The following is a 129,157-nucleotide window of genomic DNA, read 5'->3' on the forward strand; positions in this document are numbered from 1 at the left end:
AAATCAACCATGAGAGAAAGTAGGTTAATACAGCTGTTACAAATGCCCATGTCAGCAATCCAAGTCAGCAGCTTAAATTAACTCAGCCATGTGAGTGGTGTCCCTGTGCCATAGATGGGGGGTTCCAGAGATTTTAGGCCTCCATGCCCAGGAAAGCAATGAAGAGGCTAAGTGAGGAGGTCTGCTAAGTGGAGGTGTCTTTCTTTGGGAGAGCAATTTCATTCATGTTTTCTTCATGGACATTTCTGCTTTTAATTAATTGAACAAATTCATTGAGTGTTATGTGGCATGATAATTTATTGAGAAATTTTTTCGTGTCTTCTTCTCTTCGTTGTCAGTGCTCTTCTCTCCTCTGCCTCAAGAAGGTAGGAAGACCCTTGTCTTTGGGGGTTTTTTTGTTGCTGGTTGCAAACAGACTTTCTAGTAGAAGAAGAAGCCCATGTTTTTTTGGTTTTGCTTTGGTCACCTATGCTGATTGAGGGGAATTGCGCTGGGGCTGGAGTGGGAGCTTTGGGTTTCTGAGGGTACACATCCTGACTGGAGGCTAAGGAAGTCCCTGTAAAGGAAAGAAAGAACAAGATTACAGAGGGTGTTCATCAAGTATGAATGCCTGGACCCTGCTTTCCCACAGCACTCACAACAAGGGCTGCTGAAGGGCAGGAGGGGAGAGGGGTAGCGTAGAAACAACCAAACATTAGAGGCTGTGGCCTTGAGGACCCCTGTGAAAAAAATCTCAAGCTCCAGGCCTCAGAAGTACCTGTCTCCTTGTTCCATGCAGGCTTGGAAAATAAGCCTGGATGTGGTAATCAGTATAGACAGAAGAGGCCCCTCTTTGCATGTTCTGTATGGTACAAGTCACCAGGGACCTACCCCTGACCCTGGGAAGTACCTAATAATGACTGAGATTAAATTTCCCTATGGAGGGAGTAAAGCGCTCAGGGAAAATTAAATTCAGTTTAGAGAAATAAGAGAAGTGTGATAGTTCTTGCATCCTAATCATGTAGTAGCACCTACTAGGTGCTAGGCACTGTGAAAACTCTGGAGACAAAGAGATGAACAAGCACCTGTTGCTCTCACGGGTGAGGAAACACATTACAGAGTTCACAATGAAGACATGTCACAGATGCCAGGGAATCAGGAGGAAGCACTGCCTCTATTTGGAGGCAAGGAAGTGTTTCCAGAATTGCTCATCTTTATTCTGAGTCTTAAAAGATGAGCCGGAATTCCTCGGTGGAGGATGGGGGTGGAGTTGAGAACACTCTGTACAAAGGTACAGAAGTGTGAAATAGCATGACATGTTTGGGAGACGGTAAAGAGGTTGATACAGCTGAAGCATGATAGACTGTTATAGAATGGGTGGAGGCTGACCCTGAAGGGCTTTGAATCCCATGCTAAGAAGTCTAGACTCTATCCTGTAAGAGGTGGGCAACCCCCAAACGATGCTAGTAATGTGAACATGTGCATTTATTATGAATCAAAGCCAGTTAAGGAAGGTCACAAAGGAGGAATGACCACAAAGGTAGGAAGGACTCTAGGAGATGGGAACCTGCAGAAGTGAAGGGAGAAGAGTTTGTGAAGAAGAAAGTAGCCAACGGTGGACAATACTGCAGAGAGGTACCAACACAAGCTCAGGGACAGCCACTGTATTTTGAAATTTGGAGGCTATTTTTGTCTCGAATGAGGGCAATTTCAGTGGTGTGTTGGGGGTCAGAAACCAGACTACAGTGAGTTGACAATTGAATGGAGGTTGAGAAAGTGATAATAAATACACCCATGTGTTTGAGAAATTTGGAAAAGAAATAAAGATATGGAAAAATACCTATAAATGGGTGACTTATTTATGTATTTCAAATGATGAGGAGGGCTTAAGCGTCTTCAAGATTTAGGGGAAGGAGGGAATGGGAAGATCAGAGATGAGGGAAGAGAAATTAGAGCAAGGGAAGAAGTCTGGCAAGCAGAGGCTTGAAGCACAGAGAAGAACCCACTGACTGACCAAACCTCCCATGTGCCCAAGGGGTTGAGGTCATACATCTGTGTGGAAGCTGTTACTCTGCACATCTCCGTACAACTAAACTCTATGCTTCTGAGAAGTATAGTAAACCATTTAAACATAAATCAAATGGGTCATATTTTAAATGCATTAATCAAACTTGCTAATTTAAAGGATTCCTAGTAGGGACCTTCTGTTGAAACAAATGAATCAGCTTTTCATTTATTATCTCTTCTTCTGTTAGGACCATAATCTTAGACTCTTTGTTCACATCCAAAGTAGTTGTTCACATCAACTCCATTAGCTGTGTCCAGACACAGGAGGCTGACTGGTTGCTGGATACTGGCATCAGTTTAAGAATGGAAATCACTCCAATTTGGGCACTGGGGTAATGAACAGAGTGTCATCCATTTGGTTTGATTAGATCTAGCACACCCGTGCATAAGGACACCATGTTCCAGAACTTGCTACTATGAAATTTATGAATCAGAGAGCTGACTAAATGAATGTACTGTAGGGTTTTAAGAAGTTCAGGGTTACCTCAACCATCTGCTCTGGTTAGTGCATAGTCTTCAAAGAAATGTATAGTTTGGTATGTTTTGTCACCTGTCCTGTGTTTGCCTATTTATCTTTCAGACCAAATCACTCTACTAATTTCTCAAGCTCACACCTTTCACAGAGTTACAGGAGACAAGTCCTTGAGGAATTTGGAAGAGCTGTAGGAAGTCTCGTAAAGGAGTACTGAATAAGGCTCAGAGTTTAGTTCAGTTATGTTGTTAGACTGAGCTACTGTAACACAAATTTTATACTTTATTTTGAGCTCTACTGTTTTTTATTCCTCTAAAAATGACTTTTAGTAGTTTGCTACATATGAAGTGTACTTTTTAATAGGTTGTGGGACTAAAATTATTTATAGCAGAATGTCTTAATTTTATAATGAGTCAATGGTATTTTCAATATAAAAAAGACATTTATATTATAGACAATTGTTTAGGGTCATATAAGTTGTGGATAGAGACATAACTTGCTTTTTCTTAAAGCACAACTATTAGCAACTTTACTAGGCATGTTTCATGACTCCATTGTCTCATTTCTTATAATTAAAACCTCTCGGTTTTACAGCGACTTCCTGTAGGTTAGAAAGAGAGTGTTTTGTGTGAATGATTTAGTAAAGTTATACTCATACTTATTTAACCTTGTTAACCAAGATGAAAAAACTAAAGGAGGTTTCAGCAAAAGGATGAGAATCTCCCTATGGAAAACAGAGGGAATAAAAGAAGCAAAATTTGCACTCAGCTATGTTTATGGTTTAACTGGTGAATATGTTTTGATTCAAAACCTATCATTATTTCTGCCTGGCAAACTGGTTCATCTGTACCATTTTTCTAGATTCCACATATATGTATTAATATGTGATATTTGCTTTTCTCTGTCTGACTTACTTCACTCTAGGATTGACATATATACACTAATATATATAAAATAGATAACTAATGAGAACCTGCTGGATAGCACAGGGGACTCTACTTCACTTTGCTGTACAGTAGAAACCAACACAACATCACAAAACAACTTTACCTCAATTAAAAAAAAAAACCCTATCACTAATCACAGGTAATGTTGTATTGGGCAGCAGAAACTGGCGAGAGAAATATTTTGATTTCTACTCTGTTGCCTCAAGCAAGGTAAAGTGGTTGAGCCAAAAGGATTTAGATTTCTACTCTTCTGACTGGGCCCATGAGGAATTAATTCAATGAGAGATAAGCTTCCACTTCGCAATAGAATAAAGACATGCTTAGTTGATGCTTTTTCCTCATTATTTCATCCCTTTTGGACACATAACATTTTAAGAAAGGTGGGGGAGGTGATTAGAGCACTGGGGGGCCAGTTGGGGGGTGCTCAGCTGTGTGGCTCAAGTTCCCTGTGCTTTCTGGTTTTATTAAAATTTTTTTTGACTAGTGTGTCCAGCACCCCCTTATATTCCTCTGTACAGGAAAAACTTCGCTTTTTGAAAAGGAAGAGAAGGCCTGGGAACGTTAATTTTATTATCTACCTCTGGAAACTAAGGAGAGCATAACCTTCAATCCTGATTTATTTGGTGATTAAAGGCATCCATTAGACCTTGTAAAAAGTTGGTGAAAGGTCTGGCTGTAAATGTATGGTGCTGCATTCTTCAACCTTTGGTGTCTAGGAGGTGTTAGTAGCTAATACTATCTTACGACTAGTGTCATTTCAGCAGGTAGTTGTGAAGTGAATGAATTTAAATGCCACCTGGTTAATGAAAGGAAGGAAGAAACAAAGAAGCAAAGAGAGAGAGAAATTGTCCTGCTTCCCCTAATATTTTAAACAATATTTTCAGGCTCACTTTTGTTAAGATGAATAAATATGAAATGATTGTAAGATAGAACATTTTAAAAAAAACTCAGCCTCCTGATTTTCATTAATGGTGACACATTGATGTCTCTGTCTGCGCATCCATTAGCCTCTCATCAGGCCATGAGGCAATTTCCTTTGTCTTTCATTATTTGGTTTACATGACTGCCTTGCTCTGAGCTCCTAGAGATCATTTACTACTCCTGGAATTCATAAGTGCTTGATGTTTGAATGCTTCTTGTAAATAGCAGTGCTATAAGAGAAGGGACAAGAATTCTGGTTTCAATCATTTGTACTTTCTTGGGACAGAACCAGATTTCCTACTCTTGACCGTGTGATGATGACATTACCCGCTCAAGGCTGAGATAAATCCAGGGATTTTTGTTAGTTTGGTATTATCTTAACATGCTTTGGTCAAGAGAGAGATTTTGATATTTTCCTTTTCCTGATGACTTTTGGCGACCATCCATTACTAAACTGAGCGCCTTACTTACTTTGCAAACTCCTTATCTGTTAGGACCTAGGCTTTGTCTCTGCATTTCCTACGGAAGTGCTTCTTAATCCTGACTGTACATTTTAATTATCTGCAGAGGTTAAAAAAAATGGGCTCCACACCTAGAGAGCATGATTCAATTGATCTGGTCTAAAGCCCAGCTTGTAATTTCAAAATATTCCCCAGGTTAGGATTGAGTGTAACATGCAGCAAGGTCACCTACAATGTCTAGGACAATTCCTTGTGAAGGGCAGGTGGTCTCCAGGAAATGGCAGTTAAACTGAACTGCATTGATAAACAGGCTACACAGGGCCATAAGATTTTGGGTGAGGACATATCTGGACATATTCCACTGCAGGAATTATGTAGTACCTTAAGTGGCTCATAATTTTGGGGTAAAACCACAGGGGCCTGAAGGTCTTACCTTAGTTGAGTTGGTAGATCAGTTTTGTTTTGTTGTCCCCCTTTTGGGTGCTGTGCCTTAGTTTCCTCATCTGTAAAATGGAAATAACCAAAGTTTGGGGTCATATTTTTGTTTGAGGCAAAAACCAGTACCAGTAAAAATTCGCCGCAATGAGCTTTGTGTAAAATCATCAAATTGCTGTCATGCAAACACAAATGGGAGTTTAGGAAGTGGAAGCAGCAGAAATGTGTCTGGGGTACTTGTCAAAGTTGATCGATAGGGTTCAGCAATGATGTGGACTTAGGGATTCTCCTACCAAATCCCAGCATCATGACATTAGTGCTGCTGAAGAAATGCCACTGAGGGTTAAAACTACCACTTCTCTTTTGTGTTAAATGAAGGGGCTCTGGGGACTAGACCTCTTCCATGAGTCAGAGGTCCTGCTGCTGGCCAGGACACCAGTGTGCAGGATGGTGGAGCCCTGCTCTTACCACCAGCGCCTTGGGAGCCCTGCACACTCTGCAGGGAGGCCCAAGCCTGCTGACACATCAGCAAGAATGCTTACACTGAGAGCTTAGTTCACAGCTCTGGGCCTGGACCCAGGCATGAAGTAGTTACTTCAGATCCTGGTTTCCTGGGATGAACACTCTTCCACTTCTAATTCCCCACCCCTGCCTATAACTGGAGCTGAGGCTGTTCCTGTGCACACAGACTCCCTCCTGCCTCTGTTCCTGCCTGGCTTATCCTGTGGATCTCAATCCCAGATTGTGTTCCTATCCACTTCAGCCGTAAGGCCAGCCAGCTCTCCCATAGCCAGGGGAAACTTCACAAGATAGCCCCTGAGCATCTGCCACGGTCTAGCAGAGGGACTTAATGCTCCTCCTTACATCTGATCTAAAGTCTGAAATGCTATGTAATGCTATGCTTTAGTTATATCCCCCTAGAGATGGAAAATAGAGGATTCCCTCTTTTATGATAGTTGTGCTATTAGTGAAGTACTGGCCCCTCTCATTTTGGGATCAATCTCCCCCCTACATTTGGTTTCTCATAATAGTCTATGGTTTATCTCTTGTCATCTCATCTCAGGCTATGGAGGATCAAAGCACACATAGTGTCTTATTAAAAGGGCAATCAAGGACAACTTATTTTACAGGTGGGAAAATGGGTCACAGAGAGTTTTGATGATGTGTAACTGTAATAAGTGAATGGGACCTGAAATGAGGACTCTCCTTTCTATCAAAGTGGCAGGGTGGCTGCAAAACGGTGGTGGTAAATGCAGACAGTGGTGGTAGCAAAGTGTACCACTTGAGAAACTTGGATTGCAGGGACAAACAGATTTTCACTTCATGACATCTCAGTTTTCTCATTTATAAAAAATGAAAACAAGAGTACTTAACATGTCAGGATGCTGTGAGGGTTAAGAGAAATATACGTGAAAAGGACTGGTGCCGGGTTTGGCTCTTATAAGTAAGTAAGGCAGTAAATGCACACACATGCAACCATGAAGTGGGTAGCTTTGAAGAGTTCCTGTCCAAGGCCTAAATAGTCCACAGGTCTCCTGAGATAGCTTCTGGGAGCACTGGTTTCTATAGGACCCTGCAGCAGTCACTCCAAAGCCCTTCCCTCAGGTTGATCTCTCTGGAGAATGACCCCAAAGACCCCCAAGAGGGCTCTCTGGCCACTTATGTCCAGTTGCAGAACCAGAGGCAGAGGCTGTCCTAGATGGCAGCTCTCATCCTGTTATATCTGTGATTCCTGAAACCAGTTGGACAGCAGAGGTTCAACAGTATCTTCTTCATTATAATGAAATGAGGTCATCCTAAGCAGAGCATTTAGCCCAATACCTGGTGTGTACTAGGCATTCAACAAATGTTAGTAGTTACTAAGAGTAGTAGTTTTAAATCCACAGGCAGGTTCATGGGTCAGAGTGCTTCCAAATTTCAGACTCCTTCCTCTAGATTAGGAAGCAAGTGAGTATGTTCTGGGTTAGGGCCAATCCATGGAAAGTCTATGCCACCGACTGTTATTTATTCATTCATGTATTTATTTATATACTTAGTACACATTTACTGAGCATCACTTATGTGTGTTGCCCTTGCTCAGCACACAATTCTCTGATCTCTGGTGTTTATGCATGACAGTTGCACCAGGCTGGTACGAATAGTGTTACACCAGGAAAACCCACTTCTCAATATCACTTTTCCATCTGCCTTCTGATAAAGCTAGAGAGTTAGGAGGAGCTCTGATCATGGCACCTTGTGGGTGAAATCTGGAGTTGGTCATGTGTGCATTTTACATATAAGAAAACTGAGGCCTGAGAGGGGAGTACTTGCCCCAAGTTCAGACAGTACTTCAGTGGCCATCTGAGGCTAGAATCTGGTTCTGATTAGTTTAGGAAAAAAGGCCCTTTCCAGCAGACCACTTGCCTCTGTATGAGAGGGAGATAACTAGTCTTTACATTTTCACTTACACATAGATGTTCTTTTTCTTTCTGAAGAGGTGCATTTTAAGGTTAAATGAAATAGCATTTGAATAAGTCTAGAACAGTGGTTCTTAACTGTAATTGCATTAGATCATCTGAACATCATTTTGAGAATACTGATTTTGGAGCCCTACCCCATGGCTCACGGGCCCAGCTGCTCCGTGGCATGTGGGATCTTCCCGGACCCGTGCCTCCTGCATCGGCAGGCGGACTCTCAACCACTGTGCCACCAGGCAAGCCCACTCATATTGGTTTTTAAAGCTCTCCACGTGTTTCTAAAGTATGGTCAGGGCTCCACAGTCCAATATCCAGTCATTCTAATACACAGTCAGTGGTCTAGAGATCAGTGCTTCCAAAACTCTAATGCACATTTGAATTATCTGGGGATCTTGTTAAAATTCAGATTCTGATTCAGTAGGTTAAGTGGGGCTGGAAAGTTCCCACTTCTAACAAGCTCCCAGTTCATGTTAATACTGCCAGTCCCGGGCTTCCCTGGTGGCACAGTGGTTGGGAATCTGCCTGCCGATGCAGGGGACACGGGTCCGGGAAGATCCCACATGCCGCGGAGAAGCTGGGCCCGTGAGCCGTGGCCGCTGAGCCTGTGCATCCGGAGCCTGTGCTCCGCAACGGGAGAGGCCACAACAGTGAGAGGCCCGCATACTGCAAAAAAAAAAAAAAAAAATACTGCCAGTCCCCAGACCACACTTGGAATAGCATCTCCAGAAGATGCTCTGGATTCTGGTTATCCACTGGTCACTCACTAGGTACTCCAGCCAGAGGCCTGGAAATTACCTCTTTCCTTCATCCACTCATCTGCACTCTACCAGCTCTTGGTCATTATTTCTTGTCAACTCCACCCCACTGTTCTCTGCAGCTCCTATCTTTTCTTGGTAGACTGGTCAACATTCTCTTCCATGTTCACCCACCATCACTCCCCATCCTGGCTGTGTTCTCTGCTAGACCACCTCCTGATGGGGCTTTCCCATTCCTCCTTGGCTCTGTGCATGCCGTTTTTACTCTGTGGAAAGCTCTTCCAGTCCTTGACCTATCCCTTAAGAGACCACAGAATCCCTGGACCTCTTCTCTGCCTGCACTAGTTACATATGACGATTGTCTAGGAGCAACATGCCCTATTGGTTCTTTTCTAAGTTCCCAGAGCCCAGCTCAGCACCTATCAGGCTCTTAAATAAAGTAGGTGTTCAATTTAAGAAAGAAAACCCCAACTCTGAATGAGTAAGGCCAAAGACCTCAGCTGCTCTCCTTCGGATCAAAATGAACATTCTTTCGAAATTATGTTTTAGGTTTTAAATTCTCCAGTTGGAGAAAAAATAGTCGATCAAATTCAACAAAGTAAGTGTTATTTCCTGTAGCTTAATATAGGCAGGCTCAGGGACTTCCCGGCGGTCCAGTGGTTAAGACTCCAAGCTTCCACTGCAGGGGGCACTGGTTTCCATCCCTCCTGGGAGGCACTAAGATACCGCATGCTCTGCAGCACGGCCAAAACAAAACAAAAACCAAAAAAACAAACAACAAAAAAAGGGCTCAGAGCAGGTGATGGGAAAGGAAGGAGAGGATGGATGCTGGAAGCAGCTTGGAGGACTGCTTTCAAATATGGGCTCGTCCCCGCAGCGGAAAAGGCAAGAGCCCGCGGACAGCCGATGGAGAAACTTCCATAGAAGTGCGCGGGTCAGGATGGAGTTCCGGAGCTAGAACTAACTTGACGCGGAGGGAGGCGCCGCTTGCGGCAGCCATTGAAGTTTCGTGTCTTTCCAGAGCCCACATGGGCCACTGGCTTGGGAAGGGGGGAGGGGGGAGGGAGGGCAGGTCCAGAGCGGAGTGGGTGGAGTGGAGGGGGAAGACCGAAGGAAATGAGACAAGCTTTTCCTCCCACTGACTCGTGCTTCTCCAGCGTCTGCGGGGCTCACTACCGCTGCCCGTGAGCGCCCAGGCCGAGACCCAGCGCCCCGCGCCCGCCTCGGCGTGTCTCCCCTGGGATTTCTTTCCGAGGCGCCAGTGCCGGTCCAAAGCCTGGCCACAGCTTTGTTGCGTGCTCGCCTTAGTGATCGGCTCCTGGTCCCAGAGCAAGGACCCCGGAAGTGCGCGTCGGTGGCTCTGGCGAAGGTAAGCGGCGCCGGTGAGAGCGCTAAGGGCGTAGGGGCTCCTGGCATCCCCAGCGGGCCCTGGTCTGCCCGGAACACCCCTTCTTCGGAAACACCCAGAGCACTTCTGACCTGAAGCCTCTGCTTTGTTCCTGACCCCCTGCCAGGTGTTGTAGCCTGGGTCCCCCAGGGAACTTTGCTTCCCAGCGCTTGTTTTTACTCTCTCTCTTCCTCTTACTTTCCTGTTGCTTCCCCCGCCCCCTCGCCCCCCCCCCACCCCCGCCCCGGCTCCTTTTTCTGGACCCAACAACTCTGCTCCCTGCTAATGCAGCCTGGCTTCCGAGAGCGAGTCCTTCCCTAATCTCAGCGCCTCTCTCCTCCTCCGCCCCTGGGACCAGGGGCTGAGCGTGCGGGCCCGCGACAGTGACTGGCTTTGACCCCGGGCCTGCCGGAGGCGGATCTGTCCGAAATTACCATGGCTCTCTTCAATCTCATTCACCTTTCGAGGCACTCAGCTGGCCGCGTGCTTTTGGCGACCCCCGGGACCCCGAAATCAAAGCGGATTGGGGAGTAACAAGGTCGTTGGCGCCCGTTAAATCCTCAGGGGGACGCTCTGCTCGTGGAGAGGGACGCGGTCAGCTTCTTGCAGCTCTGACTGGATTTCCCAAGGATTGGGGTGTGGGGGTGGGTAGGAGCACTGGATAGGGGACTCGCGTGACGATAATCAGGCTGGCTTGGAAGGATAGGCGAGGAAACTTCGTGCTAGCTTGCCATTTTGCTCTTATTAACTGCCTGAGTGCTCACATTAAGGCTCTGAATAGGGACTCCTATCCCTACTTTACTCTGTGCCCCTCTGAGTAGGGGCAAAATGAGGCGCACAGAGGTTAAATAACGCTACCGGGGTCACATACCTGGGAGGGGGCCCAGCCAGGATTTGTGAATCAGCTGGTTTGTACCGTACAACCCACACCCAGCCCTACAGAGAGTTCCTCTATGCAGTCTGAGCAGAATCCCAACACCTACCGCTGGGTCATACCATGAGGAACCAGGCTTTTTCCATTTTGAGCAAATACATCTTGGTTCTATTCAAATCCAAATGATTTATTTAGTACCTACTATCCTCACAATTCAGTGACAAGCACTGAAGTTTCACCTTGAAGCCTTACTCTTTCATCCTCTACCCATCATCCAGTCTGTCAGCAAATATGTAATTCTTCCCCAGAAGCCTGGCTTGAGTCTTTCTCCCCAAAAGGCTATTAGGCTTGTTGGCTAACCCGGACCCTGGAGTGGGACCTCCAGCATTTGAATCCTGGATGAGGACTTTCTGTAGTTTTCTGTGGCTGGATTTCCTCATCTGTAAAGTAGGGATGGGAGAAGTGGCTCTTAACTGGGGTTTTGATTTTGCCTCCCAAATGACATCTGGCAATGTCTGGAAACATTTTTGACTGTTAACATGTAAGTGTTGCCCCTACCCCGCAACAGAAGGGATGGGAATCTGCACATGTGAACATGTTTTACAAGCACCAGAGGTAGATCCTGTGCATATTAAAGTTTGAGAATCACTGTCTTACAGAATAAAATCTAACCACAGACATTGGCCTACATGCCTGTTCACACTGGCCTCAACTTACCTTCCCAGCCTCACCTTATGACACTTCCTGTATGCACTTTCCATTCCACCCAACTCACTATTCTTCTGGTATTCTAGGTGTTGACTTTTTGAAATGCCCTTCTTCCTCCATGGCTGACAAATTGCTTATTATTCTTTGAGACTAGAGCTCAAGTCCCCTGCTGGATGAAGCATTATTCAGTTCCTGCAGATGGTTCGGTTCTGTCCCTCCCTGCTACCCTAGCACCAGCCATCCTTCCCCATTTTTTCTTTCAGTGTATCTTTCTTACAGTGTTTACTGTTCTGTATAGGGATCTCTTGTTCATCCCCTGACTTGTTTCTTTGTACCTGGACCTAGCACAGTGCTCTCCTCATGCTGGTGGTTAAACTTGCTGACTTTGGAGTCAGTCTGCCTGCATTCAAATCCTAGTTCTGCCACTTAACTCTGTGACCTTGAGCACATTGACTCAGTCTCTCAAAGCCTTATTAACAAAATAGGAAGAAATAGTCTGCCTTCTCTGCAGAGAAGTGTGATTAACTAATAGGATAATGATTGTTCATCTTAGTACTGAGTGGCTACTCTGTGCCAGGACATGGCTCAATTTTAGCATTTTATATTTTTAGTCATTTAACTTTTTTTTTTTTTAACATCTTTATTGGGGTATAATTGCTTTACAATGGTGTGTTAGTTTCTGCTTTATAACAAAGTGAATCAGTCATACATAAACATATGTTCCCATATGTCTTCCCTGTTGCGTCTCCCTCCCTCCCACCCTCCCCATCCCAGTCATTTAACTTTTATGAGGACCTTATTAAGTTAGTACTGGTATTACCCTATTTTCCAGGCAAAGAAATGGAGGCACAGAGAGGCTAAGCAGTTTGCCCAAAGTCACACAGCTAATGAGTGGCAAGCCAGTATTCACACAGACATCTGAACTGCAAAACACACACTCTTCACACTATGCAGGTAAAGGGCTTAAACCAGTGCCCCACGTATAGTAAGTGCTCCATAAATATGAGCTGGAGTTTGTTGTGTACATTGATAAAAGCCAGAGTCCCTTGGGTTTTTCAACTGCATCACACTTGTGATCTAAGACTGTGCCATTATTTTTACAATCCTGTTCCTTCCCTCTCCTTCTTGCCCCTAACCCAGTCTCAGAGGGACAGGACATTGGGGTCAGTCTCCTGTCACAGTTCTAGGTCAGCACCAATGAACTTGATGCTAAATGGAGCTTTATGTGTGCCAGGTCAGTCAGAATGGCATTAACTCTTTGGGGGTGGTCCTATGGAATCAACACACCTGCTTGAGGTTAGAGGTGCAGACGAGGGGTCAGGAGCTACCTGACTCCAGCTTTGTCCTTTCTAAGCATGTGCCCTTTGCAATGTGCACCTAGCACAGAAATACTGAGTTAAATCAATCAACGAATGTGGGATGGATGGATGAGTGGCACCAGGTGGGTCTCTTGCCTTATACTTGATGATGCAGAGTATGTTTTCTCTCCAAGTGTTATATGTCAGGGGTCCCCAACCCCTGGGCCACAGAATGGTACTGATCCATCGCCTGTTAGGAACAGGGCCACATAGCAAGAGGTGAACAGCAGGCGAGCGAGCTAAGCTTCATCTGTATTTACAGCCTCTCCCCATCACTTGCATTACCGCCTGAGCTCCGCCTCATGTCAGATCAACAGTGGCATTAGATTCTCATATGAGTGCAAACCCTACCATGAACTGCGCATGTAAGGGATCTAGGTTGTGCACTTCTTATGAGAATCTAATGCCTGATGATCTGAGGTGGAGCTGAGGTGGTGATGCTAGCACTGGGGAGTGGCTGCAAATACAGATTATCATTAGCAGAGAGGTTTGACTGCACAGAGACCATAATAAATCAATTGCTTGCAGACTCATATCAAAGCCCTGTCACTGAGTGGCAAGTGACAATTAAGCTGCATCTGGTGGCAGGCTTTATAGGGGCAAGTGAGTTGATGTACTTCAATAGTACAACTGCATCTGGTGGCAGGTTTTAAGTCAGAATCTGACACTTATTTTAGTCTGCGTGTGGCTTGCCCATTATTTTATTTACCACTTCCATCCACACCTCTTTCCCACACTGCATACTTGTCTCAGTCACAGTTTTGGTAAATCCACAAGCTAACCCTAGCCAAACGTGGAGACCAAGCACCACGCATTAAAAGACAAGCCTTTGGAGTTTTTCAAAAGAAACAAACGTGAACACAAAGAACAGAAGCGATTATCGGAAGCCACCACTTCATCAAATGTGTCGGCACTGAGAGCATAATACTTAGTGACTAACTGCATTGCTAAAGCTAAGAAGCCCTTTACTATTGGTGAAAAGTTGATCCTGCCTGCTGCTAAGGACATTTGTTGTGAACTTTTAGGAGAGGCTGCAGTTCAAAAGGTGGCATGTGTTCCTCTTTCAGCCAACACCATAAGTAGACAAATTGATGAAATAGCAGAGGATATTGAGGCACAACTGTTAGAGAGAATTAATGAGTCACCATGGTATGCAATCCAGGTTGACAAGTCTACCGATGTTGACAACAAGGCAACAATTGCTTGGTTTTGTGCGATATATTTTCCAGGAGGATGTGCATGAGAATATGTTATGTGCACTTTTGTTGCCAACCAATACCACAGCTGCAGAACTATTCAAGTCTTTGAATTATTACATATCAGGAAAACTGAATTGGTCCTTTTGTGTTGGTATATGCACAGACGGAGTGGCTGCCATGACTGGAGATCTTTCTTGTTTCACTACTCAGGTCAAAGAGGTTGCCTCTGAATGTGAATCTATGCACTGTGTCATCCATAGAGAAATGCTGGCTAGCCAAAAAATGTCACCTGAATTTAACGTTTTGCAGGATGTGATTAAAATTATCAACCACATTAAAGTACATGACCCTTATGGTCATCTCAATAGATGCAGAAAAAGCTTTTGACAAAATTCAACACCACTTATGATAAAAGCTCTCCAGAAAGTTGGCATAGAGGGAACATACCTCAACATAATAAAGGCCATATATGACAAACCCACAGCAAACATCATTCTCAGTGGTGAAAAACTGAAAGCATTTCCTCTGAGATCAGGAACAAGACAAGGATGTCCACTCTCGCCACTGTTATTCAACATAGTTTTGGAAGTCCTAGCCATGACAATCAGAGAAGAAAAAGAAATAAAAGGAATACAAATTGGAAAAGAAGAAGTTAAACTGTCACTGTTTGCAGATGACATGATACTATACATAGAGAATCCTAAAGTTGTCACCAGAAAACTACTAGAGCTTATCAATGAATTTGGTAAAGTTGCAGGATACAAGATTAATGCACAGAATTCTCTTGCATTCCTATACAATAACAACAAAAGATCAGAAAGAGAAATTAAGGAAACAATCCCATTTACCATTGCAACAAAAAGAATAAAATACCTAGGAATAAACCCAGCTAAGGAGGTAAAAGACCAGTACTCAAAAAACTATAAGACACTGATGAAAGAAATCAAAGATGTCACAAACAGATGGAGAGATGTACAATGTTCTTGGATTGGAAGAATCAATATTGTGAAAATGACTATACTACCCAAAGCAATCTACAGATTCAATGCAATCCCTGTCAAACTACCACTGACATTTTTAACAGAACTAGAACAAAAAATCTGAAAATTTGTATGGAGACACAAAAGACCCCAAATAACCAAAGCAATCTTGAGGGAAAAAAACGGAGCTGGAGGAATCAGACTCCCTGACTTCAGATTATACTACAAAGCTACAGTAATCAAGACAATATGGTACTGGCACAAAAACAGAAATATAGATCAATGGAACAGGATAGAAAGCCCAGAGATAAACCCACGCACCTATGGCCAACTAATCTATGACAAAGGAGGCAAGGGTATACAATGGAGAAAAGACATTCTCTCCAATAAGTGGTGCTGGGAAAACTGGACAGCTACATGTAAAAGAATGAAATTAGAACACTCCTTAACACCATACACAAAAATAAACTCAAAATGGATTAAAGACCTAAATGTAAGACCAGACACTATAAAGCTCTTAAGAGGAAAACATAGGAAGAACACTCTTTGACATAAATCACAGCAAGATCTTATTTTACCCACCTCCCAGAGTAATGGAAATAAAAACAAAAATAAACAAATGGGACCTAATGAAACTTAAAATCTTTTGCACAGCAAAGGAAACTATATACAAGATGAAAAGATAACCCTCAGAAAATATTTGCAGATGAATCAACGGACAAAGGATTAATCTCCAGAATATATAAACAGATCATGCAGCTCAATATTAAAAAAACAAGCAACCCAATCCAAAAATGGGCAGAAGACCTGAATAGACATTTCTCCAAAGAAGACATGCAGATGGCCAAGAGGCACATGAAAAGCTGCTCAACATCACTAATTATTAGAGAAATGCAAATCAAAGCTACAATGAGGTATCACCTCATGCCAGTTAGAATAGGCATCATCAGAAAATCTACAAACAACAAATGCTGGAGAGGGTATGATGAAAAGGGAACCCTCTTGCACTGTTGGTGGGAATGTAAATTGATACAGCCACTATGGAGAACAGTATGGAGGTTCCTTAAAAAACTACAAATAGAACTACCATATGACCCAGCAATCCCACTACTGGGCATATACCCAGAGAAAACCATAATTCTAAAAGACACATGCACCCCAATGTTCATTGCAGCACTATTTACAATAGCCAGGTCATGGAAGCAACCTAAATGCCCATTGAGAGATGAATGGATAAAGAAAATGTGGTACATACATATGATGGAATATCACTCAGCCGTAAAAAGGAACAAAACTGGGTCATTTGTAGAGATGTGGATGGACCTAGAGACTGTCCTACAGAGCGAGGTAAGTCAGAAAGAGAAAAACAAATGTCGTATATTAATGCATATATGTGGAATCCAGAAAAATGGTACAGATGAATCGGTTTGCAAGGCAGAAACAGTGACACAGATATAGAGAACACACGCGTGGACATAAAGGGGGGAAAGTGGGTTGGTGGGGGGTGGGATGAATTGGGATACTGGGATTGACATATATGCACTAATATGTATAAAATATATAACTAATAAGAACCTGCTGTATAAAAAAATAAAATAAAAATTAAAAAAAAATTAGACCTCATTCTCTAAATAAATAAATAAGTAAAGTACATGCTCTTAACTCATGTCTGTTTGTGCAGCTTTGTGAGGAGATGGACGCAGAGCGCACACGTCTTCTCTTATACACAGAAGTGAGCTGGCTTCTAAAGGTAGATCACTGACCAGAGTTTTTGAGTTATAAGAGCTGCTCCAGAGATTTCTTTTAGAAAAAGAGTCACCACTGACAGCACATTTCAGTGACACAGAATGGGTTGCAAAACTTGCTTACCTGTGTGACATATTCAACCTCCTCAATGAACTCAATCTGTCACTTCAAGGGAGGGCGACAGCTGTGTTCAAGTCGGCAGATAAAGTGGCTGCATTCAAAGCCAAACTGGAATTATGGGGGCAATGAGTGAACACTGGGATGTTTAACATGTTTCAAACATTAGCAGAGATTTTGAAAGAGGCTGAGCCAGGGCCTTCTTTCTCCCAGCTGGTGCATGATCACCTATCTCATCTTTCAAAAGAGTTTGAGCATTACTTCCCAATCACAAAAGACCCCTGACCTAGGAAGGAATGGATCCGTGACCCATTTGTGAATAAACCAGGTGAATCAACTTTGTCCGTGCTAGAAGAGGAGCAACTTCTTGAGATCGCAAATGACGGTGACCTTAAAAGTATGTTTGAAGCAACTTCAAATCTCCATACGTTCTGGATTAAAATCAAGGCAGAATATCCTGAGATTGCCACAAAAGCACTGAAAAGCCTGCTTTCATTTCCAACATCCTATCCTTGTGAAGCAGGCTTTTTTGTAGTGATAGAAACCAAGACAAGGTTACGGAGTAGACTGGACATAAGCAACACACTTTGGGTGTCACTGTCTCCCATCACCCCCAGATGGAACCATCTAGTTACAGGAAAACAACTTCAGGGCTCCACTGATTCTGCATTATGGTGAGTTGTATAATTATTTCATTATATATTAAAATGTAATAATAATAGAAAAAAAGTGCACAATAAATGTAATGCACTTGAATCATCCAGAAACTGGTCATCCCCCTTCCCCGGTCTGTGGAAGAATTGTCTTCCACGAAACCAGTCCCTGGTGCCAAAAATTTGGGGACTGCTGTTATATATTAAAGGTAAAACTTGTTAAGAGAATTTAATGACTCATATGGAGTTTTCGAGAACCAGGTTTGGAACCTGTCACTGACCCCCTATCTGAGTTATGCATGACACTGGATACTAGGTTACAGGTGATCACTTCACTAACTTGAAATCTTTTTCCCTGAATGCAGCCCTGCCTTTGAAAGCTGAACCCCTTCCTTGCTTGTCCATTGGCCACTTGCTGTATAGGCCAGACTACCTTGCACAAACACCTGCACATTTGTGTACTCTGGCTTCTTCCACAGCTGACTCACACAGTTGTAATCCCCCTGAGTTTGCTTGTTTTGGCAGGTTGTCTCCCAAATTTTAGTGGAATGAGGTTAGCTGGGTGTGCAAGGCCTTGAGGTTTTGTTGGGGGGGGGGTCACAGAAATACTCTAGTAAGGCTGCTTTTGAGGATGGAGCAGAGTGAGAACTTCCCTGTCCATCAACACATCAGAGACCACTCAGATCCCCTGTCGCACTGCCTTCCCCCTTCAGATACCAGACTCTTACTGCCTCTGGCATTATCCTCTCTCCTGGGTCACCAGATGGCTGATCTGAGAAACAGATTCTCCTAGGGTATTAATGACTGGAGTAAAAGGCTGACTCAAGATTTTGGGGGCATCACTTGCGTTTTCACTGCGGTATTTAAAGCCTGATTCAGAAGATAAACTAGCCCAGGAGAGGAATGTCAGACCCGGCACTAGGTTTTCAGGCCTCTGATGTCATGGTTTGGCTGCCTCTTAACTGACCAGCAGGCAGATTCCTAATGAAGCTGGTTCTGCTTGTGTGTCTGGTTCTAAGGAGAGACACCTCACCCTGTTCAGGTCTTGGACTGTGCTCTGTGAAATGTACCTCGATTATTTGACTCTATGTGAAATCCTGTTTGGTTCTGAAAGGGTCATTTAATCTAGATTAGACTAGACTAGACTGGTGATAGTATCTTGAGGAATTAGGGTGAGTTTGGAATACACGTGGGGTAAGTAACTCTGTGCTGGGCGCCAGAGAGACAAACATGAGGAAGATAATACCCTGGCTGATGAACTGTACGGATGGCTCCTCCCGATTCTGGGCTTTTGAACATTATCTTTAGAGCAGCCAAAAGTCTGTATGAATTGCTAAGTTTCTCTGGACTTAGAGAGGGAGGAAGAAAGCAGGGGCAGAGAGACAGAGACAGAGACAGAGAGAGACAGTGAGAGTGTACCTGATCATTTGGGTCTGTTTTACATAAAATCCAGCATGTGACCTAGCAGATCAACTGTCATGACTGATACATTTCCTGGGAATCACGTTCACAGTTGCAGTCCTTTTCTTTGATCCCAAAGTCTTTTGCCAAAGCTCACCACAGGTGATAGGTACATATGCTTGTTGATTGGACAATTTTTATAGGTCATTCCCAGACTTCAGTAATTTATTTACCACTTAGTGACCCCCATGGCATGTAGGAAACACTTAGTAAGTGATAAACGAGTGAATGAATGCCCTAGCATGAAAGTCACATCTTGACCCTCAAGATGCTCATGGCCTGAATGGGGAGATAGACAAGAAAACCAGCACAAAACAGAGGAGTAGTTCTGTGACAGAGAAGATACAGATGCAGAGGAAGACTCAATCCAGTCAGGGGTCAGAGAATAGAGGCAGTGAGAAGGGAGGTCTCTTTTGAGGAACATCCTTCCTTCACAGAAAGTGGTCCCATAGGTGGTTTCCAGTGGCCAGTTACAATAGGAGCACCTGGGGTGGGTGCCAGAACCCATGGTAAGGGTTTTGTATGCCTTTATTGCATTGATCCTCACAACCATTCTCTGAGGTCAGTATCAGAGGAGGAATCAGGATCCCACCCTCAGCTAAAAGACAGACCTGGGATCAGATCCAGGCCACCAGACTCTAAGCCCTTCACCATTGCTTCAGACAGTGTCAGGATGGTCATATTATCATCAGAGACACTTTTAGAAAATCTAGTTTTCACAAAGGAAAGTACAGGTGTGTGGGTTGCTGTGGTCCAGGTGGGAGTGGCCTTTTCCTCCATGTTTTTCCTCCTTTCCCTCTCCTCTGCCTGATGTCTGAGGACTTGCCTTGTCAGAACTTAGAAGCAGTTAGAAGCTGTCTGCTCTGGGGGTCAGCAACTCTCTCTTCCTCCTCTTGCTCCCTCTTTGATCTCCGAGACAGCTTGTACTTTGTCCTCCAAGGTGAGAGGAGGCAGAAATGCTGCTCAGCAGAGAAGTAACCATAAGCTTTTGAAGGAAAGAAGTCTTTTTTTACAAAAAACCTGCCATAATTTAAGCCTTTTCCCTTTGCCCTGTGCCCTCCTGCCTGTGTCACTCAGACGGTCAGTAGCCGGAGGAAACTGACTTCAGGGGGTCTTGTTTCTACACAGGGACCCCCCCTTCAGAAGAGCTGCCCAAACCTGTCTTACCCTAAGGACCTACACAAATATGGCTGACTTGTCCTTTTACTCACTTATCTTGGCAAGATAGGCCACAGCAGCCCACGAGAAGGGGCTGGAAGGGCCTCTTATTGGAAGACACATATAATACTTTACTGAAGCGCCTATCCTGTGTTCCACTTGGCTGAACAACCTCTGACATTAGTTTCCTTCCTCGCTGGAGTGAACTTTTAGGACCTCGTGAAAATCAGAAAACAATGACTTGGACATATTAGAGTCTGGAAAAGATACACATGAAAGTGAAGATGGTGCCTGTAGATGGCATTGTGTGTTCACAGAGATAGCTTGGTGGCCTTGGTTTGTCTCTTTAGCTCAAGCTGTTAGTGTTTACCGACTCCCTTCTGTGCCAGGCATAGTTCTAGGCCCTGGAAACACAGAGATGAACAAGTACTCTTCCTGCCCAAGAATCTCTGAAATCCAGTGTGCAGACAGGGGAATCAAAGATAGTAATGAGACATTTTGCTATCCATCTCTCTCATTAAAGTGAGTTCTCTGAAAGCAAGACATGTCTTATTGATTCCTAAATCACTAGAGTCCACCATGAATTCTTACATATTGTAGACATTCAATCAATGACTGTTGCATCACTCTAAAATTCAGCACTAGAGGCAAGACAGAGTGCTTTGTGTGTCCAGAGGAGGCACAGCTAAACTCAGCTTAGACAGCAGGTGGGTCCAAGAGCATCTAGGAGGCTGAGATGGAGGCATCTAGGCTGATGAGAAGAGAATCACAGGCAGAGGGGCCAGCGAGAAATACAGCATGGCCAGGTGAGCAGGCAAGGTGTGCTCCAGGAAGGGAAGAGAGGTAGGTGTGGTTGGAGAGGAGGGAGGCGGATCTCTAAATGGGCAAAGTGGCACACCAGGAAAAGCCTTGCTAAAGGGTTTGAATTTTACTCTGAAGGCACGGGGGAGCTACTACAGGATTTCACACAGAGGAGAGACTAGGTCAGAGTTTCATTGTAGAAATAGACCCCTCTGGCAGTAGATGTTGGAGAAGACTAAGACAGGTGGCAGGAAGACCATGTCAGGACACCACTGTAGTTTAGAGAGTAGAAAAGACCTGGGGTTTGGAGTCAGACCGACCTCAGTCCACACAGCAGCCCCATAACATCTTTGTGGAACTTAGGCTATTTATTAAGTGCCTCTGAGCTTCTGTCTCTCTCAGTCTGAAAACAGGGATGGATGATCCCCTCCCTCATGGAGAGATGACTGTCGAGACTATGGACGATGAAGTATGTGAAGTGTCTACTGCAGTAATTGATCCATAATGGGCATGAGAAAATAGTGGTGAATATTATTGTTACTTATCATCTAGGTGAAAAAAAAATGAGGCTCTATCTAAGACACTGGTAATAGGAGTGGAGAATTGGGCACAGACTCAAGAAATATTTTGGCAATAAAGTTGACACCATTTGGTGACTGATTGTGCAGTGGAGTTTGGGGGCAGAGGCAGGAGTCTAGGACTGTCTGGGATTTTGGCCTGGGCAACCAAGAGTAAGTATAGTGGAGCTATTCATTAGGAGAGGTTATGGAGGAGGAGAAGCATTTGCAGGAAAAGATGATGAGCTCAGTTTCAGACAAACTGAATTTGAAGAATTTTAGGGACAGCCAGAGAGACATGTCTAGTGGGCAAATGGTTTAACAGGTTTGGCATCCAGGAGAGAAGTCTTAAAGAAGATTCAAGGGCAAACTTTTAACAAGAGGTAATGAAGTCATGGTGTTCAAGGAGAGTATAAAGCATGGGAAGAGGAATTATGATGGCCAGTGCTTATTGAGTGTGTACTATGTGTTTGTTCTAAATATTTTAAGTGTATTAATGCCCTGAATAACCATTGCCAGAGAAGACTATTATACCTACTTTACAAATGAATAAACTGACGCACAGGGATAGTAAGTAACTTGCCCAAGGTCATACAACTATAGTAATGGACCTAGGATTTTAGGCAAGGCAGTCAGGATTGGGAGCCTGTGCTATTTATGGCTTTGCCAGACTGCCTCTGAGAGTGGGGGGACTAGGGCGCAACAGTGACCTCTGAGGGAGGGCAAGGAGAGGCTCTAGTGAAGGCAACAGGAGTAGGACCTGGGCAGAAAAGTAGGAGGAAATGGGAGACTGGAATACAGGAGAGTTTCCAGGAAGGAGGGATCAGTAGCATCAAATTATCTGGAAATCCATTAAGAAAAGAAAAGAAATATCCATGGATTTGGGAATAAGGAAGTTATTGATGACTTGGTGAGGGGAATTTGAAAGATGAGGCGGGTTGAGGAACAAATGTGAGGTGAGTAGGTAGAGATACCAAACATAGGCAGTTCTTTCCAGATGCTTGGCTGTGGAAGCAACAAGAAAGGGAAGATGATAACTAAAGGTATTAGGTAGAGGGAACATTTTAGAGATGGAAAAGACCTGTCAATATCTATGGGGAGGGACAGAACCAGAGGAGGCCTCACAGAGTGGCCACAAATGCACTATGCACACTGGGGAAAGTATCTCTATGTTCACTTTTCTTTTTTATACAGATTTTTAATATCTCTCCCCATGTTCTGGACAGTTTCCATGTAGATGGTTAGGACTCAATAAATAAGCCCCTGAAATGTGTTTCAGATCTTCAGCTTTTATTAGGTGGAGTAGAGAAAATTTCTTTCATAGTACCCAATGATGAATCATTATCGCATGTTGTTAAATCCAGACCATATCAAATTTATGTACAGTACATCATCTACTGAATTTATCTTTGAAATATTCCAAGAGAGCACAGTGTGCTAGAGCTCACTGTCAATCATGTGGAATTGGGGTGTCTCCTCTATAGATACCAGGGTAGTAAGAATGATGGGTGGCAGTAAGCCTTGAGAGGAAGGAAAGTGACTCACAGCACAGTGGGTGGAAGGGAGGGGACACTGATCTTTGTGTATGTGTGTGTGAGTTAAGTTTTATTTGGGTCAAAATGAGGACTGCAGCCCGGGAGAGGGGGACACTGATTTTGAACTGGACATGAGACCTATGATCCTGTGAGCAGAGGGAAAGGTGATTGGAGATTAAGATAAATCTATAGAAGGAAACAGAGATTTGCTTGGATTTTATAGGAAATGAAAGGCATATTTTGTAAGGAGGCTTGCTAGGGCAACAACCCTATGCTTAAAATGAATCTAGATAATTTGGCTGCTTCAATTTCAGTTCTTAATAATGGGAAAGACTGACATTTCCTTATGAATGGTTTGTTACCAGGCTTAAAGGACAAGTCCAGCAAGCTCTGAGAAGAAGTGTTCATCTAGATCCAAAGACAATCTCTGTGTTTTAATACATAGGATTCTTTTGTCATTCAGACCAGAGGTAGATGCCACAGAGGGTTAAAAGTTTGACTTAAACATGAAATTCAGCTTTTTCTTCGTTCACGGAACTGACATCCCTGAGGCTGCAGGCTGGAAATAGGATTTGGCTGCCAACTTCATAAAGTTGCCTTGGTTGGAATGGTTGGAATCTTCTTGGAAACATCTCAGTGAAATGCACACACACCTCCACAGAAGGCCTTTATGGATGGGGCTGTCTCTCAAAGAGACACTGTCAAAAATCAGAAAGCCCACACAGGAAATGGCCTTGGGATATTTTTTTCCACATGAAGCAGCAACTCAGCTGAATTATTTGCTTGATCTTGAGCTTCAGGTATTAGGAAAAATGAACAGTAAAACTTTCAAGAGTCACATTTTGAGCTTGAAGATTCCCTCTGTATGAGTCAAGGAAGAATCATTCCAGCCTAACTCCCTCCTCAAACTTTCCCACGCAGGTCTTTCATCTGGATGTAGGCATAGTGTGGAGTGCCTTTGGCTGGGTATGGGTGTGATGCACAGACAGGACACTGTCCTTAGGGACAGAGGGAAGAAGTTGTAGTAGTCTTGCCCACCTTTTCCTAGTAGAAAGGAGTAGAGGATGTCCTTCTCCAGGAGGGCATAGTCAGGACACTGTATGCTTCAGTGAAAATGTGGACTCAATGATATAAATGTACATATGGCTTTATTCTAGTTTCATGGGGTCTGAATTTGATCTCATGGAAAGGGCTATGTAAATGTTCCACACATATCCCAAGAATGAGTGAATAGGGCTGTATACATGCTCCAAACATCCATATCAAAGCTATTAGTGGTGCTTATGCCCAACCTTGTGGACCATGGGAGTACCAGAAGGGTCTGAGGGGCAGTATCTGGTGTGCTCAGAAAGCAACAGCACTTTCTGATTCCTTAGGTTATTTCATTGATATTTGATTCATTAGTAAAATCTCTCTCTCTGTCTTTTTTTTTCATTCATCCAATCATTCGTTCATTCAACAGACTGAACAACTACTATGTGGCTGGCTCCAGGATATGTGATGGTAATGTGGTGGTGAATCCAACAGTCTTAGTTCCTGTCTTCTTGGAGCTCACTTTATTAGGGGACAGACATTAAAGAAATAATTACACAAAGAAATACATGATTACAAACTATGGTAAGCGCTATGTTGGAAAAGAACAGGGTGCTCCAGGAGGGAAAGAGAGGAGACAGTTTAGCTTGGGTGTGTCTAGTGAGGAAGACAGATATGTAGACCCATATCTACTGTATATGACATGCCATTTATTGGTAGGATACTGTTTCCAAGGAAGGAGTGCCTGACCCTTGTATAGGTCTGAGGGGGCAGTTCTAGAAAGCTTCATAAAGGAAGGGATATTTAAGAAGAATCTTGAAGAATAGATGGAAGTTGTTTTTTTTTTTGTTTTTTGTTTTTGTTTTTATGTGGAAAGGGAGTAGTGGTGTTCTGCGTGAAGAGAACCTGGTGTGTTTATAGGACCCTCATTCAGCAAGGAGTTTGGGCTTCAAGTAGGGGAATAGTGAGAGATGCATCAGGAAAGATTGGTAAGGGCCAACTAACACAGATTAGACTTTATCTTGGAGGTAAGTCATTGGAGGGAGTGATGAGTTCCAAGGGGAGTGTTCTAGAACAATTACCAAGGGTGCAGCAAACTTTTTCGGTGAAGGATCAGATAGTAAATATTTTAAGCTTTGCAGGCCATACAGTTTCTGTTGCAACTACTCACCTCTGCCCCTATAGTGTGAAAGCAGTTACAGATGATACATGAACAAATGAGCATGGCTCTGTTCCAATAAAATTTTATTGACACAAACAGGCAGTGGGCTTGATTTACCTGTGAGCTTACCAATCCCTGTTCTAGAATGATAATTCTAGGGGCTCACTGGAGATTGGACTGGAGCATGGGGAGAGAATGGAGGCAGGGAGGCCACTTAGGAGCCATTGCTTTAATTCAGGGGAACTAAGAAGGAGGGACCATGAAGAGAAATGGTTTGTGACATGCTCCAAGGTAAAAATGACAGGACTACATAACCAATTTGATGGGAACATGTCTAGTTGTTTCTTTGTTGCTCAGTGGAGTGATTCTTCCAGTGAAGAAAAAAAATTGTAGACATTCTGTATTTGGGACTCAGAATCATGTGCACATCCTGGGAGGTCACCTGTTGGTCACAAGACACTATGCTGGGTGCATAGATATAGACTATTAAGCATAATTCTTAAGAATTCTTAAGAATATTAAGTTTCATTTCCTATTTTTCAAACTGAGGTTTGGAAATGCTAAGTTGTTTGTCCAAAGTCATCTAGCTGGTAAATGGTGGAGCTGAGATTGAACCTGGATATGGCATCAAAGCCTGTGCCATTCCTAAAATGTAGAGTCTTCTCCCCACCTCTCAGGGTATGTCATGAAGCCCCACTCCATAAGCCTATGCAACTCCCTCCTCTCTCTTCTCTCAGTCCCTGCTAAGACCCACCCAGCCCTTTAAGTTTCTCAATCAGCTTCTGGCATAACAAGGACTAGAGCTGTGTTTTAGCTGAAAAAAACTGTTAGGTATGAGATTATTCTTCTGTGTTTGACAAAGGACATGAATCAAAACTCAGACCCCATCTTGAGGTTCTAACCTGATGATTTTTGCATGTTACAATTTGGAGAAGATAGTGTGGTATTAGGTTGTGGATTAGGGAATCCCTGAATTTAAGTGTCTAGATTAGAACGTTGTCCTATTCCCTGCCTAATCACCCAGGAGATAACTGTCAAATTCAGGTAATAATATCTGATAAGGGAGAACTTGTTGATTTAAACCCTGGAGGTCAAGATTAGCTTCTGAAACGGCAAACTTGACAATTGTGGTCAAGGAAGTCAATTCAGTTACCATTCTCCCTCAGGTTGTCTAGTAACACCACTGATCATTACTTTAGTGCCTTGTCCAGATTCAGTAAGAGACAGTCTCTACATCAAATATTTCAAACAGGACAGAGAAATACCCTAGAACAACTGAATTATATGATGGATACAGCAGTCCTTTTAGTGATACCTATTGGACAGCATTGGGTCACGTGGTACACGGAAGGGCAAAGAGACCTCTGTGATTGAAGTGAATCCGTTGCATGACCCATACCTTGGGCCAGGGAGGATGGACACACAAACAAAGTGGGGCTCTTCCAGCAAGGGGTAAGGAGGAATGCATGCTGGAGTTAAACACCAGTGCCTGCCACAGTTGTTGATCTGTTTTGACCACCAGCCTGTATTAGTTTCATAGGGCTGCCATAACAAAGTATTACAAACTGGATGTCTTATAACAACAGAAATTTATTGTCTCACAGTTGGGGTGGCTAGAAAAGCTATCAGCAGGGCCATGCTCCCTCTGAAGGTACTAGGGAAGTATCTGTGCCAGGTTTCTCCCCTGGCATCTGGTAGCCTTAGACATTTTTGTTTTCTCCCTGTGTCTCTCCACATTGCCCTCCCTCTGTGTATGTCTGCATTTAAATTTCCCCTTTTTATAAGGACACTAGTCATCTGGAAGGGCCCACCGTGATGACCTCATTTTAACCTGGTTACATCTGTAAAGATCCTACTTCCAAATAAGGTCACATTCTGAGACTTCACCATATCTTTTCTGAGGGACACAATTCAACCTGTAACACAGCCCTTTCTCAGGGAGAGTTCAGGACTCCTTCCTCTTACCAAGGTGATTGAGTGCATCTACTCTAAGTTATCTTCATCTGTGGTCATTTTGCTGTTCACTTCCTCTATATGCTGCTTAGGACATAGGGATTGTGTTTCTGTTTATTCCTAGTTTATTATATTTCAGATGGCTTCTCAGCCTTTGCGCTTGTCAGTGTTCTTTAGGCCACGCTCACTGCATTTGTCCTTCCAGCCTCTCCTTTCCTTACTTTGAACTTTGTTCATTTAACAGTAAGTGTTCATATAACAGTAAGTGTTGAGTTCCTGTTGCATTCCAGGAACTATGCTAAGCTCCAAGGATGTAAGGATGAAAAAGGTGAAAAAGACAGTTTCTGCTCTCAGAGTTCTCATGGGAGGCTACACAAGCAAATAGTGTGAAACTGTTGAAGAGGGAAGTGTGTGTGCGGATTCTGAATACTGTGCTATCCCCAGCATAGCGTCTGCCTTGTCTCCTTAGTGCTGACAAGAGCACCCCAGGTCACTTCAACAGCTTCATCTGCTTGCTGTTGCTTTCCGTTCACTTTGTCCTTCACCCATTTTGATCCACATGCTTTTGTCCAACTATATAGTTTTCCATCTCAAATCTTGTCTTTCTACGTGAATGCTGTCTCTGTTTAATGTGTTCCCCTCCCCCAGCCTCAGCCATTATCCAGTTGATTAACTCATGTTTCTTTGAGACTCATCGCTGGGGCTTCCTCTTCCAGGGAGCCGACTATGCCCCCCTACCATCCTCTCTTCGCTCCCTGTGCTTACCTTTGGAAACAGTACTCCTTTCCCCCAAAGAGACACTGACCAAGGCTTGTTTGTCTTCATATCCCCAGTACTAGTATCATGCCTCTGTTAATAGGTGCTTTATTGATAAACAAGTGAATGAATGAATGATTCCTAGACTGGACTTTGCTTCTGCTTTCCAGGCTGTACTTTTCCTTTGGCATCCTTCCCTCAAAATCATGTCTAGTCACCACTTTTTTTCTACCACATGTCCAGAGTAGTAGCTCATGGCATTCTTTCCAATATGCTGACACCTCAGCTATGCTGGCCTTTATGGTCAGTGGATACATTTGGCTACCCATTGACCACCATCTCTTTGGTCTGTCCTGCTTCACACAAAGCAAGTCCTACTTACTTGCATGCAGGAAGATGGTTCTCATAGGAAAAGCAGAACTTCTTCCACGGTCTTCTCTGTTTCTTCATTTCCAAAGTTTCCCCCTCTCTCAATTCTAGAAGCAAGGGACATAGCATTTCTGCTACAGTGATTATTTCAACAAGTATTTTTTTGAGCCCCAAGTTTATACCTGAGTTATGCTTGAAGCACATTAACTCTTATCTAGTTTCTGCCGTTCTGATAAAAAAGACCTGCTTCTTTTACTCCTTCCTGCTTAGTATATTGGGTTTCTCCTATGTATTGAATAACATGGTGATTTTCAATTTTTTTTTTAGCATTAATACTCTTCAAATGAAATCTTATATGGAATATCAATGAGTAAAAGAAGAAGCCAAAATTTTATTGTATATATGTAATTATTTTATATGATAATTTTAGTTTATAACATATAGTTATACATATTTTGTATTGGCTGTACAGCCTTGAGAAAATTATGGCAGCCAGACATTCAAAGTGATAGCGTTTTTAAACAGGATACCTTGCAGATGTGGGCTATTCTGATTAAAATGATCCAGAAACTGGAAAGAAGAATATAGGAAAATTTGGTTTTAATGTTGACTCATTAATACTATGTAACAGCTGTTGGCATTCTTTAATTTATAAGGAATCTAATTGAAAGGAATAGATGAACAAGTTCTTCAACGAATTTTTGTCTTCCTTTGATAGAAAATTCTTCCGTGAAATATATAGTGCCATTATGGATGTTAATTATGTTATTAAAACTATTGTGAGAAACTCCAGTGCCTGTTTCTCTTTAGTAATCACTTAAAGCCTTTAACACAGCAAAACATATTTAATTTGGCATGTTGAGTCCAAACTTCAGTTGTCATTTTCATCACTGGCACTCTGGCCCTGCATTGCTGAGCTGGTCTTATTTGGATTTATAAAAACCTTCCAAGCACTCTAAGAATAAAACAAACAGTAATAATACCAATAATGCCACAATACAACAGGTAACGTGGTCACTTATTATTGTATAGTTTACTATTATATCTTTATGTGAGCATGCACTCAGTGGATATCCCTGAGTCTTGCCTGACGTTTAATTGAACATGGCATGCTTGAGCCAGAGTTTTATAGCATAAGACTTGCATTGATCTGAATCATTTAATGACGTCTTCAGAACTACAGCTTTCCTAATTAATGACATATCTAATGTGTTCAAACATATTCATGGTTTTGGCAAGAGAACCTTTATTCTATGACTGTTCACGTTTGGCATATCACACACTGAATATATCTGTTTATGGTTTAAAAAATACTTAAAAAAATGTAATCTGAATCAAACATTTGTAGAACCCTTGAAACAAATAGATTGAACTCCAGTATATTGGAGTATGGTGTAAGACAATGGTGGTTTCAAGGAAGCTGCAGAACTGACTTGAGAGGGCCTCCCTGTTAGCATCAGATAAATGTCTGCCCGACTCATGGCTTTTCATCTCCCAGGTGCTCAGCAGTTTATCTGCTTTGCATTGAATTGAATTGGCACAAAGCAGGTCCTGTGTGGCTATGGACTAGCTCCCCCTGGTGAGGAACCATCAGGAAGGTCTCAGGTGGAAGCTATCCATCTTCTCAAGGATCTACACAGCTCCTGCCAAGGAAGGCTGGCACACCCCTACCTAGAATTTCCATTTTCTCTGGCTCCCTGAGGGACAGCCCTGGGTTTCCAGACTCTGCCTTGTTTTTGAGCTACTCTTTCTGATTTCCTCAGTGTCCCTGTGCTTATGCTCTGGTTTTAATAATTATAATGGATTTAGAAGTTGGCTTGGGACTGGGAGGCCAAAATGGGAAAGAATCAGATGACCAGGAATGCTTCTTGTTCCCATTTGCGTGTTCCTCGGTAGGGCATTATTTTTGTGAGTTCTCCACATTTGCAGATGCCTCAGATATACTGGTCTTGGGAGGCCCCACTAGTGACAGACTGAAGCAGTTGCTTGAGGAATACTGGTGAAGAATAAAATGGCAAGTGGGTCACCTTTTTTAATGTCCTGGATTAGGGATCCACAAGTTTGCTGTCATGTCCTGCCCTACTTGCAATTCTAGAGAGAAAATCACACAGGATTTGTTCAGAATTATTCAAGCACATGTTGGTTGTTGACCATTAGGGCTGAAATTCTTTTCATGCCCAGTGTGGTATGAATGCTGTGATTTGTTTGACTACTTCCTGCCAGTCTCCATGACAGTTTCTTCTTTCTCCATCTGACACTGGCAGGCTAGGGTTCAGCCATGATCTTTTTCCTCTACCTTTGGTATACTTTGTCAGGGTTACCTCATCTATTTTTATACTTCAGCTGATGACTCTCAAATGCCTCTAATTATCACTCCAGGATCACAATATGACTCCAGACTTCCTTTAGAATGTTATTCCCCCAAACCTCTTTACATTTCTTACAAGCTGGCCAAATTCAATGTTCTTGAGTCTCCCTACACTTCCTTCATGAAGGAGAATCTGATGTAAGGCCCCTAATTTTGAAGAAATCATAGTGTAATGCAAAAATGTAGAAAACACATACTCTTACCATATGCAAAAGATTGGCACACAGGGTTACAGGGCTGCAAAAGAGGGAGCAATTATGTATGGAGGGGAGAATCAGGGAACGTTCTTACAGGAGGTGATGTGACATGGATCTTGAAGGGTGGGTAGGACTCAGAAATGCATTAATATGAAGAAGTACATTCAGCAGAGCAAAACACAGAGGTAGAACTGGGTGGGAAGTATATGAAGAAGAACATGATTCCATTTGCTTGGACTTTGGCTGTGTTGGAAAGGTAGGTTGGGAAGAACATATGAAGAGCCTTTTTTTTTTTTTTTTTTTGCTGTACACGGGCCTCTCACTGTTGTGGCCTCTCCCGTTGCGGAGCACAGGCTCCGGACGTGCAGGTTCAGCGGCCATGGCTCACGGGCCCAGCCGCTCCGCGGCATGTGGGATCTTCCCGGACCAGGGCACGAACCCGTGTCCCCTGCATCGGCAGGCAGACTCTCAACCACTGCACCACCAGGGAAGCCCTGAAGGGCCTTTATTTACAGGCTCACACTTGAATTTTAGTCTGTAGGTGATGATTTTAGAACAGAGCAGTGGCATTATTAGAACATTGTTTCTGAATGCTCAGTCTGGCTCCAATATATGATCTTGGGGTAGGGGAAGAAGAAAAGGGAAGAACTCTTAAGTTAGCTGAGTGACAATGGGCACAAAATAGTTCGAAGGGATATGAGGTAGAATCTTCAGGGCAAGGGAGAGGAAGGGCCTAAGATGACTCCCAAGTTTAAGTGTGAGTGATTGGGAGGCTCAGGATATTGTGAACACTGTAGAGAAAATTGGAAGTAGTTAGGTGGGGTAATGAACTTAGGACACATTGGGCTGGAGAGATCTCTGGGAAATCCAAGTGGAGACTCCCATCCCACCTCATCCATCCTCAGTACTCTAGACTCCCTTTCAGGTTAAAATGGTCTGGCTTCCTGCCCCGCTCCTCCCAGCTAGGATCAGCCCCACCTTGGTATGCCCAGGCCTATCTGACTTGAGGCAGTAAATACTTAAAGAGGGTCCTCTGATCCCCTGGGCATATATATTGGGGCATCAATCGAAATAGGTCAACCTAGAGCTGATCATGAGAACTTTGCAGCCCATCTTCAACCCATGTGCTCTGCTTCACAGGACCAGTTTTTGTTTGTCTCCTTTTCAAATTCTTGTCCCCTTTCTTATGTTCTCACTCCTGTAGGCCCTCCTGGAACAGAAACCCCTGCTCCCAGGCTATTGCCAGAGTTCTGATATCCAGGGACAGAACCCAGAGACTGAAAGCTAGTTTTTAAAGGTAACTTCCTGGATTTTGACCATTTTTAAGGCCCATAGGGTTGACTCAGTTCTTCTCTCTGCAAGGTCAAATCTTCAGTGCCTGTGTCATCCTTAGGGATGGGCCCTGGTTCTCTCCCCACTCTCAGGTGCTACTTCGAATCCAGCACCACATCTCACCAGTGACTTCTAGGAAATGTGAGGTGTCCAACATGTGCATGGCACACTCTGCATCTTGTACCTATCTGGGACCTTTTATGAAAGCATCTTGCATCCCACCTCCCAAGTTTTGAACATTCCTTTAGATTATCACTCCTCTCTCCTACCCTGGTTGTCCTTCCACACAACTGGACACCTGACCTTCATGGTACACTGGGTCTTTGGATTGCTGGTCCTGATATTTCCTATATTGATTGTTTTTGCTGCTGGTTGCACCTTGGTTCTGACAGTGTCATCATCCAATTCCATGGGCACTTCCTTTGTGTTTATGGTTTGGGGACTTCAGAAATGAACTGAAACTGGGGAGGGATCTGGGAGTATCCAGAGCCTCTGTGACTGACTTCGTCAAACATCTTCAGTTACTTTCTTCTCCTTCTGAAGACTTCACATAAGTAAAACCATTCCCGGCCAACACCAAATAAATGTTGCACATGCTGCTTGAATTACTATGCATTTACCCCAGTGTGACTTTCTCACAAATTAATATTTCACTGAAACTATTCCTCTGGATAGGCTGACGCCAGCAGCTGTGGAAATTGAACATTTGCTTTGTACAATGAAACTTTAGGACAGGAGTTTCTTTTTTTACATTTCTCAGCTATGTAGCTCATTTGGAAAAAAATAAGCATTCTTGGCAGAATCCATGTGGCATGAGCCAAATATCCCAGCTTGTGTTTCTGTATACTCAGCTATAAAGCGATGAGAAAATGCAGTTTCTAAATGCCCATTGTATAGCATTGGCATATAAAAGTTAGGATTACCATTTACTGAGTACCTACTATGTGCCAGACATTTTACCATGCTCTGCATCCTCAAAAACACCCTGTGAGTGTGCCAAACCCGGGCCTGTTGGCCTTCTGATCCATACTCTGCCCTGGGCAGGAGGGACTAAATGGAGGCTGCCTTTCTCAGGCTTAAGGGTGCTCTGGATTCCTGCTAGGTTTGGCCAAATAGAGTCACCTGTGAGGTTGGAGGGTGAGGAAAGGAGGAAGGCGGATTATTTCCTTCCTCTCTCTTATCCTCAAGCATCTCCTCCAGTAGTAGCTGCATCTCCATGGTTCCAGCTTCCACTATTTGAGTCCTCCATGGTTCCAGATTCTTTCTGGTGACCCTGGCTCCTCCCTTTGCCCCTTCAGTTGCCTTCTGCTTGTTGTTGCTAATCTCTGGTTTACCTCATGGTCCCATCTCATACAATCTTACTCCAACTAATTTCCTCTTTTTAAAGTTCATACCAATTTGAAAAGATCTTTAAATTCTTGACTTTGTCATCTATTGTAGCAGTCTTCAAATCTCAGCTTCTCTATCACTTTCCACCTGTATTTCTATCTTTATCACATGCAACCAGTTCCTTGCATTAAATTTCTTTAGTTGTAAATACTTGAAGGAGTTTCTGTTTCTCTGGTTAGAAGCTGGTTGATGGATTGAGGCTGGAATCATTAGCCTCATTTTAAGGATGAGGAAACAGAGGATCAGAGAGGTAAACTAACTTGCTCAGTCTTAAAGACAGGAAAGAGTAGAGCTTTGGTTTAAACTCAGGCCTGATCAGTCCTGAAGCTTGTGTCCTTTCCCCTACATACTCGTGTGTTCTGTTTCCTGCTGCCACATGAATGGAGTCTAATTTCTCCTGTATAATCCCTTCGTATTCTGGAAAAAGAAAACTCTCATAACCACCTTCTCCAAGATTTCCCCAGATGAAATGTTCTATGTCTCTGCAACTGTTCCTCATGAAAAAGAATTTTGAATTTCCCTAACATTTTGGTTGAGTCCTCTGGATTAGTGCTTCTTAAACTTTAATGTGAAGATTATTATTCGGGACAACTCTGGAGATCATGCATTAAAATTTTTTTAAATTAGACTTTTTTTTGTATATAATTTTATATTTAGATGCAGTTGCAAGAAATAATGCAGAGATCACATGTTCCATTTACCCAGTTTCCCCAATGATAAATTCTTGCAAAACTATAGTACAATATCACAACCAGGATGTTGACATGATACACTCAAAATACAGAACATTTCCATTATCAGAAGAATCCCACTGTTGCCCTTTTATTGCTATACTCACTTCCTTTCTGACTCTAATCCCTCCTTAATCCCTGAAACCGTTTATTTAATTTATTCACCATTTCTATAATTTTGGCATTTTAAGAATGTTATATAAATAAAGTCATAAAATATGCAACATTTTTGGATTGAGTTTTTCACTCAGCATAATTTTCTGGAGATTTATATCGGTTGTTGTGTACATTAAAAATCTGTTCCTTTTTTCTTGCTGAGTAGTGGTCTGTGGCATGAAAATACCACAGTTGTTTGAACCTTCTCCCCTTGAAGGAAATTTGGGTTGTTAACAGTTTTTAGATATTGCAAATAAAACTGCTTTAAATATTTGTGTGGGTTTTTGTGTGAATATAAGTCTTCATTTATTTGGAAATAAGTGCCCAGGATTAGTGCAATTGCTGGGTTTTGTGATAGTTGCAACATCCAGTTTTTTGAGAAACTATCAAAGTGTTTTCCAGAGTGGTTCCTTCATTTTACATTCCCATTAGCAGTGTATGAGTGATCCAGTTTCTCCATATCTTTGTCAACAATTGGTGTTGTCTCTATTTTTCAGTTTAGCCATTCTGGTAGATGAGTAGTGGTATCTCATTGTTTTAAATTTGCATTTTCCTAGTGACTAATGATGTTGAATATCTTTTCATGTGCTTGTTTGCTACTTCAGTATCTTCCTTGGTGAAATGTCTCTTCATGACTTTATCCCTGTTCTAAATGGATTCTTTGCTTTTTTTTACTGTTGAGTTTTGAGGATTCTTTATCTATTCTAGATACTAGTCCCTTTGGCAGATATATGATTTGCACATTTTTTCCCACTCTCTAGCTTGTCTTTTCATCCTCTTAACCCAGAAAAAATGTTTTTAATTTTGATGAAGTCCAGGTTATCAATTTGCCCTGTTATGCATTGTGATTTTGGTGTCAAGTCTAAGAATTCTTTGCCTAGTGCTAGATCCCAAAGATTTTCTTTTTTTTTTCTAAAAGTTTTGTAGTTTTATGTTTTACATTTGGTTTCTGATCTACTCTGAGTAAATTTTTAGATAAGATGTAAGGCTTAGGTCAAGGTTCACTTTCTTTCCTATGTCTGTCCAGTTTCTCCAGCACCATTTGTTGAAAAGCCATTTTCCTCCAATGAATTGCAAAGCACCTTTGTCAAAAATCAGTTGGGCATATTTGCATGGGTCTATTTCTGGGTTATCTGTTCTGCTCCATAGATCTATGTTTCTGTCTTTCAGAAGTAACACACAGTCTTGATTGATGTAGCTGTATACTAGTAAGCTTTGAAATTAGGAGGACTTATTCCTCCCACTTTATTCTTTTTAAACTTATTTTAACCATTCTAGTTCCATTGCATTTTTATATCAATTTTAGCATAATCTTATTTATATCTACCAGAAATCTTGCTGGTTTTTTCATTTTGTTTTGTTGGTTTTGGGTTTTTTTTGGCTGGGGTTTCAATAAGAATTGCATTATACTTGTATATCACTTTGGGGAAAATTAGTATCTACACTATGTTGAGTCTTTCAGTCCACAGCCATGGTCCCCTTTCATTTATTTAGATCTTTGATTTCTCTCCATAGGATTATGTAGTTTTCAGCATTCAAGTTCTGATTATGTTATGTTACATTTATATCTGAGTGTTTCATTTTTTGAGCAATTGTAAATGGTATTGTATTTTTAATTTCAGTGTCCACATGTTCATTACTAGCATATAGAAATAAACTTGATTTTTGTATATTTTCTCTGTTTATCTTGCCTGTGACCTTGCTGAACTCACTTATTAGTTTTAGGGGTTTGTTGCTGTTGTTTGATTTTTTGTTTTTGTTTTGGGTTTTTAGATTCCTTGGTATGGTCTATGTAGACCATCATGTCATCTGCAAACAGGGACAGTTCTCTTTCTTCTTTCTGACCTGTATCTGATCTATACCTAAGGATCTATAGCTATAGCTCAGTCTGCTTTCAAGATTTCTTTCTTTGTTTTTAATTTTCAGAAGTTTAATTAAAATGTGTTTTGGGATGACTTTCTCTTTTTTTTTGATAATAGCTATATTTATTTATTTATTTATTGATGTTTTAAATTTTTTTAGAGTATAGTTGATTTACAATGTGTTAGTTTCAGTGGTACTGCAATGTGAATCAGTTATATATATACATATGTCCACTCTTTTGTAGATTCCTTTCCCATATAGACCATTACACAGTATTGAGTAGAGTTCCCTATAATATACAGTAGGTCCTTATTAGTTATCTGTTTTATATATAGTCGTGTGCATATGTCAATCCCAATCTCTCAATTTTTCCCTCCCACCCCTTTCCCCCTGGTAAGTTTGTTTTCTACATCTGTGACTCTATTTCTGTTTTGTAAATAAGGTCATTTGTACCATTTTTTTTTTTAGATTCCACATATATGTGATATCAAGTGATATCTGTCTTTCTCTGTCTGACTAACTTCACTCAGTATGACAATCTCTATGCCCATCCATGTTGCTGCAAGTGGCATTAGTTTGTTCTTTTTATGGCTGAGTAATATTCCATGCTATATATGTACACATCTTCTTTATCCATTCCTCTGTTGATGGATATTTAGGTTGCTTCCATGTCCTGGCTATTGTAAATAGTGTCACAGTGAACGTTGGGGTGCATGTATCTTTTTGAATTATGGTTTTCTCTGGATATATGCTCAGGAGTGGGATCACTGGATCATATGGTAGCTCTGCTTTTCATTTTTTAAGGAACCTCCATACTGTTCTCCATAGTGACTGTACCAATTTACATTACCACCAACAGTGTAGGAGGGTTCTCTTTTCTCCATACCCTCTCCAGCATTTATTGGTTGTAGATTTTTTGATGATAGGCATTCGACCAGTGTGAGGTATAGTTCTGATTTGCATTTCTCTAATAATTAGTGATGTTGAGCATCTTTTCCTGTGCTTTTTGGACATCTGTATGTCTTCTTCTGAGAAATGTCTATTTAGATCTTCTCCCCAATTTTTAATTGGGTTGTATGTATTTGATATGGAGCTGTATTACGTGTTTGTATATTTTGAGATTAATCCCATGTTGGTTGCTTCATTTGAAAATATTTTCTCCCATTCTGAGGGTTGTCTTCATTTTGCTTATGGATCCCTTTGCAGTGCAAAAGCTTTTAAGTTTAATTAGGTCCATTGGTTTATTTTTGTTTTTATTTTCATTACTCTGGGAGGTGGATCAAAAAAGATCTTGCGACTTATGTCATAGAGTGTTCTACCTATGTTTTCCTCCAAGAGTTTTATAATATCTGGCCTTGCATTTAGGTCTTTAATCCATTTTGAGCTTATTTTTGTGTATGGTATTAGGGAGTATTCTAATTTCATTCTTTTCCATGTAGCTGTCCTGTTTTCCCAGCACCACTTATTGAAGAGACTGTCTTTTCTCCATTGTATATTCTGGCCTCCTTTGTCATAGATTAGGTAACCATAGGTGCGTGGGTTTATCTCTGGACTTTCTATCCTGTTCCATTGATCTGTGTTTCTGTTTTTGTGCCAGACCTTACAGTTTTGATGACTGTAGCTTTGTAGTACAGTCTGAAATCAGGGAGGCTGATTCCTCAGCTCCGTTTTTCTTTCTCAAGATTGCTTTGGCTACTTGGCATCTTTTGTGTTTCCATACAAATTGTAAAAATTTTTGTTCTAATTCTGTGAAAAATACAATTGACCATTTGATAGGGATTGCATTGAGTCTGTAGATTGCATTGGGTAGATTGCATTTTGACAATATTGATTCTTCCAATCTAAGAACATGGTATATCTCTCCATCTGTTTGCATCATCTTTGATTTCTTTCATCAGTATCTTATAGTTTTCTAAGTATAGGTATTTTGCCTTCTCAGGTAGATTTATTCCTAGGTATTTTATCCTTTTTGATGCAATGGTAAATGGGATTGTTTCCTTAATTTCTCTTTCTGATCTTTTGTTGTGGTGTATAGGAATGCTAGAGATTTCTGTGTATTAATTTTTTATCCTGCGACTTTACCAAATTCACTGACAAGCTCTAGTAGTTTTCTGGTAGCATCTTTAGGATTTTCTATACATAGTATCATGTCATCTGCAAACAGTGACAGTTTTACTTCTTCTTTTCCAGTTTGTATTCCTTTTATTTCTTTTTTTTCTCTGATTGCCATGGAAAGGACTTCCAAAACTATGTTGAATAAAAGTGGCGAGAGTGGACATCCTTGTCTTATTCCTGATCTTAGAGGAAATGCTTTCAGTTTTTCACCATTGAGAATGATGTTTGCTGTGGGTTTACCATATATGGCCTTTATTATTTTGAGGTAAGTTCCCTCTGTGCCCACTTTCTGGAGAGTTTTTTTTTTTAAACATAAATGGATGTTGAATTTTGTGTAAAGCTTTTCTGCATCTATTGAGATGATCATATGGTTTTTATTCTTCAGTTTGTTCATGTGAGGTATCACATTGATTGATTTGCATATACTGAAGAATCCTTGCATCCCTGGGATAAATTCCACTTGATCATCCTGTATTATCCTTTTAATGTGTGGTTAGATTTGGTTTGCTAGTATTTTGTTGAGCATTTTTACATCTATGTTCATCAGTGATATTGGTGTGTAATTTTCTTCTTTTGTGATATCTCTGTCTGGTTTTAGTAACAGCATAATGGTGGCCTCATAAATTAGCTTGGGAGTGTTCCTTCCTCTGCAATTTCTTTGGAAGAGTTTCAGAAGGATAGGTGTTAGCTCTTCTCTAAATGTTTGATAGAATTCGCCTGCGAAGCCATCTGGTCCTGGATTTTTGTTTGTTGGAAGTTGTTTTAATATCAGTTTCAGTTTCAGTACTTGTGGTTGATCTGTTCATATCTTCTATTTCTTCCTGGTTCAGTGTTGTAAGGTTGTACTTTTCTAAGAATTTGTCCATTTCTTCTAGGTTGTCCATTTTATTGGCATATAGTTGCTTGTATATAGTAGTCTCTTATGGTCCTTTGTATTTCTGTGGTGTCAATTGTAACTTTTCCTTTTTATTTCTAATTTTATTGATTTGAGTCCTCTTTTTTTCTTGATAAGTCTGACTAAAGGTTAACAATTTTGTTTATCTTCTCAAAGAACCACCTTTTATTTTCTTTGATCTTTTGTCTTGTTTTCTTTGTCTCTGTTTCATTTATTTCTGCGCTGATTTTTATGATTTAATTCCTTCTACCAACTTTGGGTTTTGTTCTTTTTCTCTGCTTTAGGTGTAAGGTTAGGTTGTTTATTTGAGATTTTTCTTGTTTCTTGAGGTAAAATTGTATTGCTATAAACTTCCCTCTTAGAACTGCTTTTGCCGTGGTGTCCCATAAGTTCTGTTTATTTTTTAAAAGGAATTGGTTAATTCATTTTTGGCTGTGTTGGGTCTTTGTTGCTGGCTTTCTCTGGTTGTGGCGAGCAGGGGCTATTCTTCATTGCAGTGTGTGAGCTTCTCATTGTGGTGGCTTCTCTTGTTGTGGAGCATGGGCTCTAGGCACGCAGGCTTCAGTAGTTGCAGCACATGGGCTCAGTAGTTGTGGCTTGCAGACTCTAGTGTGCAGGCTCAGTAGTTGTGGCACATGGGCTTAGTTGCTCCATGGTACATGGGATCTTCCCAGACCAGGGATCGAGCCCATATCCCCTGCATTAGCAAGCAGATTCTTAACCACTGTGCCACCAGGGAAGTCCCATGTCCCATAGGTTTTTAATTATTGTGTTTCATTGTCATTTTTCTCTAGGTAATTTTGGATTTTCTCTTTGATTTATTCAGCAATTCATTGGTTGTTTAGTAACATATTGTTTAGCCTCCATGTGTTTCTGTTTTTTACAGTTTTTTCCTGTAATTGATTTCTAATCTCATAGCATTGTGGTCAGAAAAGATGCTTGATCTGATTTCAATTTTCTTAAATTTACCAAGGCTTGATTTGTGACCCAAGATGTGATCTGTCCTGGAGAATGTTTCATGTGCACTTGAGAAAAAAGTGTATTCTGCTGCTTTTGGATGGAATGTCTTATAAATATCAATTAAGTCCATCTGGTCTAATGTGTCACTTAAGGGTTGTGTTTCCTTCTTCATTTTCTGTCTGGATGATCTGTCCTTTGGTGTAAGTGAGGGGTGAAAGTCCCCCACTGTTACTGTGTTACTGTTGACTTCCCCTTTTATGGCTGTTAGCAATTGCCTTATATATTCAGGTGATCCTATGTTGGGTGCATATATATTAGAATTGCTATGTCTTTTTCTTGCATTGAATTGCTATGCCTTTTTCTTGCATTGAACCCTTTTTCTTGCATTGAACCCATTCAACCCTTGCATTGATCATTATGTCATGTCCTTCCTTGTGTCTTGTAACAGTCTTTATTTTAAAGTCTATTTTGTCTGAAATGAGTATTGTTACTCCAGCTTTCTTTTGATTTCCATTTGCATGGAATATCTTTTTCCATCCCCTCACTTTCAGTCTGCATGTGTCCTTAGGTCTGAAGTGGGTCTCTTGTAGACAGCATATATATGGTTCTTATTGTTGTATCCATTCAGCGAGTCTGTGTCTTTTGGTTTGAGAATTTAATCCATTTACACTTAAGGTAATTATTGTTATGCATATTACTATTGCCATTTTCTTAATTGTTTTAGGTTTGTTTTTGCAGGTCTTTTTTCTTCCCTTCCTCTTTTGTTCTTTGCTCTCTTCTCTTTTGGTTTGATGACCATCTTTAATGCTGTGTTTGGGTTGCTTTTTCTTTTGTGTGTGTGTATCTGTTGTAGTTTTTTGGTTTGCATTTCCCATGAGTTTTTTTAAAATTAATTAATTTATTTATTTTTGGCTGTGTTGAGTCTTTGTTGCTGTGCATGGGCTTTCTCTAGTTGCAGTGAGCAGGGGCTACTCTTCATTGCAGTGCATGGGTTTCTCATTGTGGTGGCTTCTCTTATTGCAGAGCACGGGCTTTAGGCACACGGGCTTCAGTAGTTGTGGCATGCAAGCTAAGTAGTTGTGGCTCATGGGCTGTAGAGCACAGGCTCAGTAGTTGTGGCACATAGGCTTAGTTGCTCTGTGGCATGTGGTATCTTCCCAGACCAGGACTCAAACCCATGTCCCCTCCATTGGCAGGCAGATTCTTAACCACTGTGCCACAAGGGAAGTCCCTCCCATGAGGTTTTGATATAGCAGTCTTTATTTATACAAGGTTGTTTTAAGTTGCTGGTCTCTTAATTTCAAATGCAGTTCCCATTTCCTGCATTTGTACTCTTGTCTTCTTACTGTTGCTGGTTTTGATATCATATTTGTGTATGGATGATTTCCTGCTGTTACTGTGTGTTTGCTTTTACCAGTGAGCTTTCCCATTTGTGATTTTCTTGTTTCTAGTTGTGGCCTCTTTTTTTTTTTCTTTGCCTAGAGAAGTTACTGTATCATTCGTCATAAAGCTGGTTTGGTGGTCCTGAAGTCTCTTAGCTTTTACTTGTCTGTAAAGCTTTTGATTTCTCTGTTGAATCTGAATGAGAGCCTTGCTGGGTAGAGTATTCTTGGTTGTATTTTTTCCCTTTCATCACTTTAAATAAATTATGGCACTCCCTTCTGGCCTGCAGAGTTTCTGCTGAAAAGTCAGCTGATAACCTTGTGGGGATTCCCTTATATGTTATTTGTTGCTTTTCCCTTGTTGCTTTTAATGTTTTGTCTTTGTATTTAATTTTTGTTAGTTTGATTACTATGTGTCTCAGCATGTTTATCCTTGGGTTTATCCTGTATGGGACTGCCTACACTTCCTGGACTTAGGTGATTATTTCCTTTCCTAGGTTAAGGAAGTTTTTGGCTATAATCTCTTCAAATATTTTCTCAGGCCCTTCTTTTTCTCTTCTTCCTTGGGAGCCCTATAATTCGAATGTTGGTGTATTTAATGTTGTCCCAGAGGTCTCTGAGACAGTCCTCATTTCTTTTCATTCTTTTTTCTTCATTCTGTTCTGTGGCAGTGATTTCCACCATTGTATCTTCCTGCTCACTTATCCATTCTTCTGCCTCATTCTGCTATTGATTCCTTCTAGTGTATTCTTCATTTTAGTTATTGTATTGTTCCTCTCTGTTTGTTCTTTAGTTCTTCTAGGTCTTTCTTAAACAGTTCTTGTATCTTCTTGATCCATGCCTCCATTCTTTTTCTGAGATATTGGATCATCTTTACTATCATTACTCTGAATTCTTTTTCAGGTAGATTGCCTATCTTCTCTTCATTTAGTTGTTCTTGTAGGTTTTTACCTAGCTCCTTCATCTGCAACATATTCCTCTGTCATCTCATTTTCTCTAACTTATGGTGTTGTGGTCTCCTTTCCACAGGTGGTAGGATCATATTTCCTCTTGCTTCTGGTGTCTGCCTCCTGGTGGGGGAGTTTGGTCCAGGGGCTTGTGCAGGCTTTCTGGTGGGAGGACCAGGTTCCTGCCTCTGTTGGGTGGAGCTGGGTCTTGTCCCTCTGGTGGGCTGGGCCATGTCAAGCAGTGTGTTTTGGTGTGTCTGTGAGCTTATTATGACTTTAGGCAGCCTGTCTGCTGATGGGTAGTGCTGTGTTCCTGTCCTGCTGGTTGTTTGGCCTGAGCTGTTCCAGCACTGGAGCCTGCAGGCTGTTGGGTGGAGCCAGGTGTTGGTGTCGAAATGGGGACCTCCAGGAGAGCACATGCCAATTCATATTCCCTGGGGCCTCTGCTACCAGTCCCCTTGCCACACATTGAGCTACTGCCAATGCCTGGTTCCCCAGGAGGCCCTCCAAGACCCCTAGGTAGGTGTATCCCAGGTTCCTATGGAGGTACTGCTTCGTGCTGACACCTTGTATGTGCCCTCCAAGAGTGGAGTCTCTGTTTCCCCCAGCCCTGTGGAGCTCCTGCACTCAAGCCCTTCTGGCCTTCAAGGCTAAATGCTCTGGGGGTTCTCCCTCCTGATGCCAGACTGTCAGACTGTCTTGGAGAGCTATTTTTATATGGGAAGGTCCTTATGTGGCCTTCGTTGGTTAAATATATATATATATATATTTTTCTTTTTTTTTGGTACAAGTTCTGGTTTTAGTATGGATGACTGCCACCTCTTTCCTCAGTGTATGCTGGCTGTTATCCCCCTGAATAAGGGGTTTGACTGGTGTTTTCATGGCCAGAGCCTGCCCTGGATATGGAGTGCAGCCTCCCTTTTGCTCTGTGATGGTCACTGCCCTGTCAGGGGTGTGTTCTGCTCCCTACTTGTTGGAGGAGAGGACCCCAGATCTGTTTCTTAGCTGTGATTCTGATCTGTGGTGTGAGTTAGGTGGGATTGGAGCACTCCCACTGGGAGAGAATCCACTGAATATTCCTCCTCTGTAGCTGTTTACCTGTGAGTGTGCTCTGTGTGTCCCCTTTCATTCACTGTGTGGACACACAAGGTACACTGTTGTTGGCACTGCTCTCTGTCCTACCTTAACTGTGGGTATGCTGTCAATTGGCCCTGGTGACTCTCACGTGTTGTTTTCACCAGGCCACCATACAGATCCACTGAGGTCATGTCTCAGGACTGCAGTAACTGTGTACCTGGACCTGCTATGGAGGCAGCTCAGACTCTGGCCTTGCCCATCCCCTGTATGTGCCCATAAAGCCTACAGGTCCTAAAGCCAGACCCGTCTCAGCTGCAGGAGCACTTGTCCATTTGGATGTTCTGCAGACACTGAATTTAGGAAGCTGTCTATGGAGGTCTAACTCTGCAATTTGCACAGCCACAAGGAGAGATTTCAGCTCTTCTTTCTTAGTCACAGAACCCCTGGGGCTCAGCTGTTGTTTCAGCCCCACCTCTGAGTGTGGGCCACCCACCAGCCTCTGCTCCTGAGGCTGCCAGAGCACACTGAGCCTGTCAGGTGGGAGGGAGCCGAGGCAGCAATCCGGGTGAGTGGGCCGCCCAGGCGATTGGGGCGAGCAAGTTACCCAGGCGGGGTGGGTGCAGAGGAGGCAATGACCGGAGATGTGTGAGCCTGCTCTGGCGGGAGCCCCACCTAGTGCCTGTGGAGGCAGGGCCGGCATGTGAGGAGAGAGACTGCAATGGCGGCCCTGCCCTTTGCACGTCACTCAACGATGGTGCTTTTCTTCTATCATGGTCCGGGCTTCCTCCAGGAGCATTCCAGGTTGCAGAGCTCCTCACTCCCGTCCCCGCAGGCTGTCTCCTCACGGCCAACAGCAGTCCCCTTCCCCGGTCTGCTCCCCAAACCCCACGTTTTAGCACCCAGCCCCCATCCACCCTGATGGACACATGTCTCAGGCTGGGGCATGCAGGGCTGTGGCATGGACCATTTGGGTAGGTTTCAGTCTGTCCTTCCTGCCACAGACCGGTTGCTGTGCTCTCCTCCAAGACTCCGAAACTCCCCTTCTGTCCCAGGTGATCTCCCCACTGGTGAGGGGGCTTCCCCAGATGCATGAAGCTCTCCTCATCTTCAGCTCCCTTCTAGGGGTGCAGGTCCCATCCTGCTTCCTCTCCTCTTCCTTTTCCCTTCTTCTTTCTTTCATCCTACCTGGTTACATGGGGATTCTTCTTGCCCTTTTAGGTGTCTGAGGTGCTCTGCTAGTGTTCAGCAGGTGCTCTGTGAGAACTATTTCATTAGTAGATGTTTTCTTGATGCATTTGTGGGAGAGATGAACTCCACGTCCTTCTACTCCTCCGCCATCTTGATCCTTCGGATTGGCATGGATTTCTTTGAGTCTATCCTTTTGAGATTTGGTCAGCTTCTCATATCTGTAGATTTTTATCTCTTCCTAAATAGGGGGATTTTACAGCCATTATTTCTTTATTTTTTGAAACACTTTTTCATTTCTGCCTGTTTTTTCTCTCCTTTGATTCTAATGACACAAATGTTAGATCTTTTGTTACAGTCTCACAGGTCCCTAAGACTCTGTTCAATTTTTTTAAATCTATTTTCTCCCTATTGCCCAACTGTGTAGGTTCTATTGTACTACCTTCCAGTTCACTGATTCTTTCCTTTGTCCTTTCCACTCTACTGTTGATCTCATTTACTTAGTTTTTAATTTTGGTTATATTTTTCAATCCTAAAATTTTCTTTTTTTTCTTTATATCTTCCATTTCTTTGCTAAGGCTTTCTATTTCTTTGCTGAGGCATTCCATTTTTTAAAATTCATTTCAAGCATATTCATCATTGCTATTAGAAGTGTTTTTTTATCACGGCTGCTTTAGAATCCTTGTCAGATAATTATAACATCTCTGTCATCTTGGTGTTGGCATCTATTGACTGGCTTCTTATTACTGCTGGGTGAGAAGGAGAGTTCCAGATCCCATGTGGCCTCCACTGACATGATGTTGGTGATGGTGGGGCTTCTAACCACGGTGGTTGGTGAAAGTCCTGAGCCTTCACTAGGCCTCCTATTACATTACTCCAGCAAGGAGGGAGAGGAGCTGGGTGGGGGTGAAGTCCAGGATTCCTGTGTGTTCTCCACTGATACTGCCAGGAAGAGTGGCTCATTACCAGCTGTCTGGGATGAAAGTCCCCTTTCCCTACTTGGTCTTCTCTAATGCCACTCTGATGCGGACGTTGGGGTGTCTTCTTTTAGTCTCTCGAGGATGGAAGTCTATGCTCCCCACTCAGCCTTTGCTGTTATGGGTGTAAGCTGGGGCCACAGTTTTTCCTATGGTGTTTGGCTGGGGTAGAGTAGTTATTGTCTAAGAGTTTTCTGTCTTGCTAGACTGTCCCTTAACTGGTCTTTTGACTAGAGAACATGTGTTTGGTGGTTTTTTGCTTTGTTTTCTTTTGTTTTGGTCTACACCTGTTAGGTTTGGTTTCTGGGTTGCCGACTTCTTCAGCAGCTTCATCCCCATTTTATTTCAGCCATCTTGGTTTCAGGTACTTTCATCCTTTACCTGGACTGTTGATTTAACCCCTAGTGAGTCTTTCAGACTGTAACCTATAATCTCTGACTTCTCCAACATAGCCTCCGCTTCTGCCAGTGTTTTCTTCCTAGGAAGCAGAACTGACCATGTCACCCTTCTGTTAATACCATTGTTCATAAAATAAAATTCCATCTCCTTTGTAAGGCACTGCAGATCCTCCAAGGTCCAATTCCAACTTTGCCTTTCCATCTTTAATTTCTAGTAAATCCTTCTGCCTACCCTCTTGCTCTAGACATGCCATATACCTTCCCTCACATTATTCCTTTGTCTCTAGTACTTTTCTTTACTCTGGGAAGTATGGTTTAGAAGTTAAAAGCACTAGAGATAGGCTGCCTGAGTTTAAATTCCATCTCCAATATTTTCTAGCTGAGTGATCTTGTATAGCACTACCTCTCTGTGCCTCAATTTTCCCATCTGAAAAATGGGAATAATAATAGCACAGGATTGTTATAAATTAATATTCTTAAATTAAATATTCTTAAATATTCTACATAAAGCATTGCCTGGTTACAGAGGAAGGTCTCCATAAATACGAGTTATTAGTATAATTTGTATTAAATTAATACTCAGTGCTTCAATTTAAATCTTACCTCTCTATGAAGTTTTTATGAGTTCTGCCCACTGCTCTCCCATTATTGGAATTAATTACTCTTTCCCATCTGCACCCACGCCACTTAACTTACATTGCTTTTTATACTTCATTCTGTTTACTTAGCTAGGTTGCAGATCTCTCTCACTAACCATGTTTGTTCATTTTTAGATTCGTTCAGTCAATGGAAGCATTCACTATGAGTCAAACACTAGATCACAGAGGTGTCTAAGACATTGACTCATATCCATGACAGAATTTATTTTAAAGAACTTATGTGCTCAGGCACTGTGCTAGGCAGCATAAATGGAGAAGGATGGGACATTAGATCCCTAAGGATTGAATGATGGTAAAAAAAAAAAAATGGAGAGAGGAAGTGTAAGTTTAGCAGGGAGGCTGAATAAAGGGAAGGTCATTTAAGGGTGAGGGCAGGACTTCCCTGTTGGTGCAGTGGTTAAGAATCCACCTGCCACTGCAGGGGACACGGGTTTGATCCCTGGTCTAGGAAGATCCCACATGTGGCAGAGCAACTAAGCCCATGTGCCACAACTACTGAGCCTGTGCTCTAGAGCCTGCAAGCCACAACTACTGAGCCTGCATGCTGCAACTACTGAAGCCTGCGCACCTAGAGCCCATGCTCCACAACAAGAGAAGCCACTGCAATGAGAAGCCTGCACACCACAATGAAGAGTAGCCCCCACTCACCAGAACCAGAGAAAGCTTGCACACAGCAACGAAGACACAACTCAGCCAAAAAAAAAAAAAATTTTTTTTAGAAAGGGTGAGGGCAATTAAGCAAGTTTATTGTGGATAAGACCAGCAAATTGAAAGAGAGAGATTTTGACAGTGATTAGGAAAGAATGAGAAAATGTTTGAAGGAGAAAGACGTGTGTGTGTATACATACATGTATGTGCACATATATGCATGTTTTTTGCATAAACACATCTTGTGTGTATATATGTAAATATATGACATATATACATACCTCTCTCTCTCTCTCACACACACACACACACACACACACACACACACACACGGAGGAGGTGGGGGAGAGAAGGGAAGGAGAAAGGGAGAAACTGCAAGCTTGAGAGAGAATTATACACATATATAATCTCTCTTTCTCTCCTTCTCTCTCTGTCTTTCTGTGTGAATAATATATAGTAAAGTATATCTTTCTATCTGCCTACCTCTGTATAGACAGAGATGGAGATCAGTCAAACAAGAAAGGTAAAAGAAGGATGAATCACTGATGGAATGAAATCTTATAGGAAGAAGGAGGAAAAGATTTGATCAAAAGCACAGGTAAAACTCCCTTAGAGAAATGAGGGAGGAAGGTCAGGATCAGATGGAAGAGAAGGGAGTTACAGTTCATGTAAGTTGGCTGCTGTTTCCTCTGGGAAGATGGGAAGCACAAGAAGGGTGAGGATGGAGAAGGGGGCTGAAAGAAAGGGGTAGTGGTTTGGTACATTTTCTCTTGGAATTGAGAAAGGACAATGCAAGGGACTTAGAAGTTTTCCTAGCAATATAAGGGCCTCACTGAGGGTGTAAACCAAACATTTACAATGGTGCTAATATGAATGTTTTTTTTTTTCAGAAACACTTAGCCTTTGGACAAGAAAGCTGGCAGGTGAGGGTTACAGTGGTCTTGGGGTTAGGCCTGGGGATGGTGGGAGGGCAGCAGAAAGGTCCTGGTAAGAGCCAAGTGTAGTGTAGTTATAGTAGCCAGGCTGTGTAGAGAAAAGTGAATGGAGGATGAGACTTAACTGGGTGAGCTGGAGAGTATAAGAAGCTTGAGGAACCAGAGAGGTTGGAGAGCACATTTACTTTGATTCTAGGGATAAGGGTAGTAGGAAGACAGAAAGATCTGGTTGAGAGTGGGATTTCTGAGTGTGAGTCATTCATCCAACAGTCACTGAACATTGGCTTTGTCCATTTACTGTGGGAGGCTCTAGGAACAAAGAGAAGAATGGAGACCAGGTGGTTCCTGCCCTTAAGGAGCTCACAGCCCAGACTTCAGAGGTGGTGCCTTTCTAAGTGAAAACTAAAGTCCAGGATATGCTCTTGGAAGTGGTTTACTGCAGTAGGTTGGAGGGGAGGGTTGGTGGAGCAAAGGAAGCCACGCAGCTGGTAGGCTAGCGTGTTGGATGTGTCTTCCATAGGAGTTTGTCAGTCCTGTAGAGAAAGTCAGGGTTTCTCTCTGCTCAGTCATTTCTCCAGGGCCATGTGTATCCTCTTACCATCCTCTGAGGTGGGAGCTATTTTTCTTTTCTTTTTTTTCTTTTTTGGCCATGCTGCGTGGCTTGTGGGATCTTAGTTCCCTGACCAGGGATCAAACCCGTGCCCCCACAGTGGAAGCACGAAGTCCTAACCGCTGGGGAAGGGAAGTCCCCAGGGAAGTCCCTGGGAGTTATTTTTCCTTTCAAGCTTTTGCATCTCAGACTCCATGTGACCACAATGAGGTCAGTCCTTGCATGGTTTTCTTTAGTGTAGAGTGGAGAGCGAGTGGGACTCAAAGAACTGATTCCATGCTTTGGTGCAATGAGTCTCTAAAGAACTACTGATCTTGTGCTTTTTTGCCCTTACCAGTAAAATGGAGATAGGAAGATGCCACACATCCTTTGTGAGGCAGAGGCAGCTGGGATAAGTAAAGATGTAAATAAATAAGCAAAAGTCGGATGCTGCAGGAGCTGGTAGGAAGCAGTGATAATGAATGAGTGTGTATGCATGGAGCAAGGGGACTGCTTAGGGCTCCGGGACCTCTGTGACTGATTTCATTTTTTTTCTACACAATTCTAAATGAAACTGGCAACCTAAAGGAGCTGTGTATAATCTAGGTCTTTCAGAGACCCCTGGTGGCTTCTCTAGCTGGGTTGAACAGAGGCCTTGAGATTTCTCCATGGAAGATACAGGCTGTGGGAATCCACTTGGCAGCATGTGCCCACAGAGCTGCATGAGACTTCATTTCATGGCCCATCTGGGCATTACTATCTGGAAACTAAATTTCCTCCCTTCCTCTTCCAGAGAGGCTGGCTTGCAAACTTCACTGGTGAGGAGCCACACAGGAGCCACTGTAGCTATTTTGTGGGTTTTGGCTGACAGAAGGGAAGAGGAAGCGTACATCTTTTGATTTTTTTACCCTTAGCTTCCCTTTTTGCTCTGACCTTGGGAGATTGGTTTCTCTGGCTGTCTGGTTCAAATTCTAGATTAAACTCTGGCAGTGGGCTTTATCCTTTCACGGAATGCTATTTCATATCTTCAGGGGTCCAGACAAAGACCACCAAGGTTTCTCTGCTAAGCAGTTCATAACAGCACCAGGTCTAAGGCATGACGTGATCTCTCAGCCATGTGATGGCTCTCTGATATTTTTTATGCCATTTTTCTTTTCTTTCAGAGCCTGAGAAGCCAACTGAGGCCAACCAAGTTTCAGAACCTCTACTGTCTGATACTAGCATCTCCAAGGATGAACCATTCTAACCAGATACTCCTCTACTCTTAAGAGTACACTTCTCCCCAGGTAGCTAAGGGGATAATAAGATTTTTTTGTTTTGTTTTTCGTTTTGTTTTCTAAGCTGTGCTGCGTGGCATGTGGGATCTTAGTTCCCCAACCATTGATTGAACTGGCTCCCCCTGCATTGGAAGTGCAGAGTATTAACTAATGGACTACCAGGGAAGTCCTGATAATAAGACTTTTTTATGACCCTTTGCACACCGTGTGATGAGATAGTCATCTGCATGGTGGCTTATATACCAGGGATGTGCACTGCTGCTACTGAAATATAAGATGAAATGTACTATCACCAGGCATACTTCATTTTGTATATCCAGTGGTTATACTCAGTATAGGTGGGTAGACTCAAGGTTCCAGAGAATATGAATTTGCAGCACTGGGAAATAGGTTATCTCTAATATGGAAACCAGTGAAAATGTCATGCAATGCATGCAATTAGTCATTCAGTTTAAGAGATGGTGCTTATAAGCCAGCTTGTCATCTTCAGGAGGCCAGCATGTGTACAGGAAGACAAAATTCTGAGAGGTAGGTGATGGAAAGAAGCTGTCTCCTCAATTGTGCCACAGATTTTCAGTAATTAGGTGAAGGGAGCTTTGGGTCATAGATGAAAAAAAGCTGTCAAAGAGTAAGAAGTATAAGAATTAGTAGGTGCTGTCCAAAGAAAGTATGCTGCAATTCTTGTTTACTGGCCCTAGAGTGTTCTCTAGACATCATTTTCCCCTAGAACGGTGTGGGGTTAATCCAATGGATAATCACAGGGAGAAAACCCTGGCTATGAAAATATATGGCTGCTTAGTTGTAATTCTGCCCTAGCCAAGATAATTCCCAGGGTCAACTTGTCTAGAAGAGAATCTGATCTAGATCTTATGCCAGGTGGCTCTCCAGTTATGAATTAATAAACTGGTATTGATTGATGTTGTATTTTCTTTTTTCTTTCTTTTTTAAAAATAAATTTATTTATTTTATTTTTGCATTGGGTCTTCATTGCTGCACGTGGGGTTTCTCTAGTTGCAGCAAGAGGGGGCTACTCTTCATTGCGGTGCATGGGCTTCTCATTGCAGTGGCTTCTCTTGTTGTGGTGGCTTCTCTGTTGTGGTGCCTTCTCTGTTGCAGAGCACGGGCTCTAGGCATATGGGCTTCAGTAGTTGTGGCGCACGGGCTTAGTTGCTCCACGGCATGTGAGATCTTCCCGGACCAGGGCTTGAACCCGTGTCCCCTGCATTGGTAGGTGGATTCTTAACCACTGCGCCACCAGGGAAGTCCCCTGATGTTGTATTTTCTTGAGGGCTTGGTTGATGTGATTTGTTCTCCCAGAGTCTATTTACTTCTGGTCATGGAACATTGAATTGGTGGCCCAGGGCTTGGACCTGTGGTGTTCTGAGCAAGGCCGCTAGGAGCTGCCGAGCAGACCTCTCTCTGACACCTTTCTTGCTGTAATGGTGATGTGCATGAGGTTCACAAACACCGAGAGTTTCTTAGGTTGATCAATGAGGTAATGATGTTTGTTCTAGAGCAGGGTTTCTCAACCTCAATGCATTAACATTTGGGGCCAGATAGTTCTTTGTTGTGGGGGTGCTGTTCTATACATTGTAGGATTTTAGCAGTATCCTTGCCTCCTACTAGATGCCAATATCAACCTCCACTGGAGTTGTGACAACCAACTGTACCCTGGGGAGCACACTGCCCAAGGTTGAGGATCACTATTTTAGGAACTAACCAGTGATAAGGGATTTCCTTGAGGACTAGAGCATAAAATTTCACTTGTAGGTGGATGAGTTCTTCATGCCTCTTACCTTTATATTGGTTAAGTGTATTAGGGTTCTCCAGAGAAACAGAAACATATATATTTTTTACATAAATATATAACAATAGATTATTATTATTATGAAGAATCGGCTCACATAATCATAGAGGTTGAGAAGTCCCGTGATTTGCCATACACAACCTTGCAATATGGAGACACAGGAAAGCCAGTGGTGTAGTTCAGTCCAAGTCCAAAAGCCTGAAAACCAGGAGAGCGAATGGTGTAAATCTCAGTCTGAGGCCAGAGAAGACAAGATGAGATGTGATGCTCCAACTCAGCAGTGAGGCAGGAAAAAAGAGGCAAGTTCGTCCTTCCTCTGCCTTTTGTTCTATTCAAGCTCTCAATGGATTGGGTAATGCCCATTCATATTGGGGAGGGCAATCTACTTTAGTTAGTCTACCTATTGCTAATCTAATCTGGAAACACCTTCATAGACACACCCAGACATAATGTTTAATCTGGACATCCCATGGCCAGTCAAGTTGACTCATAAAATTAAGCATCATAGTAGGAGACGCAGAAGTGTTTTAATTACAGGGCAAGTCACTAGTGGAGACTGTCTAGAACTACCTGGAGTAGTTTCATCACTATTAATGGAGGGCTCAGGGAGTTTGGCTCTGGGAGTCATCACGTATCTAACTTCTGCAGACCTTGTCTCATTGGCAGCTGCCCTGAACAGAATCTCCTATGCTGAGTCCTGCCCTCTGTCTCAGTGTCCTCACGAAGGACTTGCCCTCCTACCTTAGATCAGATTTATAAAGGATGCATTAAGTGAAACTCCTCCTAAGCCTATGCTGTTATAATATCTGAGTGCTCAGGCTGAAGGGGATCACAGAAGTCAGGCAGAGCATTTTGCAAACTCTATTGGGCATCTTACAAAATGAGAGTCTGATTCCAAAGGTCTGGGTGCCCAGGATTATGCAGATCTAACAAGCTCCTAAGTGATGTCAATCCTGCTGGTCCTTGTACCATAATTTGAATAGTAAGAATCTAGGCCAGAGGGCTGCAGACTATGTATGGTCCGTGGGCCAATCTGGGTCCACCACCTACTTTTGAAAATAAGGTTTTATTGTAACACAGCCACACTCATTCTTTTGTGGTTGTTTGTGGTGGTTTTGACACCATGATGGCAAAAGCTGAGTAGTTGAGACAGAGAGCATATAGCCCTCAGAGCCCTTTCATAGTAAAGTTATAAATGTGTACTGACCCCCACTTTACGTTGACTTGTGCTACATGGACCATAGGGGGTTTTCCTGTTCACTCTGTAGGATGGCCCACCAGCAGTGGTTTTTCCTGACCGTCAGCCTGCCTTCTTTGTCCCCCTTTCTTTTACCTCTGGCTCCTGCAACCCTCTCCATTAGTGCCTGGGGCATGGAGAGACTTGCAGGAAGAATTTCTGTGCCATGGTTATGCTTCCGTCTTGCATGTGGTCCTTTCATAGTCCTGAAGAAGTACCCTGCTTGGCACCCCACTCAGAGCCAGTCAGCCCTGGTGTCCTTTTAGTCTTCAAAGTGGCTCACTCTAAGACCTGTTCAGAAATACTCTCTGGGACTTCCTCATGCACACAAAGCTCATGCCTAATTGCTCTTTCTGTTTTTCAGCCAGCCAGAATTGACTGAGAACCTCCTTTCATCAAGCACCATGCTAGGTACCAGGGTAATAAGGACTTGTAAGAAGTCTCTTCAGTAAACCAGTAATTCCAATTGCAATATCATAGGTGCAATATCAGAAAAATATTCTAATACTTTGATAGACAAAAAAAGAATCTGGAGGATTTGGAGCTTTACTGCATTAGACCTTTCATTTTAAATAAAACATGAATTTTTATTAATTTTTACACAAACCCATTTTTGCATCCATTGACATGATATGTTTTTCCTCTTAATCTATAAATGTGATAGATTACAATTATTTACATTCAATGTTTTTATAAGTGAGATAATAACATCTTTTACTTAAAATTAAGCAATATCCATAATTTGATATAAATTAGAATTTTGTTGACTTCAATTTTTTAAATCAAAGTGTAGTTGTACAATATTCTGTAAATTACAGGTGTACAATATAGTGACTCACAGTTTGTTGGTTTTTTTAATGGAGAGCCAAGAGGTGTTAGTCTTTTCTTTTTTTTCTTTCTTTATTTTTTTAGACTTGATTTCTCTAGGCGCGCGGGCTTTAGTAGTTGTGGTTCACGGGCTCTCGAGAGCAGGCTCAGTAGTTGTGGCTCATGGGCTTAGTTGGTCCATGGCACGTGGGATCTTCCTGGACCAGGGATTGAACCTGTGTCCTCTGAATTGGCAGGCAGATTCTTAACCACACTGCCACCAGGGAAGTCCCCACAGTTTTTAAAGGTTATACTCCATTTTTAATTATTATAAAATATCGGCTATATTCCCTGCATTGTACAAGATATCCTTGTAGCTTATTTTATACATAATAGTTTGTACTTCTGAATCCCCTACTCTATATTGCCCCTCCTCGCTTCCTCTCTCCACTGATGCACTAGTTTGTTCTCTATATCTGCAAGTCTTCTTTTTTGTTATATTCACTAGTTTGTTGTATTTTTTAGATTCCACATATAAGTGATATCATATAGTATTTTGACTTTAATTTTAATATCTGTATAATTCTGCTACCATTCCTATTAACTGAAAATCAATATTTGATTGCTGGATTCTCTAAAGAATCTTTAAAAGTTAACCTTTAAAATTCATTGTTGTACCTCATCAACATCTTATATTTATTATTATTAATTTTAAAAATTGTGGTAAAATACATATAACATAAAATTTGCTATTTTAACCATTTTTAAGTGTACAGCTCAGTGGCATCAAGTACATTTACTTTGTTGTGCAACCATTATCATTATCCATGTCCAGAACACTTTTCATCTTGCAAAACTGAAACTTCGTACTCTGTACCAATTAAACAATCATTTCTTATTTCTCCCTTCTCCCAACCCCTGGCAACCACCATTCTGCCTTCTGTCTATGAATTTGACTACTCTAGGTACTTCATATAAGTGGAATCATACCATATTTCTTCTTTTGTGACTGGCTTGCTTCACTTAGCATAATGTCCTCAAGGTTCATCCATGTTGTGCATGTGTCAGAATTTCACAGGTACATGTAAAAGTATGAGATTAGAACACTCCCTAACACCATACACAGAAATAAGCTTAAAATGGATTAAAGACCTAAATGTAAGGTCAGACACTATCAAACTCTTAGAGGAAAACATAGGCAGAACACTCTATGACATAAATCACAGCAAGATCCTTTTTGACCCACCTCCTAGAGAAATGGAAATAAAAACAAAAATAAACAAATGAGACCTAATGAAACTTCAAAGCTTTTGCACAGCAAAGGAAACCATAAACAAGACCAAAAGACAACCCTCAGAATGCGAGAAAATATTTGCAAATGAAACAACTGACAAAGGATTAATCTCCAAAATTTACAAGCAGCTTATGCAGCTCAATAACAAAAAAACAAACAACCCAATCCAAAAATGGACAGAAGACCTAAATAGACATTTCTCCAAAGAAGATATACAGATTGCCAACAAACACATGAAAGAATGCTCAACATCATTAATCATTAGAGAAAGCAAATCAAAACTACAATGAGATATCATCTCACACCAGTCAGAATGGCCATCATCAAAAAATCTAGAAACAATAAATGCTGGAGAGGGTGTGGAGAAAAGGGAACACTCTTGCACTGCTGGTGGGAATGTGAATTGGTACAGCCACTATGGAGAACAGCATGGAGGTTCCTTAAAAAACTACAATAGAACGACCATACGACCCAGCAATCCCACTACTGGGCATATTCCCTGAGAAACCCATAATTCAAAAAGAGTCATGTACCAAAATGTTCGTTGCAGCTCTATTTACAATAGCCAGGAGATGGAAACAACCCAAGTGTCCATCATCGGATGAATGGATAAAGAAGATGTGGCACATATATACAATGGAATATTACTCAGCCATAAAAAGAAATGAAACTGAGTTATTTGTAGTGAGGTGGATGGACCTAGAGTCTGTCATACAGAATGAAGTAAGTCAGAAAGAGAAAGACAAATACTGTATGCGAACACATATATATGGAATCTAAGAAAAAAAAATGTCATGAAGAACCTAGGGGTAAGATGGGAATAAAGACACAGACCTACTAGAGAATGGACTTGAGGATATGGGGAGGGGGAAGGGTAAGCTGTGACAAAGTGAGAGAGTGTCATGGACATATATACACTACCAAACATAAAATAGATAGCTAGTGGGAAGCAGCCGCATAGCACAGGGAGATCAGCTCGGTGCTTTGTGACCACCTGGAGGGGTGGGATAGGGAGGGTGGGAGGGAGGGAGACGCAAGGGGGAAGAGATATGGGAACATATGTATATGTATAACTGATTCACTTTGTTATAAAGCAGAAACTAACACACCATTGTAAAGCAATTATACTCCAATAAAGATGTTAAAAAAAAGGCTGTAATACTCCATTGTATGCATATACCACATTTTGTTTATCCATTTGTCTGTGGATGGACACTTTGATTGATTGATCTTTAGGCTGCCATAATAATGCTTCATCATAATTTGTGTACAAATATCTGTTCAAGTCCCTGCTTTCAATTCTTTTGGGTGTAGACCCAGAGGTGAATTGCTGAATCATATGGTAATTCTATTTTTAACTTTTTGAGAAACTGCCACACTGTTTTTCATAGTGCCTCCACAATTTTACCTTCCCATCAACAGTACAAGGGTTCCTCTCCAATCCTCTCCAACACTTGCTATTTTCTGTTTTGTTTTGTGTTTTTTTGATAGTAGCCATCCTAATGGATGTGGGGTAGTATCTCATTGTGTTTTTGATTCGTGTTTCCCTAAAGATTAGTGACGTTGAGCATCTTTTCATATGCTTATTGGCCATTCATGAATCTTCCTTGAAGAAAGGTCTATTCAAATCCTTTGCCCATTTTTTAATCAGGTTGTTTGTTTTTTGCTGTTGTTGTGTTGTAGGAGTTCTCTATACTCTAGATATTAATCCCTTATCAGATATATGATTTGCAAATATTTTCTCCCATTCCATTGGTTGCTTTTCACTCTGTTGATTGTATCCTTTGATGCACAGAAGTTTTAAGTTTTGATGTAGTCCAACTTATCTATTTTTATTTTGTTGCCTGTGCTTTTGTCAAGTCCAAGAAATCATTTCCAAATCCAGTGTCATTAAGCTCTTCCTCCATGTTTTCTTCTAAGAGCTTTATAGTTTTAGCTCTTCCACTTAGGTCTTTTATCCATTTTTAATTTTTTTTTTAATATGGTGTAAGATAAGGGTTGAACTTCATTCTCTTGCATGTGGATATCCAGTTTTCTCAACAAGACTATTCTCTCCAAATTGAATGGTCTCTTGTTGAAAATAATTTAACCATATATGTAAGGTTTTATTTCTGGGCTCTCTATTTTATTCCGTTTATCCATATGCCTGTCTTTATGCAAGTACAACACTGTTTTGATTACTGTAGCTTTGTAATACGTTTTGAAATGAGGAAGTGTGAGACTTCCAGCTTTGTTGTTTTTTATTAGGATTGTTTTAGTAATTTGGATTGCTTGATATTCCATATGAATTTTAGTATGGATTTTTCTATTTCTGAAAAAAAGGAAGTCTTTGGGATTTTGAGACTACAGTAGAACCTTTGAATTCTCTCTTACAGGAAACGTTAGCCAGGGAGGAGGGACATTTAGGCAAAAGGAAGGGCACAACCAAAAGCATGAAAAGATAAAAGAGGTTAGTGTATTTGGGAACTGAAAGTAATCTGGTATTGTTGAAGCATTAGGTATACTTGTATCTCTGTGTATATGTGTAAGAGTGTAGACTTGGGTAGGAGATGAATTAAGAGCCAAAATAGAGGTCAGATATTGTGAAAGTGGATGTGTTTTGTGTTAAGAAGTTTAACATTAATGAAGGGTTGGACTATGGAATGAAGTGATCAGATTTGTACTTTATAAAAGATAACCCTGATGGTAAAAGTGGGTGCTAGATTGAATAGGAAGAGGTATTTGCAGAAGCATCAGATGGGAGACTGTTGGAAAACTCACAGAAATAAAATGATGAGACTTGCACTATAGTAGGATTAGTGGAGATAGAAAGGAGGGAATGGACCTGAAACAGCTTTGTCCTACTATATACTCAGAAATATTCCAGTGGCTTCACTCTCTTCCTAGGTCCTGAAGTCCTCAGACCTGCAGAGCAGTTTCTGAACTCAGGGTGGTGGTTCCAAGTCTTCACCTGTATCATCAGTTGTCACCTTTTAGGAACTCAAATGGCTGTTGAAGACTCAGAGGTACAGGGGTCCCTCAGCAATAGCTAGCCCACTCCTCATCTGCCACTATCTGGGCCTCTGGCTGCTCCAAGGACCTTGTGTTCGTTTCTGTCCTACCTATGGGTTGGTCTGTCTTTTCTTGCTTTGGTCTTCCCTGAGCCCACTGGAATTCACCAAAGTGAGAGTTGTCTTATCTGTTGTGACCCATTCCATCCACCTATGGAATTGCAGCTCTCCAGGCCCTCTGAATGTGATCCATGTTACCAATGTCTGTGACCCACCTGAGAACCTGTTTCTTCTGAAAGGACTGGAACCTTCTGCTTCCCTAGCTTTCCCTAACCTGACATTCTTCCATACCCTGTGACTCAGTTCCCTGTCTTCAGATAGAGTGGCACTGAATAGGAGTCATTAAGATCTCTGCCACTTGAAATCCTCAGCTCTCTGCTAGGGCTTCACTGAATGGGTAATGATAATGCTGGTTCTAAACAGCAGCAGCAGCTGGGGAAAGAATGTGCTCCCCCAGCCAGAGGCTGAGCCACTGAATACTGAGATCCCAAGTTCCTGTTCTGAACCCTGATGATCAGTTCCTTTGATGGGCCGTTTGTGGCAGTGCATGTGTGTTTGGTTGGCCCATCACAGTCACAGGTGGAGTCATGGAGCTAGGGGCAGGTAGCAGCCTCGAGCTCCCAAGTTCTTGGGGGCATTTTAGAACAGGAACCACTTTGGGAGTTCTGAAATAGTCAGCTTTGACCCATTGCCAAGAATGCACATTTGGTGATACGTGGGATGAAGCAAGCTGATCAAAGTACACAAGTGCCATCAGTACAGGGGAAAGCAGAGCCAGGTGAAAAGCCCGCTGTGGCTTGGGGTAAAAATGCAGTGATTAAAGTGATGATGGACTGAACCTCATAGGCAAATCAGGAAGAATGCAATAAACAGGATCAAGGAAAGGTGAGGGAGAAACGTTTAAATGGGAAATTGGGAGGAGATGGGGAAGAGAAAGGAGAAAGGCCAGGAAAAACAGATTTAAGGAGTTGCTGCTTCTTTGAAAGCCAAGAAGCTGTTAGAGCAAAGAGTACAAGATCTCAGATCTTTGCAGCCCCCTGGCTGGGAAGGTTGGACTGGATTTTGTTCTTGAGCCCAGGCTACCTGGAGCACAGCCTCAGGAAATCAGAATGTGTTCTCATCACTCACTTTGTGTTCCCAAACAGAAGAGAAGAGAGGGAGGGTGGCCACCTTGATCCAGCTGAAGCATCTCCAGGAGGCCTTTTCTGGATGTCACATCGAGGCTGCCCTTCTACCACAACACGGAGCTGGTGATCCCCGAGTTCGTGGACATGGCTTTGCTCAGCAATATCCTAGAGGCCTATTCCTTTGTCTCAGGTAGTTGTTCAGTCTCAGCTGGGCCAGGTCTGAGGCCTGGGGCTGGGTAGAGCCATCTCCTGGGTGGCCATCTCTGGTCTTATACTCAGGAGAGAAATGCCTCTCATAACAGAGGGGCTCTGTGGTACTGAGTTTTGAGATGAAACGTTTTCTGGTTTGAAACTTAAGGTTTCTCTAATTTGGCAAATGGGGGGTTCTAAGAGCTTTATCTTGCTGAAAAATATTTGGTTTCTTTTTGGGCTCGGGTGAATGAAATAGCCTGGGGCTACTGTTGGCTTCTGTCATTAAGCATTTAACTCTGATATGTAAGGCCAGAATGGAGTATCCTCAGCCTGATTATTTCTATGCAGTGGTTCTCAACTCCTCCCAGGGGTGTGTGTGTGTGTGTGTGTGTGTGTGTGTGTGTGTGTGTGTGTGTGTGTGTGTGTGTGTGTGTGTGTGTGTGTGTGTGTGTGTGTGTGTGTGTGTGTGTGTGTGTGTGTGTGTTTATGTGTAGTCTGTGTTTGGGGGGTTGTGTGAGAAGTTTGATAACCTTCTGGGAGACATGGAGACAGAAAGTATGTGAGTCTGGGAGAGTCTGATATTTGCTCCCTCCTTGGTTCACAGTTGTTTCTTTTAGAAAGATGGCTGACTTTCTCCTCAAGATCATTTCTTGAGAACAGGTGCTGTTCACATAAAAGGAGTCATTTAAATATACCCAATAAAGGTGAAATTTTAAAAAATACATGAAAATGCTGAATAGTTTGAATGACCGAATTGATTTTCTTCTGCTTGAGTGAGTTTTTAAGGTTTTGTTAGTTTGCTTTTCTTTATTTTATTTGGCCTTATGTCTATGTTTGTTGTATAAAAGGAAGGGACTGAGGTTCTGATTAGGTTTCCCCTGGGGGACTGGTTTTACTTTCTAGTTCTCTGGTCAGGCTTGATATGTGGTGACCTCAGAGTTCAGGTGCAAAACTTGACACTTCTATTTACAATGGCAAATCTGAGCTAGGGTTGAGGATAAAGGCAGTTCATGGCTTTTTGTTGAGAGAGCATCTTGGATGACGTGCAACCTGATTTTAGAAAGGAGGACTTCTCAGGAGCCTGGCTGGCTCCTTTGTGGTTGGCAAGATGCGGCATGTAGTCTTCACATGCCTCAAGTCCAGGGTTCTCTCTTTTCAGATCAGCAAAGGCTCAGGTCATCAGTCAGCTCCTCACCTCCCAAAGGAAGTTCAGTGCCTGGGGCCTCCTTACCTGGGCACCCACACATCAGAGAAATCTCAGTTCTGCCCATTCTTCTAGGCTATTCTGGAGAGAAAGGACACTGGAGCTAGAAAAGAGATGTTTGAAACTCTGGTATCATGTTTTCAGAAGCAATTAAATTGATGATCTCCTCAGTTCTATAGTGAGGACACCCCAAAATGAAGTGGGGTGTGGCAGGGAGGGTCTGGAGTTTCCAGGCCTCAGATGACACTTGCAAATAAGCTGTTGTAAGAAAATATCTTGGGTGAGAGCAAACAGGCTTCTGGACTTTGGAACTCTACTCAGCACAAGAAGTACCTGGCGGCTTTCCATTTTGACCAGGATGACCCTGAGTTGTGATCACTGAATGCCCTGGTGTTTACCATGTGTCTTATGATCTTGTTAAGGTGAAAGGGTACATGGCCCTGTTTTTCTCTCCCCTTCAACCTTTTTCCTTCCCACTCCATATTCTGGAATTAAATATTGCTTAGGATGCAGGAAGATAATGCTTCTTTTAAGTAAATATGGGCTGAGATAAAAAGAGAAGGAAAGGAAATGGAAAGTGGAGTGACTAAAATAAAATGCATTAGATCAAGTAAATAGACTTGGTGGCTAAAAATTCATTCTGAGTGTGATTCAGAACACTGCCTGACTATAAAGGAAATGAATTAAAAAATTTAAAATATGGGGGGCTTCCCTGGTGGCGCAGTGGTTGAGAGTCTGCCTGCCAATGCAGGGGACACGGGTTCGTGCCCCAGTCGGGAAGATCCCATATGCCGCACAGCGGCTGGGCCCGTGAGCCATGGCCACTGAGCCTGCACGTCTGGAGCCTGTGCTCCGCAACAGGAGAGGCCACATCAGTGAGAGGCCTGCGTACCGCAGAAAAAAAAAAAAAAATTAAAATATGAAGGTGAAGATAACAGCCCCTGACCGCTCCTATTTTCTTCCACTTTATCAGTTGCTTCATCCATGTGGTCCATCATTTCAGGAACACACTTGCTAATACACGTAACTCCTTTATTCCTTTGTCTAGTTTCTGGTTAAACCAACAGGCAAAATCCCAACTCTTAAGTAAACCCTTCTTTCTCCCCTTTCTCCCTCTGCACTCAAGTAACCAAACACTGTTACAACTTTGCAGGTTGAAACCATTAAGAAATTCATGGAATTTGGCCTTAGCTGAGGCTTTGTAATACTGCGTCATTCTTTCTATTTGCTTTTGGATACATCTTGCTCCCATTCTTCACAATACCCATTTTAAACCTTGACCAAGGTATGATTTAAAATATCTGTTTATCAAAATGTACCCGTATTTGGCAAATGCAAACTAAGAAAAAAAGGCAGCATTAATGAAGAAGGGTTAAAGTTAATATATAAAGAGCTCTTACAAATCAACAAAGGATAAGTGTCCCAAAAGAAAAGTGGACAAAGGATAAGAATCAGAAAATATACAGATTACTGGTAAAACATAAGCAGCTCAATGTCTAGCAATTAAACAAATGCAAAATGAAACCAACAGTGAGGTTAACTTTTTTTTTTTTTTCCTGCGGTACGCGGGCCTCTCACTGTTGTGGCCTCTCCCGTTGAGGAGCACAGGCTCCGGATGCACAGGCTCGGCCTCCGCGGCCATGGCTCATGGGCCTAGCCGCTCCGTGGCATGTGGGATCTTCCCGGACCGGAGCACGAACCCGTGTCCCCTGCATCGGCAGGCAGACTCTCAACCACTGCGCCACCAGGGAAGCCCCCAAGGTTAACATTTTAATTTTATAAAATTCTCAAATATTTGAGCGATTACATTTATAATTTCAATTTTGGAGAAAGTGTAGGGAGATGAGTACTTGCACATATTGCTGATGGGATTATAAATTGCTATAGCCTCTCTAGAAAATGATTTGGGAACAAATGTCAAAAGCCTTAAAACTACATATAGCATTTAGCTAGCAATTCCACAACTAGGAATTTATCCTAATGAAATAATTAGGGATATGGGTCAAAATTTTACTGTGAAGACAGTTTATCTCAGAACTGTTTATAATAGTAAAAAAAAAAATGTAGGTGAATATTAATTTAAGTAGAAAGATGTTTATGATGTGCTGTTAAGTAAACAAAACCTGTTACCACACAGCATATACAGTATAATCCCATTATGTGTGTATATTCATATGTATCTATAACCACATTTTACTACAAACTATATCTGGATGCTGGGATTGTATGAGTATGTGTCTGTGTATTTTTAATTCTCTTTTGCTTAGATGTATTTATAAGTGTTCTATACTTCATTGATATTAGTTTTGTAATAAGTAATGTTATTTTATTGAAATTTTAAAATTTGAAATATATATATGTGTGTATATATAAATATATATATATATATATATATATATATGTAAAATTACCACTGCCTTACTCTTTTCTGACTTCTCTAGCTGAGTATCTAAATGACCTGAACGTTACCACTTAGATGTGCCATAAGTGTTTCAAATTGAACCTGACCTGGAATAGAATATTGTCCCCTTTAAATATGCTTCTTTTTTTGAAAATTGAACTATAGTTAATTTACAATTTTGTGTTAGTTTCAAGTATACAGTAAAGTGATTCAGATATATATATATTATATGTATAATATATGTAATGTGTAAAAAATATATATTTAAATATATACTTTTACATGTAAAAGAATGTATATATTTTATATATATAAAAAGAATATATATATATGTTCTTTTTCAGATTCTTTTCCATTATAGGTTCTCACAAGATATTGAGTATAGTTCCCTGTGCTATACAATAGGACCTTGTTGTTTACCTATTTTATATATAGTAGTGTGTATATGTTAATCCCAGACTTCTCATTTATCCCTCCCCACCTTTCCCCTTTGGTAATAAGTTTGTTTTCTATGTCTGTGAGTCTATTTCTGTTTTGTAAGTAAGTTCATTTGTATCATTTTTTTAGATTCCACATATAAGTGATATCATATATTTGTCTTTCTCTTTCTGATTTGCTTCACTAGTATGATGATTTCTAGGTCCATCCATGTTGCTGCAAATAGCATCATTTCATCCTTTTTTTATGGCTGAGTAATATTCCATTGTGTATATATATACATATGTATATATATATATATATATTTGTGCCACATCTTTATCCATTCATCTGTCAGTGGACATTTAGGTTGCTTCCATGTCTTGGCTATTGTAAATAGTGCTGCTATGAACATTGGGGTGCATATATCTTTTTGATTAGAGTTTTCTCCGGATATGTGCCCAAGAGTGGGATTGCAGGATCACATGGTAACTATTTTTAGTTTTTTAAGGAACCTCCATAATGTTCTCCATAGTGGCTGTACCAACTAACATTCTCATCAACAGCGTAGGAGGGTTCTTTTTTCTCCACACTCTCTCCAGCATTTATTATTTATAGACTTTTTAATGATGGCCATTCTGACTGGTGTGAGGTAATACCTCATTAGAGTTTTGATTTGCACTTCTCTAATAATTAGTGATGTGGAGTATCTTTTCATGTGTTTGTTGGCCATCTGTATGTCTTCTTTGGAGAAATGTCTATTTAGGTCTTCTGCCTGTTTTTTGATATTAAGCTGTATGAGCTGTTTGTATATTTTGGAAGTTAATCCCTTATCAGTAGCATTGTTTGCAAATTAAATATACTCCTTATTTTGTGTACCATCTAGGGCATCACCTATACTAGAAATATGATTTTTAGCCTTTGATGCATCTTCTTCACTGCCCATATCCAATCACTTACAGTTGGTCCATTTCACCTTTCAATGTCCCTGAAATGCCTCCCTTCTACTTTATTCCCACTGTAACTGAGTTGGTTTAAGCTCATTCATGTTTTTGCCTGCTTTGCCATAATGGCATTTTCTATGGTCTACCAACCTCCAATCCGTGTTTTGTAGTGAAACGATGTTTCTAAAATGTAGGTGTGATGATGCAATTCTTTTTACTTTTTAGAATCTCTTTGTGGATCCTCGTTGTATCAAGGATAAAATCCAAACACTTTTTTATGGTTTAACAGTTAGAGTTGTTTTCAGCTGCACATAGTAGAAACCTTCAATTTGGTGGCCTAAACACATAGGAGTTATCTTACCCACATAACAAGGAGTCTCGAGGTAGGTGGTTGCTAGCATTAGCTCAAAAATGTAGGGGCCAGATTCTCTGTGATTCTCATGACCTTTTTTTTATGCTTTTCATCTCATGGCTGCAAAATGGCTGCTGTTGCTCTTGCCTTTTGATTCAAGATTGAAAGACATATGAAAAAGGAAGGAGGTTCCAGCCGACCTCATCTCATGTTTCATAGGCTAGACCTGTGTCATATGGCCATTTCTAGCTGTAAGAGAGGCTGGAAAAATGAGAATTCTAGCCTTTTCAACTTCCAGACCAGTGGTTCATAATCAGGGGTGATTTTGCACAGTAGGGGGATTTCTGCCTATGTCTGGACACATTTTTGGCTATAACAACAGGTGAGGGTTGCTGCTAGTATCATCTAGTGGGTGGAGAAACATACTACAATGCATAGGACAACCCCTATGACAAAGAATTAACTTTTCAAGATGTAGGTCGTGCCAAGGTTTAGAAAACATGCTAGAATAGAGACAAGCAAGAGGCAACGGACTTAGGGATGGTTTGAGGTACTCCAATATGCAGTTTTTTATGTGGCTTACCAGGGCTTTTATTGTCTAACCTTGACTTCTCCATGCTCTTATTTAATTATAGTCCTCCCTGACTAAGGCCTCACTTCAACTATTCTAAACCACCTGCCTAGCCTTTTCTCATCTCTTTTGCACAGTTATTTCCTTATCCAGGAACTCTTCCATTCAGTCTTGGACTGGCTAACTCCTTCCCAGTCTTTAGAGCTCTCTCAGTCATCTTCTCCTCTTATTCCCTACTCTGGCTTAGGTGCCCATCCACCTAAGAATCATCCATGTGTTCTCCCTACACGTGTTTGGTTTCCTCTATCTCAGCACTTGGATTGGAGCAGTAAACACTTCTTGTTCTAACTACTTGAAAGCAACCCCTTGGTATCATAACAATTTAAAATGAGGATAATCTCATTAATAATAATAACCTCATTAATAACTTCTAGGAAGGTTGTTAGAAAGATTAAGCTGAATGATTGCTCTTTTTAATTTAATGTTTTGAATTGATAATACATTCTCCAGCCTCACTCTTCCATTCTTTTGTGATTTTTCTTTAAAAATCACCTTCTCAGTGAGATTCCTTTTGGTCACTTTGTCTACCTCCTTCCCTCCAGCACACATTTAACATATCATATCTTCTTTCCTATTTTTTCTGTTTTCTCCTTATCACCACCTAACATACCACCTATTTTATTTATTTATCTTGTTTATCATCCATCTCCTTACTAGCTTACTAGAATGTAAACTCCCAAGAGCACAGAGATTTGTGTTTCGTTTATTTACTGCCATATCCTCAGCATCTAGAATAGTGCCTGGCACCTATTAGATGCTCAACAAGTTAGTGAATGAATATTGCTCAGTGATCAAACAATAAAAAATGACATGTAGTAAGAGGTCTTACTCCAGAGCTGTCTCCTACTTCTAGTCCCCACATTTGATACATACCAGGCTTCTCTGCATCTTTCCAGAGTTCTTTGTGCAGATATAAGAAAATATGAGCATACAGTCTCACCTTCCCCACTGTTATACACAGGTAGCATATCCTATATACTGTTTTGTACTTCACTTTTTTCACTGAAAAATGTATTTTGAAAATATTGTATTTAATATCAGTGTATAGAGAGCTTCCTCATTCTTTTAGACAACTACACACTGTTCCATTGTACAGATGAATCATAGTTTAACCAGTCATGGCCAGTGGGAATGGTTCAAATCTTTTCAAACAGGACAACAAGCCTGCAATAAATAACCGTGGCATACATACGTGTTCAAGTGCATTTGCAGAATAAATTCTCAAAAGTAGAATTGCTGGATCAAGTGTACAATAATTATTATTTATGATAAGTATTACCAAATTGGCATTTAAAGAGTTTCACAGATTTACTGCTTATAAGATGTATGAGAAAACCCTGTTATAGTATTTTCAAACTGTTGGATTTTTGACAGTCTGGTAGATAAAAAATAATATCTAAATGTTATTTAATTTTTGTTTCTTTAGGTCATAGGTCAGGAAACTTTTTCTTTAAAGAGCTAGATAGTAAATATTTTCAGCTTTGTAGGCCATACAGTTTCTATTCTAACTCTCAACTCTGTGTTGTAGCATGCAAGCAGACATAGACAAAACATAAATGAATGGGCATGGCTATGTGCCAATAATAAAACAGACAGCTGGCCAGATTTGGCTTGTGAGCCATGGTGTGCCAACCCCTGCTTTCGGTGAGCATCTTTTCATATGTTTAAGAGCCATTACTTTTCTGTGAACTATTAATATTGGGTTGGCAAAAAAGTTCGTACAGGTTTTTCTGTAAAATGCAATGGAAAAACACGAACGAAATTTTTGGCCAGCCCGATTTTTTTTTTTTCTTTTTTTGGTCCATTTACTTTATTGGTGTCTTTTTTGCTCTTTCTATGTGCTCTTTATATATTAGGTCTCTGTTACATATTTCAAATATTTTTCCCAATTTGTCATTTAACTTTGCTTACAGTAATTTTTTTCATTGAATAAGTTTTGGGGGATTATTTTTTTACTTAACCAATATTCTTTGGATGTTTAACTGCCACTATAGCTGTGCAGACCATGTAGTATTTAACCAGAATTTGAATCACTTTTCCTATGAGATTGGCATGAGGGAGGTGGTCTCAGCAATGAGGGAGAGTAGACCAACATTACTCAATTAATAGTCACAAATTTGGAGATTTAAGAAAGTATTGTAATTTCTGTTTTCTATTATTATTATTCTATTATTTATATGGGAATCTGGTGAAGGCTGAGAACCTTTATGTCTCTAGGCCAAAGGCACTGTTGACTCACAGTAAATTTTTGTGGAATAAAGTAATCATTTATTGACTTATAAAATAAAAAAAAATCCAACAGTTGGAATATCCCCTTTCGGAGAGTTTGGTGAAAGTGGTACTTTCATACACAGCTGTTGGCAAGATAAAGTAATGTACCATTTTTGAACATTCATTTAGCAATTTGTATCAAGAGGTATAAAAATATATACCCTTTTGACATGAAGATTTCTATTCTGAGAATCCATTATAAAAGCAGTAAGTGAAACAAACAAGCAAAAAAGGAAGTAGTGTTAAGCACAAAAATGTTCCTTCCATCATTTTTACTAAAAAAGAAATTTGCAACAACCTAAGTATCCAAAGGTAGGAAACTGTTTTTATAGCCTATGGTGCATTCACTGGGTAGAATACTATGTAGCCATTGTTTAGTAGGATTGACTGGAAGACTGTGGAGCAATACAGAAAGACATTTACATTATATGAAATGTGTATCCTTGGGGCAAAGAATGAATAAGTGGAGCACAGAGGATTTTTAGGGCAGTGAAAATACTGTGTATGATGGATACATGTTATTATACATTTTTTGAAACTGATAGAAGGTACACCACCAAGAGTGAACCCGAATATAAACTCTGGGCTTTGGATTATTATATGTCTATTAGGTTCATGTGTCAAATATAATAATTGTACCAAATTATACCAAGTGTAACAAATGTACCGCTCTGATGGGAGATGTTGATAATGGCGGAAGCTATTGCATGTGTGGGGTTGGGAGGTATATGGGAAATCTCTGTACCTTCCACTTAATTTTGCTGTGAACCTAAAACTGCTCTAAAAAAATCATCTTAAAAATAAACAAAAAGTATATCCAGAGAAAAAAATATAAGTTGTATATAAACTGATTATAACCAAGTAAATATAAATTTATATAAGAGAAAGAAAGAACAGAAGAAAATGCACTTCACTGCACTTCATAGTGTGTAGTTATATTCAGGTTGTAAGATTATGGTGATTTGATAGATTTTTTTCTATTCCCTACTCTTTTAATATTGTATTATTATACATAAATCATTTGTCACATATATATGCATATATCCTTACTGGCATATATCTATTTATCCACATATAATAATTGAACTTTTAGAAATTGTGTATTCATGATTTAATTCAATAAATACTTAAGAGATGGGCACCGTGAGCAAAGAACTGGCTGGATGCTGTGGCAATCCAAAGTGAATCATACGGATTCTCTTCTCAAATTTCTCACTGTTGTATGGGGAATATAGTGGTTACATAACTGATTATAATACAACTATATAAAGTGTGCCTAGATTGGAGGAGCTAATTACACTCCTCCCTTCCATACTCAAGGAGCCAGAAAAGCATCAGAATACAGTATCAACTTGCCCAGTAAATAAGCCAGATCAGATAATGTGTCAGGGCCTTCTACCTAGCTGCCCTTGAGTCCTGGGCTATAGAGCTGCAGGTCTTTCCCACTGCAGGTAAAGAAGAGTGAGTACGGTGGATTAGGATGAGGTGGAATAATGAAAGGCCTCTTCTGGGGTGTTTTTTGCCTGGGGGCAAGAGAGGGGGAGTAGGAGAAGAGAGGGGAAGCTGAAAGAAGTGAAAGCAAAGGAGAACCAGCACCAGAAGGAAGGAGCACCAGAGCCAGCCTAGTGGGCACAGTGATTCTCCAATACTCCTTCCTGGGGAAGAAAAAATCAGAGCTGGAAAGAGAAGGAAGGAAGCTTTCTCCAGCATTTCAGAGAAGGCAGAATTGTTAATGGGAGTCTTTGTTTTTCTATAGGGAGGGGCAGAATCCCATAAAGAGACATCTTCACAGTGCCTTAAGAATTCAGAGAAGAGTTTGTGCTGAATACTCCCTGATTCTACACAAGTCACACTGTTCTCTTTAAAGCCTATTTTTTAAAATCTTTTCTTTTCCACTCAAGGGATTGCAAGCTGTAGGACCAACAAGAAAGTCCATGCAGGGAAAAGATTACGTTTGCACAGACCTCAGCTGAGCTGGCCTGGACTGGTGTTACTGTTCTCTCCTACTGAGTCTGTTGGGCATGATCTGACTTCCAAGGGTGCAAATGAAATTAGCCCCAGGACCTCCCCATAGGCCCTCTTCCTGCCAATGAAAACAATGACCCTGCAGGAAGCAAGATATAGCAATACATTTATTTTTATTTATTGAGGGAAAACTACCATCAACAGCCCTCTCTATTCTGCTTCTTGGTCAATTAACAGCTATCTGGATCTCCTCAAGACAGGTTAGATCATTGCCTAAGAGGAAGTGACCTGGAACAGAGAGAGATAAAGCAACCACAATAGAACTACAGTTTGATTTTTGTAAAAGAATGATGAAGAGAAACAACACAAGTTATATCAGCTGTGAAAATCAGTCCTGAGTCACCTGCTCAGGATCCAGTGAGACTCAATAAAAACTCCTTGCCCTCTCTGGTTGCTTTTACTGGGTTTCTCTGGGAATCCGTGTCTGAGACAATTGTAGGCAAAAAAAGATGTTTTCTGATCTGGGAAGTTAAGACAGGACAGGATGGACTAGTTACGCTAGAGGGAGAATAGTGGTTTCCAACATTCAGTTCAGTAACCATCTTCAAGTTAACCTATGTTATAGGTGGGGTGAGGGCAGGTTGTGAAAAAGAGACATTAATTCACAGGGAAGGGAAGGTGGGATGAGAAAAGAAAGGAAGGGAATAAGGGAGAGAAGGAAAGAGGGAGGAAAACAGATAGATGGATAGAGGAATGAGAGAGAGGGAGGGAGGGAAGGGAAGGGGGAGAGAGAGGGAGAGAAAGGAGGGAAGGAAGGAAGGAAGGAAGGAAGGGAGAGAGGGGAACAAAATAAATAGAGTGAGAGTAAGTTATCAGTTATTGCCAGGATCTGGGATAATCCCTTTATGCTTGTCATCTGTAATATCTTTACCACAATTCAGCAGAGTTGGTAGTGTTATCGTTGTTTAAAAGAAGAGTCTGAGATGAGGCTTCAAATACAGGTCTGCCTGATGGTTTTCCACCCTGGTAAAAGCATGGATTTGTACATCTTTTCTAGAAAGCCTTTTCAGATTCCCATATTTGAACTTAGCTTTTCCACTCACCTTTGCATTTCCAGAAATCCTTCTTCATGTTTCTGTAGTTGGACTTCCCTTTGGTACTGCAACGGATAAGGCCATCTTCCCTGCTGGGCTGTTAAGCTCCTCCAGGCAAAGAGCTCACTCAATACTCTCAGTGTTTGCTGAATATCTGTTTGCTCGATGTTGGCTGGACAGAGTTCAGTTTCAGCTTCCTTCTCTCTCCCTTTCTTTCTTTTCTTCCCTCCCTCCCTCCCTGCTTTCTTTCTTTCTTTCTTTCTTTCTTTCTTTCTTTCCTTCTTCCTTCCTTCCTTCCTTCCTTCCTTCCTTCCTTTCTTTCTTTCTCTTTTCTTTCTTTCTTTCTTTTCTTTCTTTCTTTCTTCCTTCCTTCTTTCTTTTTTCTTTCTTTCCTTCCTTCCTTCCTTCTTTCTTACTTTTTCTTTCTTTCTTCCTCCCTTTCTTTCTTTCTTCCTTCCTCTCTTTCTTTCATTCTTTCTTTCCTTCTTTCTTCCTTCCTTCCCTCCTTCCTTCCTTCCTTTCTTTTTCTTTCTCTTTCTTTCTTTTTTTCTTTCTTTCTTTTTCATTCTTTCTCCCTTCCCTTCTCTTCCTCCCTCCCTTCTCTCTCTCTCCCTCCCTCCCTTCCTTTCTTTCTTTAAATGAGATATAATTTGACATAGAACACTGTATAGATTTAAGGTGAGAACATGTTGCTTTGATACATTTCTGTATTGCAGTATTGTCACCATTGTAGCATTAGCTAACGCCTTTCACGTCATATAATTACTATCTTCTTTTTTTGTGGTGAGAACAATTAAGATATAGTGTCTTAGCAACTTTGAAGTCTATAATACAATATTGTTGTCTATAATGACTATGCTGTGCATTAGGTCTCCAGGACTTATTTATCTACTAGTTGCTAGCGTGTACCTTTAAACAACATATTCCCAGTTCTTCCACCCCACAGCCCCTGGTAACAAGGGTTCTACTCTGTTTTTATGAGTTCAACTTTTTTAGATTCCACGTGTTACTGATATCATATATTATTTGCTTTTGTCTGACTTATTTCATTTTAGCATAATGCCCTTGAGGTCCATCCATGTTATAAATGGCAGGATCTCCTTCTCTTTTATGGCTGAATAATGCTGTAATATATATCACATTTTCTTTATCCATTCATCTGTTGATAGATACTTAGGTTGTTTCCATACTTTGGTTATTGTGAATAATGCTGCCATAAACATGGGAATGCAGCTATCTCTTTAAGATGGTGATGTCATCTCCTGTTTCCTTGATAACCCAATAGATGCAGAAAAAGCATTTGACAAAATACAACTTTCTTTAATGATAAACCCTCAAACTGGGTATAAAAAGGAATATATCGCAGTTTAATAAAGGCAATATATGACAAGCCCACAGCTAACAGCATACTAATTGGTGAAAGCTGAAAGCTTTTTGATCACAAAACCTCCACCATTTTACTAACCCCTTTACATTTTTGATGTCACAATTGGCCTGTTTTTATATTGTGTATTTTTTAACAGACTATAGTGGTTTCGGTTATTTTTAGTACCCTTTTCCTTTAACCTTTATACTGTAGTTAAGTGGTTAACACAGCTTCACAGTACAGCATTAGAGTTTTCTAAATCTGAAACTGTATATTTATTGTATATTTACCTTTACCAGTGTGTTGTATACTTTAATGTGTTTTCATGTCACTAATTAGCATATTTTCTCCTTCATATCTGAAGGATAATTTTGCCAGGTAAAGTATTCTTGGCTGGCAATTTTTCTTTCAACAATTTGAATAGGTCATTCCACTCTCTCCTGGCCTGTAGCATTTCTGCTGATAAATCCTCTGATAGCCTAATGAGGGTTCCTTTGTAAGTTTATTATCTTTATTCCTCTGGCTTTTTAAGGATTCTCTCTTCTTCCTTGATTTTTGACAATTTCATTATAATGTTCTTGGCGGTCTTTTGCATTGAGATAGTAGGATGATCTATTACTTTCATAAACTTGGATGTCTAAGACTCTCCTTAGGTTTGTGAAGTTCTCAGCTAGCGTTTCTTTAAATACTTTCTGCCCCTCTCTTCTCTGGAACTCCAGTTATGCTATATTTGTGTGTTTGATTGAATCCCATAGATCATGTACACTTTCTTCCCTCTTTTTCATTCTTTTTCCTATGTTCACCACTGATTGGGTTATTTCAAAATTACTGTCTTCCTGGTTGCTTATTTTGTCTTCCATTTGATCTACCCTGCTGCAGATTCTCTCTGTTTCATTTTTCATTTTAATCATCAAATTCTTCAGCTCCAGAATTTCTGTTTGGTTCCTTTTTATGGTTTTTAACTTTTTGCTAAATTTCTCACTTTGTACATGTATTTTTTTCCTGATTTTATTGAATTGTCTTCTGTGTTTCTTGTAGCTCACTGTTTCCTCAAAACAGCTATTTTGAATTCTTTATCAGCTAGATTATAAGATTTTTTGCTTTTGAGTTCAGTTATTGAAGGATTATTATCTTTTGGTGATGATGTGTTTTCTTGATTCTTCCTCTTTCTTGTAGTTCAGACACCTCCTCACATCTTTACTAGTTGCTCTCAGATAGGGTATACTGTTTGTTGATCCTGTTCTATCTGGGGTTCTCTCTGACCTTGTATTTATACACCTGCTCTGTACTTCTTGCTCCCTCTTGTGGCAGAATTCTTAAGCTTTTATGTCTTCTGCGGTTCTTACAACTCACCTGGCTGGCTGCTGGAAATCTCTCTTGTTTTCCAGAAGGTAGCACTACAGCTCAAGTTTGTGTTTTCTCTCTTGCCCACAGATACTAGTCTGTTTTTCTAATAGCACTGCATTCACCCTGCTCACTCCTGCTGCCAATCTCTGAGTGCAAACAAGGAGCCACCACAGAGTGAGGGGGGGTGTGGGTTTAGTACTTGGGGCATTGGGGGTAACCACCAGCTGGTGGGGATATCCTTGGCTGAAGTTCTCCCAGGGGCTCTTGAGTGGACTTCCTGCTGAAGCCCTGAGCACAGACAGCAGGAACCATGCCCCTTTAATGCCTTTTGATGTTATTAGCCTTTTCTGATCTTCTCCCTTCCCCCAGTCATAGAGGTCCTGTTTCCAGTACTCCTAGTGTTGCTGGAGAAAAATGGGTTTCTCTTGCAGCGTCCAGCGTAGCTGGGGTAGCCGGGCACTCACACTGTACTCTCCTTTTAACCTGTGGACAGGTCACCACAGGATAGTTCAGTTTGTTACTGTGTCAACTTGTGGAGGGGGCAAAGCTGAAAAAGTTCCTCTTTCCCTCTCTGCTGCATTCAAACTCATGTGTGTGTGTGTATGTGTGTGTGTGTTTTCCCTCCAGTGGTGTGCTCTAATCACCTCCAGGGGGCTGGAATTCTACAAATTCTCTCTCATCTGTGGGTATTTGCCCAAGTCAGCATTCTCCAGGTTTTCCCCAATCACGGCTGGGAGTTGTTGAGGCAGGTTTGCTCGCTCTGCTGATTCTGCAGCCCAAACCAGTGTTTGTCTGTCTATTACCAGATGAACAGGTAAGCAAGATTTCTCCCTGGTCCCTTGGCATATGATATTAGATCACACAATTCCCACGGAGGCACTGTGGTTTATGGATAGATACCTCATTAGTTGTACAAAAAGTAAGGATGTCTTACACTACCATGATGTTAATGTCAGTCCCTTTTTACTATGTTTCATTGTTTGTTGACTACTCTTATGTTGACTCTTCGTGTTTTCTTTTTTCTTCTTTAAACAGTTTTTATTTCACATCGTCCCTTTTTGTATTCAATCATATGCGTACATTTCTTCCCTTGCAGTAAACATTGGACTATTCGTGTTTTCTATTTTTTTCTCTATTCTTTTCTTTGTACCTATACTTTGTATCTATTTTACTCACATCACTGTCATTTCAGTGGAGGTTTCAGAGAGAAGGAGGGATCATAAACACATGTGTTCAGTATACTGTGTTCAGACTGATAGAACGTTTTTTGGGTACAATTTGAAACGTATAAAACCTGAAAATGCCTAAGCCCTTTGATACAGCTGTTCTGTTTCTAGATTAACTAAACTGTAGAAATAATTCTGCAATGCATAAAGAGATATATACAAGGACAAAAAGATACTGACTTTAGCATTGATTGTAATAGTGAAAAATAGGAAACAATTTATATGCTATCAACAAGGAAAAGGTTAAACTTTGATGTCTATACTACAGAAGAATATGCAGCAGTCAGAAAGAATACTATTGACATATGTTGAAACCTCTCTAAGATATATTCTTAAATTTAAAAAGCAAATATAAATCATATATGATTCCATTTATATTCTTTAAAAACCCACAAAACAATATATACATTTTGATTCATACTTACAGGTGAATATAGATTATGGATCTAATTTACTGATGTCAATCTTGGGTCTGGTCAGATTGACCACGCCCTTTGACTCAAGGCCAGGCATGTCCCAGTGCTCTCACATGTGGAAGGTGAGAGCTCTTCATTCAGAGGCACTCATTCTGTTGAACACATCATACAGGGATCATCACTGGGCCCACTAAGTATATTACTCATCAGCAGAATGATTATTTTCTTCTCTCACCACGAAAGGGCTTAAATTACTCCCCCACAAATTAACCTGATGAGTGTTTGCAAAAATGCCCACACTGGCTTTCAATCTGTGATTGTATAAGTTATCTATTGCTGCACAGCAAATTACAGATCTTCCTCAACTTACCCATTGTAAATTTAAAATATCATGTCAAAAATGCATTTAAAAAAATTTTTATTTTGTATTGGCCTATAGTTGATTTACAATGTTGTATCAGATTCAGGTGTACAGCAAAGTGATTCAGTTATATGTATACATATATCTATCCTTTTTCAAATTCTTTTCCCATTTAGGTTATTGTGGAATATTAACCAGAGTTCCCTGTGCTATACAGGAGGTCCTTGTTGGTTATCTATTTTAAATATAGTAATTTGTATATGTCATTCCCACACTTCCAATTTATCCCTCCCCTCTACCTTTCCCCTTTAGTAACCATAAGTTTTTTTCTAAGTCTGTGCGTCTGTTTCTGTTTTGTAAATAAGCTCATTTGTATCGTATTTTTTTGCTTCTACATATAAGCGATATCATATGATATTTGTCTTTTCTCTGTCTGACTTACCTTTACTTAGTATGATAATCTCCAAGTCCATCCATATTGCTGCAAATGGCATTATTTCATTCTTTGTAATGATTAATATTCCATTGTGTGTGTGTGTGTGTGTGTGTGTATATATATATATATATCCATTCATCTGTCAATGGACATTTAGGTTGCTTCCAAGTCTTGGCTATTATAAGCAGCACTGCAATGAACATTGGGGTGCATGTATCGTTTCGAACCATGGTTTTCTCCAGATATATGCCCAGGAGTGGGATTGCTGATTCATTGGTAGCTCTATTTTTAGTTTTTTAAGGAACTTCCATACTGTTCTCCATAGTAGCTGTACCAGTTTACATTCCCAGCAACAGTGTAGGAGGGTTCCCTTTTCTCCACACCCTTTCCAGCATTTATTGTTTGTAGACATTTTGATGATGGCCATTCTGACTGGTGTGAGGTGATATCTCAATGTAATTATATCTCTGATAATTAGTGATGTTGAGCATCTTTTCATGTGCCTCTTGGCCATCTGAAGGTCTTCTATGGAAAAGTGGCTCATTTAGGTCTTCTACCCATTGTTTGATTGTGATTTTTCTTTTGATATTAACAAAAATGCATTTAATACACCTAACCTGTGGAACATCATAGCTTGGCCTGACCTACCTCAAATGTGTTCAGAACACTTACATTAATCTGCAGTGGGGCAAAATCATCTAACACAAACCCTATTTTTTAATAAAGTCTTTAATATCTCATGTAATTTATTGACTACTGTACTGAAAGTGAAAAACTGAATGGTTGTTTACGTTCAGAATGGCTTAAGTGATCATGTGGCTGACTGGAAGTACAGCTCACTGCTGCTGCCCAGCATCAGAAGAGAGTATTGTACTGCATATTGATAGCACAGGGAAAGATCAAAATTTAAAATTAGAAGTATAATTTCTACTTGAGTGCATATTGCTTTCACTAAATTGTAAAGTTAAAAAATCATGTCTAGCCATTGCAACTCAGGGACCATCTGTACCTCAAAACAACACATATTAATTATCTCTCTGTTTCTGTAAGTCAGGAATCTGGGATTGGCATAGCTGGGTTCTCTGGTTCAAGGTGTCCCACAAGGCTACTGCATGACCAGGGTTGTGGCCACCTCAATGCTCCACCAGGAGAGGATTCACTTCAAAATTTTAAATTCCAGTAAAATAACGTTATTTATTACAAAAGTAATGTCAATGAGAATAGAATACTTAAAAATACAGCTAAGCAAAATAAAATTTAAAATACACAAAACATATTCATACACTTCCAAGCTTTGAAGGCTGTTAGAGGCCACCCTTAGTTCCTCGCTATGCAGTCCTCTCTGTAGTACAGATCATAGCATGGGAACTGACTGCATCAGAGCAAGCAAGTGAGTAAGTTAGAGAGAGAGAACATGAGTAAGTTAGAAGTCAGTCTTGGGTTACCTGATCTCGAGTCATCCATCACTTTTGTTAGAAGTAAGTCACTAGATCCAGCCCACTATGTCCAGCCCTTGGAGGGAAGGGCTTGCGTAAGAGTATGAATACCAAGAGGTGGGGGGTCATCTCAGAAGTTACCTACAACTATGATTAAAAGGTAATTCAAGGGGTTGCAGGAGCAAATTCAGAAGCAAAGATTTTTCTGGTATAAGCAAACGGCACAGTTACTTGCTTCTAGTAAATGCTAAATAATATTTTCTTTTTAACTTTTCATTTTGAAATAATTTTGAAGTTAAGTTACAGGAATAGTAAGAGAATTCCATACACTCTTTACCCACATTCACCATTTGTTGAAAATTATATTTTAAAAACATTATGCAGTTTGTCACATGGAAAGGCAATATTTGTAACCATCAAAGCTTTGAGGTCTGGTGAGAGGCGTGCATCCTGTGCTGGAGTCATATTTACTCTCTGCATATATAGTGGTCATCTCTCAAATGTTCTCTTCTTCCTCCTCCTCCAGAAAATCCTGAGCGAGCAGCCCTGTACTTTGTCTCTGGTGTGTGCATCGGGCTGGTCCTCACCGTAGCTGCCCTGGTGATGAGGATCTCTTGCCACACAGACTGCCGGCAGCATCCCCAGAAGAAGTTCCTGCAGGACCAAGAAAGCAGCAGCAACAGCAGCGACAGCGAGGATGGCAGCTCCTACGCGGCATCCGACATCTCAGTCAGGAGACATCGTCGCTTCGAGAGGACTTTGAACAAGAACGTCTTCACCTCAGCGGAGGAGCTGGAGCGTGCCCAGCGGCTAGAGGAGCGGGAACGCATCATCAGGGAGATTTGGATGAATGGCCAGCCCGAGGTTCCTGGCACCAGGAGCCTGAACCGCTACTACTAGGGACAGGAGCAGGAATCCACACCCCGCTGTTAGCCGCCTGGTAGAGAAAGGGTTCCACAAGGAGGGCAGGCACAAAGAGTTGAACGCAGCTCTGCTAATGTTATGATGGCAGAAATAAGCAGGACATTCCCATTTTCTAGCCAGGAGGACTGATTTCTCCCTTTTTACTAAATTTATGGAGAAGTAGAAAAAACAAGTTGGTTCATCAACTTTTCCAGGTCTTGGAATGGTGCTGAAAACCCTTCTCCAGCAATGTGGATGGAGATTAGAGAAATGGAACTTGTGGTTTCTCTTGATTTCTGAGGATCTCAGAAGTTTCTGCAGACTTCATTGCTATGTGTTATTTCTTTACAAAAGGAAATATTATTACAGCATGAGGGCTAGGAAGAGCAGGGTTAACTTAACCCAGTAAATGCAACTTTCTAAATGACTCCATGCTATGGAGGTGATTTTGATCCAGATAGCATGATCAATGCTTATATTGTTTAAGGTCTATTCTTTCAATCTTGTGTTGCAATGGCAACCTCAGGGATTAAAATCCTATTTTTTATTAAAGTTCCCACTTCACTCATGAAAATGAATAATGTATTATAGGAGATGTGTCAGTGAACTAGAAAAATGTCAATAACCTCAAAGGATGAAGGTTTCATTTTAAATAGCTTATAAAGAATATATTAACATGCAATTAATGCTACATGCATTTGAAAATGCAGCACAAGAATAAAAGCTGTGTTTTTCCCCCTTTTGGAGAGAAGAAAATTTTGTTATGACTCTAGGTAATCATGATTTTAAACAATTTGTTTTAAAAAAAATCCTGTTTGGATTTCTAATAAAAGAATGGGAATGGGAGGTGAGGAATAAAGCCAAAATGAAGTTGGGATAAAAAATAAATGTTACATAAGATCTTTTTTTGTTTTATGTTTATCTCTGTGGTTACACTTACCCTAAACAGCAGCCCTTTTATATAGTTGGGTATGGTCTTTTGCCAGGCCCTTCAAATAGCTGGAGAATTGTGAGAAACTGGAGAATGGAGAAATGGCCCCTAGGGGCTTTTCATTTTCTGTATGTTTCTGTTATGATTACAGTATAGTTGAGTGATTGTTAAGCTGATAGAGGAATAGAAGACTTACCTAAGGCTAGAAATAATATGGTGGCCTCATACTGAGAGGGGAAGTTGGTAAGGAAGGAAGAGGGGCAAGGCTGAACCACATTTAGAAATGGGTTACAGAGGAGGAAGCAGCATCCTACAGCCTGATAGACGGCAATAATGCATTCTATCAGTCTGTCAGATCGCTTCTCTGGCCATGCAGTGGGTTGCTTAGTCAGCCTGTCTGGATGCTCCAGAGCCTTCCTAGTGGATTTCCCCCGTTCATTGGCTTTGTCATCATACCTGAGAAGACGGTTGGGAGACTTCCTCAGCTGGACACTCTATTACTTTGGGAACTCACTATCTGTGATAGGGGCTTGGAAGTCTGTCTTAAGAACTGAACGGTTACAGATATCTGTTTCCCAAGGAGGCAGTAGTTTGCTTGAAACCCTCAACGGCTGGCTTGATTATACCTTTTTGAGTGATCTCATTGGCTAGTAACAACTGCCAAAAATCTTGTTAAATCTGCCTGTCTGAATCTGGGTTCTTACCCTTGTGGTTTCAGTCCCTTGGTAACAAGTGCAGGGATCATCCCATTCCCCTGGGCTTTAGATTAACACCATCTATATTGGCTTGTGCTACTTTTTCAAGTTTTTATTTTTTAAAATTAATTTTTATTGGAGTATAGTTTCTTTACACTGTTGTGTTAGTTTCTTGCTGTACAGCAAAGAGAATCAGTTATACATATAAATATATCCGCTCTTTTTTCGATTTCCTTCCCATTTAGGTCACCACAGAGCCCTGAGTAGAGTTCCCTGTGCTATATACTAGGTTCTCATTTGTTATCTAATTTATACATAGTAGTGTATATATGTCAGCCCTAATCTCCCAATTCATCCACCCCCCTCCCCTGCTTGGTAACCATAAGTTTGTTCTCTACATCTGTGACTCTATTTCTGCTTTGCAAATAAGTTCATCTCTACCATTTTTCTAGGTTCCACATATAAGTGATATTATACAATATTTGTTTTTCTCTTTCTGACTTACTTCACTCTGTATGAGAGTCTATCATCTGGTCCATCCAGTTCTCTGCAAATGGCACTATTTTGTTCCTTTCTATGGCTGAGTAATATTCCATTGTATATATGTACTACATCTTTATCCATTCCTCTCTCGATGAACATTTAGGTTGCTTCCATGTCCTGGCTATAGTAAATAGTGCTGCAATGAACAACAGGATGCATGTATCCTTTAGAATTATGGCTTTCTGCAGATATGTACCTGGGAGAGGGATTGCTGGATCATATAGTAGCTCTATTTTTAGTTTTTTAAGGAATCTCCGTACTGTTCTTCATAGTGGCTGTATCAGTTTACATTCCCACCAACAGTGAGGAGGGTTCCCTTTTCTCCACACCCTCTCCAGCATTTATTTTTTCTAGATTTTTTGATGATGGCCGTTCTGACCAGTGTGAGGTGATACCTCATTGCAGTTTTGATTTGCATTTCTCTAATAATTAGTGATGTTGAGCATCTTTTCATGTGTCTGTTGGCCACTGTATGTCTTCTTTGGAGAAATATCTATTTAGGTCTTCCTCCCATTTTGTGATTGGGTTGTTTGTTTTCTTGATATTGAGATGCATGTGCTATTTATATATTTTGGAGATTAATCCCTTGTCAGTTGCTTCATTTGCAAATATATTCTCCCATTCTGAAGGTTGTCTTTTTGTTTTGTTTATGGTTCCTTTGCTGTGCAAAAGCCTTTACGTTTAATTAAGTCCCATTTATTTATTTTTGTTTTTATTTCCATTACTCTAGGTGGTGTATTGAAAAAGAACTTGCTGTGATTTATGTCAGAGAGTGTTCTGCCTACATTTCCTCTACGAGTTTTATAGTATGTGGCCATACATTTAGGTCTTTAATCCATTTTGAGTTTATTTTTGTGTGTGGTGCTAGGGAGTGTTCTAATTTCGTTTTTTTACATGTAGTTGTCCTATTTTCCCAGCACAACTTACTGAAGAGCCTGCCTTTTCTCCTTTGTATATTCTTGCCTCCTTTGTCATAGATTAGGTGACCATAGGTGTATGGGTTTATCTCTGGAGTTTCTATCCTGTTCCATTGATCTATAATTCTGTGTTTGTTCCAGTACCATACTGTTTTGATGGCTGTAGTTTTGTAGTATAATCTGAAGTCAGAGAGCCTGATTTCTCCAGCTGCATTCTTCTTTCTCAAGATAGCTTTTGCTATTTGGAGTCTTTGTCTTTCCATACAAAGTGTAAAATTTTTTTGTTCTAATTCTGTGAAAAATGCCATTGGTAATTTGATAGGGATTGCACTGAATCTGTAGAATGCTTTGAGTAGTATAGTCATTTTCACAATATTGATTCTTCCAATTCAAGAACATGGTACATCTCTCCATCTGTTCGTGACATCTTTGATTACTTTCATCAGTGTTTTCTGAGTACAGGTCTTTTGCCTCTTTAGGTAGGTTTATTCCTAGGTATTTTATTCTTTTTGATGCAATGGTAAATGGGATTGTTTCCTTAATCTCTCTTTCTGATCTTTCACTGTTAGTGTATAGGAATTCAAGAGACTTCTGTGTACTAATTTTGTATCCTGCAACTTTACCAAATTCATTGCTGAACTCCAGTAGATTTCTGGTAGCATCTTTAGGATATTCTATGTATAGTATCATGTTATTTGCAAACAGTGACAGTTTTATTTCTTCTTTTCCAACTTAGATTCCTTTTATTTCCTTTTCTTTTCTGATTGCCGTGGCTAGGACTTCCAAAACTACGTTGAATAAAAGCAGTGAGAGTGGACATCCTTGTCTTGTTCCTGATCTTAGAGGAAAGGCTTTCAGTTTTTCACCATTGAGAATGATGTTTGCTGTGGGTTTGTCATATGTGGCCTTTTCATGTTGATATAGGTTCTCCTATGCCCACTTTCTGGAGAGTTTTTTTAATCAAAAATGGTGTTGAATTTTGTCAGAAGCTTTTTTTGCATCTATTGAGATGATCATATGGATTTTATTCTTCAGTTTGTTGATGTGGTGTATCATATTGATTGATTTGCATATATTGAAGAATCCTTGCATCCCTGGGATACATTCCACTTGATCATGGTGTATGATCCTTTTAATGTGTTGTTGGATTGGGTTTATTAGTATTTTGTTGAGGATTTTTGTGTCTATGTTAATCAGTGATATTGGCCTATAATTTTCTTTTTTGTGATAGCTTTTTCTGGTTTTGGTATCACGGTGATGGTGGCCTCGTAGAATGAGCTTGGGAGTCTTCCTCCCTCTGTAATTTTTTGGAAGAGTTTGAGAAGGACGGGTATTAGCTCTTCTATAAGTGTTTGATAGAACTCTCCTGTGAAGCCATCTGGCCCTGGGCTTTTGTTTGTTGTAAGGTTTTTTTAAAAATTTTGTCTGTGCTGGGTCTTTGTTGTGGCACACGGGCTTCTCTCTAGTTCTGGCACATGGGCTTCTCTAGTTGCAGTACGGAGGCTCTAGAGTGCATGAGGTCAGTAGCTGCGGTGTGTGGGCTTTTCTAGTTGTGGCAGAAAAGCATGCGGGCTCAGTAGTTGTGGCGTGTGTGCTTATTTGCCCCATGGCATGTGGGATCTTAGTTCCCTGACTAGGGATTGAACCCACGTCTCCTGCATTGGAAGGAAGATTCTTAACCACTGGACCACCAAGGTAGTCCCTTTTGGAAGATTTTTAATCACAGTTTCAATTTCAGTACTTGTGATTAGTCTGTTCATATTTTCTATTTCTTCCTGGTTCGGCCTTGGAAGGTTGTATCTTTCTAAGAATTTGTCCATTTCTTCTAGGTTGTCCATTTTATTGGCATATTATTGCTTGTAGTAATATCTTATGATCCTTTGTATTTCTGTGGTGTCCATTGTAACTTCTTTTTCATTTCCAATTTCATTGATTTGCATCCTCTCCCTTTTATTCTTGATGAGTCTGGCTAAAGGTTTATCAATTTTGTTTATCTTCTGAAAGAATCAGCTTTTAGTTTCATTGATCTTTGCTATTGTTTTCTTTGTGTCCATTTCATTTATTTCTGGTCTGATCTTTATGACTTCTTTCCTTCTACTAACTTTGGATTTTTTTTGTTCTTCTTTCTCTAGTTGCTTTAGGTGTAAGGATAGTTGTTTATTTGAAAATTTTCTTGTTTGTTTGGGTTTCTTTTGGCTGCATTGGGTCTTCATTGCTGCATGCGGGCTTTCTCTAGTTGTGGCAAGTGGGAGTTACTCTTCGTTGTGGTGTGTGGGCTTCTCATTGCAGTTGCTTCTCTTGTTGCAAAGCAGAGGCTCTAGGTGCACAGGCTTCAGTAGTTGCAGCACCTGGGCTCAGTAGTTGCAGCATGCAGGCCCTAGTGTACGTGGATTTCAGTAGTTTCAGCACGTGGGCTCAGTAGTTGTAGTGCATGAGCTCTAGGGCACACAGGCTTCAGTAATTGTGGTGCACAGGCTCAGTAGTTGTGGCTTGCGGGCTCTAGAGTGCAGGCTCAGTAGTTGTGGTGCCCAGGATTAGTTGCTCCACAGCCTGTGGGATCTTCCTGGACCAGGTGTCAAACCCATGTCCCCTGTATTGTCAGGCAGATTCTTAACTAGTGTGCCACCATGAAAGTCCTTTTCCTTGTTTCTTGAGGTAGGATTGTATTGCTATAACTTCCCTCTTAGAACTGCTTTTGCTGCATGCCATAGGTTTTCAATTGTTGTGTTTTCATAGTCATTTGTCTTTAGGTATTTTTTGGATTTTCTCTTTGATTTCTTCAATGATCCATTGACTATTTAGTAACATGTTTAGAATTGTTATGTCTTCTTCTTGGACTGATCCCTTGATCATTATGTAGTGTCCTCCTTGTCTCTTCTAACAGTCTTTATTTTAAAGTCTATTTTGTCTGATATTGCTACTCTGGCTTTCTTTTGATTTCAGTTTGCATGGAGTAACGTTTTCCCATCCCCTAACTTTCAGTCTGCATGTGTCCCTAGGTCTGAAGTGGGTTTCTTGTAGACAGCATATATACAGGTCTTGTTCTTGTATCCATTCAGCCAGTCTGTGTCTTTTGGTTGGAGCATTTAATCCATTTACATTTAAGGTAATTATTGATATGAATGCTCCTATTGACATTTTCTTAATTGTTTGGGGTTTGTTTTTATAGGTCTTCTTCTTCTTTTGTCTTTTCCACCTAGAGAAGTTCCTTTAGCATTTGTTGTAAAGCTGGTTTAGTGGTGCTGTATTCTCTTAACTTTTCCTTGTCTGTAAAGCTTTTGATTTCTCCTTTGAATGAGGTCTTTGCTGGGTAGAGTAGTCTTGGTTGTAAGTTTTTCCCTTTCATCACTTTAAATATATCTTGCCATTCCCTTCTGGCCTGCAAAGTTTCTGCTGAAAAATCAGCTGATAACCTTATGGAGATTCCCTTCTATGTTGTTTGTTTTCCCTTGCTGCTTTTAATATTCTTTCTTTGTATTTAACTTTCTTTAGTTTGATTAATATGTGTCTCTGCATGTTTCTTCTTGGGTTAATCATGTATTGGATTCTCTGCACTTCCTGGATGTGGGTGGTTGTTTCCTTTCCCATGTTAGGAGAGTTTTCAACTATAATCACTTCAAATATTTTCTCAGACCCTTTCTCTTTCTGTTCTTCTGGGATCCCTGTAATTCAAATGTTGGTGCATTTAATGTTATCCCAGAGGTCTCTGAGACTGTCCTCATTTCTTTTTAAAAAAATATTTATTTATTCATTTATTTACTTGGCTGCATTAGGTCTTAGTTGTGACACGTGGGATATTTCATTGTGGCACATGGGCTCTTCATTGTGGTGTGCGTGCTTCTCTAGTTGTGGCCCATGGGCTCCAGCATGCGTACACTGAGTAGTTGTGGCACACGGGCTCTCTAGTTGTGGTGCATGGGCTCCAGAGCACATGGGCTCAGTAGTTGCGGCACACTGGCTCTTGAGTCGTGTGCAGGCCCAGTAGTTGTGGCACATGGGCTTAGTTGCCCTGTGGCATATGGGATATAGTCCCCAACCAGGGGTCAAACCTGCATCCCCTGCGTTGGAAGGTGGATTCTTAACCACTGGATGGGGAAATCCCCGTCTTCATTTCTTTTCATTGTTTTTTCTTTATTCTGCTCCTCAGCAATTATTTCCACCATCCTGTCTTCCAGGTCACTTATCCATTCTCCTGCCTCAGTTATTCTGCTATTGATTCCTTCTAGTGCATTTTTCATTTAGTTATTGTATTGTTCATCACTGTTTGTTTGTTTTTTAGTTCTTCTATGTCCATATTAAACATTTCTTGTATCATCTCAGTCCATGCCTCCACTGTATTTCCGAGATCTTGGATCATCTTTATTATCATTACTCTGAATTCTTTTTCAGGTAGATTGTCTACTTCCTCTTCATTTATTTGTTTTTTTGGGTTTTCAACTTGCTCCTTCGTTTGCAATATATTTCACTGTCATCTCATTTTGTCTAACTTACTGTGTTTGTGGTCTCCTTTCCACAGGCTGCAGGGTCATAGTTCCTCTTGCTTCTGGTGTCTGCTCCCTGGTGGTTGAGGTTGGTCCAGGGACTTGTATAATCCCCCCTGGTGGGGGGGACTGGTTCCTGTGCTCTGGTGGGTGGAGCTGAGTTGTGTCCCTCTGATGGGCAGGGCCACGACAGGGGGTGTGTTTTGGGGTGTCTGTGAGCTTAGTATGAATTTAGGCAGCCTGTCTGCTGATGGGTGGGGCTGTATCCTGTCTTACTGGTTGTTTGGCCTGAGGTGTCCATCACTGGAGCCTGCAGGCAGTTCAGTGGATCCAGATCTTGGTGCTGAGATGGGGACCTCTGGGAGAGACCACACTGACTAATATTGCCTGGGGCTGGGATTTGGCGCTCCCACCCTGGGGACTCAGGCACAGCCCCTGGCCTGGGAACCAGGATGCTGTAAGTCAAGTGGCATGGACAAAAAAAAAAAAAAAAAAGGAAAGTAAAACAAAGAGACAAACTAAACCCAAGACAAATAACAAAAACAAACAAGAAAAAACAAAACAAAGAAACCAAACAAAACCCAAGACAAATAATAAAAACAAAACCAAACAAAAACAAAAATACAAACAGAAAAACAACAAAATCAAATGAAAAAATCAAAGAAACAAAAAACAAGAAAACAACCAAACAAAAGAACTCAAAAACCAAAACAGTAAAAAAAAAAAAAAAAAAAACAGAAAGCAAACTAAGAAGAAAAGCAAAGAAAACAAAAAACACAAAAATGACAAAAAATGATAAAAACCAAAAAGAAACAAACAAAACCAGAAGAAAAATAAAAAAAATAGCAAAAAGAAGAAAGCAAGCAAAAAAAACCCAAACAAGACAACAAAAAGTAAAATAAAATAAAATAAAACATAGAAAAATAAAAATTAAGAAAAAAATTTTTAATAAAATAAAAAATAAATAAAATGTTCCTGGGGCCTCTGCTATAAGTGTCCTTGCCCCTACAGTGAGCCACAGCCAACCCTTGCCTCCCCAGGAGACCTTACAAGACCTTTAGGTAGTTCTCTGTACCCACTTTGGGGGCATCTCAGACTCTGTCCTGGCCCAACTCCCACATGTACTTGCCCCCAAAGTCCACAGCTGCTAAAGCTAAACAGGTCGCAGTTGTGGGAGCACTCTTTGTCCATTCAGATGCTCCACAGATGCTGGGTTTCTCAAGTCAATTGTGAGGGTTTAGTCTGTAGCTTGTGCAGCTGCACGGAGAAATTTCAGTTCCTCTTCCTTAGTTGCACAGCCCCTGGGGCTCAGCTTTACTTTTGACCCCACCTCTGCATATGAGTCACCCTCATGCATCTGTTTCCCTTCCAGGTGATAGGGGGTGAAAGCAGGACTGACTGGGGCATGCTTGCTCACTTAGGTGGGAGGGGCAAGAAGCAGTGACAGACTGGGGGGCACGTGCTCACTCAGGCAGGGGAGGGTCAAGGCAGCCACGACTGGGGCGCATGCACTCACTCTGCTGGGATCCCCCTCTAGTGCCCATGGCAGCAGAGACCAGCAGACTGGGGTGTGCTCGCTCTGATGGGAGTCCTTCCATGTGCCCACGGAGGCAGGGGCTGGCGTGTGGGGAGAGAGTCTGTGATGGCAGCCCTGCCCCTTGCATGCCACTCAACAATGGTGCCTCACTTCCAAGGCAGACCATGCTTCCTCCAGGAGCATTCCCAGCCCTGGTGGTCCTCACTTCTGTCTCCTCAGGCTGTCCCCATGCAGCCAATCTCATCACTCCCATCCCTTCAGGCTGTCTCCATGCAGCCAACAGCTGTCCTCTTCCGAGGTCCACTCTCTTAACTCCACCCTTTAGCACCCAGCCCCCGCCAGCACTGGTGGACACCCATATCAAGCTGGGGTGCCTAGGGCTGACTTCCCAGGAGGCCCTGGCAGGGGTGGCATGCAGGCATGCTGGGGTCTGCACAGCAAAAGGAGGCCTTGGCTTATGGGGTGGGGGGCGAGCTTGCTCAGATGTGCACCCCTCTCAGTTTCTGCAGAGGCAGGGGCCAACAGGTGGGGAAGAGGGTTGCAATTCTGCCTCTTTTTTAAAATTGAAGTATACTTGGTTTACATTAGTTTCAGGTGTACAGCATAGTGATTCAGTATTTTTACTGATTATACTCCATTAAAAGTTATTGCAAGATAATGTCTGCAGTTCCCTTTACTATACAATATATCATTGTTGCTTACCTATTTTACAAATAGTAGTTTGTATCTCTTAATTCCATACCTCTAATTTGCCACTCCCCCCTTTTCTCTCCCCTCTAGTAACCACTGGTTTGTTTTCTGTATCTGTGAGTCTGTTTTTGTTTCGCATATGTAATTCCAACATATACATATGTATATATATACACATTTATGTATTATTTTTAGATTCCACATATAAGTTCTATCTTATATGTATTTGTCTTTTCTGTCTGACTTATTTCACTAAACATAATATTCTCTAGGTTCATCTGCATTGCTGCAAGTGGCAGAATTTTATTGTCCTTTATGACTGAATAATACTCCGTTTTATATATATATATATATATGTATAAAAAATGGAGTATTATTCTTTTCTTAATCCATTCATCTGTTGAGGGGCACTGGGGTTGCTTACATATCTTGGCTATTTTAATAGTGTTGCTGTGAACATTGGGCTGCACGTATCTTTTCGAATTAGTGTTTTCATTTTTTTCTGGATATATACCCAGGAATGGAATTGCTGGATCATATGGTAGTCCTATTTTTAGTTTATTTAGGAACCACCATCCTGTTTCCTATAGTGGCTGCACCAATTTACAGTCCACCAACAGTGTACAAGTGTTCCCTTTTCTCCCAATTCTCTCCAACATTTATTTGTAGACTTTTTGGTGATAGCCATTCTGACAGGTGTTAGGTGATATCTCATTTTTGTTTTGCATTTCTCAAATAATTATTGATGTCAAGCATCTTTTCACGTGCCTTTTTGCTATCTGTGTGTCTTCTTTAGAAAAATATCTATTCAGATTTTCTGCCCATTTTTTGAATGGGTTGTTTGGGGTTTTTTTTAATTGAGTTGTATGAACTGTTTGTATATTTTGGATGTTAACTGCTTGTCAGTCATATCATTTGCAAATATTTTCTCCCATTGCATAGGTTGTCTTTTCATTTTTTTTGATGGTTTCCTTTGCTGTGCCAAAGCTTTTAAATTTAATTAGGTCCTATTTGTTTATTTTTGCTTTTATTTATTTTGCCTTAGGAGACAGACAGGTCCAAAAAATATTACTATCATTTATGTCAAAGAGTGTTCTGCCTATGTTCTCTTCTGGGAGTTTTATGGTGTATGGTCTTTCATTTAGGTATTTAATCTATTTTGAGTTTATTTTTGTATGTGGTGTGTGGAAGTGTTCTAATTTTATTCTTTTATATGTAGCTGTCCAGTTTTCCCTGCACAATTTATTGAAGACCACTGTCTTTTTTCCATTGTATATTCTTGCTTCCTTTGTCATAGATTAATTGACCGTAGGTGTGTTGGTTTATTCTTGGGCCTTCTATTCTGTTCCATTTATCTATATGTCTGTTTTTGTGCCAGTACCACGCAGTATAGTCTGAAGTCTGTGAGCATGATACCTCCAACTCTGTTCTTTTTCTCAAGATTGCTTTGGTAATTTGGGGCCTTTATGGTTCCACATGAACTTTAGGATTATTTGTTCTAATACTGTGAAAAATGTCATGGGTATTTTGATAGGAATCACATTGTAGCTGTAGATTGCTTTGGGCAGTATGGCACTTTTGACATTATTAATTCTTCCAATCTAAGAGCATGGGATATCTTTCATTTCTTTGTAACATATTCAATTTCCTTCATCAGTGTTTTATAGTTTTCAGAGTATAGGCCTTTTAACTCCTTGTTTAAGTTTATTCCTAGGTATTTTATTCTCTTTGATGCAATTTTAAACAGGATTTTTTTTTACTTTCTCTTTCTGATAGTTCATTATTAGTGCATAGAAAAACAACAGATTTTTGTATATTAATCTTGTATCCTGTGACATTGCTGAATTTATTTATTAGTTCTAATAGTTTTGGGGTGGAGACTTTAGGGTTCTCTATATAAAGTGTTATGTCATCTGCAAATAGTGACAGTTTTACTTCTTCCCTTCCAATTTGGATGCCTTTTATTTCTTTTTCTTGTCTGATTATTGTGGCTAGGACTTCCAATACTATGTTAAACAGGAGTGGCAAGACTGGGCATCTTGATCATGAATTTAGAAGAAAGACTTTCAGCATTTTACCAGAGTATGATATTAGCTGTGAATTTGTCATAAATGGACTTTATTATGTTGAGGTGTGTTCCTGCTATACCAACTTTGATGAGAGTTTTTATCATGAATTGGTGTTGAATTTTGTCAAATGCTTTCTCTGCATCTATTGAGATGATCATGTGATTTTATCCTTCCTTTTGTTACCGTGGTGTATTACATTGATTGATTTGTGAATATTCCATCCCTGGAATAAATCCCACTTGATCATCATATATGATCCTTTTTATATATTATTGAATTTGCTTTGCTAATATTTTATTGAGGGTTTTTGCATCTATATTCATCAAAGATATTGGCTTGTAATTTTTTTTTGTTTGTTTGTTTGTAGTGTCTTTGGTTTGGTGTCAGGGTAATGGTGGCCTCTTCAATTTTTCAGACTAGCTTGAGAAGGTTAGGTACTAGTTCTTCCTTATATGTTTGGTAGAATTCCTCTATGAAACCATATGGTTCTGAACTTTTGTTTGCTGGGAGGTTTTTTTTTTAATTACTACAAATTCAATTTCACTAGTAGCAATTGGTCTGTTCCAATTGTCTGTTTCTTCTTGATTCAGTCTTGGCTGGTTGTATATTTCTAGAAATTTGTCCAGTTCTTCTAGGTTGTCCAATTTGTTGGCCTATAACTGTTCTTAGTATTCTCTTATAATATTTTTATATCTCTGTGGTATTAGTCATTATTTTTCTTTCATTTCTTATTTTGTTTGAGTCCTCTCTTTTCTTTTTGGTGAACCTGGCTAGAGGTTTATCAACTTTATCTTTTCAAAAAACCAGTTCTTGGTTTCATTGGTCTTTTCTTTTTTGATCTCTATTTCCTTTCTGATCTTTATTATTTCCTTCCTTCTGCTGACTTTGGCCTTTGGCTTTTTTTTTTTTCCTTTTTCTGATTCCTTTAAGTGATAGGTTAGGTTGTTTACTTGAGATGTTTCTTGTTTCTAGAGGAAAGCCTGAATTGCTATACACGTCCCTCTTAGAACTGATTTTGTGGCATCCCATAGATTTTGAAGTGTTCTGTTTCCATTTTCATTTGTCTCAAGGTATTTTCTGATTTCCTCTTTGATTTCTTCATTTACCCATTGGTTTTTTAGTAGCATGCTTAGTCTCCACATGTTTGTTTTTTCTTTCTGTAATTGATTTCCAGTTTTATACCATTTTTGTTTGAAAAAATGTTCGATATAATTTCTATCCTTTGAAATTTGTTGAAATTTTTTTGTGGCCTAGCATGTGATCTACCCTGGAGAAGGTGTGCACTTGAAAAGAATATGTATTATGCTGTTTTTGGATTGAATATCCTGTACATATCTATTAAATCCAGTTGGTCTACTGTGTCATTTAAGATCACTCTTTCCTTATTAATTTTCTGTCCAGATTTCTGGATAGTCTGTCCACTGATGTCAGTGAGGTGTTAAAGTCCCCTACTATTATTGTATTATTGCCAATTTCTCCCTTTATGTCTGTTAGCATTTACTTTATGTAATTAGGTGCTCCTATATTAGGTGCATATATGTTAAAGACTGTTATATCCTCTTCTTGTATTTATCCTTTTATCATTATATAATGCCCTTCTTTGCCTTTTATTATAGATTTTGTTTTAAAGTCTATTTTATCTGATGTGAGTACTGCTTCTCTTGCTTTCTTGTTGTTTCTGTTTGCATGAAATATCTTTTTCCGTCCCCTCACTTTCAGTCTGTCTCTGTCTTTTGTCCTAAGATGTCTGTTATAGGCCACATATGGAAGGGTCTTTTTTTTTTTAATCCAGTCATCCAGCATATGTCTTTTGATCAGAGCATTTAGTTCATTGACCTTTAAAGTAATTATTGATAGGTAGGTACATATTGTCATTTTATTACTTGCTCTCTGGTTATTTTGTAGTTCTTTTTCTTTTCTTCTTTGAGGTTTGATAATTTTCTTTGGTAGTATGCTTGTGCTCCTTTCTTTTTAGTTTCTGTTTATCTATTATAGGTTTTTGATTTGTGGTTACCATGTGGTTCATATATGTTTACCTATAATTATATCTGCTTGTTTTAAACTGGTAGTCACTTAAGTTCAAACAAACTCTAAAAAAGGTACATTTTTAACCCCTTTCCCCACATTTTGTGTTTTTGTGCCATGTTTTATATCTTCATGCTTAATCTTTAACTGTTTATTATAGTTATAATTGCTTATACAATTTTTTTGTCTTTTAATCTACAAAATGGCTTATTTCAGTGGTTGATCCTCAGTCCTTACTATATATTTCCCTTTTCTAGTGAGATTTTCCCTTTCCTATAGATTCTTACTTCTTTTCCACTTAGAGAAGACTCTTCAACACTTCTTTTAGGGTACGTTTAGTATTGATGAGCTCTTTTAGTTTCTGCTTGTGTGGAAAGTTCTTTATCTCTCCTTCTATTCTAAATGACAGTCTTGCTGGGTAGAGTATCCTAAGTTGCAAGGTTTTCCCTTTCAGACTTTGAATATATCATTTCACTTCCTTCTGACTTGTACAGAAACCAGCTGATAGCCTTATGAGGATTCTCTTGTATATGATTCTTTGTTTTTCTCTTGCTGCCTTTAGAATCTTTATCTTTAACTCTTGCCAGTTAATTATGATGTGGCTTGGTATGGATCTGTTTGTGTTCATCTTGTTTGGGACCCTCTGTGCTTCCTGTGCCTGAAATCTTTTCTTCTTTAGGTTTGGGATGTTTTCAGCCTTAATTTCCTTAAATACTTTTTTGATCCCCTTACTCTCTCTTCTTCTGAGACTCCTATAATGCGAATATTAGTATGCTTAATATTATCCGAGAGATCTCTTAAATTGCTTTCTATTTTTAAAAATTTTGTTTTTCTTTCTGCTGTTCTGATTGAGTGATTTCCATTATTCTATCTTCCAGATCACTTCTTTGTTTTTCTGTATCACTTAGTCTGCCATTCATTTCTTCTAGAGTGCTTTTTATTTCAGCTACTGAGGTGTTCATTTCTGATTGGATCTTTATCATATTTTCTAGTTCCTTGTTAAAATGTTCACTGTTTACATCAATTCTTTTCCTTAATTCAGTTAACATTTTTATTACCAATGTTTTTTTGGGTTTTGGTTTTTGTTTCTTTGCGGTACGTGAGCCTCTCACTGTTGTGCCCTCTCCCATTGCGGAACACAGGCTCCAGACATGCAGACTCAGTGGCCATGGCTCACGGGCCTAGCTGCTCCAAGGCATGTGGGATCTTCCTGGACCGGGGCACGAACCTGTGTCCACTTCATTGGCAGGCGGACTCTCAAACACTGCGCCACCAGGGAAGCCGAATGTTTTGAATTCTTTATTTGGTAAATTGTTTATTTTTTCAGGGCTTTTCTCTTGCTCTTTCTATTGAGAGTAGTTCCTCTGCCTTTTCATTTTTCTTAACTTTCTTGCGTCTAAGAGTTTAGGTAAAACAGTTACCTATGCAGTCTTGAAGGGGTGTCTTATGTGGGAGTGTCCCTATACAGACTGTGTGCTTCTAATGCTATTGGTGGAAGAGCTGGATTTGATGTGAAATAAGTCACCTTTTTCTCAGGATGTGCTGGCAGCTATCACCTTGGTAGGGGGTAGGGCTGGAAATAGAGGATCTAAAGCCAGTGCTGGGTATGAGGTGGGACTTTTTCTGCTAAGTGACCATCACTGCCCTGTCATGGATGGAGTCTGATCCCAAGTTGCTGGATCAGAAACCCTGAGGGTCGGGCCTGAGTTAGTCCTGTTCCCTTTGTCTGTTTTTCCCCTCCCCATACTGAAAACTCTGTCCCAGAATAGGGAAGTGCTGAAGCAAGTGGGTCCCATGTACAGACAGAGGTCAGATGTGTTGTTTATGTAGGCACCTGTGGCTCTGCTCAGATGCAGCCTCAGGTGCCAGTCCCCTCTGTCCCTCACAACCAATCACTTCCCTCTATTTCCAATGTCCCTGGCCTATTGTGAAACCACTCCACAGGGCTGGCAGGGGCCCACGTGGACTCATGGCATGTATCAGGAGGTGAGCTGTGTTGGAGTGGCCACCATCAGAGATCTGGCCTTCTTTTGAGGTGCTGCTTGAGTAAACACCAACAATGGCTGCCACTGTCCCATCCAGGTTCTATCCTGGGACCAACTCACCTCTGTGTCCTGTAGTTGAATCTTTTCCCTCATAGTGGGTGCCCCAGATCCAGTGTTGCACTGTGGCATGGAGTGAGCAAGGCTGAAGTGTTCCTTTGGTTTGGGCTGAGGTGCATGGCAAGATAGTCATAGGAAACTGGCAACCACTAGAGCAGATCTCTCTCTTCCATGCCTCAGGGGCTAGCCGGTGCATGCATGCTCCTCACTAGCAAAATCCAGCCTTCCCCCAGCCCTTTTATTTGTCCCAGCGGTCCTTCAAGCAGGGAAGGGGGCTTATCTCTTTTGCCTAGGCCTCCAGGATTGGGATGCCTAATATGTGGCTTGAAACGCTCACTCCCCAGGGCAGATGTCCACCTGTGTAATCTCCCTTTTCCTCTGAGTCCCCTCCTAGGGGCAGGGGTTCCAACTCAAGTGTTTTTCTTCCTTTCTTACTGATTATGTGTGTATCTTTCTTACAGCCTAGGTTGTACAGGAGTACTTTTGTGAGCTTCCAGTTAGTTTTCAGTAAGAATTATTCCACATGTAGATGTATTTTTGATGTATTTGTGGGGGGAGGTGAGCTCCATGTCCTCTTACTCCACCATCTTGATCCTTCCTCCAACTACATCTCTTAGAAAAAGTATAACAATGTGGAGCTTCCTTTACCCCCAAGATGTGTCCAAAGCTGGTAATGAGGAGGGATAGGAACCGACATGTTAGGCAGAGGCTACAGGGGTTGCAGTGGTGTAAGTGTGTGGAAAGGCTTTGGGGCATCAGGCTTTCCCAGTTCACACTCCAATATTCTGACACCTTTCTACCAAGTTCGTGAAGTTCCTATTTTTAGTCAAACATAGGGAAAACTTTCCTATCTTGACTTAAGCAGTTCTACACATTAGGTCTGTCACTCACAGTTTGGTTCCAGTTTCTGTGTTAAGACACCTTCATTTACAACAGAAATATATCTAACTTAAGAACATTTGTTGATTCATATAACTGAGAAGGGCAGACTTGGATCTTGCTTCAGAGATAACTGGCTCCAGAGGCTCAAATGCTATCAGAAGGTTTGTCTCTCTCAGCTCTCATCTCTGCTTCACTCTGTTGCTGTTCTAATTTTCTTCTACCAGATGAAACTGTAGCACACATGTACCATTATAGTGCACTGAATTGCTCACCACTGATCAAAGTCCCATACAGCTCACAGGCTGTGTGTGTGTGTGTGTGTGTGTGTGTGTCACAGTTTCATAGCTTACGGAGCTCAGAAGACAGCAAGGAAAGGATATTTTTGGTGCAGTTTCCCTGGTCTTCCATGGTTCCACAGACAAGCAGTAGCTAACAGTTAAACATCTGAGAAGACATTAGGAAGTGTAGGTACCTTTGGAAGCTCCCAACAACTTCCCTTAAGAGGCTCTTCCTTGCACCCACATAGGGGCACATCAAAATAAAGCAAATATTAACAGACATAAAGGGACATATTTACAGTAATACAATGATAGTAGGGGGTTTTAACATCCCACTTACATCAAAGGATATATCATCCAGAGAGAAAATCAGTAAGGAAACACTAGCCTTAAATGACACATTTGGCCAGATGAACTAAATAGATATCTACAGAACATTCTACCCCAAAATGGCAGAATACGAATTTTCCTTCAAATGCACATGGTATATTCTCTAGAATAGATCACATGTTAGACCACAAAACAAGTCTCAGTTAATTTAAGAAGACTGAAATCTTATTGAACATCTTTTCCAACCTCAACACTATGAGACTAGAAATCAATTACAAGAAAAAAAAATACTGCAAAAAACAAACGCATGGAGGCTAAACTACATGCTACTAAACAACAAATGGGCCACTGAAGAGATAAAAAAGGAAATTAAAAAATCCCTGGAGACAAATAAAAAAATGGAAATACCATGTTCCAAACTCTATGGGACACAGCAAAAGCAGTTCTATGAGGGAATTTTATATAGGCCTATAACAATATAGGCCTACCTCAGGAAACAAGAAAAATGTCAAATAAATAATTTAACCTTACACCTAAAGGAACTAGAAGAAAATAACAGACAAATCCCAAAGTTAATAGAAGGAAGGAAGTAATAAACATCAGAGTAGAGGGCTTCCCTGGTGGTGCAGTGGTTGAGAGCCCGCCTGCCAATGCAGGGGACACGGGTTCATGCCCCAATCCAGGAGGATCCCACATGCCGCCGAGTGGCTGGGCCCATGAGCCATGGCTGCTGAGCCTGTGCGTCCAGAGCCTGTGCTCTGCAATGGGAGAGGCCACAACAGTGAGAGGCCTGCATACCGCAAAAAAAAAAAAAAAAAAAAAAAAAATCAGAGTACAAATAAATGAAATAGAGACTAAAATAAACAATAAATGAAACTAAGAACTGGTTCTTTGAAAATGTAATCAAAATTGATAAACTTTTATCCAGACTCATCAAGAAAAAAGAGAGAGGGTCCAAATAAATAAAATCAGATATAGGATAAGTTACTACTGACACCACTGAAATACAAAGGATCACAAGAGATTACTACAAACAAATCTACACCAATATTGGACAACTTAGAAGAAATAGATAAATTCCTAGAAATGTACAATCTTCCAAGACTGAATCACTAAGAAATAGAAAAAAATCTGTACAGACTTATCACTACTAATAAAATTGAATCATTAATCAAAAAACTCTCAACAAACCAAAGTCCAGGACCAGAGATGACTTCACAGGTAAATTTTATAAAATTTTAAATCATTTAATACTTATCTTTCCAAACTATTACTAAATATTGAACAGGAAGGAAAACTTACAAACTTATTCTATGAGGCCAACATTACCATGATAACCAAAATCAGATAAAGACACTACAAAAAAAAAATTAAAGGCCAATATCCCTAAAGAACACAGATGCAAAAATCCTCAATAAAACATTACCAAACGGAGTTCAACAATACATTAAAAGGATCATACACCATGATCAAGTGGGATCTATCCCAAGGATGCAGGCTGGCTCAGAATCTGCAAATCAGTCAACATGACTCCACATTAACAAAACAAAAGATAAAAATACGATCATTTCAATAGATGCAGAAAAAGCATTTGACAAAATACAACATTCATTTATGATAAAACTATCAAGAAAGTGGGTGTAAGAGGGAACATACCTCAACATAATAAAGGTCATATATGAGAAACCCACAACTAACATGATACTCAATGGTGGAAAGCTGAAAGTATTTCTTCTAAGACCATGAATAAGACAAGATGCCCACTCATGCCACTTTTATTCAACATATTAGTCAAAGTCCTAGCCACAGCAATTAGAGAAGGAAGAGATGAATTGGAAAGGAAAATTAAAACAGTCACTACTTGCAGATGACAAGATACTTTATATAGAAAACCCTAAGGACTCCACACACACACACACACACACACACAAAACTATTAGAACTAATAATGAATTCAGTATAAATTTGCAGGATAATAAACTATATATATATATATATATATATATATATATATATATATATAATCTGTTGTGTTGATATACACTAATAATGAACTATCAAAAAGAGAAATTAAGAAAATCCCATTTATGAATTGGATCAAAAAGAATTCTATACCTAGTAATAAATTAAACCAAGTACTTGAATCACCTGTACACTGAAAACTATAAGACATTTATGAAAGAATTTGAAGATGACATAAATAGAAAGATATATTGTGCTCATGGAGTGGAAGAATACTACCGTTAAAATGTTCATACTACCCAAAGCAATCTACTGATTCAATGCAAACTGTATTAAAATATCAATGGCACTTGTCACAGAACCAGAGCAAAAATAACCTAAAATATGTATCAAACGGCAAAAGGCCCCAAATAGCCAACATGATCCTAAGAAAAAAAAGATTCAACATTACTTGATTCTTATTAGTGGTTGAGTAATATTCCATTGTATATATGTATATCCATTCATCTGTCAATAGACATTTAGGTTGTTTCCAAATCTTGGCTACTGTAAACAGCACTGCAGTGAACATCAGGGTGCATGAATCCTTTTGAACCTTGGTTTTCTCCAGATATTTGCCCAGGAGTGGGAGCTGGTTCATATGGTAGCTCTATTTTTAGTTTTTCAGGGAACCTCCATACTGTTCTCCACAGTGGCTGTACCAATTTACATTCCCACCAACAGTGTAGGAGGGTTCCCTTTTCTTCATACCCTTTCCAGCATTTATTGTTTTGTAGACTTTTTTATGATGGCCATTCTGACTGATGTGAGGTGATATTGTAGTTCTGATTTGCATTTCTCTAATAATGAGTGATGTTGAACATATTTTCATGTGCCTCTTGGCCATCTGCATGTCTTCTTTGGAGAAATATCTTTTTAGGTCTTCTGCCTATTTTTTTGCTTGGGTTGTTTGTTTTTATGGTATTGAGTCACAGGAGCTGCTTGTAAAATTTGGAGACTAATCCTTTCTTGGTCGCATCACTTGCAAATATTTTCTCCCATTTAGTTGGTTGCCTTTTCATTTTGATTATGGCTTCTTTTGCTGTGCAAAAGCTTTTGAGTTTAATTAGGTCCCACTCCTTGCTTTTTGCTTTTACTTCTATTACTCTGGGAGATGGGTCAAAAAATATATTGCTGCGATTTATGTCAGAGAGTGTTCTGCCTATGTTTTTCCCTATGAGTTTTATAGTATTCAGTCTTACATTTAGGTCTTTAATCGATTTTGAGTTCATTTTTGTGTGTAGTGATAAAAGTGTTCCAATTTTTTTTTTTTTTTTTGCCGTACGCAGGCCTCTCACTGTTGTGTCTTCTCCCTTTGCGGAGCACAGGCTCTGGATGCACAGGCTCAGCGGCCATGGCTCACGGGCCTAGCCGCTCCGTGGCATGTGGGATCTTCCCGGACCGGGTCACGAGCCCGTGTCCCCTGCATCGACAGGCGGACTCTCAATCACTGTGCCACCAGGCAAGCCCCCCCCCCACAATTCCATTTGTTTTACAAGTGGCTGTCCAGTTTTCCAAGCACCATTTATTGAAGAGACTGTCTTTCCTCTATTTTATAGTCTTGCCTCCGTTATCATATATTAGTTGATCATAGGTGCATGGGTTCATTTCTGGGCTTTCTATGTTGTTCCATTGATCTATATTTCTGTTTTTGTGCCAGTACCATACTGTTTTGATGACTGTAGCTTTGTAGTATAGTCTGAAGTCATCGAGCCTGATACCTCCAGCTCTGTTTTTCTCTCTCAAGATCACTTTGGCTATTCGGTGTCTGTTGTGTTTCCAAACAAACCGTAAAATTTTTTGTTCTAATTCTGTGAAAAATGCCTTTGGTAATTTGATAGAGATTGCATTAAATCTGTGGATTACTTTGGGTAGTATAGTCATTTTAACAATATTGATTCTTGCAATCCAAGTACATGGTATGTCTCTCCATCTGTTTGTGTCATCTTTTATATTGTTCATCAGTATCTTATAGTTTTCTGAGTACAGGTTTTTGCCTCCTTAGGTAGGTTTATTCTTAGCTGTTTTATTCTTTTTGTTGCAATGGTAAATGAGTTTGTTTCCTTGATTTCTCTTTCTGAACTTTTGTTGTTAGCATATAGGAATGCAAGAGCTTTCTGTGTATTAATTTTGTATCCTGAAACTTTACCAGATTCTTTGCTGAACTCCAGTAGTTTTCTGGAGTTCAGAAAATCCTAAGAAAATCTTTAGGATTTTCTATGTATAGTATCATGTCATCTGGAAATGGTGACAGTTTTACTTCTTGTTTTCCAATTTGGATTCCTTTTATTTCTTTTTATTCTCTATTTACCATGGTTAGGACTTCCAAAATTATGTTGAATAAAAGTGGTGAGAGTGGACATCCTTGTCTTATTCCTGATCTTAGGGAAAATGCCTTCAGTTTTTCACCATCGATAATGATTTTGCTGTGGGTTTGTCATATGTGGCCTTTTTATGTTGAGATAGGCTCCCTCTATGCCCATTTTCTGGAGAGTTTTTATTATTAATGGGTGTTGAATTTTGTCAAAAGATTTTTCTGCATCTATTGAGCTTATCCTATGACTTTTATTCTTCAATTTGTTGATGTGCCATATCATGTTGATTGATTTATGTATATTAAAGAATCCTTGCCTCCCTGGGATAAATCCCACTTGATCATGGTGTATGATCCTTTTAGTGTGTTGTTGGATTCAGTGTGCTAATATTTTGTTGAGGATTTTTACATCTATGTTCATCAGTGATATTGGCCTGTAATTTTCTTTTTTGTGATATCTTTGTCTGGTTTTGGTATCAGGGTGATGGTGACATCGTAGAATGAGCTTGGGAGTCTTCCTTCCTGTGCAATTTTTTGGAAGAGTTTGAGAAGGACAGGTGTTAGCTCTTCTCTAAATTTTTGATAGAATTCACCTGCGAAGCCATCTGGTCCTGGATTTCTGTTTTTTGGAAATTTTTTAAATAACAGTTTCAATTTCAGTACTTGTGATTTTTCTGCTCATATCTTCTGTTTCTTCCTGGTTCAGTGTTGGAAGATTGTACTTTTCTAAGAATTTGTCCATTTCTTCAAGCTTGTCCATTTTATTGGCATATAATTGCTTGTAATAGTATCTTATGATCCTTTGTATTTCTGTGGTGTCAGTTGTAACTTTTCCTTTTTCATTTCTAATTTTATTGATTTGAGTCCTTTCCCTATTTTTCTTCACGAGTCTGGCTAACGGTTTATCAATTTTCTTTATCTTCTCAAAGAACAGCTTTTACTTTCATTGATCTCTGCTATTGTTTTCTTCATCTCTATTTCATTTATATCTGCTCTGATCTTTATGACTTCTTTCCTTCAACTAACTTTGGGTTTTGTTTGTTCTTCTTTCTCTGTTTAGGTGTAAGGTTAGGTTGTTTATTTGAGATTTTTCTTGTTTCTTAGGTAAGATTGTATTGCCATAAACTTCTCTCTCATAACTGCTTTTGCTGCATCCCATAGGTTTTGGCTCATCATTTTTTTCTTTGTCATTTTTCTCTAGGTATTTTTTTTTCCTCGTTGATTTCTTCAGTGATCCATTGGTTATTTAGTATCATATTGTTTAACCTCCATGTGTTTGTGTTTTTTACAGGTTTTTTCCCCCTGTAATTGATTTCTAATCTCATAGCATTGTGGTCAGAAAAGATGCTTGATATGATTTCAATTTTCTTTAATTTACTGAGGCTTGATTTGTGACCCATGATGTGATCTATCCTGGAGACTGTGCACTTGAGAAGAAAGTGTATTCTGCTGCTTTCAGATGGAATGTCCTATAAATATCAATTAAGACTACCTGGTCTATGTGTCATTTAAGGGTTGTGTTTTCCTTATTCATTTTCTGTCTGGATGATCTGTCCTTTGGTGTATGTGGGGTGTTAAAGTCCCCCACTATTATTGTGTTACTGTCAATTTCCCCTTTCATGGCTGTTAGCATTTGCCTTATATATTGAGGTGCTCCTATGTTGCATGCATATATATTTACAATTGCTGTATCTTCTTCTTGCATTGAACACTTTATCATTATGTTGTGTTTTTCCTTGTCTTTTGTAACAGTCTTTATTTTAAAGCCTATTTTGTCTGATATGAGTATATCTCCTCCAGATTCCTTTTGATTTCCATTTGTGTGGAATATCTTTTTCCATCCTCTCACTTTCAGTCTGTATGTGTCCATAGGTCTGAAGTGGGTCTCTTGCAGACAGCATATATATGGGTCATTTTTTTTTTTATCCATTTAGCCAGTTTGTGTCTTTTGGTTGGAGCATTTAATCCATTTACATTTAAGGTAATTATTGATATGTATGTTCCTATTTCCATTTTCTTAATTGTTTTGGGTTTCTTTTTGTATGTCTTTCTTCTTCCCTTCCTCTTTTGTTCTCTTCTCTTGTGTTTCCTGCCTAGAGAAGTTTCTGTAGCAGTCGTTGTAAATCTGGTTTGGTGGTGCTGAATTCTCATAGCTTTTGCTTCTCTGTAAAGTTTTTGATTTCTCCATCAAATATGAATCAGAACCTTGCTTGTTAGAGTATTCTTTGGTGTAGTTTTTTCCCTTTCATCACTTTAAATATATTATGCCACTCCCTCTTGGCCTGCAGAGTTTCTGCTGAAAAAAATCAGCTGATAACCTTATGGGGATTCACTTATATGTTATTTGTTGCTTTTCCCTTGTTGCTTTTATTTTTTTTTCTTTGCATTTAATGTTTGTTAGTTTGATTAACATGTGTCTCCATGTGTTCCTCCTTGGGTTTATCCTGTATGGGGCTCTCTGCATTTCCTAGACATGGGTGACTACTTCCTTTCCCATGTTAGGGAAGTTTTTGACTGTTATCTCTTTGCATCTCTTTTCTCAGACCCTTTCTCTTCTGGGACTCATATAATTCGAATGTTGGTGCCTATAATGGTGTCCCAGTGACTCTGAGACTGTCCTCATTTCTCTTCATTCTTTTTTTTTTTAATTATTTTTCTGTCTTGCACAGAGATTTCCACAATTCTGTCTTCCAGGTCACTTATCTACTTCTGCCTCAGTTATTCTGCTATTTATTCCTTCTAGTTTATTTTCCATTTCAGTTATTGTCTTGTTCATCTCGGTTTGTTTGTTCTTTAATTCTTCTAAGTCTTTGTTGGACTTGTATCTTCTCGATCCTTACCTCCATTCTATTTCCGAGATCTTGGATCATCTTTATTATCATTACTCTGAATTCTTTTTCAGGTAGATTGCCTATCTCCTCTTCCTTTAGTTGTTCTTGTAGGTTATTATCTTTCTCCTTTGTCTTCAACATATTTCTTTGTCATCTCATTTTGTGAAACTTATTGTGTTTGTGGTCTCCTTTCCACAGGCTGCAGGATCGTAATTCCTTTTGTTTCAGATGTCTGCTCCCTGGTGGATGAGGTTGGTTCAGAGGCTTCTGCCATTATTTCCTTGATAGGGGGTTTGATTGGTTTTGTGGTGACCAGAGCCAACCCTAGATATTGAGTGGGGCCTCCCTTTGCTCTGTTGTTGTCACTGCCCTGTTAGGGGCAGGGTCTGATCCCTAGTTGTTGGAGCAGAGGCCCCCAGATCTGTTTCACAGCTGTGATTCTCATCTGTAGGTGGGATTGGAGCACTCCTTCTGGGAGAGAAGCCACTGAGTATTCCTCCTCTGGAGCTATTCAATTGTGAATGAGCTCTGTTGTGTCTCCTTTCGTCCATTTTGCAGGTTCACAAGGTACACTGTTTTTGCCACTGCCCTTAGTCCTGCCTTAACTATGGGTATACCAGCAATTGGCCCTGGTGACTCTCAGGGGCTCACTGGGAGAATTTCTAGTGGCTGGAGCTGTCTTCACCTTTCTGGGTCAGCAGAGGCAGGTCCTGTGGCCCACTGGTGGAATTCCTAATCACAGGAGCTGTCCATGACCTTCCACAGAGCCAGTGGGGGATGGGGCTGGTGTCTGCCCATTGGTCTGGAAGATGCGGCCAGTGCCTCCCTCTGGAGCCCAAGATGGCAGCAGTGACACGTGCCCACCCTGGAGGTCCTGTAATTTGTGTCCTGTTGCCTGAGAGCACTCACAGGGAAAGAGGCTCTTATGGTGGTCCTACTCCTCTCCTTGTGTTGTGCCTTGCCTCTCTGGTGGGCCCAGGTTTCTTCCTAGTACACCCTCAATTGCCACAGCCTGACCTCTTCAGGCTCTTTCCACACCTAACCCTGGTCCTCTCCCTGGGGCCAAGCTCCGGAGTTTGAGCTTCAGCACCTGACCCCCATCTCCACCAACAGAGGAATGTCTCAGGTTGGGGAGCACATGATTGTCCTCTTGATTCCTTTTTCTTTTTCCTTTGGTCCTGTGTTTTCTTGTCTTTTCAGATGTCTGAGGTCTTTTGTTGGCACTCAGTAGCTGTTCTGTGTGAATCGTTCCACTTGTAGATGTATTTTCAATGTTTCTATGGAAGGAGATGAACTCTGCTTCCTACTCCTCTGCTATCTTGATCTCTCTTTGGCACTTCTTGATTTACATCACTCAAATATAAGGACACAAAATGAAAGAAACACCTTGCTTCAATATTTCCTCATCTTCTCACCTATATTGAGATTGCACAAATTGACACAAAATGGACTCGTCTTGAAAATTGTGGTCAGAAAAAGGGTATCAATATTCTAATTGTTTGACAGCCAAATTGGTCTTTATAGATTAGGATACATTATTTCTTTGCCTTAAATATTGGATTTAACAGAAAAATACAGTACAGAAGTATCAGCCTGCAATGTCATCTTGAAAATCTGCATCATGACCCCATTTTATCACTAAACAATTGTAGATTTGAAAATTCATGAATTTTTTTTAAGTTTTAAAGATATAAATTGCTCTTCCACCCTAGGATAAGAATATATGCCTCCACTTTTCAAATGAGAGTCAAATATCCCTTGGTGTCCCCACCAAGTGCATAGTGTGAGTTCCCTATGCACTCACACTGTATGTGATTTTTCTGCACTTGTTATTGTCTGTGCCTAATCTTTGAGCCACTGACACGTGTATCATACCTTAACCACCTTGGTATACTCAGTGTTGCATGCAAGATCTGTCTAATAGTAGTTTCTTCCTTAATAGTTTTGTATTAATAAAGCAACACAAAGTCTCAGAGAATGGGAAATAGGGCTTATTGCAGTGTGCTGATCTATAGAGCCTCAAAACCTTGTTTGTGACAAAGATGATTTTCTTAAGTTTATGAAGGTCTGCTTTATCTGCCTTCATTTATTTTTTCCTTTACAGTTAACCATTTCCTTTTCTCTTTTAACTTGAATCTCTCCCATCTTCTATATTATCTCAGAAGTGGTCAGGCTTTCAGCGCACTTTCTAAGTTCAATTCAGCACTGAGAATCTTACGAAATTCTTACAAATTAATAAAGAATGAGTGTTCCTTCTTGAAATTACAATGATTGTTCTTAAGCTGATTACCAATTTTCTAGCCCCTCAGAATTGAAAAAGTAAAGGGAAACTTTACCTTGGGAGTGTGCCTCTAAAATAGTCACATCAGATATCTTTTATTATTCCTGCTCTCAAGATCATCTTGGTCTCACTTGATCTAAGGCATTTGATCCTTAGATGCATTTTAAAATCTCCATTTTAGAAAACTATAATTCTAAAAAACACAGGCACCCCAGTGTTCATTGTGGCACTATTTACAACAACCAAGACATTGAAATGACCTAAATGTCTAGTGACAGAAGAATGGATAAAAAAGATGTGGTATACATATGCAATGGAATACTACTCAGCCATAAAAAAGAATGAAATCATGCCATTTGCAACAACATGGATGGACTTACAGATTATCACACTAAGTTAAATAAGTCAGAAAGAGAAAGAGAAATACCATATGATATCATTTATATGTGGAATCTAAAATATGACACACCCAGAGATAAACTCATGCACATATGGTCACCTTATCTTTGATAAAGGAGGCAGGAATGTACAGTGGAGAAAGGACAGCCTCTTCAATAAGTGGTGCTGGGAAAACTGGACAGGTACATGTAAAAGTATGAGATTAGATCACTCCCTAACACCAGACACAAAAATAAGCTCAAAATGGATTAAAGACCTAAACGTAAGGCCAGAAACTATCAAACTCTTAGAGGAAAACACAGGCAGGACACTCTATGACATAAATCACAGCAAGATCCTTTTTGACCCACCTCCTAGAGAAATGGAAATAAAAACAAAAATAAACAAATGGGACCTAATGAAACTTCAAAGCTTCTGAACAGCAAAGGAAACCATAAACAAGACCAAAAGACAGCCCTCAGAATGGGAGAAAATATTTGCAAATTAAGCAACTGACAAAGGATTAATCTCCAAAATTTATAAGCAGCTTATGCAGCTCAATAACAAAAAAACAAACAACCCAATCCAAAAATGGGCAGAAGACCTAAATAGACATTTCTCCAAAGAAGATATACAGACTGCCAACAAACACATGAAAGAATGCTCAACATCATTAATCATTAGAGAAATGCAAATCTAAACTACAATGAGATATCATCTCACACCGGTCAGAATGGCCATCATCAAAAAATCTAGAAACAATAAATGCTGGAGAGGGTGTGGAGAAAAGGAACACTCTTGCACTGCTGGTGGGAATGTGAATTGGTACAGCCACTATGGAGAACAGTATGGAGTTTCCTTAAAAAACTACAAATAGAACTACCATATGACCCAGCAATCCCACTACTGGGCATATACCCTGAGAAAACCATAATTCAAAGAGTCATGTACCAAAATGTTCATTGCAGCTCTATTTACAATAGCCCAGAGATGGAAACAACCTAAGTGTCCATCATCGGATGAATGGATAAAGAAGTTGTGGCACATGTGTACAATGGAATATTACTCAGACATAAAAAGAAATGAAATTGAGCTATTTGTAATGAGGTGGATAGACCTAGAGTCTGTCATACAGAGTAAAGTAAGTCAGAAAGAGAAAGACAAATACCATATGCTAACACATATATATGGAATTTAAGAAAAAAAAATGTCATGAAGAACCTAGGGGTAAGACAGGAATAAAGACACAGACCTACTAGAGAATGGACTTGCGGATATGGGGAGGGGGAAGGGTAAGCTGTGACAAAGCGAGAGAGAGGCATGGACATATATACACTACCAAACGTAAGGTAGATAGCTAGTGAGAAGCAGCCGCATAGCACAGGGAGATCAGCTCTGTGCTTTGTGACCGCCTGGAGGGGTGGTATAGGGAGGGTGGGAGGGAGGGAGACGCAAGAGGGAAGAGATATGGGAACATATGTATATGTATAACTGATTCACTTTGTTATAAAGAAACTAACACACCATCGTAAAGCAATGATACTCCAATAAAGATGTAAAATAAAAATAAATAAATAAATAAAATATGACGCAAAAGAGCTTATCTCCAAACAGAAACAAACTCACAGACATAGAGAACAGACCTGTGGTTGCCAAGGGGGCATGAGGTGAGGGAGGGATGGATTGGGAGTCTGGGATTAGCAGATGCAAACTATTATATATAGAATGGACAAACAACAAGTTCCTATTGTATACCACAAGGAACTATATTCAGTATCCTGTAATAAACCATAATGGAAAAGAATATGAAAAAAATGTATATATAAATATATATACAACTGAATCACTTTGCTGTATAGTAGAAATTAACAGCATTGTAAATCCACTGTACTTCAATAAAACAAATTTAAAAAAATAAAATAATATCTCTGTTCTATAGGAATAACCATCATTTAGTCACTGAGAGAGGAAACTGTCATATGAAAGTCTCTTTTCTTTGCCATGTGTTCCTTTTTGTTTTTTTTTCTTGGCAGTAGGCAGAGATCTGAGCCTAACAGTGAAGATAATGAAATTAAAAATGATTCACACTTCCAGCTCCCATTTGAAGAGTACAAGAAACCTCTGAGTTTCTAAGAAGAAAGATTTCTCTGGACCACAGTTCAGGCCCCATATTTGGGAGTCCATTCAGACTCAGAAAGGTGCAACTAGCTCACATAGTCAAAAAGAAAAGGCGGTGTTTATATGTGGAATCTAAAAAATACAATAAACTAGTGAATGTAGCAAAAAGGAAGCAGATATATTTATAGAGAACAAACTAGTGGTTACCAGTGGGGAGAGGGAAGGAGAGAGGGGTAATAAGGGATAAGGGACTCAGAGGTAGAAAGTATAATGTATAAGATAAGCTACCAGGATATATTGTACAACACAGGTAATTTTGCTAATATTTTATAATAACTATAAATGGAATATAACTTTAACAAATTGTGAGTCATTATATTATACACCTGTAACATATAATATTGTACATCAACTATACTTCAGTAAAAACATTTTTAAAAGACCAAGTGATGAGCTAAAACTTTTCGTTTGAATTCCTGAAAGTTTGTGTTTTTATCCATCGTCTCTGGTCTTTTCAGGGACAGTGACTTTTATACCATGTTACTACACCAAGTCTTATATATGTCTTTGGAATGGAAAAACTGTTGCCACTCAGTGCAATATCAGGTATTTCCAAGTGAGTTCCTTGAATGTGAAGAATGTATTTTTAGAAAATATTTATTTATTTGTTTGTTTGGCTGCACTGGGTCTTAGTTGCAGCATGCGGGATCTAGTTCTCTGACCAGGGATCGAACCCAGGTACCCTGCATTGGGAGCATGGAGTCTTAACCACTGGACCACAAGGGAAGTCCCAAGAATGCATTTCTGAATCAGGAACTTTTGATAGGGGAGATGCATAAACAGGAATATATTTTCTCTTTATGATGTTGCTGTTCCATTGTGGAATTAGCCTTTTGCATATCCAGGACTCAAGAGACTGTTTCTACCTATTTGGATACTTCTCCAAGTGGGTGGTTCATCAATGTGTATTGAATAGTGACCAGGATATCTGTAAGTAAAAAATCAAGTAAAGTAGAGGCGATTAGCTGAATGGCATTAGCATCTAAGAAAGTATTTTATAAGAGATTGTAGAGCAGGATTTGGCAAACTACAACCCATGGGCCAAATACAGCCCATCACCTGTTTATATACCTACCACTTTCAAGCTAAGAATGGTTGATTTTACAACTTAAAATAGTTACATTTTAAATGTAAGCACCTATGTAATATCCTCAATTTTGCCTCTTGGACCACAAATCCTAAAATATTTACTATCTGGCCCATTATGGAAAAAGTTTGCTTTCACCTGTTATAGAGTAATGGTCTTGAAATATCAGTAGAGAATATGAGTAATGCAGGACTCTTTCTCCTCCCCAACTGTGGTAGGTTGATCCTAACCCTAATCCTAAGATATCAACATCCAAATCCTTGGAATATGTGAATATGTTACTTTACATGGCAAGAAGGATTTTACAGATGTGATTAAATTAAGGATATTGAGATAGGATATTATTCTAAGTTATCTGGGGATGGACAATATAATCACAAGGGTCAATCTAATAGGGAGGCAGAAGGGTCAAAGTCAGACAGGATATGTGATGACAGAAGTAGAGGTTTCAATGAGCCTTCCTCTTGGCAAGGAAACAGATGCTCCCCTGGAGTCTTCAGATACAGCCAGCCCTGCCAACATTTTGATTTTAGCTCCATAAGACTCATTTTGGACTTCTCAACTCCAGAACTATAAGATAATAAATTTGTGTTGTTTTAAGCCACCAAGTTTTTAATATTAATGTGTCACAGCTGTAATAGGAAGCCAATACATCTATCAGCCCTCTGCTCCTTGGGTGGTAGAATTTTAGGCTTCACCATAGAGTCTCCCAAAATATATTGTGTGCCTATAGGCAAGCTGGGCAAGAGGTAGAGGTAAAGTTGTGAGAGAAATTTAGTGTAGCTGATTGCACATTTTTGGTTTTAGAGAGTATTTGGAAAAGGCACCCAAGGAAGAACTCAGTTGTAATCAGGGAAGGAAGAACTGTAGAGTGGAATGTGACTGAAAGTCAAGGGAAGGTAAATGATTGAAGGAACTGGGAGTTGAGACATAGTTGCATTAGCTAACCTCAGGTTTTGAATGGCCGCTATCCAGGTGTCTCTCTGAAATCTAATGATGCCACCATTGGTAGAAAAACAAAAGGGAAGAAAGTTCTTAAAATTATTAAGGTTGTGTTTTATGTCAGCCATATAAGCCCTGTGACTTCCTTACCAAACGGAATATTTATCTCCACCTGCCTCTTAATTCAAATGAAATTTTCTTCCTCCGACTAACAATCCATCTCCCTATTATGTTTTCCGTAATTTGCACACAGTGGTAACCTTGATGACCAGTCATTTGTTGCAGATACAGCTCTTAGAGTTCAAAATGATGTCCTCACTCTAGAAACTATTCACTAAATAGACCAATATCTCTTAATACAACATTTCTCAAATTATGTCCAATTTGAGATCACCAATTACTACACCTTGGAACTAGAGGTCCATAAAACACAGTTTGGAAAACATCTCTTTAAGTCATTAAAACAGAATGTAAAACACAGATTAAAACTGAAATTTGGGAATTGGGAGATTGAGATTGACACATATATGCTTTTGATACTATGTATAAAATAGACAACTAATGAGAACATACTGTATAGCACAGGGAACTCTACTTAATGTACTGTGGTGACCTAAATGGGAAGGAAATACAAAAGGGTATATATGTATACGTGTAGCTGATTCATTTTGCTGTACAATAGAAAATAACACAACATTGTAAGCCAACCATACTCCAATAAAAATTAATTTTAAAATCCCTGCAATTTGGAGTGAGTTCTTAGTAGTGTTCCAGGGCTTGGAAGAAATACCAGTACATGCAATACCTGAGGCTTTCTCAGAAATTTGGGTCCATACTAGAATAGACCCTACAATTCAAAATTATCTATGAACAGTATGAATATAAAAACATGAAAATCCAAGGCTACTTTTGGAGGTTCTCTCCAGATATGTGAGCAGTTTTTGAACTTCCTGAACCAACTTGCATGTGGGTGCAATGACCCACAATGTCCCTTTTCCCAAGATGCCTGCAGCTCTCAATAATTGGTTCCTTCTAGGTGATGGGGACCATATGCAATACTTCTCTGGAGACCAGGAAGGCAGCAGGTGTTGCTAAAGATCTTGACATGCAGGATGCCCAACTCTTCCCTTTTGCCTAACATTGAATGTGTGAAGAATGCAAGAATGCTGGTGTTTCCTGGTTGGTTATGAAACAGAACCCCTAGGATCAACCTTGACATATGGCAAATGGAGAGGCAGGCAATTTGTTAATTGAGTTTAACCTCTCTTATGCATTGAGTACTTAAAGGATATTTGACAGGTAATATCTTATTGTCTGTGTCCTCCACTAGATTCCAAGTTCTATGAGGTAAAAAAAAAAATTTCTTTTCAATATTCCTAACACAATGCCTTTCCTTAGTATGTGCTCAGTACACATGCATTGTGACTAAATGTTAACTTTTAGCATCCAAAAGCTCTTCTGAAATTCAGAGGCAATTTTGGTGTTGTTGCTATTGCTATACAAGGATGTAATACTAATTGTATTATTGTGAGTTATTTTCTGCCAGGCTGTTTTAGTTGCCAATAGAGGGAAAATGTCTTATTTTGGTGAAAATGAACAAATAAGTAAAATAACATCTGGTTGTATCTGAAGATTCTGTTAACATGAGAAAAATATATGAAAGAGTAGAATGTTTATAAAGCATCCATTTTTTTTTTTACCCCTGAGATTCACTGGGATAGATTTTGGAGATTCCACTGGCATCATTTCAACAAATATTTACTGAGTATTTAGTATGTTCAAGACAGCAAGAGAATTGTGTCCTCTACCTGAGTCTGCCAGAGGAGATAAGAAAGTACATAATGGCTGCTTTGCAAAGTATAATATGAAAAGAGTAAAGCTGAAAGATACAATGTGCTAGAACTTCCAAGGATGAAGAGATCACTGGCAGCTGGGGAAAAATAGCCATGGAGCTACGTCCATATCCCTCAAGTGTTCAGTCTTAGGGAGAATGAAGACTCAATGGCACCGGAAAGCCAGATAAATACACATTCAAAATAACACACATTTATTAATAATCTTTTCTTAAAGTAGAACACCTCATTGCTGTTTGTGGAACAGCATGTGCTCATAATATTCTTCATACAAAGGGAGGCCTTACCAAAGTACATTCTAGTTACCAGTAATGCTCACTTTAATGTTTTATTGATGCTCCCTGCACCAACACACTGGATTATTTATTGTTTACCAGAGCCTTTTGTGGGTAACTAAGGTGTTCTCTTATATGAGAGAATCTTATAAGACAGAAATCTATCATCCAAGATTAACAGAAAATGCCCATCTGATCCAGGCTTTCTGTCTCTTTGAAATTATTTTAAATGACTATTTGCAGTATATAATTATTTTTTAATGTGCAGAGTTTATAATTCGAGGGCCGGAGCTTTCTCTCAGGGTTGAGTTTATAAATTTTCACTTGGCTTGTGAGGCTGGTAGGGGTACTTCTTCTTGCCTAATTTGGTTTCTGGGAAGATTTCATTCAAGTCCTCAATGGTCATCTTATCAAATGGAATTATGTTCTTCATCTTCTCCATGTCTTTCTCATATTCTTCAATCCTGATCTTTGGAAGAGACAAAAACTCAGCACAACTTTTCACCTCTTTTTCTTCAGCATCCAAAGGGAAACCTTAGTTATTTTATTGCCTGGAGTTTGGGACCAAGGTGTAAGATCTTTGAACTAAGTCCTTCTTAGGTCCCCTCAACTAAGTTCTCAATTTCTCTTGGGGAATCCTTTGTGGAAAGAAAGGTGACTCTGATTCCACTCAAGTGGAATGGGTGTCATGGTGGCCAAGATCTGGGACACAGAGTTGAGGCATCAGAGCCAGGGAAGAACAATGAACACTAAACTTAGGGGTCAGGGCAGGCATGGGAACCAGTTTCAAGGCCAGCAAGTGGAAATCAAAGAGAAAATGAAGGGAATGAGAGGTTCCAGGAGTATGTTGGTGCCTGCAGCGAACAGTAACAAAGGATAATTATGGAGACTGTGGAAAGGCCAAAGGAGGAGGCAATGTGACTATAGTAAGGGCAAAGGTTAAGAGATTGCTGTGAGGGAGAAAATGGACACAGGAGTTCTATTTATTCATAATTTATATCGACATAAAACTTCCAGAAAGTTTAAGGCAGCTTTCAAGAATAGAAACAATTGCAGTACAGTTGTTAAAGTAGAAATAAAAATAGTTTGAAATAAGGAGAGGGAACAGGAAACAAATTTACTAAATGCCCAAGAAAATCTGGTTATTTTGACTGAGCATTGACTTTAGCTTGGACTTTTCTAGTAGCCAGGGGAAAAAAAGGGACAATTTTCATAAACTTGCTGTCAAATAGAAGCAAGCAAGAAGCAGGATTAAATGCCAGGTTTCTTTTTTATTCAACATAAAAAGAACAAAACTTCCCTGTAGGAACAGATGGAGTACTGAATTGAAAAGGAAGTCTGGGGCTTCCCTGGTAGCGCAGTGGTTGAGAGTGTGCCTGCCGGTGCAGGGGACGCGGGTTCGTGCTAAAGGTGTTTTGTGGATGTGATGCCTGTTATAGGATGAGAGTTATAGGATGAGTGGAAGTAATCCAGGAGAAGATGTTTTGGGGGGAGATGGGGTGGAGAGGGCAGGAAGGTGTACCAAGAAGGAAGGATCTATTCAAAGCCCAGGAGACAAGAGGGAGCCTCGTATGTTCCTAGAAGGGAAGAAGTTTATTCTAGCTGGTGTTTAGAATGTGAAAGGGGAGTAGTAATATCTGAGGCTGGAGCCACAATTAGAGTATAGATCTTGTGGGGTCTTATAACCACGTTGAGGAGTTTAGACTTTATTATAAGAACAAAGGGAAACCATATAATTTTTATCAAGATATTCATCAAAGGATTAACATGATCACACTTACATTTTTGAAAGGTCACTTTGTGGAAAAGAGAATGATTGAATTGGAACAGGATTGAAGCAGAAGGATCAATTAGGAACTTGTTGCCATAATCCAGGAGAGTTTAAATTGGCCCTGAATAAAAAAGTGGTAGTGTGGTAGATGTAAATTATTTTGGAGTCCTCTCTCTCTCATACACACACAACCTTCAGGAATTGATTAGTGACAGTGGGCTAGGAAGAATTTAGAGATGAAGTCTTCATGTGGACAGTGTTGGGTCTACTGAGATAAGAGACACAGGATGGGGAGAAGTTTTGAGGTGGAGGGTGGGGGGTGAATATGTTTTGGTATATGTTTGGTATATTATGTTTATTATTTTAATACCCTAAATATACAAAGGGAAGTAGCCAATAAGCTATTTGATAAATGGGTCTTAAGTTAGGAGATTGGAGACAGTATTCTGATGATAACTGAAGCTATATGAGCCGATGGGCAAAGTATTTAGCAGGTGCTCTCTCAATAGTTGTCATGGGACCAGCAGGTAGACAAGAATCAAAATGTTGATTAAGGTGAAGAACAAAAGGGCATATTTTATGTAAAATTACCAAACATTTTGTGTTAACTCAAAAAATAAATATATTCACATGACAATCTTTGATATAAAATTATGGCTTTTCAAAAACTTAGGCCTAGTGATTAGAGTTTTACATGGTATTTCTTGCTGAGTTCATACTTGGAATGAAGCACCTGCAATTCCCAGTTTTCAGCTTCTATAAAGTGGAATGAAGGCCAAAAAATGCTTGCAAAGAATCTATGTATATATTCTCTCTAGAGATTCACTTTTCCTTTTGGTTATTTATAGTTGTTTCTGTCAACCTAATTCTTCTTCTTCTTCTTTTTTATTAAGCAGCTTTGTCCTGAATCTTTCTAAAGCATTAAACATTTTCTTTATGAAGTCACACTTGTCAAATTATGGAATATTTAATTATAGCGCATATAACATAACAAGTGGAATTAGATGAGGAAGAAATACTCATTGTTGTAAGTACACAACTCAATGGGAGGGGACATTTTACAGAGTAACTGAGCAGACCGAGTGTGGGTCAGAGTGTTTTACAAAGAAAGTGAGGTATATTGCTTTATTTGCTAATTAGTTGAGACTGTTTAAGAAAGGTATAACATAAATCCTAAGAATATAAATTAGTGATGCTTGCCTTTAAATCATGAATTCTGTTTTGCAACATCAACATTTAAAATAAAACATTTATTTCTCCATCTATCAGAATTGCTGCCCCTGTCTTTTGGTTTATAATAGGAGCAATAAGGCATTAACAAAGCCTATCTTTCCCATTTTTTCTAGTAAAAAGTGAAATTTCATATTAAAACAGTGATCTTAATGTTACACGAAATCTTGGTGACCAAGAGCAAATTTCATAGTCAAGAGAACCTTTGCCTTTTCTGCTGTTTCTGAAATGTTTTGAACTTTTCCCAAATCTAATCTTATGCACAGGGGGTGGTTAGATTGCTGAGTTTGAAAATCGCTGCATTGAGCTGGGCATAATCAGCCTCTTTTAGTAGTTTGTGTTCACCTTTGTGTGCTGCTCATAATCAGAGTGGCTTCACCTTTCACTAGCTGTCCAGGAGTGTTTAAGATGATAAAGCTTTAATTTTCAGTCTGTTAAAAATTCCCTGGGTTCCTCATCCTGCCTCTCTTTGTTTCTTCTACATGAATTTCAAGAGATAAAACATGGTGCAGGGCACTGCTCTGTTGACAAAATAAAATTCTGATTCCAATGGCAGACCTCCCTACTGATTTATTTGTCTTGAAAGAGAGAGCTTCCCTCTTGAATTCAATGTTTCTCATACCCACCTAAACTTACCCACCTTGTTCCTCCTTCTGTCTTACCTCTTGTTCCTTAACACCATCATTCCCTGTCCACCTGTAATGCCAAATCATAAATGTGAGCAGCATCCTAGTCTCTTTCTTTTCCAACTCTACACAGTATTGGTCACCACACATTATCAATTCTGTCTTCTAAATTTATCCTCCCAATTTTGCCCATACTACCACTGGATTCTTTCACCTGGATTATAGTCTAGGACTTCCAATTTATCTTCCTCCCATTAGATTCAGCCCTATTTTCATCAGCCATCCACACTGCCACCAAAATGACATTTCTAAATTGCAAATCTGTGTATGTCATTTGCCTGTCTAAAACTCCACCCAGTTGCTCATCTCCTTCAGGATAAAAAGTCCAAGCTTTTTACCTTGAACTCTCTGGTCTCTTCAGCTCCCCTCTCTCCATGTATCAGACTCCTTTGAGCCTCCAAATCCACTGCCTATTTTCATGCCCCCTTGCATTGCATGTGTTCTCTCAGTATATACAGCTTCCCCACTTGGAAGCATGGCAAACTCCTTCTCATCCTTTAAAACCCATGTGTCACTTTCTCCCAGAAGTTGCCCTGTACCACCCTCAATTCTTCACTTCTTCCTGGGTGTCATTTTGGAATATTGATCTGCTGCGAGTATGTAAATATTTATTGGAGAGTCTATTTCCCTGTATGGTTGTGATCTCCTTGATCCTAGTTTTAGTTTCCTAAACTAAAGCAAAGTGCTGGCCACACTGAGAGAAATAAAACATTATTAATGGTTGATGTAATCATATGAATGAATGTCCCTAGCATAGTTCCCTCTTTTATCCCTTTTGCTAGCAAGGAAAACTGCAGTCCTGAATAAAGGAGATGCTCACTGCATTTGCCTAGTGGAATTAGATAGAACAGATCTCCATGAGAAAAAAAAAATAATCTTGTTGGAGATGCCAGGTATTTGTCACTCTAGGGATTAGACAAAAAGAATGTCTGGTCTCTAAGTATTCTGGATTTCACTCACCTCAACCTTCACCTTGGAAGGAAACTCCACCAACAATGTAGTAACATGGAATTTTCTTGGCATGTTTTGTGAAAATTACCACCATATAGTCAACTAAACTGTGTAAAACAATAAATATCACTTAATTTTCTTAGATTTAATGAGCACTTCCGGTGTTGTGTGCCAACCTTAGGGAGAGAGACTTTTTGGAAAGGGTTAGGACTTAGTGGGTCAGCAATTGGGAATGTGGGTTTTATTATCCAAGTAGTAATGTCACCTTTAAATACTGAGGTGACATTATCTGTAAAGTAGCTCTCCATTCACTACTACACTTATAGAGAGTAAAGCTACTCTCCAGCTCCAGAACAGCTAATGCAAAATTTAACCAGACAGTCCCTAAGAAATTAGGATTCTGGATTGCAAGTGAAATAGCCTAGATGAACTAGCTTAAACACAAAAGGGGAATATAAGATTGTCTCATGGAACCCAAGAATGAGAACACACCTGCTGGAAAAGCAGGGCCTCAAAGTGCCCTGGTTCATCTCTCATATCTTCTCTCCCCTCACCAGTTGTAGCCTCTACTTTCTATCTTCTGTAGATCAGCCATCTCTGCTTTCTCCTTGCAAGTGAGAGAGTTTCTTTGTAATAATTTAATTTTTTTTTAATTTTTAAAAGTATCATAGCAAAATGAACTTTTTTCTTTTGAAAAATACTTATGAATTTTGTGAATTTTAATGCACATATAAATTTGTGTAACCACTATCACATCAGGATACAGAACGGTTTCATAACCTCCCAAACTATCACATGCTATCCCTTTTCAGTCACACTTTGCCCCCATCCATAACCCCTGGCAACCACTGATATGTTCTCCATCACTATAGTTTTGTCTTTTTGAGAATGTAATATAAGCAGAATCATACAGTATGTAAATTTGGAGAACTGGCTTCCTTCAATCGCCATAGTGTCTTTGTGATTAACTCAAGTTGATGTATGTATCACTAGTTTCTTCCTTGTTACAGAGGTATATTATTCCATTGTGTGAATGTACCAAATTTTGTTTAATCCATCCAGCTACTGTAGAATGAGATGAAGTTTTAATGCTTATCTCTTTAGTTGCAAGAAAATAACTAATTGATGTTCTTGGTTTCAAATCCAGAAACCCTTGTGAGTTACTAACAGGCCTATCATGAATTAGATCACCATCCCTGGAGAAATCAGTTAGAATTCAGGATAAGGTGTTGAACTGGTCTAACTTGGGTCTATGCTCAGTCCTATTGTTTCATCTTCGACCACAAGGGCACACTATTAAGAGAACAAGGCAGCTGCCACAGAAACCATAAGGATGAAGAGGAAGAGGAGTGAGGGGTGAAAAAAAATGCATTCTTAACCAATTACCTCATAAACTTGTTTTTCATTAAACTTCTTCCCAGATAAATTGGTCTAAAAGGTATGGTTTGCCAACCTTGATTCATAAACTGTTAGAGCTGTGTTGCAAACTCAATTTGGTAGGAACAATTACATTCCTTCATTGTCTGAGTGGTAACAGACAAGGAGCAGTGACTACTTGTGGATCATATGGCCCAGCTCACTTACCTTCGCTGGATTGGCCCTGCTCCCTTAGCATTGTGACTTGTTTAAGTGTCCAGGTACACACAGAAGATCAAAGAAACATATGGTGGAAGCCCAACCTGGTGCAAACATTTTGTTTGTAAGTCATGGTCTCATCTCTCATTTGCCTTTTCTTTCCTTGAAAAATAAAAGATTTCTTTTTCTTGTTTTTCCATCTAAAATGTTGTCCTATCTAAGGCATTTTCTAGTCAGTGCTGCACTGCCTTCAAAATACATTTTTCTATCCAGTGCACAATAATTGCTGAGCTCAATGAAAGTTTGAAATCAGGCTTCCACTCAGCTTTGTCTGTCACCCGTATATCACTTACATCAAAGAGGCCTGCCTCTGCTTAAATCCCTAAAGCCAAGGAAACAAAAAAGAAAAAGCCAACCATTGTTGATATCACTCTCAAAAGACACTGCCTTGTCTTTTGTTCCTGGGGAAGGGGAGAAATAGGGGAGGGTGACCTCAAGCATAAGTAAAGTAGTTGGGGCTCAGGGTCTACTAACCCTTCAATCAGAATAGTACTCTTGTGATTTCTGTTACATACAGGGCCTCTGTGTAGATTTTATTAGAAGAAAAGCATTCCATTGCTGAAGAAAAACTCTGACAACAGCCTAGCCAAATACAGAGATACAGAGATTCCTACCATCTGCTAGTCTTGCTTTGTTTCTTCTGTTTTGCTTTTCTCTTATGGACTTTTATTCTTTGGAAGTTGTTTCTCTAGGAACTGCCTTGTACATAATATAGTTATCCATTTTTGGTGTATTCAAGAAAATTTTTTTTAAAGTTTTTAAAAATTATGGAAATAATGTTCAGTTAGAAAAATTGTAAAATGTATAAAAGAAAAAAGAGGTGGCTAAAAATCATCCTTTAATCCATCACCCAGAGACAGCTACTTTCAACATTCAATCCAATACTAAATCCTATCATTGTACTGTCAATATATTTGGGAAATTCATCCATTTTATTCCATTTCTACTACCAAGTATTAGTAGAAATTTCTACTAGTCCAAGTTTTATAACTGGTCTCTCAATCTGTTAAAAATATCCATTACACCCCTGGTTAAAAATTTTCAGCTGATACACAATAGACAAGTAAAACACATTTCCTATGAACCACTAGGGGTTGAATGCTTTGGCCTTGGGAACTTTTTTTTTTTCTTGCGGTATGCAGGCCTCTCACTGTTGTGGCCTCTCCCATTGTGGAGCACAGGCTACGGACGCGCAGGCTCAGCGGCCATGGCTCACGGGCCTAGCCTCTCCACGGCATGTGGGATCTTCCCAGACTGGGGCATGAACCCGTGTCCCCTGCATCGGCAGGTGGACTCTCAACCACTGCACCACCAGGGAAGCCCTTGAGAACTTTTTTCATCACGTTTTCATTCTCTCCACTATGTTTACTCTGAGGATCTCATGTCAATACTCAATGGTTCCGTCTGCACAATATATCTAAGAGATTTCTTCATGTGCATGTGTTGACACCCACCCCCAGGTTCTAGTGCTAATATAGATGAATTCCTCTTTGGTTACTTCATTGAAAATGTGAGAAAGGAGAGACTAGGTACATAGAATCATGTTGCTATCTTGCCTCCTTAAGAGAAAGTTCTTTTCCACTAAGACATGATGATGAAAGTCAAAATAAACAGATTTGGCCATACAGGGTGCATGATTACCAGGGAGTACTTCTTTCAACACTGGAAAGGCAATATTGTCACCATCACTGGTCCTCTCTTTGACCTCAACCACATGATCTGTGGTTTTAGTGTCCACGGAAAGTTCAATGGCAGTGTCTAAGCTGAGACAGGAAAGCTTGTGATCAATGGCAGTAAATCTCCATCTTAAAATATCAAATGGGGGTGATGCTAGTGCTGAATATGATGTGGAATCCACTGGTGTCTTCCTTACCTTATAGAAGCCTGGGGTTCACTTAAAGTATAGATACCAAAGGATCATCACCTCTGCCCCTTCTGCTGATGCTGCCTAGCTGATGTTTCAATGTGATGGCAGTGAAACATAATGTATGACCACTCCCTCAAGATGATCAGTAATGCCTCCAGCAGAAGTCTTGGCCTCCCTGGCCTAGGTCACCATGACAACATTGGCATTTTAGGGAGATTGGTAACTATATCCATGCTATTATTGCCATATCAAAAGCTTTACATATCTCCTCTGGAAAACTGGCATGATGGCTGGGGTTCTTCTCAGAACATCCACTGGTACTGTCAAGGCTGTGGGAAGGACCTCTATGAGCTGAACAGAAAGATCACTGACATGGTCTTCTTACTCCCAGGGTGTCTGTCATGGATCTGACCTGACCTCTGGAGAAAGTGAAAAATATGACAACATCAAAAAGCAGTAAACAATTAGTTAATAATGGAAACTCACATAAGACTATCAGCTGACTATTAAGCAGAAATTTTTTCACCAGAAAAAGTGGCATAATATGTTCAAAGTGATAAAAGGAGAAAAAAAACATTTAACCAAGAATACTCTACCTTGAAAAGTTATCACTCAGAATTGAAGGAGAGATGAAGAGTTTTACAAACAAGCAAAAGCTAAAAGAATTCTGCCTACTAAATCAGCTTTCAAAGAAATGTTAAAAGGACTCCTCTAAGTGAAAAAGAAAAGACCTCAACTAGAATATGAAAATTATGAAAGGAAAAATCTCACTGGTAAAGGAAAATATAAGCAAAGGAAGTAGATCAACCACTTATAAAGCTAATAGGAAGGTTAAGAGAAAAAAACAGTAATCCATCTATAGGCACAATAAGTAGTTAAGGTGTGCACACACAAAAAAGATGTAAAATATGATGTCAAAAACTTTAAATGTGGGGTGTAACAGTAAAAATGCTGGGTTGCTCAAATGCATTCAAAATTAAGAGATCGACTTAAAATAATCATATATATATATACATATTAGATACATACACACACACAAAGAAAAAGGAATACAAACATAACACTAAAGATTGTCATCAAATCACAAGGGAAGAGAGCAAAATAAAAAGAAAGGAACAAAAAAGAACAACAAAAACAACTAGAAAACAAGTAACAAAATAGCAATAAATGCATACCTACCAATAATTACTTTAAATGTAAATGAACTAAATTCTCCAACCAAAAGACATAGAGTGGCTGAATGGATACAAGAATAAGACCTGTATATATGCTGCCTGCAAAAAAAACCAAAACAAACAAAAATAAAACTTCAGAGCTAAAGACACACACAGACTGAAAGCGAGGGAATGGGAAACGATACTCCCTGCAAATGAAAATGGAAAGAAAGGTGGGGTAGCTATACTTATATCGGACAAAGTAGACTTTAAAACAAAGACTGTAACAAGAGACAAAGAAGGACATTACATAACACCCCACTTACATCAATGGACAGATCATCCAGATAGAAAATTAATAAGTATACTCTGGCCTTAAATGACATTTTACACCAGGTGGACTTACTTTATATATATATAACATTCCATCCAAAAGTAGCAGAATACACATTCTTTTCAAGGGCACATGGTGTATTATCCAGGATATATCACAAGTTAAACCCCAAAACAAGTCTCAAATTTAAGAAGATTGAAATTCTATCAAGCACATTTTTCAACCACAATGGTATAAGACTAGAAATCAACCACAAGAAAAATACTACAAAAAACACAAACTCATGGAGGCTAAACAACATGCTAAACAACGAATGGGTCACTGAAGAAATCAAAGGGAAATTTAAAAAATACCTGGGGACAAATGAAAATGGAAAGACAATGATCCAAAAACATGTGGAATATAGAAAAAGCAGTTCTAAGAAAGTTTATAGGGATACAAGCCTACCTCAGGAAAAACAAAAATTCAAAATAAACAATCTAACATTACACCTAAAAGAGCTAGAAAAAGAACAAATAAAACCCAAAAGTAGTAGAAGAAAAGAAATAATAAATATCAGAGCAGAAATAAATAAAATAAAGATTAAAAATGAAAATGAAACTAAGAGCTGGTTCTTTGAAAAGATAAACAAAATTGACAGACCTCTAGCCAGACATGAAGAAAGAGAGAAGGCTCAAATAAATAAAAACAGAAATGAAAGAGAGGTTACAACCAAAACCACAGAAATTCAAAGATCATAAGAGATTTATTATGAATAATTATATGCCAATAAAATGGACAACCTAGAAGAAGTGGATAAATTTACAAATATACAATCTCCCACTACTGAGTCAAAAAGAAATAGAAAATGTGAACAGATCAATTACCAGTAATTGAGGTTGAATTAGTAATCAAAAAATGCTCAACAAACAAAAGTCCAGGACCAGACAGCTTCACAGGTGAATTCTATAAAACATTTAAAGAAGAATTAGCACCTATCCTTCTCAAACCATTTCAAAAAATTGATGGGTAAATAATGCTTACAAACTCATTCTACAGAGCCAGCATCACCCTGGTACCAAAACTAGACAAAGATACTACAGAAAAAGAAAAGTATAGGCCAATATCACTAATGAGCATAGAAGCAAAAAGCCTCAACAAAATATTAGCAAACTGAATTCAACAATACATTAAAAGGGTCATACACCACGATCAAGTGGCATCTATCCCAGGATGCAAGGATGGTTCCATATCTGCAAATCAATTGATGTGATACACTACCTTAACAAATTGAAGAATAAAAATCTTATGGTTACCTCAATAGATGCAGAGAAACCTTATGACAAAATTCAACATACATTTATGATTTTTAAAACTCTCAAAAAAGTGGGTATAGAAACATATCTTAATATGTTACTCATACTTAACATAAAAGCCATATGTGACAACACGTTACTCAATGGTGAAAAGCTGAATGCATTTCCTCTAAGATCAGGAAAAAGATAAGGATGCCCACTCACTCAACTTTTGTTCAACATAGTATTGAAAGTCCCCGCCACAGCAATAAGCAAGAAAAAAATAAAAGGACCCAAATTGGAAGAGAGGATTGAAACTGTCATTATTTGCAGATGACATGATATTATATATAGAAAATTCTATAGACTCTACCAAAGAACTATTAGAACTAATAAATGAATTCAGTAAGGTTTCAGGGTTACAAAATTAATGTACAGAAATCTGTTTCATTGCTATATATTAACAATCAGAAAGAGAAATCAAGAAAACAATCTGATCTACAACTGCATCAAAAAGAATAAAATATCTAGGAATCAACTTAACCAAGTAGGTAAAAGGCATGTACTCAGAAAACTATCACACATTGATGAAAGAAACTGAAGAAGACACCCAAAATAAAAAGATATAATGTTCATAAATTGGAATAATTACTATTGTTAAAATGACCATACTACCCAAGGCAATATAGAGATTCAAGGCAATTCCTCCTATCAAAATACCAAGGACATTTTTTTCCCCATGGATTTCGAAAAAATAATTCTAAAATTTCTATGGAAGCACAAAAAACCCCAAATAGACTAAATGATCTTGAGAAAGATGAACAAAATTGAAGGTACCATACACCCTAATTTAATCTATACTACAAAGCTACTCTTATTGGAACTGTATGGCATTGGCACAAAAACAAGCACATAGATAAATGGAACAGGATAGACAGACAGAAATGAACCCACACTTATATGGGCAATTAATCTATGACAAAAGAGGCAAGAATATATAATAGAGAAAAGACAATCTTCAATAAATTGTGTTGGGAAAACTGGAGAGCTACATGCAAAACAATCAAACTGGACTACTTTCTATCACCGTATACAAAAATAAACTCAAAATGGATTAAAGAGTTAAATGTAAGGTCATAAATGTCTAAAAGAAAACACAGGCAGTATACTCCTTGACATTGGTCTTAGCAGTATTTTTTTTGGATATGTCAAGGTAAACAAAAGCAAAAATAAACAAATGGGACTCTATCAAGCTATAAACCTTTTGCATAGCAAAGGAAACTATCAATAAAATGAAAAGGCAGCCTACTGAATAGGAGAAGATATTTGCAAACAATATATCTGACAAGGGGTTAATATGCAAAATATCAAAGGGGAGACCTTCAAGATGACAGAGGAGTAAGATGTGGAGATCACCTTCCTCCCCACAAATACATCAAAAATACATCTACATGTGGAACAACTCTTACAGAACACCTACTGAATGCTGGCAGAAGACCCCAGACTTCCCAAAAGGCCAGAAAATCCCAACGTACCTGGGTAGGGCAAAAGAAAAAAGGAAAAACAGAGACAAAAGAATAGGGACAGGACCTGCACCTCTGGGAGGGAGCTGTGAAGGAGGAAAAATTTCCACACACTAGGGAGCCCCTTCACTGGTGGGGACAGGGTGTGGGCAGGGCAGAAGCTTCAGAGCCACAGAGGAGAGCACAGCAACAGGAGATCAGTGCTGACCAGCACTCACCAACCTGAGACGCTTGTCTGCTTGGGTCGGGTGGGGGCTGGGAACTGAGGCTCTGGCTTCAGAGGTCAGACCCCAGGTAGAGGACTGGGGTTGGCTGCATTAAGACAGCCTGAAGGGGGTTAGTGTGCCACAGCTAGCCAGGAGGGAGTCAGGGGAAAAGTCTGGAGCTGCTGAAGAGGCAAGAGATCATTGTTTTGGGGTGCATGAGGAGAGGGAATTTGTACTCCATGTGCCCACAGAAGGCAGAGCTCTGCCTAAGCAAGCTCCAGAGATAGACATGAGCCACAGCTATCAGCTCAGACCACAGAGATGGGCATGAACTGTTAACCTTACAACCACCACCAACAAGAATCCTGTGTGCAAGTGCAGGTCACTAACCACATCCCGCTGGGAACCTGTGCAGCATGCCACTGCCAGGGTCCCGAGACCAAGGGACAACTTCCCCGGGATAACACATGGCATGCCTCAGGCCATTGCAATGTCAAACCGGCCTCTGCCACTGCAGGCTTGCACGGCATTCCGATTACGACTACCATACCCCTCCCTCTCCCTGGCCTGAGTGAGCAAGGGAGCCCTAATAACATGCCTGAGGGTGGCCTACAGGCAGAGGAGGGGCCAAAACCAAAGCTGAAGCCCAGGAGTTGTGTGAACAAAGAAGAGAAAGGGAAATTTCTCCCTGCAGCTTCAGGAGCAGCAGATTAAATACCCACAATCAACTTGTTGAACCCTGCACATGTGGAATACCTGAATAGACAATAAAAGTTCCCAAAATTGAGGTGACAGACTTTGGAAGCAACTGTAGACATGGGGTTTGTTTTCTGCATCTGATCTGTTTCTGGTTTTTATGTTTATCTTAGTTTAGTTTTTAGTGCTTGTTATCATAGGTGGATTGATGTGTTGGCTCCATTTGTTTATTGGTTTGGTTGCTCAATTCCTTTTTAAAATTTTAAATTTATTTTATTATTTTTTAAATTTATAAATTTTTTTTCTTTTTTCTCTTTTTGTGAGTGTGTATGTGTATGTTTTCTTGTGTGATTTTGTCTGTTTAGGTTTGCTTTTAACATTTTTCCTAGGGTTCTGACTGTTCTTTTTTGGTTGTTATTTTTGTTTGTTTCTTTGCTTTCTTTTTATGAGTGTGTATGTTTCTGTGTGTGATTTTGTCTGTTTAGTTTTGCTTTTACCATTTGGTTTGGGGTCCTTTCTGTTGGTTTTCTTTTTTTTCTTCCTTTTCTTCTGAGCCGTGTGGCTGGCTGGGTCTTTGTGCTCCAGCTGGGTGTCAGGCCTGAGCCTCTGAGGTGGAAGAGCCAAGTGCAGAACATTGGAGCACCAGAGAACTCCCAGCCTCACGTAATGTCAATTGACAAGAGCTTTCCTAGAGATCTCCATCTCAACACAAAGACACAGCTCCACCCAACTGCCAGCAAGCTCCAGAGCTGGATGCCCCATGCCAAACAACTAGCAAGACAGGAGCACAACCCCACTCATTAACAGAGAGGCTGCCTAAAGTCATACTAAGTTCACTGACACCACAAAACACACCACTGGATGGAACCCTGCCCACCAGAAGGACAAGATCCAGCCCCACCCGTCGGAAAACAAGCACCAGTCCTCTCCACCAGGAAACCTACACAAGCCACTGAACCAACCTCACCCACTGGGGGCAGACACCAAAAACAATGGGAACTACAAACCTGCAGCCTGCAAAAAGCAGACCCCAAACACAGTAAGATAAACAAAATGAGAAGACAGAGAAACATGCAGCAGATGAAGGAGGAAGGTAAAAACCCACCAGACCCAACAAATGAAGAGGAAATAGGCAGTCTACCTGAAAAAGAATTCAGAATAATGATAGTAAAGATGATCCAAAATCTTGGAAATAGAATAGAGAAAATGCAAGAAACATTTAACAAGGACCTAGAAGAACTAAAGAGCAAACAAACAATGATGAACAACACAATAAATGAAATGAAAAATACTCTAGATGAGATCAATAGCAGAATAACTGAGGCAGAAGAACAGATAAGTGACCTGGAAGATAAAATGGTGGAAATAACTGCCACAGAGCAGAATAATGAAAAAAGAATGAAAAGAATTGAGGACAGTCTCAGAGACCTCTGGGACAACGTTAAATGCACCAACATTCGAATTAAAGGGGTCCCAGAAGAAGAAGAGAAAAAGAAAGGGACTGAGAAAATATTTGAAGAGATTATAATTGAAAACTTCCCTAATATGGGAAAGGAAATAGTCAATCAAGTCCAGGAAGTGCAGAGAGTCCCATACAGGATAAATCCAAGGAGAAACAGGCCAAGACGCATATTAACCCAACTAACAAAAATTAAATACAAGGAAAAAAATATTAAAAGCAGCAATGGAAAAGCAACAAATAACACACAAGTGACTCTCCATAAGGTTAACAGCTGATCTTTCAGCAGAAATTCTGCAAGTAAGAAAATGCTAATTTGAAAAGATATATGAACATGGGATTTTTGTGGCATTATTTACAATACCCAAGATATGGGAAGAACTTAATTGTTAGGTTGGTAGATGAATGGATAAAGAAGATGTGGTATATATTATATATAATAGTCCATTGTATATACAATGGAATATTATTCAACCATGAAAGTGAAATCTTGCCATTTGTGACAACATGGATGTACCTAGAGAATATTGAGCTAACTGAAGTAAGTCAGACAGAGAAAGACAAATACTATATGATTTCACTTATATGTGAAATCTAAAAAAGGAAATGAACAAACATAAAAAAACAGAAATAGATTCATAGATACAGAGAACAAATGTGTTTGCCAGAGGGAAGGGTTGTGTTTGGATAAGTGAAATAGATGAGGATATTAAAAGCCTCCAGTTATAAAATAAATAAGCCAGAGTGATGTGATCTACTGTGTAGGGTATATAGTCAATATGGCAACTAGACTTATTGTGGTGTTCATTTTGGAATGTATAAAATATTGAATCACTATGTTACACATGAAACTAATGTAAATATAGTTGTAAGTCAACTATACTTCAAAAAAAAGTAGTAAAGCAGACATCAGAGGGACTGTTTATAGGTACCCCAAGTGACACTGATGATTTTTAGTCATACCTGCTCCTCCACCTTTGATTTTTCTTTGCCCTCAAAAAACCGTGTCAAGCTTATATTCTAGTGTGATGATGGATTTTTCTATAGTGTCTCTGTGATAGACTGACACCCATGTGTCCTCTAAGGAATACGCACACTAGACCAGACCATCAGCTCCAGCAACAGCATGAAAAGACAAAGACTCTTGGCCTCTGGGGGGGTTTGGGAAATGTCACTGGTGCTATAGACTGACCTTATCAGAATAGCTTAAAAGCATTTTGAGAATATTAGCTATTAAGACCATAAGTAACTGTCAAATCTTTATTTTTTAAAACTTTTATTGAAGCGCAGTTGATTTACAATGTTGTGTTAATTTCTGCTGTACTGCAAAGTGACTCAGTTATATATATATATATTATTATATATATATTATATATTATTTTCTTATTCTTTTCAGTTATGGTTTATCACAGGATGTTGAATATAGTTCCCTGAACTACACACTAGAACCTTGTTTTTTATCCATCCTATATATAATAGTTTGCATCTGCTAATCCAAAATTCTCAGTCCTTCCTTACCCCACTCCCCTCCCCCTTGGCAACCACAAGTCTGTTCTCTATGTCTGTGAGTCTGTTTCTGTTTTGTAGATATGTTCACTTGTGTTGTATTTTAGATTCCATATATAAGTGGTATCATATGGTATTTATCTTTCTCTTTCTGACTTCACTTTAGTATGATAACCTCTAGGTCCATCCACGTTGCTGCAAATGGCATTACATTGCTGAGGAGTATTCCACTGTACACATATACCACATCTTCATCTGTGAATGGACATTTAGGTTGTTTCCATGTCTTGGATATTGTGAATAGTGTTGCTATGAACATAGTGGTCCATGTATCTTTTTGAATTATAGTTTTGTCTGGGTATATGCCCAGGAGTAGGATTGCTGGATAATATGGAACTCTAATTTTAGTTTTTTGAGGAACCTCCATACTATTTTCCATAGTGGCTGCACCAGTACATATTCCCACCAACAGTGTAAGAGGGTTTCCTTTTCTCCACATCCTCTCCAGTTTTTATTATTTGTAGACATTTTAATGATGGCTATTCTGACTGGTGTGAGGTGGTACCTCATTGTAGTTTTGAT

At 40.0% G+C, this 129,157-nt stretch overlaps 1 protein-coding gene across 4 annotated transcripts; it reads left to right on the forward strand.

Annotated features, from left to right (window-relative positions):
- Positions 1-9,623: 9,623 nt before the first annotated feature.
- Positions 9,624-80,979, forward strand: EVA1A (eva-1 homolog A, regulator of programmed cell death). 4 transcript variants are annotated; one of them, XM_060027461.1, is made up of 6 exons: positions 9,624-9,862; positions 48,469-48,501; positions 50,266-50,388; positions 58,411-58,529; positions 59,720-59,891; positions 78,287-80,979. In XM_060027461.1, the coding sequence occupies exons 5-6, from the start codon at positions 59,846-59,848 to the stop codon at positions 78,658-78,660; spliced, it is 420 nt and encodes a 139-aa protein (XP_059883444.1). In that variant the 5' UTR covers positions 9,624-9,862; positions 48,469-48,501; positions 50,266-50,388; positions 58,411-58,529; positions 59,720-59,845; the 3' UTR covers positions 78,661-80,979. The 4 variants fall into 4 exon arrangements, with proteins under 4 accessions (XP_059883444.1, XP_059883442.1, XP_059883443.1 ...); XM_060027459.1 differs by lacking the exon at positions 48,469-48,501; XM_060027460.1 differs by lacking the exons at positions 48,469-48,501; positions 58,411-58,529.
- Positions 80,980-129,157: the final 48,178 nt, after the last annotated feature.

Source organism: Delphinus delphis, chromosome 12, assembly GCF_949987515.2.
Source record: "Delphinus delphis chromosome 12, mDelDel1.2, whole genome shotgun sequence".
Taxonomy (NCBI): Eukaryota; Metazoa; Chordata; class Mammalia; order Artiodactyla; family Delphinidae; genus Delphinus; species Delphinus delphis.

Coding starts and splice junctions, on each gene's coding strand:
- EVA1A (XM_060027461.1), top strand. CDS start 59,846: ATGGCTTTGCTCAGCAATATCCTAGAGGCCTATTCCTTTGTCTCAG. Junction 59,892..78,286: donor GGCCTATTCCTTTGTCTCAG/GTAGTTGTTCAG, acceptor CTCCTCCTCCAG/AAAATCCTGAGCGAGCAGCC.